General features: G+C 35.0%; 1 protein-coding gene across 1 annotated transcript; it reads left to right on the top strand.

Annotated features, from left to right (window-relative positions):
• Positions 1–57132: 57132 nt before the first annotated feature.
• Positions 57133–142887, top strand: Chs2 (Chitin synthase 2). The gene is given in 14 exon segments (XM_070112207.1): positions 57133–57300; positions 57362–57600; positions 88488–88654; positions 88721–88847; positions 88918–89118; positions 89209–89393; positions 90029–90562; positions 90780–90996; positions 138384–139465; positions 139585–139732; positions 139787–139935; positions 139995–140531; positions 140995–141433; positions 141436–142887. Coding segments are annotated over 14 exon segments (4110 nt in total). The 5' UTR covers positions 57133–57250; the 3' UTR covers positions 141471–142887.
• Positions 142888–144179: the final 1292 nt, after the last annotated feature.

Here is a 144179-nt window from a genome sequence, read left to right as displayed (position 1 = left end):
GGGATTTTCCGAGAACTTAATTTGAATACAATGAAATAAACTACTAATTTCTAAAATATAAATATAACTAAATATTATGTATTATTATGTTAGTGAATAGCTAAGTAATATATAGGTATACAAAAGTACGTAGCTGTACCAACATGTTGCAAGAGTATAATAAATATCAGTACACTGTGTTTGTAGTTTCAGTTTCACTAGATGTCTTTAGAAGCAAAGTGCTTTATTCAAACTAATTTTAGTGTATTAAACAGTACAGTGTATAGTGACGAGCAATAGCATAGCAAGGACTTACAAGGAATTACAGTGAAAGAGCAGCACCTAGGATCCAACTTTTAACACCCGGACGGACTGAATTATATAAGTATTATCTATAAGTATTTTATATATTAATCCATTTATTATTAATTTATTATGCCTAGATTAAGTAGAAAATCTATATTACTAAGTCGTCTTCAGAATAGAAGACGTATGAGAGTTCTTCGTGCAAACTCTTTATATAGAGATAGTGAGCAAATAATCGTAGATTAGATTCCGATGTACGTCTGTCCGAACAAATTATCAATACAAATCAACATAGAACCAGGCGGGAAAATCCGCAAATTCGCTCTGAAGAGCAAATAAGAGATACTCGAGGTCATAGGTCTCGGTGAGAAGACCCCGAGGTTCGATCTGTTGAGCAAGTTGCAAATACTGTTTAACATAGAACAAGGCGGCAAGATCCCCAAATTCGCTCTGAAGAGCAAATAAGAAATACTCGAGGTCATAGATCTCGGCGTGAAGACACCAAGGTTCGATCTGTTGAGCAAGTTGCAAATATTGTTCAACATAGAACAAGGCGGCAAGATCGGCAAATTCGCTCTGAAGAACAAATAAGAGATACTCGAGGTCATAGGTCTCGGCGTGAAGACCCCGAGGTTCGATCTGTTGAGCAAGATGCAAACAGTGTTCACATCTTGAAATGAGGCGATTATCGTACCAGTAGCGTAGTATTATCGTACATGAAACGAAATTATCGTACTTTTAAAAAGAATGTTCTTGTAGCCCTCATATATCTAATATAAATATTTTTTAACTTCCGCGTGACTTTATACCGCATATGTGAGTTATCTCAATGAAAATGAAAGAGCGTGTTTTACTCCATGACAAGATCAAATCGGGTGAAAATTTTCCTTAGCCCCCATGTAACTAATATCAGGATTTGCGAACATTTGTCTGACTTTACTCCATTTGATTGGTGATGGTATGTGAGGTACCATAATGAAACAGTGGGAGCATTTTATTAGTCTGTGGCATGTTTGTAGTATGTGGTATTGGAAAAAATTAATAAAATCGGGTTAATACTACCCTCAAATTCCATATACTACTTATAATGCTTTTCGTTATTCTAACCAGTTTTATGCCGAATAAGTCGGTCAGTGAGTATTAATATTTTTTTTTATAGATAAAATTGCTTCAAAATATGTTCTAGAGTATAGCTGAGCAATGTCAAAATTAATATATTTCTCTATCCCCAATATATATATGATTTCCGTCTTTCCACCTGACTTTACACCGTTCCGGTTGATCAACGTGATATTTTAACGAAATTAAGTGGAAAAGATTTCTTAAAAATTATGTGGTTTGACGCTGAATTAGAATGAAATTATTATATACTAAGTCTAAACCTCACGCTTTCATATAATTAATTCCGATTCTCTGGTTGACATTTGCCACCCAAGCTTATAATATATCACATTCATACTTATGTATATCTCACTTCTATCAATAAAACTGAGACTAAGTTTATGGCCTTTAATATAAGTCAAGAAGATACCAAATTTGATTGTAATTTAATCACGATATCATTTAATAATGGCTGTTTAATTCAACATTTTTTAATATACGGCTTGGAGGAATTTTCTGGTCTTTGATTTTCCCAGCTCACATGTACTACTTATGGTATAATTGTTTTCATCAATTTGATAATTTAATGAAATTCAGTAGACAGTTTTTCTTAAAAATAATGTATATCGCTGCATATGAATGAAATTGGTCTAGACTTTGTTTACAACAGCAACCTCATATACCCCACATATTAAATCTAACCCCTTGGTTCAGTTTATATCACCTATACCATGTTTGAGTTAAATAGCTTCTTTTTATAACAGTTAACATTTCGGAGAAAAAAATAGTATTGACACAAAATAAATCTATGATCAATAACATAAGTTAATAAGATACCAAATAGTAATCGAGTAATGAATGTTGAATTCTTTCGCAACATTTTTATACTTTCGCAACATGTTGCAACAGAGTATAGTTTTGTTCACCAAAGAGTTGTTTGCATCACCTAAAGTGATAGATATAGATTTCTATATACATACATATATTTCTTCTAATATTTGGTGATAATCAATGGTTAGGTATATTTTCTCAGCCATCATGTTGAACTTATTATAAAATATACCAGTCAACAATGCTAAAAAAGTTTCTTAGAGTGCTGGACTTTGTATAGAGCAAAAAAATCTTTCTAGAAAAAATTGCATGAAATAAATATTAGTAATGTAGTATCAAAAGGGCTAAAGACCCTTTTTATGTGGTTATAGATAAACTGCGACCATTGGTTTACATGCTACATAGCAAATAAGAGATACTCGAGGTCATAGGTCTCGGCGTGAAGACCCCGAGGTTCGATCTGTTGAGCAAGATGCAAACAGTGTTCACATCTTGAAATGAGGCGATTATCGTACCAGTAGCGTAGAATTATCGTACATGAAACGAAATTATCGTACTTTTAAAAAAAATGACTATAATTATTTTAGTTATTGCTAATTTTTGCAATTTTTCTTGGAGGTGTAATGTCCAAATCAACATCAGTTGGTTTAGTATTATTAATTTCTTCGGAATCTTCACGTAAAGAACTCATTTTTCACTTTACAGCTACAGAGTGAAAATGATAGTTTATATATAATTTATAGCTAATGAATTAAAGTTTTCGATTGACATACTTACTCATTAATATAAAAACACAATCATTTAATATAGAAGCATAATCGCGTTGAGCTTCCAGTTGCAGTTTTTTTCGAATTACTATTTTAAATCTTGAACGCGAGAACGTTAGCTCAATACAATAACAAGAATAACAGCCAACATTCGAACACTAAATATGCAAATTCTGTGAATTCTGAACATAATCGAAATCAAACCACAATATCGATATTATTTGTTCGTTGAACGAACCAGTAGATGGCGTTGTGAGCAATAAGACGGAAGAAATATTTGCTAGCAGTAAGAGCCAAGAGCTCGCGCCTTCTCCTTTTTTTTCTTATAAAAAAAAAATCACCCAATTGTCTGCGAGGGTAGAAATAAGATACATTTTTAATGCAAAATAAGAAATACTCGAGGTCATAGATCTCGTCGAGAAAATCCTAAGGTACGTTATGATGAACAAAGTAGGAACACTAGGGATCATAGAGAACTTCGCGCAAGAAATCCTGAGTATAGAAATTTAGAACGCATTCGTGATCAAATGCAAAGGGAACATGCAAGAAGAAATCCTGAAATAAGGAGAGAGGAGCGTGATAGAGAAACACAACGTCGACAGCTTAGTAGTAGGGGTATGAGGGAAGAAATTTTGAATCAGAGACGTCTTAGACAAGGTCAAGTTCGCCTTCGTAGAGATAACCCACTCAATAGACAAATTGAAAACCAAAGCCAGTCCCAACGAATCCGATTAACGAGAGAAAATAATGTTATAGAAACTGATAATAGTGGCAATTTAACAGATTTCAAAAACATTTATTTCCAAAATATAAGTATGGGCCCTACTGAAAGATGTATTTGCTGCGGCGGCTTATGGTTTTCACACCAAGTTCGCAAATTAAATTTCGAAACTATTGCGCATGGTCACCCGATTGCTGCATCCGCCTTCTTTTTAATGCAAAAATTTCCTTCAGAAGATGGAAATTACAATTTTTGTGCTACTTGCAAAAATGCGATTGTTAAAAAGAACGTTCCAAAAATATGTTTAGTTAATAATTCAGAAGAGTTGTCATTTGGAACAATATACGTTGGGCAGAAGCGTACATGCTCTAAAACGTATAGTAAAATGATACGTTCTGAAATTCGCCGTTTTGACACAAGAGCGTGTACTATTCCAAAGTTGTTCTATGATTACAAAAAATTAAAACTGCTACAAATTAAGAATATTACATCCATTTGCCTTAGAAAGTTTTCAGGTCGCAACCGAGTTACGGCCCAAAATCTATTAAACGAAAACTTTGTTCAAAACTTGATTCAACACGATGATGGTTACAAGGTTTTAAAAGGCGTTAGATCCTCACCTGCGCACTGGGAAGCTGAGAAGAAAAAGGCAATCGCTATGATTCGCCAATTCGGGCTTCCAACCTTCTTTATCACTTTATCGGCTGCAAAATCTCAGTGGGTTGAGCTTTTGGTCATCCTCTCTAAAACTGTTGATTCTAAAGATATTTACGAAGAGGAAGCCAACAGTTTAACAACCCAAGATAGATATCTCTTAATTCGGTCAGACGCGGTTACTTGTGCTAGATATTTTGACTACCGCTATCGACAAATTTTTAAGCTTTTTAAAGATAACGCCGGCATTTTTGGAGAGCATTTTGTTACAAATTTCTAGTGGAGAGTGGAGTTTCAACAGAGAGGTTCCCCGCATGTACATGTCATGTATTGGCTTAATAATGCTCCCAGGATCAACCTTCAAGATCCTCAGATATTCCCTGATGTCATTAGTTTTAATCACAATTATATTTCCACCGATGGTTTGATCAGCCACTTAGAAAGTTATTTGGGTTATCAAAAGCATAACCACAGTCGGTCTTGTACTAGGGAAATAAGAGGACAACAGTTTTGTCGTTTTGGTATACCATATCCACCAATGCCTTCAACGCAAATACTGTTACGTCTTACAGAAACCAGTCAAAATTCAGAAAGACACCAGGAAAAATTTTTCAAAATTCAAAACGTTTTAAATTCAAATATGACTACAGAAGACATTTCTAATTTAAACGATTTTGAACACTTCCTGTCTGATAGTAGAATAAATATGTCTTTTGATGACTATTTGTTAGCCCTTAGGTCAAGTTTAACAAAACCCAAAATTTTTCTAAAAAGAAAATTACAGGATCGTTTTATAAACGCTTATAATCCTCTGATTTTGGAACTCCATAGAGCAAATATGGATATCCAATATATACTCGTTTCGCGAACGTAGTTTTGGATCTTCACCGCCTCCAGTTTTCGGCACGAACATTTGTAGCGTCAATTTAATATTTTAATATATTAATAAATAATTTAAAGTTTGTAGTCGTTACTCGGACATTTTTATTTACGATGGTTTGTGCAAGTGTCTGATTTATTCATGGTCCTTCGAGCCATAGTGAGCGGCACTATGGATTAAAAAAAAATCCACATATATGTATAAACAGTTCGGTTATAAAGTTCGGTGACCCAAAACTATATAATATTATATATAGTGGTACAAACAACATACATACAGATAAGTAAACAAGCATATATATAACAAAAATAATACAAAAAAGCGGTGCAAAATAATAGTTACATATTGACAAATATACATACATAGTTAAAAAAGGGTGAAGAGACAAAACCAAAGTGCATGTGAAAAACAAAATATACAAAACTGTATAAGCAAAAAACAAAAAACAACTAAAACACAGATCGGGCGCGAAACCTAAAAGGACCTAAACACAAAACATAAATAAAAACAACTTAAACGGGCGCGATCCCTCAAACATATATACATGAAAGTGTGTGCATCAAAAACAAAATACAAACAATTATAAAGCGATTTTAATGAACAAGAACAACTTAAGGAGGTCGCGAAACTAAAATAATCGGACGCAATCATAAAAACAACAATTTAACACGCATAAGGAGCTAGCCAGCTGGATGCCGAAGAGGACAGACACTGGAACAAAACGCAGAAGGCATAAAGGCAGCATATATATATACATAAGCGCTCCACAAAATACCCTACAGAATCAAAGTGAGCGTATTCATTTCACTTTTATTTATTTTTGCACATATGTTTATCGAAAGGATACAGTTTATCTTTATATAAACTTTTATATTATATGTATATGTATCCACATACATATTCTGAAACATTAATAACAATAAATAATAATTTTTTGTTAATATACGCTTACCTTCGTATATTTAACCACACAAAATTCAACAACAAAAAAATATATAAATACAAGTAAACATACAAACATATATGCATACTTTAGTGCAAAAATATATGTACTTATTCATAATCCGTACATATATTCTTTATACATATAATTGCCAAGCGCAATATATACCATATATGTACTTATATACATTTCAGATATATTCACAACTGAAATTTAGAAACTGCAAAACTATATGGTACATACGTGATAAATACAAATTTGCACAATAAAATATTTACCTATAGCCAAGACGGTAAACTACCTGCGCATTATCAATTCTCTGTTTTCGCTTTATTCGTACCGGGAAAATAATACATATTTACCATATTTATACATACGGCATAGAATCTATGCCTATGCTTATATACCTTACATACATTGGGTCAATTACACTATGAAAATTTAGAAAATTATATAAAAAGTTGTAAAATTACAAAAAATAAAATAATAAACGTTGTAGAAAAATTAACACTATCAGAAATAAAAAATAAATAAATAAATTTGTACTTAATACATTAAAACATATACAATTGTAGTTGTACATATTTTCTAAGTCCACATTGGCATACATCCCGCAATACCCCTTGTAACAAACAAGCAGGATTGCGTACATAAAAAACTAAAAGCACATTGATCTCTTCAACGAGCTCTCAATTGCATTAGAGAATATGGGTGTACCTAAATACATCAACATAAGGACATAATAAGTATTATTAAATTAAAAGTGCCATTCTTAATAACTAAATTAAGAAAATTTAAATTACGCTCACAAATATATATTTAAAATAAAATTCATATTAAAAAATTATTTCGCAAGTAAATATTTATCTAGTCCGAAAAAAAAATAGTATATACGTAAAATAGTATTCGGTATTAATTATCATTTATTGCTACATTTAAATCAGTTTACACTGAGAAAATTTTAATTAACTTTGACACATATAGTAATAAATAACAAAACAAAAATGGTTAATGACGATAAAAATCAAATTACACCTGCAGAAGCTACACGCGCAAGACAGGTTACCACAAAGCACATAAAAAGCAAAAATATTTGTGTTGCCAAATTCATTTCCGAGAGTGACAGATTAACACGATACTGCACTCGATTTTCATTTTCACCTATTCAAGACATTTCTGAATCGTTATTGGAAATAAAAAAACAAAATATTGACAATTTTTGGACTCGTCTCCAAACGGCTCATGACGCCATAGTAGATTATGACAATTCAGATCTACCACACGATTTTAAATCACCGGCTTACACACTATACGAAAACTGCTTAGACCAGTACGAAGCTACAAAAGCTATGATCTCCGATCAACTAAAGCTAATAAAAGCAATTGCAAATACTCCACAATAGCGAGTAGAGCTGCCACAAGTTCAAAGTCAAGAGGCAAGTTCGGACATCCATCTCGAGGTGCCCGCATGTGACACAGAAATATTTTATGGAGGTTATGAAGAATGGCCGTCCTTCCGGGACATGTTCACTGCCGTATACATCAACCATCTAAAATTATCAAAAGCGCAAAAATTGTATCACCTCCGATACAAAACTAAAGGTCAAGCAGGCGCAATAGTAAAACAGTTCGCACTAAATGACGACAATTTCAATTTGGCTTGGGAAGCTCTAAAAGCAAGATATGAAAATGAAAGAATATTGATCGATAACCAAGTAACGACACTAATAAACTTGCCAAAAATTCAAAAAGAAACCAGTGAAGAGTTTATAAGACTACAATCCACTGTTTCAAACTGTTTGTCGGTTTTATCGACACAAAATATTCCCACAGACAACTGGGACCCTATACTGGTAAACATATGCACCGCGGCATTACCAAAAAAATCTTTACTTTTATGGGAGCAATCGCTCTCATCACGAAAGAAATGCCCCACGGGGCAAGAAATGAAAGACTTTCTTACTACCCAGTACGAAATCGCTGAAAGGGTAGACAAAAAGCTAATTAAAACAAAAAATGTACAACACGACCAAAAAAGAAGCTTCAATAGACCCCAAGCTAGTAGCAAAAATAAATTAAACAGAAGCTTTTACAAATCTCAATCGTTCACATCCGAACAAAATGATCATACGTCATGCGAACTATGCACGAGAGGGCATAAACTAAAATCTTGCGAGAAATTCAAAAAATTAAAAATTATAGAAAGAAACTATTTCGTGAGATCAAAAAAATTATGTACAAATTGCTTGTCACATGCGCATACATATAAAAATTGCAAAAGCAAATTCAATTGCCTATATTGTCACAAAAGACACCACTCAATGCTTCATTACAGCAAATTTCCCATATCACCCCAAAGAAGCGCTTATACAAAAAGAACCACAGGTTTAGTGGTAACAACAACTCCCAAAAACCGAAATCCCAAAAATTGCCAAAAGACACCATGTTGCTCAAAGGCACAAAAAACTCAAACGCTACACAGCGAAATACAAAATAGGGTATTACTACCCACAGCAGTCATCTCCATCGAACACCGAGGAGAACTGTTTAAACTTAGGGCCTTAATAGACCAAGGATCACAACGATCTTTCATAGCGTCTAGGGCTCAAAATAGGCTACAACTGCCAACAAAACAAGCCAACTTTGAAATTACAGGAATGGGCGGAAGAGTAGTTCAAAACTCTAATAAAATCTGCCCCATTACCTTAATTTCCCCCCAAGCGGATAAGCACATACAAGCAGAAGCTATAGTCTTACCGCAACTTACAAATATGCTTCCAAGCTATCACATAAATAGCAAGCATTGGCAAAAGGTTTCACACCTAAAGCTAGCAGATCCCAACTGCAACACTCCCGCTCAAATAGACCTTCTATTAGGCAGCGATCTCATACCACAGATAATACTCGAAGGTATTGAAAAAATTTCAAATACACTTCTGGCACAAAACACTATTTTTGGGTGGATCCTAAGTGGACTAGTTTCGGAACCAGTTACCACCATGACCACTCAAGTTGAGGAAATCTCAAACGAATACCTCAATTCACAATTGAAAAAATTTTGGGAGTTAGAAAAATGCCACCTCATATCAATTACAACCCCAGAAGATCAGTATTGTGAAGACTTCCACAAAGCCACAACTACTCGATCAAATAATGGCCGGTACGTCGTACGACTACCACTAAAGCCACAACTTTCCAACACTCCACAAATTGGCACAAGAAACCAAGTCAGAGCTTCTTCTGACACCCCTAGTGTTAACAACACAAATATTTATAAAACAACTAAATCATCCAAATATATAACTAAATATACCAAAAGAAAATAATTTCCAACAATATAAAAATACAGGGGATCCACTAGAATGCAATATCTGACTAGTTTTCATATCGTACTGAGTCAATATCCGCATTATTCGCAATAATAATTTCGACCCCGCAGGATGGCTTTCGCCAATTATGATACAAGCGAAAATCCTAATCACAATTCTCAAATAATCTAAACGATATTCGAATCTCCCGATTCTTGGCCGCAATCGCCCACGCCCATACATAATATCGTTCGCAGTATAGTTGTCCTAGAAAGTCGAAATATCGACACCTATCTTACTATAGTGGCTCATAGTTGCCTCAATTTTCATAATTATAAATAATTCAAAAATCAAGTTAAGGGAGCACCATACTCCCAATGTGAAACAGTGACGCAACTAGATTTACAAAAAGCAAAGGTCGCACTTATCCCAAATATCTACGCTCATCAAACGGGTAGTTTATGGGAAACACTTGTAAAAGTTGTAAACCTCACTTTAAAAAGTGGGCGAAAATCTTAAATCTCACTCTCGCAAGATCCCTCTTCGGGGGTTTCAAAGGAGCACCCATTCTGGCCATATCTGAGCCAGGCGTGGAGTCGCTGACCGTAATGGGCCGATGGTAAAGAAGTTTTAAACAAACAAATCGAGTGAATGCAGGGCGGCGTTGCTTGCTTAACGCACTAACTTCCAAATCAAAAAACATAATACCCATTTCAAAATCAAGATTCCATCCTACACGTACAGATAAATATGGATCTACCACTACTGCATTATCATGCATACCGCGCCCTCGGCTACTCCAACTGCAGTACGCCGTGATACCTGGGACATTCACAGCATATCTGTACTACTAGGCAAAATATTCGCCTAGGGGGCCCAGGATGTTTAAATGACTATAAACTCCCCTTCCAACTACACCGCTTCATCAGGGTAAATAATGTCACACCCTAATGCAACACACCACACCTTGGAACACAACTCGCACTCACAACAAACACGACCACACTGCACACGATGTCACCACAGAAGTTACCACCATACACGATGACTCCCCACACAATCAACAAAAAGAGGAATTGGATCATCAATTCAACACATTCGAAGTAATAGCGATCCTGCGCGCATACCATACTTTTCGCAAACCCAAACTCGTTTCGCGAACGTAGTTTTGGATCTTCACCGCCTCCAGTTTTCGGCACGAACATTTGTAGCGTCAATTTAATATTTTAATATATTAATAAATAATTTAAAGTTTGTAGTCGTTACTCGGACATTTTTATTTACGATGGTTTGTGCAAGTGTCTGATTTATTCAGCGACTCTTTGATGCTATCTTCAGATATTTTATGTTTTGTAGAAACTTGGAGTTATCCTTTCGAAAGTTTTGATATACCAGGATTTACTCCAATTAACGAGCTGAGTAGAGAGCACGGAAACAACCAACAGAAATAAACGGGGCATTATAACATATGCAAAGCATAGTATTGCTTGCTCTATAGAATCAAAGGCTGTAAAGAAAATTTATTCAGGCCGCAAAGTTTTAGAAGCGGTTTTGTTTAAATGTTTCAATATTAATATTCTGGTTCTATATAGAAATTCACCTTTCTCTGTCAGACAAGTAATTGTAAAACTTCAGGAAGTCCTTACTTCTGAGTTAGGCAATCAAAATGTGCTAATTGTTGGAGATTTTAACATTTGTTTAATGTCTACAGGGACTGCAATGAGAAATCTGCTCCAAGAAAAAAACTTTAGTTCCCTGCTTGGGGACATGATAGTATTTGTGTCTCTATTTGGAACTAAAGTTTTCAGACTTAGTGCAATAGTTCTTCATTTATTTTTTCCAAATATGATCGAATTGGAATGGTATAGGAATTTTGACAGTAGTTTTTAAAACAATTTTAAGAAAAATATGTAAATAATCATTTTTAAAGTTGTTAATATTTATTATTTTTATGCTAGACATGTATAATAATATCGATAAAATAAATAAAAAATGTTATTCATTGTTCAAAAACGATTTCTTTTCATACTTCTCAATACAGTTGTAATGCATTCTATATAAAATCAATTATAAGCGTATACAAAAAGCACAAGAACGATTTCTCATAATTTTAGTAAATTTAGTTTACAAATTGTTCTAATTATTTTCACTGTGAGTGAAAAGTAAATAACTAAGGCAACAGCTCCTACTTCTAATTATTAAAATATATAAAGAAGTCTCAAACGAATATACCATTTAACTTTGTGAGAGTATAAAATGTTCGGTTACATACGAACTTAGCCCTTCCTTACTTGTTTTTTATTATTATTTTTTTTGTGGCACTTTATATTTTTTGGAAAGTTCCTTATTTTTTTTGTGGCACTTTTTTCGAATATTTATTTATTCTTTTTGTGGCACTTTATTTTTTATTACTATTATTTTTTTTTTTTTGTGGCACTTTGTATTTTTTGGAAAGTTCCTTATTTTTTTCGTGGCACTTTTTTCGAATATTTATTTATTCCTTTTGTGGCACTTTATATTTTTTGGAGAGTTATTTATTTTTTAAACTTTTATTATTATTATATCTTCCACACGCGGACCGCTTTCTCTATTGGAAGTTTGCCGAAATAAACTGCTCGGGCGCCATTTAGGTTTTCTTTGGTTAAAACCAGTAAAAAAATATAAAAATATATTTTTTAGTGAAGCATACCTCCTTTATTGAGTGGTATCTTAATTAACACTAAATCTTAATTCTATTTTTACTTAACATTAAGCTTAACTTCTAAAGCAGCGCTGCCGCTGTTGTTTACGGGAAACGGTTGACATTCCGTTCCCACAGGAAACAAGTGTTTGGTCAGCACTTTTCAATTGCGCGTGCAATATGGCCTTCAGGCCCTTCGTTTAATTTGAGAGTTTGGTATTATTAGGGAGGGATAGCTTATTTGGTGCTAACTTATACGAACAAATATGTATGAATATTGTTCTGAATAAATATTTTTGTTAGACCGTTTTTTTTGGTTAATAAATTTAATTTCGTGAATTCGTATTCACTGTACCGCTCTTTAATTAAAGCGAATAAAAATATTATTCCTTTTTTTTAATTTTAATAGTTAACTAGTACTAGTATCCTGTGTAGGGTAAAAAAAGATAGGCAAATATGCCGTATGTATATATAAATTGCGGTTCTATATTTTTGCAATAGAAAGAGAGCGCGAAAACGAAATTAGTAATACTATGTTCGCACCGACACAAAATTCGTGTTTTCATAGACATAAGAGGTTTTCACGCGAAAACTTGAGTTTTCATCCATACAAAATCTTTCAAACGATAACACAGTTTTCGCTGAAAACCCCTTGAAAACTTACATTCCACTCATTATAATCGGTGCTTGCTCTAGTAATATGCAGGTAAATCCCGTCTGCACGTATGTATATAGGTTTGTAAGTTTGTAATATTGTTTATGCTTATTATGCACTTTGTAATTATGTTTTGTATTGTATATTAAGAATACATATATCGATATAACATTTGTTGATGATGTACAAACATATATGTTTTGCGCTTGACAATTACATGTCATTTGTAAATATGTGTTTACAGGATTATGTACATGTGTATATGTATATGTTAGAACAAAGTGCTTTATTGAGCATAAGGGGTATTGCCGAAAATCTATGCAAGTAAATACCTGAATTATATTCATAGGATTTTGTATTTGTTAAATTATTGTGTTTGAATACACAAAGGTAAGCATATACGAAGTTTATTTATTACTTTTTTTTGTTTTTTATTTTTCCAGTTTTATGTTTACTTATCAACTGTAACCTTTAACATACATAAATGCATGATGAAATAAAATTGGAAAAGGTACGACTCACTTTATGCTCCCTAAGGGTTTTTTGAGGGGATAATATAATATATTATATGTGGTTAAATGAGCTAAGCCTCCCCCTCGCATATATGTATACACCAACCAAACGGGTACATTATTAGCACACCCTAATAATATACACCCTTCCTGAGAATATCACCACACACGAGGATTGAATTGGATAAATTTAAATTTGTTTCGGTTGAAATGATTAGTGAATCTAAATGGTTAACTAAATAAAAAGAAAAGAGTGTACACAACAATCACAAGCGCATTTTCCTTTAAGTTGTTCGTAGTGTTAATTCATAAAAGCTCACAAAAGGCGGTTTGCCCAATATATTAGATACAAATTTGTTCAATATGTATGTACGAGTGTGTGTTCCGTTGTTGTCAATTCCTCTTCCTCTGCTTCCAGTTGTGACTGGTTTTAGTGAGTGTTGTTCTTGTTTATTATCTTTTGTTTTAAATTCGCGCCCATATAAATTGTTGGTATTTATGTATGTTTATTTTTATATTTCGCGCCCGAATTGTGTTTTTGAACAATTTTGCTTGCATACATGTATGTGTATGTACGTATGCATATATTTTTTATGTTAATGCACCCGTTTGCTTTGTCACCACACTTTTGTTCTGTTCTTTTTTTCGTCACTACATTTTTTTATTTTATTTAGTCACCACATTTTGTATATTTTTATGTAAGTAAGTTACTATGGTTTTTTTTGTTCTTCCAATAGTGTCTTTCTGTGAGGCTCGAAGGACCATGAACAAATTTGTATTTATAATATTGGGGAACACTTACCGCCTTTTGGGAGCTTTTATGAATTAACACTACGAATAACTTGAAGGAAAATGCGCTTGTGATTGTTGTGTATACTCTTTTCTTTTTATTTAGTTAACCATTTATATTCACCAAGCATTTCAACCGAAACAAATTTAAATTTATCCAATCAAATACAAAGGAAAAAAAGAAGTCGACGTGGCTCAGATTCGAATGTTTAAGGTTGATGTGGCGCTCAGGCCCGTAGACGAAAACGAATGAAAATGGTATGTGGTGTTGTTCTGTGTGGTGTGATTTCATCGGGTGGTGAGAACCTGTGATTGTTCTCAAATGTGGTTGCATTAGGGTGCGCCAGTTGTTACCAGAGGGAGTGGTGGTACTGAGGCTTAGCTCATTTAAAAACACTCCATGAATTGAATATATAACTAAATGAATAGTTTTTTTCACCTAACGGTTGTTTGTAAAATTATCCACATAGATATAGAGTTATTAAATACTACCTTTTCCTTCGGCTTCACCCGCATTGAATACCTTAAATAAATATTATATGTTTGTATCAAAAACTATTCACAAAAACAAATAAATAAATACATATGCACACGAATACTATACCGAGATTATCATCTTCTTGTTGGTGGTACAAACCCAAATTTTGTCTGCTTTCCGCGTTTGGTGCATTTTTGTTTGTTACATGTCGAAATTTTTGGACCAAAATAATTTGTTTTACTTTTAAATGTTCACAAACAAATATATTTTGTTAATAATAAATATAGGTCAGAAGCAATAATTTACTCACATAAAATATACAGGTCAAGAATGAGTGAATAGATCATAAATAAATTTTTAGAACGATTTGATTTATAGTAATGTTCCTTTTAATACTCGCTTTCACTCATGAAAGGTTTATTTAAAGCCTTTAAGCGGTGCTGAGGGCGTTTTTTTCTCGTGTGTAGTTCTGCTTCTTCGTAACATTTCTCGCAACTGCAAATGTTGATTTCTTTATCCATATGTTATGTAGTATCATTTTAAGACATTGTCAATGCGTCTGATAATAATTGATGGATAATTGATGAATAGTGTTTCCTTACACGTTGAACGTGAGAGTTATTTTGTGCAAATGTTTGTACATATTGTAAATCAATTATAGTAGAAAAATAGGTGTTCATAAAGAAAGCTCAAAGTTATGAACAGTCATACTACATTCTAATAATGATGGCTATATTAAAAATCATTATATATATAGAGAAAAAAAATTTCCAATCGTAAGAACATTTTAAATTGCAAAACAGAAAATTCAAGGACAAGCTACCTCTATGGGACACTTTTAAAGATCCCCCCTCAAGAAGAGCGACAGGATCGGCAGCGAGTTGGGCAAAGGTAGGATGGCTTTTTAAATTATTTAAGTTGCTGACGTATGTGTTTTTTTTTATCGAAGTTATCATTGATAACGATGGTAAGGCAATTTCGAGCAAATAAGCATTTAATATACATTTCTCCCACACCGTTGAATATAAATCAATCAAATTCTGAAAATAAGTAATTTTTAGCAAATCTTCATACACTGTGAAAGTGTATAAAATTAGATAATAACCACGCCAACTTCTCATATAACGATTATGTTGAAAACTACTAAAAGAGCGATAACTCACAGAATGAATAAAATTGGAGAAGGGGTATGGTACCGCCCACCTTTTGGTGAAATCCTATTTATCAGGAACTATTTGCCCAGTTTCAACCAAATTTAGTATGTGAGGTTATCAAAACATTTCTATTATACGCCAAGGCTACTACCCATAACCCAATTTCATCCGATTAGAAGCGAGTCGGTTGTTCGATGTCTTCTTTCGATCATTTCTTATCAGAATGTAACTTTGCACAAATAATGCCTTCCAAGTATTTCATCTTACGCCCAAAAATTATCGAAATCAGAATACAACTTTTCAAGGACCCAGACAATAAATATTCGGACCATATATTAAATTTAGATCCTTTGATTGAGTTTATATCTATACTTATACCTCATTTAAGTTAATTAGGTTGATCTTAATATTAATGGTTTAGGTATGCAAAATATATGAAACTAAGCAAGTCTGCGACCAATAACGCAATCCATTCGGATTATGCGTGTTGAAATATTTCGTAACATTTTTTAATATAAAGTTTTGCAACAGCTGAAACATTTCCCCCTTTGTTTTTGTGTTTTTTTGTTCAAATTATAAAAAGTTCGTCTATACCTGAATTTTATTTCCTTATTATTATTTTTTCCAATTAATGTTTGCTTATTTTACTTTTATATTTCACCAACCCCTTGCATAGTGTATAGCATACGTATAACAATGGTCGAAAATATTTCTGTTAAAATAAAATGTACATTAAGATCTGGTAATCATCTACTGTATTTATTTATAAACACTTCCAATTTTCCCATTTAAGTTCACATTTTTTCCGCTAAATATTGCCTCCTCTGGATTTTTATGATTTTTTTTACCGAAACGTTGCACTCCGTGAATTGACTATATACAAGTAATAATGTAATTAAATGAATATTTATTAATTTTATAACTCTCGCAAAATGTTGGCGCAGAGTATATTGGTTTTGTTCACCCAACGGTGGTTTGTAAAATAATCAACATAGATATAGAATTATTATATACTAGCTTTTCCTCCACCTTCGCTCGCATTGAATCCCTTAAATTAATATGTATGTATCAAATATTATTGACAAAAACAAATAATTGAATATATATATACACGAATACTATACCGAGATGATCATCTTCTTGTTGGTGGTGGTAACCAGAAAACCTCAATTTTAGGCGTTTGGTGCAGTTTTCTTTTGTTACATTTTGAATTTTTTCCACCAAAATAATTTTTTTGAATGTTAAAGTTTTAAAATTTATTGTACAAATAGATAGATAGAATAATAGATCTGCCCAACCAATTTTTTTGAAAATTCAAAAAAAATATATTTGGTGTTTAATAATGAATGTAGGTCAGAAGCATTAATTAGCTCATATAAAATAGATAAATCAAGAATGGGGGAATAGATCATAAATGAATTATTAGACCGTTTTGATCTATAGGAGCGTACCTTTAAATACTTGTTTTCACTAATAAAATTTATATTAAAAGGCTTTAAGCAGTGTTTAAAGAAACGCTTTTTTCTGGCGTGTAGTTCTGCTTCTTCTTAGCATATATCGCAACTGCAAATATTGATTTCTTTGTCAATAAAAATTATGTAGTGATCATTTTACAATAAAATACTATCAATGCGTCTGATAATAATTAATGGAGAATTGATAAATAGTGTTCCCTTAATTGTTGAACGAGAGAGTTATTTTGTGCAAATGTTTGTACATATTGTAAATCAAATATAGTAGAAAAATAGGTGTTCATAAAGAAAGCTCATAGTTATGAATAGTCACACAACAGATTCTAATAATGATGGGTATATCAAAAATCGGTACATTTATAGAGAAAAAAGTTTCTCAATCTTAAGGAAATTTTAAATTGCAAAACAGAAAATCTACCTCTATGGGACACTTTTCAAGATCCCCCGTCAAGAAGAGAGACAGGATCGGCAGCGAGTTGGACGAAGTTAGGATGGCATTTTAAATTATTCAAGTTGTTAACATATATTTCTGTTTTTGTTGTAGTTCTTGGAACTGCCGTACTATCGAAGTTATCATTGCGAATTATGGTAAGGTAGTTTGATTTGCAATTTTGTGGGTATGTAAAAAAGTTACTTTGAGTTCACATACATTATACTAAGATATTAGTAATAACAATTAACTTGTCCCTATCATAAACAATTATTGATGAATATTAAGGTTCCAAGGAGCGCTATGAGATCAGATAAATTATTAGAGATCTTCTTAAAAGTCGTGCTTGATAATAACAAATATATTAAAGTTATTTTTTGCGTTGAGTAATAAATACTGTCAAATACGGATAGTGATGAAAACCGGATGTTGGTAATTGATAAGAGGATTCTTTTATTATTATTAGTTATTATTTTATCGCCTAAATTTTCCTTTACTTGCTGTTTTTACATCTAATAAATTTGAATTTGTTTCTTTCTCCTATTACTTTTTCAAAAATAATTTCTCCAGGGTGATATTGTTTTTCTATTCTACTTGTATGTTTATTTGGGAACGTTAGCGTTTCTCATGCGCTTGTTTTAAGTTATATGGTAATTTTTCATGTTTTGATTTACTGTGAAAAACGTCTGTAGATTTGAATTTGGTTACTGAATGTATTTTTAAATTTAATTATTGAGTGTCTCGTAATATTGTTTCTATGTCGCTCACTAAATTATATTCTTCCATAAGACATGGTGCTATTGCGAATATTGTAGAATGAACTCTTTCTATTTGTCCATTGGTTATACTAACTAAATAAGTTTCTATTATTAGTCTTTGCATTAATGAATTAAATTGATGTGTTGTGAAGCATAGCTCATTATCCAAAGTAATTCGTTCTACATCTGGATGATTGGAGCAATTCTAATACATTTTTTTCAATATTTGACTTGTCTTTTATGTGTTTCAATATTAGAAAATTTCAACAGGCATCTTTACATGTAATGAATTTTAATTTTTGAGCATAACATACCTATATCTAGCTGAATCTGTTCACCTACGTGTTTTGGAATTGGGGCTTCGCCCATCGTTATTATTCTCGGATAACGATCATATTTATTTTTGTTACATGTTACATAGTTTCGTACATATTGTTTCATTTGTCTTCGCATTTCGGCCCAAAAATACAATTTTTCTATTTGCTTAATATTTTCTACATGATTTCGATGGGCTCCATTATGGGTTTGTTTTATTATTCCAAAATGATTTTCTCTATTTACAATATCCATTGGGAAAAGTTTTGTATAAATAAATTTATTTGGAAACGTCACTTTCAAAGGCCGCTGAACCTTAAGCAAATCTTTCACTGCACTATTAATTGCTGCTACCAAATTTGGTCAAATAAATTCTTTCAAAATGGTTAATAAGTTCTCCACTGTATCATATTAAGTGTTTTTTATTTCCAAAGGTTTCGATCAACTCATGGATCGTAAAGCAATTCTTACACATTATTATTTCTGTGTTTGCTTTCACTACTTTGTGCTGAATGTTGTCATTTCTCGATTTGGAAATCATCGGAAATGTTATATAATTCAAGACGCGATAGTGCGTCCGCTACAATGTTAGTTTTTCCTGGTTGGTATATGAATTTCGAAGCAAATTCGTCTATAAATGCGTAGCAACTTTTCTTTTGTGTGTTAGGGTTAGATTTCTAGATTCGTTATACCATATAGATAATTCCGAAGGTTTTTTAATGCCCATATAATATCGTATACTATTTTTTCATTTCTGGCATAATTTATTTCTGTTTTATTGAGAGTTTTTGAAATGAAAGTTATCGGCTTACCTTCTTGTGAAAGCATAGCGGCTATTGAAATATTGTATGCATGTGTGGTTAATACAAAAGTCTTAGTTTGATTGCGTCAATTCCATTTCCGACGCCAAATGTTTCTTTAGTTTATCAAATGCTGCATGGCCATTTTGATCTATATTTATTTTAAATTTTCTTAACATGTTTGTTTGAAACTTTACCATTTTCCGCATGCATAGTTTTTTCCGAATTCGCGGTAATTTCCAGTAATTCCCAAAAATCCTTTTAGTTCTAGCATATTTTCAGATATTGGATAATTTAAAAATAACTGTATTATTTTAGGATCTGTTTTGATAACATCATGAGCTATCATATATCACAAAAATTTTATTTCCTTTACAAAAAATTACGATTTTTTTTAGTGAAATTTTTATGTCGGCTTTTTTTTAGTTTGCTTAGATTACTTGACATTAAGATTTGATGAAATTATGAATTATATGGGCTCCGACTAGGCCTCAAGATATTTTCATTAATCATTTTGTTAATTTCCTCATTAATAAACGAATTTACAGATAAGGGATATGGATATTATCTGCTCCATCTCGGATCCTCACTTTTCAATCTTATTTCTGCTTTTACATTCGTCATGAATGAGATGCTTGTATTAATGCCAGAATGTGTTTGGGCAATTTTGTTCTTTATATAGGATATATAATTAAAGAGATTCTCATTCTAATTATTATTTGTCAAAATGTCGGAGTTTTTTTTATCAAATAAAAACCGTTAATATTTGACGTATCCGATCCATTTTTACTCATTACTGAGTAGTAATTGTTCATTTAATTTCACAGGTCTGTTTGTCCTTGAAATAAAACATATATTTTCAATATATTGTTATTGCCAAAATTCTCTGTTAGCTGTATGGAAACTTTATGTTCTTTAATTTTTGGCGGTTATTACCTACTGCTTGATTTGTGGAATCTGTCTGTTCCTTATATCAAATATATTTCCTTTTTTTGCCAATATTTCTTTCGGCTCGATTTGTGAAAACCCCCTGTTCCTTATTTTTATTAATGTTTGCCATTATTACCTTCGGCTCGATTTGTGGAATCTTCCTGTTCCTTATTTTTAATAATTTTTGTATTTTTTTGCTATTACCTTCTGTTTGATTTTTGTAATCTTTCTGTTTGTTATTTTAAATATATTTCCTATTTTCGCCGTTATTACCTTCGGCTCGATTTGTGGAGACTCCCTGTTCCTTATTTTTAATAATTTTTATTTTATTTTTGCCGTTGTTACCTTCGGCTCGATTTGTGGAATCTTCCTGTTCTTTATTTTTAATATATATTGATTTTGCAACTCTTTCGATATTATTGTGTTCCACATAACAAATTTTCCCATTGGACACATCGATGTGTGCCTCAGTATTTTTAAGGAAATTATACTCTAGAAGGAAGTCAGATTCTAAGCTTTTTATTTCGAAGAAAATCTGCCTAACCCCAAACAAGGTTATAATGTGGTAATATTTGATAATGGAACAGCCATTCACTGTTTTTATTCGTTTATTGTTGGCTAATACAATCCTATTATCATAGACTCCAATCTTAATATATCAGGAGGTTGCTGGCGTTATGGCCAGACCTTTAAGACTTCTTCCTAATTTGGCATCATTTAAGTTGATGTGGGGGCGTTCGTCTTCATTATAATAATTGATTCTTAATGTTTTTTCTTGTGGTCGAAAGCTACGGTACTTTACCTTAGTCGCTTTATCCCATGTGCTTCTTGGCTGTGAGCCATATTAACCTAAACATTTGTACTGGTTTTATGCTTTGATTAAAATTTCTGTTATAAACTCTAGATACAGATGGTTCTATGTCCATTGGTTCCTGCTTTGGAAAGTTGTAACGTATATTGTTATTAGAGGGGTTGTTTCTTTGAGGAAATCGTAAATTATTATTTGTATATATTAGGTGCAGTAAAAATTATTATTTATTACTTTTGCATAAAATTGAAGGCTTTAATTACCATCGTTAAAATGATCCGACTTAGGTCAAATATGCGCCGTTTTGTTCGATAATGTGTTACCATTTTAAGGGTAATTTCATGACGTCTCTCTCATAGAAGCCTTCGTTCCTATTGGCAGAAAATTGAGACATTCGATTTTCACACGTCTCTCTTGAAGCGAATTCTTCACCAGCAAAATTGCTAGCCATGGACAGGAACCGTCGGTAATCACTTGGTGCCAATTCCTCTCCTATTGGCCAAAGTTGGCCGCTTCTGCAGATTGTAACCTGCAGACGGTCAAAGTGTTGACAGGACAGTTCTGAGTTAAGATTTTCGCTACATAGGAGCAGCTCAAACAAGCAGATAATTCCCTGCCAATCGCACCAAACACACAGCGAAACCTGGCTTTTCCACACTTTCTGCCGGCTCACCGCGTTTCGACCACGACCGTTTTCGCTTGACATTGTCGTAAGTGATCCACTGTTCATCGCCAGTCACAACCGCTTCAAAAATGGGTCGATTTGGTTGCGATTCAGCAGCGATTCGCAGATGGGAATTCGGGAAAAATAATAAATTTGTTTTACTACACCTAATATTTGCTTCGGTTTGTTCCCGTCGTACGCAAATTTCTGTGCAAAGCGAGCTCTTTGGTTACTTGATTCAAGTTCCTGATTCAGGTAAATCTGGCGGATTTAGAGAAAATATTATGTCCCTTAATGGGTATTTAGTCCTGTTATAAAAATACATACACATTGGTCCATATCTGTGTGTCAGAATTGTTTTATTTATTAGTAGAGTAAATTTTATATATACTAGTTTGAAGTATGCTACAACTGAGATTACACCCTGTCTTACGATACATATATATGTACTTAGTTCCTGTTCAATAATGTGGATAGGACGTTTGCCCGCATATGCAGAATTCAGACGGGATAAAAGTGCATCGAAATTAAGAACCGTTCCATGGTTCGTCAATGCATCGTTTGTATCATATATTATTTCATTTCTAAGATCTATGAGGGCAGCTAAGTAGTTTATACTTCTCTTCCCGTATAGACTCATTGCCTTATGGCTTGCCTTCCTCCAACTAACAAATGAATTCATCATACCAGCAAATTCAGGTAATGATTTAATAATGTCCAATGACTCTTTGGCATACTATATTGTCGTTTATTATTTGTGTTTGAAAATCAGTAGCCCTACTATAGTATTCACTACTATTTGTGAGCGTAATTGCTCTACTTCCTCACGTAAAGCTATATTCCTATCTGCAACAATACGAGTTATTAAGTCTATGGTCAAAGCGTCTCCGTTAGCCATTTTGTCTTATTTTTTTATACTCTCGTAACATGTTGCTAAATAGTATAATAGTTTTGTTCACTTAACGGATGTTTGTATCACCTAAAACTAATCGAATTAGATATAGGGTTATATATATATGTATAAATGATCAGGATGAAGAGACGAGTGGAAATCCGGGTGACTGTGTGTCCGTTAGGCTGTCTGTCCGTCCGTGCAAGCTGCAACTTGAGTTAAATTTAGATATCTTTATGAAACTTGGTACACATGTTTCGTGGTACCGTAAGACGATTGGTATTGCAGATGGGCGTAATCGGATCACTGCCACGCCCACAAAACGCCATTAACCAAAAACAAATAAATTACCATAACTAAGCTCCACAATAAGATACAAGACTCTTATTTAGTATACAGGATCACATTAGGAAGGAGCATCTGCAGTTTAAATTTTTTTTAAAGTGGGCGTGGTTCCGTCTCTAAAAAGTTTAATGTGCGTATCTCCTATACTACTGAAGCTATAATGACAAAATTCACTGGGAACAAATTCTTTTAGCATCTCTATGGACGGTGTCGATGGGTAAAATCGGGTTGGTACTGTTAAAAACTACTAAAAGCGCGATAAATCAAGCACTAAACAAGCCAGAGACATTCAATTTTTATCTCTGGGGTGGTATGAGATGACTTTATAGGAACCACGTTCAAAATTAGTCGGTGGACGTGGCACCGCCCACTTTTAGGTGAAAACCCATATCTTGGGATCTGCGGAACCGATTTCAACCAAATTCGGTACATAATATTTCTTCTCATATTTCTATATTATAGTACGAAAATGGGCGAAATCAGACTACAAATACGCCTATTTCCCATATAACATCATTTTAAATTCCATCTTATTTTTTCACTTTCCAGAATGCAAACCCAGCAACAATGGTTATATCGGCGTAAAACTTTGCGTAAATAATACGTTTAAAATATGCCACCTTGGGACTAAAAATTATCTTAATTGAACCAAAACTGTTCAAGCCACTAGGTACTGAATATGTGGACCCCAGTGCCTATAGTTGACTTTTTACGGATAATATCGGTCAACAAGAACAAGGCGGCAAGATCCACAAAGAAATTTGACTTTGCGAGAGTATAACATGTTCTGTTACATCCGAACTTAGCCCTTCCTTACTTGTTAAATTTGCAATTTTAATTCATTGGCTGTACAATCCTGAATTTATGTACTTCTGCTCAAATATAAACGTGGCTGGCTCAAACAACAAAAACGGTTAATTATTCTTCAATATTTATTTTATCCCCTTCAAAATAGTCACCATTACAGGCGATACACATATGCCACCTTTTTTTCCAATCTTCCTAACACTTCTGGTAGGCCGCTTTAGGTATGGCTTTCAGTTCCTTCTTCGAATTCTCTTTTATGACTTCAATCGACTGAAAATGCTTTCCACGAAGCGGCAATTTGAGTTTAGGGAAAAGAAAAAAGTCACACGGTGCCATGTCGGGTGAATACGGTGCTTGCGGAACAATATTTACGTTGTTTTTGGTCAAATAATCGCGTACAAGACGAGACGTATGAGCTGGATTTTGGAACAAGTCGAGCAGACACCCGTCTCATGTCCAAAACATCGTGAATAATGCTATGAGCGGATCCATTTGATATGTTGAGCTTACTAGCTATCTCTCTTTCAGTCACACGACGATTTTCCAACACAATTTTCTTTACTTTTTCGACGTTTTCTTCGTTTATTGACATTGCTGGACGACGATCATGGGGCAAGTTCTCCAGCGATGTACGGCCGTCCTTGATGCACGTGATAGGCAAGACTCCCCATATGCCTTATGCAACATTTTCATTGCGTCCGTCGCACTTATTCCATTGGAATAACAAAATTTCAAACAAACACTTTTTGCTCAACGTTAATTTTCATAGTAAAATTCGAAAAACACACTCGAGGTTGATTTGTTTATAGTGCCTTAAAAAAAAAACTATGTGACAGATCGAGCTCAAATTTGACATGTAAACATGTGACAGTCCTGCCAACCTAAGCAAAAAAAAGTATGGCCATATGTCATGTCCTTGTCGAGTTATGGATAAAGTCTCGTTTATATTTGAGCAGAAGTATGTATCAAATATTATTGACAAAAACAAATAATTGAATACATATGTACACGAATACTATACCGAGATGATCATCTTCTTGTTGGTGGTGGTAACCAGAAACCCCCAATTTTAGGCGTTTGATGCATTTTTGTTTTGTTACATTTTGAATTTTTTCCACCAAAATAATTTTTTTGAAAGTTAAAATTTTCAAATTTATTGTACAGATAGCCAAAATATATTTTTTCGGAATTCGTGCAAGAAAAACCTGTGTAAAAACAAGTGAAAAATCTCAAGCTTTTTTGAGATGAAATAAAATGTTGGGATGCGCAACTTAAATAAAAAGTGCCAATTGCCTGTGCCTAAACGAAATAAAATCTCCGGTTAAGTTAAAAGACGTGCGTTTGCGAGTGTGGTTTTATTACAATAGAATTCTTTATTTTAAGTATATTATAATTTAGCCTAAACCTTAACCTAACGGCTTAAACTAGTGGTAAGTATGTATTATAAAAGTGTTAAGTATAATAATATTTCAACAGTTTCGTTAATTCATTGTAAAAGATTATTGTAATAGATAATGTGTTCTGTAATAAGTATAGTATAGTAAAGGTAAGTATTTTTATAGCATAAAACCACCCTATGAGTAGGTGTGCTGGAGTTAGCGCTTCGCCGTCGTTGGGGTCTTGACTCAACGGTGCGAGGGTTCGCGAATTGAGGATGGCCTCTACTTCGGACGGCAGTGTTCCCAGCTTTTCGGCTGTGAGCAGCACGTATCCGCCGAAGTGCGTCGCCCTCGGTGGTATAAAGACGAATTTGAACCCTTCTTCGGCGGCGAACCCCATTAGTTCCGGTGACTGGGACAGAAACGCCTCCTGGAGGTCGCGCAGCTGGCGGTCGGCGCCGACGAAGTTGATTGCGTTGTCGCTGTATATCGTTTGGGGCATCCCTCGGTGACCAATGAACCTTTTCAGGGCAAAAATAAAGAAATTTGTCGATAAGTCAGAAACTAATTCTAAATGTACTGCGATATACGTTTTCGCGGGTGGTCGACCGCGTATTTTTAATGTAGCATGTATTGGACCACAAAAATCTACGCCACATATAAGAGAGGGTCGTAGCGCTCGAAGTCTTTCGACTAGCAAATTTCCCATTATTTGGGTTTGCAACTTCGGCTTGTAATGAAAACAGTTTCTTATGGTTCTACTGCATGCTTCTCTGGCATTAATAAGCCATATGTGTTCTCGAAGAAGCATAACCAACGCTTTTGCCCCAGCGTGGTGATTTCGAAAGTGCAGGAATCGTAAATAAGTGATAACGAAGTGCAAATTTTTATTAAGTAATAATGGGAATTTGGCATCATATGGGAGAGGTGCATTTAATAGGCGACCTCCTACTCGAATTAATTTGAATGAAAGCGACATATCCGAGTACTCATGCAAAAACGGATTGAGTTTTTGCAAGTTTGAGGGTAGCGTGGTGCCTTTAGTCAATTTTTGGATTTCATTCGCAGGATTTTGGATTTTCAGTGCAGTTACTGTCGAAAAATTTAGGGTGGTTCGAAAACCACTTCGTTAAGGTGAATCCGGTCGAGTTTAATATTTTAATTACCTCACTTCTTATAAGATCTAGAGACTCAAAATTGTCAGATCCTGTTAATAAGTCATCAACATAAAAGTTTTTTTTTATGGTTAATGAATCGAGCGGATACTTACTTGTATTAGCATCGCTGAGCATTTGTAAACACCGTATTGCGAGAAATGGTGCAGGCGCAGTGCTGTAAGTGACGGTGTTAAGTCGAAAAATCTGAATTTGCTCTGAGGGATGCTCTCTTCACACAATAAGCTGACAGTTTCTGTCTTCTTCATGCATAATTATTTGGTGGTACGTTTTTGTAATGTCTGCCGTTAAAGCGTACTTGTATAAGCGAAAACGAAGAAGAGTTTAGTATAATTCTTCTTGGATGGTTTGACCTACCATCAAAAGTTCGTTTAATGAAATTTGAGAAGAGGTACGATTCGACGCATCAAAGATAACTCGTAATTTTGTTGTTGTGCTCTCTGGGCTCGCAACGCACTGATGCGGAATGAAATAGTGTGGTTCACTCGGGATCTTATTATTTGTTGGGCTCATGTGACCCAGTGCTTTATACTCATTCATGAAGTCCAGATACATTTTACGAAGACCTGGATCTTTCAATGTTCTTCTCTCCAGGGCCTGAAACCGCCGGGCTGCGGTTTCATAGGAGTGACCGAGTAACTTGCGGTCAGCTTTAAAGGGCATTCTGACTTGAAGCCTTACTGAAGGTAATAATTGAGTTGTATTAACGAAAAACTTTTCACACTCTTTTTGTTCTGGTGTGAATTTGCTACCATTTGTTTCTAAAGGAAGTTCCTCCAGAGCCCAAAACTTTTGGACTACTGAATTTATTGTCGTTAAAACTTCTTCAGCTTGGCATAATGTGCTATTTGCTTGCGGAGGAGGACTTACACTGCTGACGTATTTGCCAGACACAATCCATCCTAAAAGAGTTTTCTGTAGCGTTGGTTGATTAGGACCACTTTTAATTTGACCAACAGCTAGCAGATTGAAAAAGGTTTCTGCTCCCAATAACATATCAAACTTTTGGGATTTTTGGAATTCTGGATCCGCCAATTTAATATTATGCGGAATTTTCCAGCCATTAACATTGATGTTATGGTCTGGATGATTTGCCGAAATACATTGCATAATCCAGAATAACGCCGAAAATTCGAAGCTATTTACCCGGGACTTAACAAATGCGCTTAATTTTGCCCCGACTTTCGTGTTGGAATTTCCAATTCCTATAATATTCAACGTCCTGTTTTGACGTCGAATCCGCAATTTTCGGGCCAAATCCTCCGTCATAAAGTTGACTTGTGATCCTGAATCCGACAATGCTCTAGCGGGCAGGTATTCTCCACAGCTGGTTCTCACAAGAATAACTGCTGTTGCCAACAGTACACGATCTGGTACGCTTGTGGTGTGCATGGCATGTGTAGTTGTTGTTGGTTGCGGAGGAGGTGCAACAGCAAGTGAAACGGGATACTGGTACAGTAACGTATGGTGGGATCGATTGCACACGCGACATCGATCTGCCCTGCACTTGGAGACCGCATGTCCCTTACGCAAACAGTTTATGCATAAGGGTACCGATTTGACAAACACAAATCTCTGTTGCACAGAGAGAGTTTTGAAAGTGGGACAGGCGGTTAAATAATGGTCCTTTGATTTGCACTGCAGACAAGCCGGCTGCTTTGTATTTGCAGCAACTAGAGCTGATTTCGTCCTGTCCATTTGGGATTGCTTAATGTGACTTGCGCTGGCTGCGACTATGGGTCTCGTCTTCGAACACGATGCATCTTCTGCTGATAGGTGCTGGTACCGTCTGTTCAAAGTAGCTTCACAATCCTTCCACAATGGGAGCTTGTCGTAATCCAGATGTTCTTCCCACTTGGATCGGGTAATAGAGTCAACCTTTGTCATGACTATATGTATGATTATCACATTTGTTATATGTTTCTCATCGCCCAATAATAAACCCAACGATTACCCTCCTCCCGCCCAACCGACGCGAGGGGCGCAATCCGCATACATGCGGAATTAGCCGAGTCAGAAAAGGCAAGAGAGTTTTTTAAGTGTTGAGATCTAAAACTGCTCAGCTACAGAAAAAAAAATTTCAAGATCTAAAGTTACAATATAATAAATTGTTACATTTTCATTTATTAAGAGAAAACAATAAAGTCTTTTTAATTTTGAAAAGTGAGTCAGATAAGTCAAATGTGCTTGAATGAGAATTAAAATCATGACATATACGGTGGAATGGCTCGTTTAGTTCAAAATTTGATCTACAGGATTTTAGCAGTAAACGTCTTAACTGCCTCGAAAGGCGAACCGGGATATTAAATTTAATTTCAGACAGGAGAAAAGAACTGCAAACATTTCCATTCAAAAGTTTCACTAAGAATATTATGCCAAGCATTTCCCTACGACTAGAAAGTGTAGGTAGATTAATAAGTTTTAAACGACTAGTGTATGGAGGTAGACTTACCCTAGCATCCCATCGGAAATGCGCTAAGGCGAAAAGTAAAAATTGTTTTTCAACCGACTCTAACTTGTCAGAATGGATTTGGTAGCTAGGGTTCCATACCACAGAGCCATATTCCAATATAGGTCTAACCAAACGATAGCAATGAGTCATAAACAGCTGACACTTCATCGATCATCGCGCGCAATGAAGGTGCTGATGGCTTTGGGATAGTTGGCAGCTCAAAAAGTTTTGAAATTGTATTGAAAAATATTAAACATTTATTATCGTAAACTTTGTTGAGACTTGCCAATGCCTTCGGATAATTTTCATCCGACATTGAAATGCCTTTACCATTCCCAAAGCTTATCCAGATAGACAATTAACCAAATGATATTGTCCCTTGAATTTCGGCAGATTCATTTTTGGGAGCCTTGAGCTGTGAGATGTTACAACGGATGTTTCAGCAATAGACGTTCTATTTTTTGCTAAAATTGTTTTAATTATTGACTTGGTTTCAACAATTATGTCCTCCAACTCCCCTCGGGCCATGCCGTCTTCATCAATTCCTTAGATTGGCATTTCATCAATTTTTCACTATGTGAATTTATTATGTCGAGACGACATTCCAATTCAATTGGATCTAATTGCTACTTTTCGCCACCGTCCTTTGAGGCTTTAAGGATTTTAAGTCGATCAACTCCTTACTTGGAGAGAAGTTGGCGATAGTTGGCTTTGGCTTGCTCATTTTGGCTTTTTTGAATTAAAATTCACGAAAAACGATAGAAGTAGTGGCACAGCAATAAATCTGAAATATTAGGAATCGATTGACAAAAACGAAAAACAATATCGATTCCCAATTGTACGAAAAGCAAAGATATGCAAAATGAGCAATAGCACAATTAAAAAAAATTTTTTTGAAAGCGAGAAATTTTTTTTTTTTAATTGATAAATTTTGGATAACCAAGAAAATTTGCCAAAAAACTGACCGAATTGTAAAATTTTATTAAACTTCCATTTATAAAAATGTCGCACCTTAATGTTTTCGTATAAATAAGGACGCTACCGCAAATCCCACAATCCCTTTTTCACTTCAAAATGCATCAGAGAACGTATATCAGAAGGTTCAATTGCGGACCAGCGTGTGAATTGTCAAAACCTAACAAGATTTTATTAGTGAATTTCACCAAATCTGGCTCGGAAGGAGAAATTTTAACAGTGAAGAGTGAACAGAGCTGAGAATTCAATGAAAATTATTCTCAGAGACTTGCTTTGATATTACAGCTGCATGTTAGCCTTTTGGCTTATATTCTTATACGTTTATATGCAATCATATTTATTGATATGAATATCATTTTGCGAATTTTTATAAATGCATGCAAAACTGATAAAATCTATGAAATTATGGAATTTCGAAATAATATTTATAGTCAATTTGGGCATTTAATAATTTTATTTAGTTTTTACCTAATATACATTCATACTAAATAGTTTATATTATAATAATAGAGATTAAATTTATTACAATATATGTATGTATATACATCTTTTATCATATTAATCTTATATAGTCATATGTACGCATTCTGAAATTCAAATCATGATTTTATCACTTATCAATACACTATATGTGCGCGCATTGATTTATATGTACACGCATATATGTATTTATACATAAAATTGCCGAACAAATAATGCATACACAAACCAACATACATACATATGTATATGCGTACACATGTTAATATGTCACCCGCAAAAACTACAAACATTGTTCTACAAAAACAACAATCGTCACAAGTTTATAGTAAAATATTCAACAACAACATTTTCATTCATGAACGCAGGCGTACTTTTAACAAGCAACCTCGCTTCATTCATAAAAACAGATACCCTCACATCTCCCCGAGCATGCCTTTGTCTACAAGCGTCTTTTCACGACGATGGCAAAAGCTAAAAATCATAAATTGAACAAATTTCTGATATTCCCTCTGGAAGGGAAAAGTTGCAACCACGCACGCCCACAAAACACAGAAAAAATTGACAAAACTGGCAACAAAGCTTTTGTCGATTTAAAATATTTTACAATTTAAATTTACAATTTTAAAATATTTTTCCGTGATTCATAAAAATCTGCGTCAATATGTATGCATGCTCATATATAAACATACATATTTAGGATGATTTGTGGGCAAAGCTGTTAGAGCGGCAAGGGAAGCGGTGACAATCGGCGGCCGTTCGTTAATATTTTTTCGGTACAGCTCGGATTTTCTACCAACAACACAATGTTGTGACGCTTTGTCATCGCGTCAGTCCTTCGACACAGTGACTCTTTGACAAGAAAACAAAAAACGTGAGCTTCGGCCATTGATTGTCCGTGGCAACGGAGATTTTGCATGGAACAATGAGTGTACATGTTTACATACATATGTTGCATGCAGACAAATAAATTATTATAATGGGTACTTTCATATTTGTTTACATGCACGCATAATTATACATATATTATGTATAAGAATATTTGCGACCGCTTGGTCTTTTCTTATCAGATTATGTCAAGCAAGAGGTGTACAAAATCTAACCCAGAAATCTGACTGAGCTGAAGCAGTCCATTAAATAGATATTTGAGGCAATCCCGACTTGAACCCTCCAGCCCGCATTAATTTGCTAATTAGGTGTCGCATATGCGTGGCCAAGCATGGAGGAATAATTAATTGTATAAAATAAAATTAAAATTTTCTATACAATACAACAAAAATTGATAAAAAAGAAACTTAATACGGTTAATTTTTGTAGCACGATTCGTGAGCCGCCCTGTATATGCAGAATATCTTAAAATTATATGCAAAGTCGTTTGCGCATTGTAAATATACGAATTTGTAAGCGTACATTTCTTAACTTGAATTTAGCATTATTTTTCTCATTTAACATTCAAAATGCTCAATTCTGCTATTTTGCGCTCCGCAGGGGTAAAATTCTGGTGAAATCAGCTTATAATTTGTTTGTGGTGAAATGCACTAATGTTGGCGAGTAACCCTCCGTCAAGAGGAACATTTTGACAATCGGCACACCATGAACCTTCTCTATGATATACGTTCTCTGGTTAAATGAGAAAAATAATGCTAAATTCAAGTTAAGAAATGTACGCTTACAAATTCGTATATTTACAACGCGCAAACGACTTTGCATATAATTTTAAGATATTCTGCATATACAGGGCGGCTCACGAATCGTGCTACAAAAATTAACCGTATTAAGTTTCTTTTTTATCAATTTTTGTTGTATTGTATAGAAAATTTTAATTTTATTTTATACAATTAATTATTCCTCCATGCTTGGCCACGCATATGCGACACCTAATTAGCAAATTAATGCGGGCTGGAGGGTTCAAGTCGGGATTGCCTCAAATATCTATTTAATGGACTGCTTCAGCTCAGTCAGATTTCTGGGTTAGATTTTGTACACCTCTTGCTTGACATAATCTGATAAGAAAAGACCAAGCGGTCGCAAATATTCTTATACATTATATATGTATAATTATGCGTGCATGTAAACAAATATGAAAGTACCCATTATAATTATTTATTTGTCTGCATGCAACATATGTATGTAAATATGTACACTCATTGTTCCATGCAAAATCTCCGTTGCCACGGACAACCAATGGCCGAAGCTCACGTTTTTTGTTTTCTTGTCAAAGAGTCACTGTGTCGAAGGACTGACGCGACGACAAAGCGTCACAACATTGTGTTGTTGGTAGAAAATCCGAGCTGTGCCGAAAAAATATTAACGAACGGCCGCCGATTGTCACCGCTTCCCTTGCCGCTCTAACAGCTTTGCCCACAAATCATCCTAAATATGTATGTTTATATATGAGCATGCATACATATTGACGCAGATTTTTATGAATCACGGAAAAATATTTTAAAATTGTAAATTTAAATTGTAAAATATTTTAAATCGACAAAAGCTTTGTTGCCAGTTTTGTCAATTTTTTCTGTGTTTTGTGGGCGTGCGTGGTTGCAACTTTTCCCTTCCAGAGGGAATATCAGAAATTTGTTCAATTTATGATTTTTAGCTTTTGCCATCGTCGTGAAAAGACGCTTGTAGACAAAGGCATGCTCGGGGAGATGTGAGGGTATCTGTTTTTATGAATGAAGCGAGGTTGCTTGTTAAAAGTACGCCTGCGTTCATGAATGAAAATGTTGTTGTTGAATATTTTACTATAAACTTGTGACGATTGTTGTTTTTGTAGAACAATGTTTGTAGTTTTTGCGGGTGACATATTAACATGTGTACGCATATACATATGTATGTATGTTGGTTTGTGTATGCATTATTTGTTCGGCAATTTTATGTATAAATACATATATGCGTGTACATATAAATCAATGCGCGCACATATAGTGTATTGATAAGTGATAAAATCATGATTTGAATTTCTGAATGCGTACATATGACTATATAAGATTAATATGATAAAAGATGTATATACATACATATATTGTAATAAATTTAATCTCTATTATTATAATATAAACTATTTAGTATGAATGTATATTAGGTAAAAACTAAATAAAATTATTAAATGCCCAAATTGACTATAAATATTATTTCGAAATTCCATAATTTCATAGATCTTATCAGTTTTGCATGCATTTATAAAAATTCGCAAAATGATATTCATATCAATAAATATGATTGCATATAAACGTATAAGAATATAAGCCAAAAGGCTAACATGCAGCTGTAATATCAAAGCAAGTCTCTGAGAATAATTTTCATTGAATTCTCAGCTCTGTTCACTCTTCACTGTTAAAATTTCTCCTTCCGAGCCAGATTTGGTGAAATTCACTAATAAAATCTTGTTAGGTTTTGACAATTCACACGCTGGTCCGCAATTGAACCTTCTCTATGATATACGTTCTCTGTAGCAAACACAGTTCTAGTTAGAGTATTGCCGTGTTAAGAGCAATTGAGATATAAGCAAGAAGTTGTAAGCTCGGATAATTTAGTATTAAATTCCGACTTTTATTTAACAATCCATTGGTCGAACATAAGAGTGAATTATAGGTAGACGATTTATCGATAAATCAGTTACAATATAAACCTACAAGTAACAAAAAAAGCAAAGAATTTCCAAAACTTTAACTGTATTAATTTAAACAAAAACAAAAATTAATATAAAAAATCAGCTATAATACAGGAATAACAATATAATCAAAACAATCTACTAAGTAATAAATAATATGTGCAAAATATATACAAAACCGTTTGTGGTACCTCCTTCTTCAAAATTTTCGGCGATATCCACAAGTGATATTCTTGGATTTTTCTTCACAAATTTCACTATATGTCGCATGGTTTGTTGGGATTTTGGATTTTAATCTTCGAAGACCTTCCATTATCGCGTAGACGCTCTGATTTTCCATTTTTAAAACAGATGTTAAAACGTTAAACATGGTTCATTTCGGCTTATCAACAATTTCAGCGAATTTTCTTACAGATTTTTTTCGTGATATTTTAGTATAAGCTGCTTCATATCCGTAGATGTTTGTTTAAAACTCATTTTCACACTTACATATTTCTCAGCAGAACTTACAACGAATGAATAATTTCGATAAAATAATCATTTCTTTACATGAAATCTAATTGTACTTGCAATTTCTGCCTGAATGATTTACTGTTAGTTTTACAATCAAGTTATAAACATTTGTCCCAGTTTTTTTTTGCGTTCACGAAATGTGGAATCTTTGTTTCGTATGTTTGTTTTGTAATAATAATTAATAAATATAACTGAACTATTTCTGTGAAATCTATTAACTTTGCACTTTCATTTGCTGTATCAAATATTTCCAATTCTAATTCTAAAGAATAGAAATTTAATTTTTATGGGAATTACAGTTTTTACAACAATAGGACGTTTCTACGTCCACCATTGCAGCATATTGTTACAGACAATAGTCGTTTTGTTCACCTAACGGTTTTTTGTATCACCCAAAACTAATTCAGTAGATAAAGGGCTTTGCATACATTTATAAATGATCAGGATGAAGAGATGTACAAGGTGCGCTCCAAAGTAAACACGACTTTTAAAACAAATACAAATGGTTTTATCGGCAAAATCAATTAATTTTATTCAAAATAGTCCCCTTCTGCTTTAATACAGTTTTTTGCACGGTCCAAAAGCATGTCGAACACGTCGAATACTGCGCACCAAACGCTTCAAAACTCCAAGGTAGAATACCGCATTAACGTTTTGGCCGGGTGGAACCAATTCTTTGTGGACAATACCCGTGGAATCATGAAAACAAATCAGCATTGTCTTCACTTTTGACTTCTCCAGGCGCGATTTTTTGGGTTTCGGCTCATTTCTCATTTATATCCTCACGACCACTTTGAAAACGTTGAAACCACTTGTGCACTCTGCTACGGGAGGTGCAATCATTGCCATAAACTTGTTTCATCAATTGAAACGTTTCGGTAAAAGTTTTACCAATTTTAACATAAAATTTAATGTTGGCTCTTTGTACAAAACTCATTTTCGCACCGATGACAACAACATACTGACACTTAAAATGCAATAACTTCACTTCCAATAAATGAAATGTCATGAATTCCTTACTGTAAGTCGATAAAGGATAACAAATTCTAACGCACTAGTCGACATACAGATGATGCCATACTTTGTTACTTTTTTACTGTTTACTTTGGAACTTATGACTTAAAGCATCACAGTGTGGTCAAAATGTGTGATATTTTAAAGAAATTAAATGGACAAGCTTCTTTGAAAATTATATAGTTTACTGCTGAATATAAATGAATTTGGTCCAGACCCTGGTTTCAAGCGCATATCCCGAATAAAGGGAGTTTCGATCCTCTGGTTGTAGTTTTCCACATGAACTCAATATATTAAATTTGTCCCTAAACTCCAACAGAAACCTCCTAAGCTGCCCTAAACAATAATTATTATTAAGACAAATATAAAATTCTTATTATATAAGATATATATTAATTTATAATAATATTTATTAGTATTAATAAATAAATGGTATTGAATTAATAATAATTCTAGAATTATAAATAATAAAGTAAGAAAAATTACCGTTTCCTTCTATTAATGCTTCAAGCATCGTGGGATCAAGCACATTTTTTGTCAACATCGAACACTTAGTACGATGAAGATTAAGGTTTTTCAACGCATCCGATGAAGGGTCTAGCTACAGTAGTATATTTATAGATATCAACTGTTAATAAAGAACAGTTTTCGGCGATAAAAGCAGCTATTTTCAATTCAGCAATCTTCGTACTTTCCTCTAAACCTGGTTTATAAATTTGTGAAATAAATGTAGTTGCTTTGACTGCCTTATCCCATTGAATTAATTTATATCTTAATCATGACAAAACAAATGCCACAAAATTTTTTTAGCAAATACATATGTACATATATATTGTGGAAGTCCTCATCCAAAGTCCAACAACAAACGTGCATGTAATTATAAGTGTTATAAAATATCTTTTTTTTAACGTTATTGAAGTAAGCCTGCAATTCGGCCACCCCTGTAATTGTACAGTAAATGATTATAAACGTTGAATCTACTATTTGTTATCGTTATTATTTTTTTTGGTAAGGCTGAGCTCAGGCTACTACCGGGGTCACAGTTGGCGGATAGTGGACGGCCTACGCTAAGTAGGTTAGCTGCGAATAGTAATACGCAGCCCCCGACCAAGAGCTGCAGGAGAGGAGGGCTTGGCTCAAAATGCCTCACGCGCCCAATGAACCTCCGGCTGAGAGGCGAACAGATGCCGCCTTTAAATAAGCGTCCACAACCCCCACCGGGCTGCACCGAGGGAGAACCTACCCACGAAAGGGAGGCAACAAAGCGACGAGGGATCAATACAGCGACAGTACCCAATGTGTACGGATGAAGATGAAAACCCTGGGCAAGCGCCCATCAGAATCGAGGCCAGTAAGATTCTGATTATGGTATACTGGAAAACCGGAAAGGATTAGATTGACAAAGGGCTGGTGAGAGCAGCATTCTACCACCTCAGTAGGTAAGAGTGACATCTCACCGAAATGGCTGGTAGGCTAATGCTGTCCTCATCTCCGTCTCGTTAAAACCATGGCAGGTCTTCAAGTACGTTCAATGCACGTCGCCATATATTCTTGGCCGTACAGTTTCAGTTGAGACGAGCTCCTGATTTGTGCCCGAACCTGGCTCTGAACATAAGCTCCCATAAGGAATTGTGTCAACCCTCGCGTGGCCTCCCTGCTTGCATAGATAACCACGGGGTTTATACAGGGCAACTGTTACAACGCGCGGAGATAGCGGCTTGAAGCGGAGACCCATCAGAACAAAATGAATACACCACAACAACAACAAAAACCCCAACAAAAAGAACAACAAGAAAAAACACAACAAAATAAAGATGGCCAAGACGTGGAATACGGGACCGTCTTTCGTAGGAGTAGTAGGATTCTTAGATCCCCTATACTTTCCACCACTCCAAAACAGCTGGATAAAACCCCGGCTAGGCACACAGGCAAAACAAGGAGAAGGGAAGCGCACCCCAGCTGCCATCATAGAAGAACCTCGGGCCACTCAAAACTCACCGAAACAGGAGTATATCACCCAAATGAGACAGGCAGAAGAGGAATCCTTAGAAAAGTGCAAGGGCATCGTGCAAATAATGAAGATGGCGATGGCCAAACAGAAAAATGTCAGCATGGACGTTAAGAACGGAGCGGCACAGCTAGACGAACTCTTTGACGTAATCAAGAGTTACCGTAAAAACTGGCTCATCGCTGAAGCCGAGAAAAGACGGGGACATTCAAGCAGGCGCATCACGACCCCCGAGCCAATAACTTCGAAGCGGCGCGCAACAAGCCCTGTCGAGCCTCGAGAAACAGTGCGACCACGGAATGAAAAGGAGGGCCAGTGGCAGAAAGTTTTGCACAAAAGGACGAAGAAGACCCACGCAGAAGGAGGCAAGGTGGTGGAAGGACTCAAAACCACAGAAGATAAGCAACAAGGGAAGAGTATAGCTGCAAGTCAGAGAGCATATTATAAAGCCAAGCGACAATCAGAGGCCGTGATTATTAAGCCAACAGAAGGCAATAGCTACGCCGAGGTCCTTAAGAACATCCGTAGCAAAGTAAGTCTAAAAGAAGCAGATGTTAAGATTAAAGGGATCCGCAAAACAAGAGCCGGGGCGCTTCTATTAGAGCTGGAGAAGGGACAGACTGCAAAAGCCAACTTCTGTGAGGCACTCAAGCATACCCTTCAAAACTCCGCAACAGTGGCCGACCTTAAACCAAAGGCTACTATTGAGATTAGAGACCTCGATTCACTCACAACAAAAAACGAAGTCGAAGAGGCCGTAAAAGAAGTGGTACAGGACCCCATCGAAGACTTGACGATAAACATAACTGCACCTAACACAAGAGAGCAGGTAAGGGCGTATATAACGCTTCATCAGGATAAAGCTGACACATTGATGCGAAAGACACGTATTAAAATTGGCTGGGTTAACTGCAGGCTGCGACTGAAAGAAAACGCCAAAAGGTGCTACCGCTGCTTTGGACCAGGGCACTTGACCTGGAACTGCAAAGGGCCCGACAGGAGAGGACAAGGCACTTGCATAAAATGCGGCCAACCAGGTCACAAATTAAAAGAGTGCACAAAACCCCCCTCATGCTGCCTCTGCGAAGAGGCTAAACACGAAAAAGTCGACCATATCCCGGGCTCCGCAAAATGTACGGTATATAGGAATCATCAGAACAAATGAATATTCTACAGGCCAATATGCATAGATGCAAGGCTGCTGACGCTTTACTCTCGCAAATGGCGACGGAGAACGGTTACGACTTAATCATCATAAGCGAGCAATATAAAAAGAAGGAGAGTGGGATCTGGTTAGAAGATAGCAGCTCAACCGCAGCTATATGGCTACCCCCAAGAAGTAAAATCACCATCACAGGTAAAGGGAACAGCAACGGTTTCGTCTGGGCCAGTTGCGACCTTTTCACAGTAATTAGCTGCTACCTGACGCCAAGCGACAGCATACAAGAATTTCAAGAAAAGCTCGACAATATAGAGGATACAGCCAGGTCTATAGAAGGTCAATTAATTATCGCCGGAGACCTGAATTCAAAAGCCATAGAGTGGGGTATGCCAAACACGGACTCGAGAGGAAAGCGCATTCTAGAACGCGGCTTGGTCTAATAGTGCTTAATACGGGAAATGCAACCACGTTTAGAAGACCGGGTTGCGAGGAAACCACACCAGACATCACCCTATCAACAGAACGCATGGCTGGCTCAATAAAGAAATGGAGAGTCCTAGAAGATTACACTGGCAGCGATCATCAGTACATCTCTTTTGAGGTGGACACCGGAACAAGCGCCCACCAGTACAGAAAAAATACTGGAGCCCGAAAATGGAATGTCTCGAAACTAAACACTTCGAAATTAATCTCCGCAATAGGCGACCATAACCCATCTAGCAGCTCTCCAAAAAATGCAAGAAAAGTTGTCGAGCACACAATGCTTATTATAACAAGAGCATGTCACAAATCGATGCCCAAGGCTTCCCACAGCAAACATAAAACGGCAGTTTACTGGTGGACAGAAAATATTGCCCAACTCAGACGCACATGCCTTCGCCTTCGTAGATCGTATACGAGATCCAGGAGAAGAGGAGCCGCATCTCAAGAAGCCGAGCAATATCAAGCGGCGAAAAAGGAGCTGAAGCACGCCATCGATGACAGCAAAAAGAGAAAATGGAAGGAACTACGCGAGGACGTTAACAAAAACCCCTGGGGACTCGGGTACAAAATCGTAATGAAGAAACTCGGAGTTCGAGCAAAACCACCTGACTTAACCGCTGCCAAAATGGATCATATCGTAAGCGCACTCTTCCCCACACACGAAAACAGGATTAGTGATCCAGAACAGACAACAAGACTTCTGCAAATTCCCCAGTTCACCCTCGAAGAGCTGCAACTGGCCACTGGAAAGCTCAAAACTAATAAATCACCAGGCCCGGACGAGATCCCAGCAGAAATCCTTAAAAAAATCGCCGCAGAGCGACCGGCATTACTTCTGAATATGTACAACGCCTGCCTCGAAGCCGGAATATTCCCTGAACCTTGGAAAAAACAACGGCTGGTGCTAATCAGTAAGGGAAAAGGTGATCCCAACTTACCATCAGCATACCGTCTACTATGTATGCTTGACACAGCGGGAAAACTTTATGAAAGTCTACTTAAACCCAGACTCGAAGCGGCCATCAGCGAAGCCGGAGGACTCTCCCCTAGACAACACGGCTTTAGACCCGGCAAGTCAACTTTAGGAGCTATAAGATGCATCATTGAAAGCGTAGAAGCCGCACAGCGTAGATGCCATAAATACAAAAGAATAGTTTTGCTGGCGACTCTAGACGTCCAAAACGCCTTCAACAGCGCTAGATGGGCGGACATGATCGACGCTCTTGAAAAAAGCTTTAAAATCCCCAACTACCTCAGAACTGTGGTGCGGAGCTACCTCAGCAATAGATATCTGCTATACCAAACTAGAGAGGGATCACGACAGATAGCGGTTACGTCAGGAGCTGCACAAGGATCCATTTTAGGCCCAGACTTGTGGAACATCAACTACGACGCCATACTAAAACTCGAAATGCCAGACGAATCGTACCTAATTGGCTACGCGGACGACATTGCAGCAGTAATTACAGCCCGAGACACAGAAGATGCGCGAAGAAAGCTAAACCAGGTCATGATACGGACACAAACATGGCTTGACTCACACAACCTCCAGCTCGCTACGGAGAAGACAGAATTACTACTGCTAACAAATAAGCACATACCTCTCGAAATAAGTATGCAAACGATTACGGACACTCTAAGGACACAAAAAGCGGTGAACTACCTAGGCGTAAGACTGGACCCCACATTAACTTTCTGGGTACAAATCCGGCACGCCGCAGGGAAAGCAGCGAAAATCATCTCCCAACTCAGCAAACTAATGGCCAATATAGGGGGGCCCAGCCAAGAAAAGAGAAAGCTTCTAATGTCCACGACCATCAGCATCCTTTTATACGGAGCAGAGATTTGGGCAGATGTGTTAAAAAAGGAAAACCGGCGTAAGGTATTGGCTAGAGTATACCGCACCGCAGCCCTCAGAGTTGCATCAGCTTACCGAACGGTATCGATGATGCAATATTAGTAATAAGCGGAAATGCCCCAATTGACCTTCTGGCATACGAAAGGAAAAAGCTGTGGGAGCTAAAGAACATGTCTGAATACAACAAAAGCGCAATAGACCAAATAAAGAAAGACACGATATCAGCATGGCAACTAAGATGGGAGAATGAGAGTCGCGGCAGATGGACGGCCAGACTTATAAGAGACCTAAACTTATGGACAAGGCGAAAATTCGGAGAAGTCGACTTCTACATAACGCAGCTACTATCCGGTCATGGATACTTCAAAAAGTATCTCTACAGAATGGGAAAAGTCGAAGAGCCGGCATGCCTATACAACGATGCGACTGAAGACGACGCTGAACACACATTCTTTAAATGTGAGCGATGGCAAAGGGAACGTACCGCCGTAGAAGACCTGGTCGGTCCAATAAGCGCAAACAACTTAATCAGCGTCATGATGGAGAGCGAAGCTAACTGGTCTATTATCCAGAAATTCGCAGAAAAGCGGGACCTGGACGCAGGTGCGTAGATGTAAATCTCTCAATGAGGAAAATGGAACGCCACCCTGAAGTAATGCAAACGCGGTTCCAGGGTGGGCGACGGTTCCCTAGAGGGGGGGTTTTTAGTGACCTGCAAGTGGCACATACCGTTGCTGTACTGATGATGCGGAAGGCATTTTCCACCCCCTCACCCGCAAAAAAAAAAAAAAAAAAAAAAAAATCGTTATTATTTTTAAGAAGGAACAGGAGGTTCATACATTCTCTGTTTAAATTCAAAGTTAAACATGAAAAAGCGGTTCAACTTCCTGGTCCTTCCCTTAAATTTAAAAAATAAAATCAAATAAATTTACCCTTTAAGTTCGCATCAGTTTTCCAAGTTTTAGAACACTTCTGGTGATACTTTTTCTCTTCTGTTTTAGGCATTTCAGTAAACTTCTGTAGAGTAAAGTGTTTTTAACAACCGAATCGGCTTACTAAACATATATACATACATTGTATATGGCAATCCAATTTGAAAGTAATGGAAATATGTCAAATTGTCGAAGCTGTAAAAGATGAGGAGGGTTGCCCAATATTTTGCTTTGCTTTGCTTTATTACATCTTTATATGAACGTAGTCTGCAATCTGTAAGCTGTTTTTCATATCTTTTCGTTTAAAAATTTAATAATTAAAGTGAAAAGCCCCTAGAAATATAACATCCCTAGAAAATGCCATTCGATTCTTTTAACACCTAAAATGGTAACACTGTATATGGGTATTTTAAAGTTTTTATCTAAGGCTTCAAACACGTTTTCCCATCAAGCTCTGTTGAAGGGGTTCCGTTTGTACTGCTCAGTTATAATCACAACGTCATACTGACGCTCGGTTTTCATTTGAGTCAGGAGTGCGTCCGCAGTTTCAGTTTTGTGCGTGTTATTCAGTCTTTCTTCTTTCAGTCTCTGTGCATTTTCTTGAGCACTGTAGGTAATTAGTTTGGTTGTGTTTAGTCTCTATGCATATATAGCAGGTTGGAAGCTTGTTGCACTCTTTAAGCCTATGCCCCGATTGACCGCATTTTATAAACCTACCTTGCCCTCTTCTATCTGGTCTCTTACAATCCTATGCTAGATGTCCTGGTCCAAATCAAGGATGGAGGTTTTACCTTGGCAGAAGCTGGCGACATAATTGGCCGATTTAATTGTAGCTCACGGAGACGATCTCTTAATTCATCCACTTCAGTTTTAATTTTATCCCGCTCTTCCGAAATCTGTGAGGACACTTCTGCTATTTGGAAGGTCACCTGCGATATCCGTGCATCCTGCTCTTTTAACTGTGAGGACACCTGTGCTGATATACGTGCATCTTGCGCTGCGAACTGCTCTTCCAAATGTGTTGACAATCGCGTTTCCATTTAAAACATACGTGTATCCTGCTCTTTAAATTGTGTCGACATTAGCGTTGACATTTGAGACATACGTGTATCCTGCTCTTTAAATTGTGTCGACATTTGCGTTGACATCTCTTTCCCCATCTGCGATATTGCAGCAAAAATCATGTTTATGTCCAAAATCTTTGACGAGCATTGAGCCTCTTCCTTTTCTTCTATTTTTGTTGTCTCTTCTTCTAATTCCATGTGAAAGACATATTCCTCAACATTAATGTTTTCCGCCTCCATGGCCTCTCTCAACCGTGATTGTAATTCAGTTTTTAATCCATTAGTCGCCAAACCACGTTGCTCCAGCTCCTTTTTCAGTTGTGGAATCTTCAGATCGTTAAACTTGGCCATTTTCAAATAATTATCTCTATCTATCCTTGGGAATTTATTTGACAATCCCACTTCTGACACCAATTGTAACGGATTTCTCGATAAATCGTCTAACTATAACTCACTCTTGAGCTCGATCACTGGATTGTTAAATTAAAGTCTCAATTTAATGCTATACACTTATCTTATCTTTATTTCCAATTCCAACAACTTAACACTTATTGCTCGCTATTCGAACTTACAACTTATTGCTTTTAGCTTAATTGCTCTGCTGCATAATCCGGCAGCCCTTATATAGAAAATTTTTAACAAAAGTTCGCTACTAGAATATTCTGGCAACTACGAATTCGCTATCTAGTTGCTTCTGGCAGTTTATCGTTAATTCTAATTTGTTCTGGTACTCGTGTTCACCACAATATGTTTAAAGTTTGAGCTGATAGTCAAAAGTCAAGTACATTGTATATATTGTGGCGAACACTAATGCCAAACAAATCAGAATTGACGATAAACTGCTAGAACCAACTAGAAATGGAAGATCGTAGTTGCCAGAATCTTTAAGTACCGAAGTTTTGTTAAAAATATACTAAATAATGGCTGCCGGATTGTGTAGCAAACAGAGAACGTATATCATAGAGAAGGTTCATGGTGTGCCGATTGTCAAAATGTTCCTCTTGACGGAGGGTTACTCGCCAACATTAGTGCATTTCACCACAAACAAATTATAAGCTGATTTCACCAGAATTTTACCCCTGCGGAGCGCAAAATAGCAGAATTGAGCATTTTGAATGTTAAATCAGAGAACGTATATCATAGAGAAGGTTCAATTGCGGACCAGCGTGTGAATTAGTGAATTTCACCAAATCTGGCTCGGAAGGAGAAATTTTAACAGTGAAGAGTGAACAGAGCTGAGAATTCAATGAAAATTATTCTCAGAGACTTGCTTTGATATTACAGCTGCATGTTAGCCTTTTGGCTTATATTCTTATACGTTTATATGCAATCATATTTATTGATATGAATATCATTTTGCGAATTTTTATAAATGCATGCAAAACTGATAAGATCTATAAATTATGGAATTTCGAAATAATATTTATAGTCAATTTGGGCATTTAATAATTTTATTTAATTTTTACCTAATATACATTCATACTAAATAGTTTATATTATAATAATAGAGATTAAATTTATTACAATATATGTATGTATATACATCTTTTATCATATTAATCTTATATAGTCATATGTACGCATTCAGAAATTCAAATCATGATTTTATCACTTATCAATACACTATATGTGCGCGCATTGATTTATATGTACACGCATATATGTATTTATACATAAAATTGCCGAGCCAATAATACATACACAAACCAACATACATACATATGTATATGCGTACACATGTTAATATGTCACCCGCAAAAACTACAAACATTGTTCTACAAAAACAACAATCGTCACAAGTTTATAGTAAAATATTCAACAACAACATTTTCATTCATGAACGCAGGCGTACTTTTAACAAGCAACCTCGCTTCATTCATAAAAACAGATACCCTCACATCTCCCCGAGCATGCCTTTGTCTACAAGCGTCTTTTCACGACGATGGCAAAAGCTAAAAATCATAAATTGAACAAATTTCTGATATTCCCTCTGGAAGGGAAAAGTTGCAACCACGCACGCCCACAAAACACAGAAAAAATTGACAAAACTGGCAACAAAGCTTTTGTCGATTTAAAATATTTTACAATTTAAATTTACAATTTTAAAATATTTTTCCGTGATTCATAAAAATCTGCGTCAATATGTATGCATGCTCATATATAAACATACATATTTAGGATGATTTGTGGGCAAAGCTGTTAGAGCGGCAAGGGAAGCGGTGACAATCGGCGGCCGTTCGTTAATATTTTTTCGGTACAGCTCGGATTTTCTACCAACAACACAATGTTGTGACGCTTTGTCATCGCGTGAGAAAAATAATGCTAAATTCAAGTTAAGAAATGTACGCTTACAAATTCGTATATTTACAACGCGCAAACGACTTTGCATATAATTTTAAGATATTCTGCATATACAGGGCGGCTCACGAATCGTGCTACAAAAATTAACCGTATTAAGTTTCTTTTTTATCAATTTTTGTTGTATTGTATAGAAAATTTTAATTTTATTTTATACAATTAATTATTCCTCCATGCTTGGCCACGCATATGCGACACCTAATTAGCAAATTAATGCGGGCTGGAGGGTTCAAGTCGGGATTGCCTCAAATATCTATTTAATGGACTGCTTCAGCTCAGTCAGATTTCTGGGTTAGATTTTGTACACCTCTTGCTTGACATAATCTGATAAGAAAAGACCAAGCGGTCGCAAATATTCTTATACATTATATATGTATAATTATGCGTGCATGTAAACAAATATGAAAGTACCCATTATAATTATTTATTTGTCTGCATGCAACATATGTATGTAAATATGTACACTCATTGTTCCATGCAAAATCTCCGTTGCCACGGACAACCAATGGCCGAAGCTCACGTTTTTTGTTTTCTTGTCAAAGAGTCACTGTGTCGAAGGACTGACGCGACGACAAAGCGTCACAACATTGTGTTGTTGGTAGAAAATCCGAGCTGTGCCGAAAAAATATTAACGAACGGCCGCCGATTGTCACCGCTTCCCTTGCCGCTCTAACAGCTTTGCCCACAAATCATCCTAAATATGTATGTTTATATATGAGCATGCATACATATTGACGCAGATTTTTATGAATCACGGAAAAATATTTTAAAATTGTAAATTTAAATTGTAAAATATTTTAAATCGACAAAAGCTTTGTTGCCAGTTTTGTCAATTTTTTCTGTGTTTTGTGGGCGTGCGTGGTTGCAACTTTTCCCTTCCAGAGGGAATATCAGAAATTTGTTCAATTTATGATTTTTAGCTTTTGCCATCGTCGTGAAAAGACGCTTGTAGACAAAGGCATGCTCGGGGAGATGTGAGGGTATCTGTTTTTATGAATGAAGCGAGGTTGCTTGTTAAAAGTACGCCTGCGTTCATGAATGAAAATGTTGTTGTTGAATATTTTACTATAAACTTGTGACGATTGTTGTTTTTGTAGAACAATGTTTGTAGTTTTTGCGGGTGACATATTAACATGTGTACGCATATACATATGTATGTATGTTGGTTTGTGTATGCATTATTTGTTCGGCAATTTTATGTATAAATACATATATGCGTGTACATATAAATCAATGCGCGCACATATAGTGTATTGATAAGTGATAAAATCATGATTTGAATTTCTGAATGCGTACATATGACTATATAAGATTAATATGATAAAAGATGTATATACATACATATATTGTAATAAATTTAATCTCTATTATTATAATATAAACTATTTAGTATGAATGTATATTAGGTAAAAACTAAATAAAATTATTAAATGCCCAAATTGACTATAAATATTATTTCGAAATTCCATAATTTCATAGATCTTATCAGTTTTGCATGCATTTATAAAAATTCGCAAAATGATATTCATATCAATAAATATGATTGCATATAAACGTATAAGAATATAAGCCAAAAGGCTAACATGCAGCTGTAATATCAAAGCAAGTCTCTGAGAATAATTTTCATTGAATTCTCAGCTCTGTTCACTCTTCACTGTTAAAATTTCTCCTTCCGAGCCAGATTTGGTGAAATTCACTAATAAAATCTTGTTAGGTTTTGACAATTCACACGCTGGTCCGCAATTGAACCTTCTCTATGATATACGTTCTCTGTTGTGAATACGTAGGCGGTTTGCCTGCGTTCACTTCCCTTTGGCAGAGGATGCAGTTGTAGCTCATTCCCACCAGTCAGCAGCAGTGGATGTAGCGTCAACGTTAGCAGCAGCCGGCCGTTGTTGATGTTGACGCAGCAGAGGTGACAATATTGGCGTTGACGCAGCAAAAGCGGGGATGACATCGTTGACGCAAACCCGTACGGGAAAAACAACTAACGTAGCGATTGCTTTTTTGTTGTTTTTTGCTTTTACCGAACGGAAATTTTGGGAACTTGTTTTTATTTTTTTTGAAACGGTCTTACCTCTGTTTCGACACTTTCAACAGTTAACGGCACTAGCGGATTTTTTTTTTGTAATGGGGTAATGGTAAAAACAGGATTTTTAAAATATGTTTAATTTAATTTACCGCACTTTGTAAAAAATATATATTTTTCATCAAAAACACTTCAGTGATTTTATTTGCGCACTCCACTGTACCTGCCGTTTTTAAACGAATTGCCGAATGTTATACATATGTTGTTGCAGAAGCACTTTTGCTTTTCACTTCACTTTTTCTCTTTTTTTTTGTTTGTTCTTGCACTAATAGGTAAGTATGTACTTTGTTATAGGATCTACCTAGGTAAGTACCTCTATATGCATACATGCTATATGTATATTCCGTATTAAATATTTTATTTATTTAGCACACACGGCACATAATTAGCTTTTAGTTTTTATTTTTGTGTTTTATTTGCTTTATGATATTATATTTTGTATTTTTTAATGTATTATTTTACCACTTTACTCGTTTTTTCGCTGCCCTAATACTTGTTGCTTGTATTATTTTCAAAAATTTTAATTTTTATTTTAGCACTCGAAAACTGAAAACTTCGTATATGTGTAGATACACTTTATTTTTTATTTTTTACTTAGGTTTGTTTTTAATCTTTGTTTTAATTAAATTGGTTTGGTTTAATTTTTGCCGCTTGCAGTCCCTTGCACTCACTTAACCGAAACTTGAAAAAGAGATAATGCACAGGCAATTGCAAACGAAAAGTTAAATTAGTTTTGCGAAAAGTTAATATACACTTTAAATCTTAAGCACGCACTAAGTCCCTGCTCGGGCGCCATGAAAAATCTCCAGCCTTTTTGAGATGAAGTAAAATGTTGGGATGCGCAACTTAAATAAAAAGTGCCAATTGCCTGTGCCTAAACGAAATGAAAATATCCGGCTAAGTTAAAAGACGTGCGTTCGCGAGTGTGGTTTTATTACAATAGAATTCTTTATTTTAAGTATATTATAATTTAGCCTAAACTTTAACCTAACGGCTTAAACTAGTGGTAAGTATGTATTAGAAAAGGGGTAAGTATAAGAATAATTCAACAGTTTCGTTAATTCATTGTAAAAGATTATTGTAATAGATAATGTTTTCTGTAATAAGTATAGTATAGTAAAGGTAAGTATTTTTATAGCATAAAACATTTATAATTCATTTCAACATTATTCAATTAATCTTTTTTTTTTTAAGTTTATTTTTAACATATATTTTATTTTATTCTAAAGATGCTTGACGCAACAACAAGTAAGGAACTTCTAAGTTCGGATGTAACCGAACATTTTATACTCTCGCAACTTACAAGGATCAAAGCCGGAAAATTACTTCAGGTGTTGGGAAAATTTTATATTAAAGAAAGTATTGATCCGATTCAACCCATTTTTGACACAAAACATACTATTATTGAAAGTTTCATTTATTTATTTTATTATATGAAATATATATCCTTCACATTGATTGATATTTTCGGTAACAAGTCAACTATAGGCCCTGGGGTCCACATATTCAGTACCTAGGAGCTTGAACAGTTTTGGTTCGATTTAGACAATTTTTAGTCACAAGGTGGCACTCTTTAAACGCATTATTTACGAAAAGTTTTACCCCGATGCAATCATTGTTGCTTGATTTGCATAGGGAAAGTGCAAGAATCAGATCGAATTTAAAATGGTGTTTATCGGAAATAGGCGTGGTAGTAATCCGATTTCGCCCATTTTCACACTATAACATAGAATATGATATAGGTTTACACCTAAAAGTAGGCGGTGCCACGCCCACTGATTAATTTTGAACGCGGTTCCTATAAAGTCATCCCATACCATCCCAGAAATAGGATTTAATGTCTCTGGCGTGTTAAGTGCTTGATTTATCGCGCTTTTAGTAATTTTTAACAGTACCGTTATATGGGGAGTGGGCGGGGTTGTCACTCGAGCTCACCCATTTTCGTACCGTCGATAGAGATGCTAACAACATTTGTTTCCAGTGAATTTTGTTATTATAGCTTTAGTGGTTAAGAAGATATCCACATTAAACCTATTAGGGGGCGGAACCACGCCCACTTATAAAAAAATTTTAATTGCAGATGCTTCTACCTAATGTTATCCTGTGTATTAAATAACAGTCTTGTATCTTAGTGTGGAGTTAGTGTGGAGCATAGTTATAGCAATTTATTTGGTTTTGATTAATAGCGTTTTGTAGGCGTGGAAATTACGCCCATCTGCAATACCAACCGTCTTACGGCACCAGGAAACATGTGAACCAAATTTAATAAAGATATCTCAATTTTTACTCAAGTTACAGCTTGCACGGGCGGACGGACGGACGGACAGATAGTCACCCGGATTTCAACTCGTCTCTTCATCCTGATCATGTATATATATATAACCCTATAACTAACTCGATTAGTTTTAGGTGGTACAAACAACCGTTAGGTGAACAAAACTATTATACTCTGTGGCACCAGGTTGCGAGAGTATAAAAAGTAAGGAAGGGCTAAGTTATATCTAACCCTAAAGCTAACTCGATTAGTTTTAGGTGATAGAAACAACCGTTAGGTGAACAAAACTATTATACTCTGTAGCAACATGTTGCGATAGTATAATAAAGATATTTTATGAAACTTGCTACACATATCGCTTGGCACTGTGAAGAGGACAGTATGCAGATGGATTTCCAAAGCTTAGGATAAGTAATTTTGGCTTCTCCTCAGGAAGTATGAAAATAATTATCTAAAATCGGATGATAATCAGGCCTACTCCACATGTAATAATTATGGTGAATACTACTTGGTAGTAAAAATCGATTACTCAATAAATAGATGAAGAATGAGTGAATAGATGAATTATTGGAAAGTTTTGATTTATATATAGTAGTGTTTTTTGAGAGCAATTTAAATGAATACTCACCACCGCTTACACCGTCTGCTTCTACAGACCGTACGGTAGGATATCCGTGAAAATAAGATTTTTACCGTAGATACGAGTGAGCTGAAAGTGAGAGAGCAATCTCTTGTAACACAGGGTTGCCAGTCCCGTTATTTTATAGTAATTAAAAATAAACTTCAATATATTTGAAATATTCCTAAAATGTACCCTTTAGTGGTTCGCCAATCATGAAGAGTCCAGGCATAAGAACTTCGAAGTCGTTTACATTTATGGGAATACACCAAATACGGCGCGAGTTCGCACAGGCTTCAACTTCAGTTAGTACTGTTGCAAATTCTTCATAAGTTAGAAGCAAAGTGTCTAAGGCACGCATAAGATGATATTTGATTCGTTTTATACTGCGAAATATGATGACACTCTTTCATAACGAATGCAGCGTTCGTAGGCTAATCCGAGCTCCTTTGCAGTGCCGTGGTTAGAGTAAATGTGGTGGCAGTACTACCCTCTTCTGTTAGTAAACCGTTTGAAAGAAGCGATGAATGCGATTGAAAAAAGGTCTCCAGCAAGCTCGAGATGCTTTGCACCAGTGCTTATGCAAATAAATGAGCATATGTACGCCATTGTAGATTTTGGAGTAAGGACAGCGTAATCGACTGCGAGCTGCTGTAACGGTTGGCAACTCAGTGGTCTGCAACGATATACACCACGGATGAGGTTACGAATGCCTGGTACCCAATATCGTCGTTGAAGGGCGGCTTGCATTATTTGAGATCCACCATGTAATGTTAAAAGATGTACTTCTACCGCGGTTAATTTATCGAGCAGTGATTTTTTCGGCACTATTATAAGATGTTTAGCATGGTCCGATAGCGTTGAGTTCTAAATGTGGCCTCCTACACGTAAGATAACCTTAGAGTCTAGAAACGGTTGCAGTCGTGCTAGACTGCTTCGTATATTTATTGGCTTGTTTACTCTGCAATGAGCAATTTCCCTTTTAAAAGCGATAGACTACGCGCTACTCTCGTTTTTGCTGCTACTAGTAATCGTACCGTCCGCAGACTGCGTGCGACAGTAAAGTGCGGCTTCCTATGCGACTTCTGATACGTCGGCAAAAATGTGAAACTGAGAGTCCAAAAATTTGCTAGTACCCAATGAGCGAGATGTCAATCAGTCGATCGCAATTTCTGAAGGAACTGGTTCATCCCAATCCACGTTTGAGTGCCAAAGTTTTTTTACCCAAATTTTAGAACGAATCGTACAAGGCGCAATCAAGCCCAGTGGATCGAATACTTTGCTCAAATCGGAAAGAAAAGTTCGCTTTGTAAGTTTGTTAGGCAAGGCCTCAGAATTCACTGCTATGGAAAGCCAATCATGATTTGTGTGCCATATTGTACCATGAGTGCAGATTTGTTTAGATGCGTGCGGTATCAGATCCCTAAGCCTTTGAGAATTAGTTCCCCATTTGCGTAGTTTGAACCCGCTTTCAGAGAGTGCGCGGGAAAGGTTTTTTCTGAGCCAGTTAGTAGGTCATTCATATATAAGTCTGACTTTATAACATCTATGACCTCTTTGCTTGCCTTTGATGCGTTAAGAGCTGCTCGATGCAGTGACTTTACGGCAAGATGCGATGCTGAAGTAACTCCATTCGTGAGCCTTAAAAAAATCACGTACTGGATCTGCTCGATTCGAATGTTAGACTATGCGCTGATAATCGGTGTCCTTTTTGGCGACATAAACCTGGCAGTACATCTTTACGATGTCGGCTTTGATTCCAAAACGATGAGTGCGAAAACGAACCAAAATAGAAAATAGATCTTGCTGTAGCTGTGGGCCTACCATGAGAGCGTCATTTAACGAATTCCCAGATGTTGACTTCATAGATGCGTTGAAAACTACTCGCAGTTTATTAGTTTGACCAGTGGTCTTTACCACCGCATGATATGGCATATACTAAACTTTGTCTCTTGTCATCTCAGCTGGTTCCATGTGTTCGATAGAGATGAGCTCCTCCATAAACATGATATACTCTTTATGAAGTCGTTCGTTAGCTGCAAATCCTTTTTCCATGGGGAGTAATGCTCGTTTAGCTGCTCCTCTTGATTCACCTATCAATACTTCTTTCCTCAATGGTAAACGCACAATGTAGCGCCCATCCGATGCACGTTCGGTTGTATCGTCGTATAGTTTTTCACAAATAGATTCTTCAGGTGAGAGGAATTTGCGGGCAGATAACTCTTCGAGTTCCCAAAACTGGTGGATGAGCTCAGTTAAATGAATGTCGGAATGTAAAGTTTAAACGTTTACGGGTGGGCTTTGTAAATTCACAGCGTTGCAAAACAGTACCCATCCGAATACACGGAGTCTGTGTAGTAGAAATTTGTCCAAATTTGGCAAATTCGCGCAATACGCCATGAAGATGTCGGTAAAGCGGAATGTGTTCTGGGTAGGCGAAGGCGTTGGACACACTCGGGGACGAATGAGGCATGCGAAGTGTGCGGTTACATTAAAACGTTGTATCTTTGAAGGAGCATCGGACCTTACGGGTGGATCGGTAAAGCTTTCGTGAAGTAAATTATGGTGACATCGTTCGTATATGCGACACGAAGACGTGCTATGGCAACTAGTGAGGATATGCCCTTTGCTTAAGCAATATATACACATGCCTAACTTCTTAATAACGGTTAGTTTACCCTTGGAGTCGGGTAGGCTGAACTTTGAGCAAACGTAGAGTTTATGGTCACCGTTGCAATAAGCACAATTCTGTACCTTCGTAGCGGTTGATGTAGCGTTATGTCATTCTAGCTATGTAAATGCCGTATGGAAGACATTCTTTGTTGTTGTCGTTGTCTTCGCGCTAGTGTTGAGTAACGGTACCATCTCCAATGGGCGTGCGCGGTTTTCAAGAAGTTCTCGAAGAGAGGAGAAAGATGGTAGTTCGTCCATGACAAGCGATAACTTCCATTGCTTACGGGTTTCGTGTGCTAACTTTAAAACGGTTAGGTGAATGAGCCAATCATCCCAGAACTCGACTGGTCGTTCGGGCACACATAGAGCACCAACGGGTTGAAGTATGGAATTTAGAACTTGCTGTATTCCCTTGGCAGTGGCCTTAACTGCGCTCCCATTACCTTGTAGCTCGTCCTATTGTGCTATCACATACCGCTAAGCTTGAGTATGAAATCAATGCTTCTTCCTTCAAATTAAGTAATCCAATTTTTGTCCGTCCGACAAATTGACATTCGTATGAATGAGAGAACAAAAGTCGTCATGAAGAAAAGAAGCCATTGAGTGGCATCACCACTAAATCAAGGCAACTGCAGTTTTGGAAGTGCTTGCAATGTCTGCTGCCTTTGAGTTAAGCACAGACGTTTCAGGTTAGCTTGACCAGTGCTGCACCACTCCTCACATTGTATACGTAGCTGCTGCTCAATGGAAACGTTCTCCAACAATTGGAGGTAAGTCGTTATAAACTCGGTGCCCACCGACAGAGCATTCACTTTGCTAGATTGCAAATAGCGTTTGATAGCATTTAGCGCAGAGTGCCGAATTTTAACAGAAGACATGTTTAATGTTGAAAATGCGAAAAAATATTGAAAGTAAAAGTGGGTTTACTGAATATCATTAAAATGTGATGATATCCGGCTCGAAGGACCAAAATATATTGATGTTTAATAACGCATACGGTTAGATGCGGAAGATTAAAGTGGATTGAAATTAAACACGACCTATCTGCTCGAAATCCTTTATTGGAGAGAGCGAAAAAACGGAAGACAGTTTGACAGCAAGCACATAAGTGCTGCCCAGCAAGCCTTAAACATATGTTTATAAAGGTGATGCCAGATAGACGCGAACAGTATTATTTAAAAAACGAAAAATTCATATTCATATGCCCTTAATTGAGACATAAGGCAATGGCATAAATTAAAATTAGTATTTGGTGTGAAATCCTTATTTTAGGCAACAGCACGATCTTACGGCAGCAGGCTTCCAGTTGTCGCAGTCACTGAATTAAAACCATTTTTAATTTTACCTACAACAACGGGCAGCTGGAGTGTTACCACTAATATGTGGAATGTAAAATTATCAAAGCTCAAGCAAATCTAATGTTAATTTACCAACAGAAGCATAAAATAGCACTGATAATGTAATAATAATTAATAATTTAAAACAAATTGATCGACCTATCTGCTTATTTTTAGCACAAAAAATTTCACTTTGAACAAAATATGTAAATTTCATTGACTTGAAAGATTTTAGTACGTTAACAACGAAATTTTGTAAATACATCAGCTGTTTTATACGTCGCTACCGTCTTCAAAATATTCAAGAAGCTGGCTTGCTGCGCAAGAAAATTTCGCTGTTGAGTCGTGCCGTTGTCTTTGTGTGCCAACTAAATAACTGTGCCCATAAGAACGTGTGTATGTAAATACTTGACAGATGCTGCCTGTCGTTCGTCGTCGTTGAATATAGTTAAAATAAGTGAAAAGGAGGCTACAGGGGACGCAGTGGACTCGAGGTTATGTAAGGGTACGTTACTGTTGATTCGGATATTATGTTAAATGTTTAAATTTACAATTTCGCGGAAAACATATTTTCATGCTCCACAATGATAACAATAATTTTAAACCAATTTCATAGGGAGAGATGAGATAGCGATCCCCAGTACTTCAACTGGTTCGAGAGGATCAAGAGGGAAAACAGCTCTATATTATCGTGATTACAAAGCACGAAAGCGAGCCGAGATGGAAAAAGAGTTATCAAATACGATAACTAGTAGCCTATCTACAAGTTCTGAGTCTTCTACAACTGTTGATTCCTGTAGTAGTAACGATTCAAAAGCAACGCCCTTTGCGAAATGAGATGATCAAATTCCGGGAAATCCTATTGGCACATTAGATAAACAAGTATTCGGCTTAACTAATTCGAAAAAATACTTTTCTATCATACTATTTAATTATCAAAGATTTTACCGATCGAGTCTTCCAAATTCGAATATTTTGATGATATCAAAAAGCTTTATGACCTATGAAGAACCTCCTGTACAAGTACCAAATTTTTAATTTTTTGTGAGATCTCATTGTAATGAAATTCGAAATTTAGGTGTTGCCATCTTTCGTAATGAAAAGGGTTGTTACTACTCATTTGCGAATAAAAGCTCCTTACTCAAGTGTGGCTGATGTCACGGTGTCAACACCAGCAAGAATTGGAAAGTTATGTGCAAAATAAACCCCAACGATAACAATAGTACGAAATTAATTTTAATAGCTATTTATCTATCACCAAATGGTTCAATGAGGGATATCAAATTACGATCCATCGTATTTATCGGAAAAGCTTTGTTGACATTATTGATTTTGTATTTCCAAACTCCGGTCGATATTACTGGAAAGTGCGTAGAATATTGTGAACAGCCGGTAAACCATACTAGTGATTTTAATTTATGTTTTTCATTGCCAGAACCTGCGCCATTACTACAATTCCCCAAACCTAAATTCTCTTTAGAAACGATTGATGGTAGGGTTAATCCAATGACACTAAGGGGGGACCACTATTTATGCAGTTTTCGGCAGAAAAATTAATAAAGTTTAATTTCTACATTTCTATATTTTTTTAGCTATCATAATTCACATGAAAATTTGTTTAATATGTATACAGCCCGCTGAAAGTTAGAATTAAATTGAAAAAATTTGTTGTCCATTTATTTTTTATAGAGAAAATGGTATATTATTTATTTATTTGTATAGAGAAAATGTTACATTATGTGGAGTAAAAATAAATAAATTATTTTTGCATGAAATTGAATGCTTTAATTATTACTTTTCGTATCCAGCCCTATTCAAATGGTTCCAAACGGTGTTTTGTGCAATGTTTAGGTCTTGGACAATCGTAATAGATGTTTGGACACGGCGATTTCCATTATTTGATCGATTTTTTTAATCCATTTTTTCGATAATTGGTCTTCCAGAGCGTGGTGCATCTTTGACATCGAAATTACCGGAACGGAATCGACGAAACCAAAATTGCGCATGATTGGCTACTACAGTATTAGGACCATAAACGCTATTCACATTTTCATCCGCTTGGCTTGCGTTTTTGCCCTTGTCAAAGAAAAACTATAAAATAAAGCGTATTTTTTCTTTGCTAGTGTCTACGATGCGCTTTCTAACAAAATAGGTAAATCAACTAATCACAAAACCGTCAGAAAAACTTTTTTAGTCCGAAATCGATCGGACTTATACAACGCGCGATACAGATAAATAACGCCATCTATTGGAAAAATAATGGATTTTTTTTTACTACACCTAATATTAACAAACTCACTAATTTTAGCTTATAAAAATCAATGCACCATACTCGTGACCTAGAGCTCATCCAAATTTCAGGCTAGATATATAATCTCAAAGCAACCTACGGTTTTGAGATAGAAAAATACCGCTGTTGCAGTGCTCGAATTTATTGTTGCTGTACTTTGCCCCACAAAAGTTATCTCTTTCAATAGCTAACTTTGGCTGCTAAAATCTTATTTATTTGCTCCTCAGTTCATTATTGCCATCTTCGTCCATTTGTGTGAGTTGTACTGTTGTTTTTTTTTCTCGTCTGTAGTTCTGCTTCTTAGCATTTATCGCAACTGCAAATATTGATTTCTTTATCAATAAAATGATATGTAGTGATCATTGAACAATATTATCAATGCGTCTGATAATAATTAATGGAGAATTGAAGAATAGTGTTTCCTTAAATGTTGAACGTGAAAGTCATTTTGAGCAAACGTTTGTACACATTGTCAATCAAATATAAAAGCAAAATAGGTGTACATAAAGAAAGCTCAAAGTTATGAATAGACACACTACAGATTCTAATGATGATGGCTATATTAAAAATCGGTATATTTATAGAGAAAAAGATTTTTCAATCCACTTAAGAAAATTTTAAATTGCAAAACAGAAAATCCAAGGATAAGACACCTCTATGGGACACTTTTCAAGATCCCCCGTCAAGAAGAGTGACAGGATCGGCAGCGAGTTGGTCGAAGTTAGGATGGCTTTTAAAATTATTTAAGTTGCTAACATATGTGTTTGTTTTTATTGTGGTTCTTGGAACTGCCGTAATATCGAAGTTATCATTGTTAACGATGGTAAGGCAATTTCGAGCAAATGCGCATGTGAAGATTTGCAATATTGTAGGTATGTAAAAAAATTACTTTGAGTTCATACACATTCTACTAAGATATTAATAATAATAATTAACTTGCCCTATCATTAACAATTATTAATGAATACGAAAGGTTTCAAGGAGAGCTATGAGAGAAACTATTTCAGATATTCTTAAAATTCTTGCGTAATAATAACAAATATATTAAGTTTTTGCGTTGACTAATAAACACTGTCAAATACGGATAGTGATAAAAGCCGGATGTTGGTAATTGATAAGATAAAGATAAAAACAGATGAGTTTAAAATGCAACTAATACTAGTAATACTAGCCAATGTATATAGAAGTTCAGTGAAATACCTATCAAATATGAATGAAATTTTGTAAGCTCAATATGTATCTTATTGATTAGAATACATGGGACTATACATATGTTCAAATCGGATTAACTTTCAACTTTCGGAGCATGTAAGTTGCCAGACTGACCGTTGTCAGTCATGAGGTTTTTTATAAGTGTTTGAGTGTGTATTACAATAACTTATGTTTAATCACATTTACATATGTAAAAATTAAGGTATCTAATAAAACATCGGACACCTGTTCCGTGGTGTATTAGTTTTATATACATATCTCCCAAACCGTTGAATCTAAATCAAGCAAACTTTCTGAAAATAAGTATTTTTTAACATTTCTTCATACACTGTGAAAGTGGATAAAATTAGATAATAACCACGCCTACTTCTCATATAACGGTTATGTTGAAAACTACTAAAAGAGCTATAACTCACAGAATAAATAAAATTGGAGAAGGGGTATGGTACCGCCCACCTTTTGGTGAAATCCTATATATCAGGAACTATTTGCCCAGTTTCAACCAAATTTAGTATGTGAGGTTATCAAAACATTTCTATTATACGCCAAGGCTACTACCCATAACCCAATTTCATCCGATTAGAAGCGAGTCGGTTGTCCGATGTCTTCTTTCGATCATTTCTTATCAGAATATAACTTTGCACAAATAATGCCTTCCAAGTATTTCATCTTACGCCCAAAAATGATCGAAATCAGAATGCAACTTTTCAAGGACCCGACAATAAATATTCGAACCATATATTAAATTTAGATCCTTTGATTGAGTTTATATCACTTATACCTCATTTAAGTTAATTAGGTTGATCTTAATATTAATGTTTTAGGTATGCAAAATATATGAAACTAAGGAAGTCTGCGACCAATAACGCAATCCATTCGGATTGTGTTGAAATATTTCGTAACATTTTTTAGTATAAAGTTTTGCAACAGCTGAAACATTTCCCCCTTTGTTTTTGTGTTTTTTTGTTCAAATTATAAAAAGTTCGGCTATACCTGAATTTTATTTCCTTATTTTTATTTTTTCCAATTAATTTTTGCTTATTTTACTTTTATATTTCACTAACCCCTTGCATAGTGTATAGCATTCGTATAACAATGGTCGAAAATATTTCTGTTAAAATAAAATGTACATTAAGATCTGGTAATCATCTACTGTTTTTAAATACTTCCAATTTTCCCATTTAAGCTCACATTTTTTCCGCTAAATATTGCCTCCTCTGGATTTTTATGATTTTTTTTACCGAAACGTTGCACTCCGTGAATTGACTATATACAAGTAATAATGTAATTAAATGAACATTTATTGATTTTATAACTCTCGCAAAATGTTGCCGCAGAGTATATTGGTTTTGTTCACCCAACGGTGGTTTGTAAAATAATCAACATAGATATAGAATTATTATATACTAGCTTTTCCTCCACCTTCGCTCGCATTGAATCCCTTAAATTAATATGTATGTATCAAATATTATTGACAAAAACAAATAATTGAATACATATATACACGAATACTATACCGAGATGATCATCTTCTTGTTGGTGGTGGTAACCAGAAAACCCCAATTTTAGGCGTTTGGTGCAGTTTTCTTTTGTTACATTTTGAATTTTTTCCACCAAAATAATTTTTTTGAATGTTAAAGTTTTAAAATTTATTGTACAAATAGATAGATAGAATAATAGATCTGCCCAACCAATTTTTTTGAAAATTCAAAAAAAATATATTTGGTGTTTAATAATGAATATAGGTCAGAAGCATTAATTAGCTCATATAAAATAGATAAATCAAGAATGGGGGAATAGATCATAAATGAATTATTAGACCGTTTTGATCTATAGGAGCGTACCTTTAAATACTTGTTTTCACTAATAAAATTTATATTAAAAGGCTTTAAGCAGTGTTTAAAGAAACGCTTTTTTCTGGTGTGTAGTTCTGCTTCTTCTTAGCATATATCGCAACTGCAAATATTGATTTCTTTGTCAATAAAAATTATGTAGTGATCATTTTACAATAGAATACTATCATTGCGTCTGATAATAATTAATGGAGAATTGATAAATAGTGTTCTCTTAATTGTTGAACGAGAGAGTTATTTTGTGCAAATGTTTGTACATATTGTAAATCAAATATAGTAGAAAAATAGGCGTTCATAAAGAAAGCTCATAGTTATGAATAGACACAACAGATTCTAATAATGATGGGTATATTAAAAATCGGTACATTTATAGAGAAAAAAGTTTTTCAATCTTAAGAAAATTTTAAATTGCAAAACAGAAAATCTACCTCTATGGGACACTTTTCAAGATCACCCGTCAAGAAGAGAGACAGGATCGGCAGCGAGTTGGACGAAGTTAGGATGGCTTTTTAAATTATTCAAGTTGTTAACATATGTTTCTGTTTTTGTTGTAGTTCTTGGAACTGCCGTACTATCGAAGTTATCATTGCGAATTATGGTAAGGTAGTTTGATTTGCAATTTTGTGGGTATGTAAAAAAATTACTTTGAGTTCACATACATTATACTAAGATATTAGTAATAACAATTAACTTGTCCCTATCATAAACAATTATTGATGAATATTAAGGTTCCAAGGAGCGCTATGAGATCAGATAAATTATTAAAGATCGTCTTAAAAGTCGTGCTTGATAATAACAAATATATTAAAGTTATTTTTTGCGTTGAGTAATAAATACTGTCAAATACGGATAGTGATGAAAACCGGATGTTGGTAATTGATAAGAGGATTCTTTTATTATTATAAGTTATTATTTTATCGCCTAAATTTTCCTTTACTTGCTGTTTTTTACATCTAATAAATTTTAATTTGTTTCTTTCTCCTATTACTTTTTCAAAAATAATTTCTCCAGGGTGATATTGTTTTTCTATTCTACTTGTATGTTTATTTGGGAACGTTAGCGTTTCTCATGCGCTTGTTTTATGTTATATGGTAATTTTTCATGTTTTGATTTACTGTGAAAAACGTCTGTAGATTTGAATTTGGTTACTGAATGTATTTTTAAATTTAATTATTGAGTGTCTCGTAATATTGTTTCTATGTCGCTCACTAAATTATATTCTTCCATAAGACATGGTGCTATTGCGAATATTGTAGAATGAACTCTTTCTATTTGTCCATTGGTTATACTAACTAAATAAGTTTCTATTATTAGTCTTTGCATTAAATTGATGTGTTGTGAAGCATAGCTCATTATCCAAAGTAATTCGTTCTACATCTGGATGATTGGAGCAATTCTAATACATTTTTTTCAATATTTGACTTGTCTTTTATGTGTTTCAATATTAGAAAATTTCAACAGGCATCTTTACATGTAATGAATTTTAATTTTTGAGCATAACATACCTATATCTAGCTGAATCTGTTCACCTACGTGTTTTGGAATTGGGGCTTCGCCCATCGTTATTATTCTCGGATAACGATCATATTTATTTTTGTTACATGTTACATAGTTTCGTACATATTGTTTCATTTGTCTTCGCATTTCGGTCCAAAAATACAATTTTTCTATTTGCTTAATATTTTCTACATGATTTCGATGGGCTCCATTATGGGTTTGTTTTATTATTCCAAAATGATTTTCTCTATTTACAATATCCATTGGGAAAAGTTTTGTATAAATAAATTTATTTGGAAACGTCACTTTCAAAGGCCGCTGGACCTTAAGCAAATCTTTCACTGCACTATTAATTGCTGCTACCAAATTTGGTCAAATAAATTCTTTCAAAATGGTTAATAAGTTTTCCACTGTATCATATTAAGTGTTTTTTATTTCCAAAGGTTTCGATCAACTCATGGATCGTAAAGCAATTCTTACACATTATTATTTCTGTGTTTGCTTTCACTACTTTGTGCTGAATGTTGTCATTTCTCGATTTGGAAATCATCGGAAATGTTATATAATTCAAGACGCGATAGTGCGTCCGCTACAATGTTAGTTTTTCCTGGTTGGTATATGAATTTCGAAGCAAATTCGTCTATAAATGCGTAGCAACTTTTCTTTTGTGTGTTAGGGTTAGATTTCTAGATTCTTTATACCATATAGATAATTCCGAAGGTTTTTTAATGCCCATATAATATTGAATACTTATGCTATAATGTTAGCACTCACCAATGACATTATATCTTCCATTTTTTCCACAAAACACCTTTTTTAAGGTTTAAATTAAAATGTTCTTTACCTTTTTTATTAAATGTTAATTTTTACAAATTTTTTATTGGTTTAACACTTTTTTTGATAAAGATTAATACCACGGTTTAAGCCGAGAAAGTGTTGACGGTTGGTAGCGGAGATAGCGATTTTATACATTTACGTTGCGCAAAGAGATCGGAATTATTTCGAATGTTGCTGATGTGTGATGTAGATTGTGTTAGTTGATGTGTAGATTGTGTTAGGAGTGTTGGCGTGTATGTTTTCGGGACGACGTAGGCTCATTTAGCCATCCCGGCCACCTAGGCGAATATTAGCCTAGCATACGCTGAAGTTGTTGCAGCGTGTATACGACGCTGCTCAGCCCAGTGGCACGGCGGGGTGGTAGCCGAAGCTGGCCACGGCGCGTAATTGCTTCGTTGCGTGGGCGCCAGGAACGCGGCTCCGGAGGGGGGGCCAAACGGCGAGGTCGTGCTGATGTGTGTCTGGGGAGTCGCCTGACTACGCCGCGGCGGTGGGATTCAGTTAGTCGACCACTGTCGCGCCTCGCGGTGCGGTGAAGGAGTGTGTGATGCTGCTCACCGCACATCTGACAATGGCCCCTTGACTCACATGCGGTTGTTGCATGGGTGTGCGCCAGACAATTCAGGCAGTGGCCATGCGCCTGGGCGATTTGCTGTCGTTGGACTGGTGGCATACCTTTAAATATGCCGCAATGTTGCAAGCGGTGTGGGCGACGACATAGCGGGCATCGGAGGCGATGCTGCTCCGCAGACAGCGAGGATGACGGGGTTAGTGGCCGCGTGCCACTACGAGGAGCGATTGGAGGGGCTGTGGTAGCCGTAGTTCGGGGTGCAGGATTTGCCCCAGGGCGTGGCACATTAACGGCCGAACGTATTGCTGGCGTTGGTGTTGGTGCATTTCCGTCCATAATGATCTATATGGGAAAAAGTTATTTAGATTATAAGTTTGTCGCATGATTGAGTTGGAAATTTGGGCCACGTTAAGTGGCATAAATGGGTCGTTTTGTCGACCGACCTTTTACCGGATTTAGGTTTTTTTTTTTTGATTTATTAATTTTAGCGGTTTTTGGTTCTTATCGGGTTATTATTTACGTTTGTTCGGTATTATCGGCGGTGGGTAAAAAGCATAGTTTTACGAGCGGTCTCGTTAATGTTCCGGTTTGCGTACGGAGATCGACTACTCGGATGTGACCATCGGAACCATGGTAAAGGTTTTCTATGCGGCCAAGCCGCCATTCAGTAGGGGGGAGACAATCATCGTGTACTAGCACGCAATCTCCAAGCTTCGGCGCCTTTTCTGGAGCTTTCCAGCGGTACCTCTTGTGGAGGTCCTTTAGATAATCTCCTTTCCAGCGGCGACTAAAATTGTGATGGAGAATTTTGATCCTTTCCCATCGGTTTAATAAGGATAGCGACTCCACGTCTGGCTCAGGTATGGCCAGAATGGGTGCTCCTTTGAGAAAATGCCCAGGAGTTAGGGCGGTGAAATCGGAGGGATCTTGCGAGAGGATTGTGATTGGCCGTGAATTGAGTACGGCTTCAATTCGAATTAATAAGGTCGAGAATTCTTCATAATTAAACTTGTAGTTTCCAGCTACTTTTTTGAAGTGGGATTTGAAGCTTTTTACAGCTGATTCCCATAAACCACCCATATGAGGAGCGTTTGGGGGGATGAACTGCCAATTAATGCCTTGGGGTGCGTACTTCTGTACAATCTCAGGTGAGACTTGTTGGATAAAGTCCACAAACTGTTTCTCAGTGGCTCTTTTGGCTCCAATAAACGTTTTGCCGTTGTCACTCATAATTTTTGAAGGAAAACCACGCCGTCCGACGAAGCGAGCGAATGCCGCGAGAAAAGCCTCTGTCGTCGGATTTGTACATAGCTCAAGGTGAACAGCCTTTGTCGTAAAACAAACAAAAACTGCCACATAACCTTTCATTAAAGTGGGAGATCTTAACATTGAAGCCTTTATCTGGAAAGGCCCAGCAAAATCGACACCTGTTGTTGTGAAGGGCAGAGCAAAGTTGCAGCGTTCAGGTGGAAGTGCTGCCATTATCTGCGTTCGCATTTTTTGCTTGTACGTTGTGCAAACTTTGCACATGTAAATGCACTTCTTTATTTGAGGCTTAAGACGGGGAATATAAAACTCTTGGCGGACTATTTGTTGCATGAGGCGGTGCTCAGCGTGTAGCATCAGTATGTGGACATAATGCAGATATAATGTGGCAAGCCGTGCTTTTTCTGGTATGATTATAGGATGTCGTTCGTTGTATGTCAGGCTGGAGTTGACAAGCCGACCATTCGCACGAAGCAAACCCTTTGTGTCCAGAAATGGATTTAGTACTAAAAGTGAGCTCTTTTTATCGATTGGCTTCGAATCTTTTAGCAATGATATTTCTCGGCTGAAGTAGCGAGTTTGAGTAGATGCGATAAGAGCGCCTTTTGCTTTTTGTAAGTGTAGGTGCGTTAATGTATCGCATTGAGGGTATATTGGAGGTGTTCCGTTAACTTTAGTTTTGAGTTGCTCTATAAATTTGATCATGTATGCAACTACTCTGAGGGCTCGGGGGTACGCTGAGAATCGCTCAAGGATGTCAGTATCATCCGATGTTGCATGAAAGGAGTCGATTTTTCGACTTTCTGGGGCAATTATATTGCGCATGGGCGATTGTGGCCAAGAATCGGGAGATTCTGTTAACCATCGGGGGCCATTCCACCAGAGGGTGGTGGTGGCAAGATGCAGGGGTTTGCATCCTCTTGTACCTAGATCAGCAGGATTGTCAGCACTGCCTACATGTCGCCAAGTGGCTGATCCTACTAGGTCAAGGATTTGAGACGTTCGATTGGAAATATACGTCTTCCATGCATGTGGTGGTTTTTCTAACCAGGCGAGTACGATTTCAGAATCGGACCACAGATATAGTTTGTATTGTGCCATGTTTAAATGCGTTTGTACGATGGACACGAGTTTGGCTAGTAGTAGCGCTCCACATAATTCAAGTCGTGGTAGACTTATTGTTTTTAAAGGAGCCACTTTTGCTTTTGCTACTAGTAAGTGGCATGTGGTCGCATTGTCGCTTTGTGTGCGAACATATATAGTTCAGAGGCGTCACAGAAGCCGTGTAGTTCGACTTTGTGCTCTGGGGCATAATTTACCCAACGTGGGATTTGTATCTGTGAGATATCATTTAGATTGCTCGCAAACTGGGACCACTTTTCTAAACGCAGTGGTTTTACTTGTTCGTCCCAGTCGGTTCCATCTAACCATAATTCTTGTATTAGAATTTTGGCTTGTATCATAACTGGCGAAAGCCATCCTGCGGGGTCGAAAAGTTTCGCCACAGAGGATAGAATTTGCCGCTTTGTTATGGCAGATAATGCAGATATTGACTCTGTAGTGTATGAAAACTGGTCAGATATTGCATTCCATTGGATCCCCAGAGTTTTTGTTGTACTTTCCTTTTCGAATTTAAGGAAATTAGTATCTAACAAATTTTCATGTGGTATATTTTTTAGAATATTAGGGTGGTTCGCCGTTATCTTTTTCAACGGAAACCCTGCGGTATTTAGGGCTTGTATCACTTGTGATAGTGACTCGTATGCTTGTGGAAGACTGTGACTTCCAGACAAGATATCGTCTACATACGTTTATGTTTTTAACACCTGGGTTGCCAGAGGAAATTCTGACTTGGTGTTTTCTGCCAATTCGTGCAGTGTGCGAATGGCTAGATATGGAGCACAGTTGACGCCAAAGGTAACTGTTTTTAATTTATAGTCGCGGAGTGGACTATTGGGAGATTTTCGGAAAATAATTCGCTGAAAATCTTGATCGTCTTTATGTACGACTATTTGCCTATACATTTTTTCGACGTCTCCGTTAAATACGTATTTGAATATACGCCAATTTAATATGAGGAGCATTAAATCTGGTTGGAGCGTGGGTCCCGTAAATAGAATATCATTTAGGGAATTCCCCGAGCTAGTGGATCTTGATGCATTAAAGACAACTCTTACTTTAGTTGTTTTTTTGTCTGGCTTTACTACTGCATGGTGCGGCAAATAAAATGAGTAGTATTTGCCGTTGATGATATTTTCGCATGGGCTTATTTCCTCCATGTGGTCTAAATGGAGATATTCTTCCAACACACCATCATATACTGGTTTGAGTTCGCCTTTTTTAAGTAGGTTTTTTTCCATACTTTGAAACTGCTGTATTGCAGAGGTGCGAGAGTGACCTAAGGCGATTGTGTTGGGAAATTGTTGTTTTAGTGGTAGTCGTACGACGTACCGACCATTATCTGATCTAGTAGTTGTGGCTTTGTAAAAGTCTTCACAATACTGATCTTCTGGGGTTGTAATTGATATAGGGGGGAGCTCTTCTAGCTCCCGAAATTTCTTTAATTGTGAATTGAGGTATTTGTTTGAGATTTCCTCAACCTGAGTAGTCATGGTTGTAACTGGTTCCGGAACTAGTCCACTTAGGATCCAACCGAAAATAGTATTTTGTGCCAGAAGTGTATTTGAAATTTTCTCAATACCTTCGAGTATTATCTGTGGTATGAGATCGCTGCCTAATAGAAGGTCTATTTGAGCGGGAGTGTTGCAGTTGGGATCTGCTAGCTTTAGGTGTGAAACCTTTTGCCAATGCTTGCTATTTATGTGATAGCCTGGAAGCATATTTGTAAGTTGCGGTAAGACTATAGCTTCTGCTTGTATGTGCTTATCCGCTTGGGGGGGAATTAGGGTAATGGGGCAGATTTTATTTGAGTTTTGGACTACTCTTCCGCCCATTCCCGTGATTTCAAAATTGGCTAGTTTTGTTGGCAGTTGTAGCCTATTTTGAGCCCTAGACGCTATGAAGGATCGTTGTGATCCTTGGTCTATTAAGGCCCTAAGTTTAAACAGCTCTCCTCGGTGTTCGATGGAGACGACTGCTGTTGGTAGTAGTACTCTACTTTGAATTTCGCTGTGTAGCGTTTGGGTTTTTAATGCCTTTGAGCAGCATGGTGCTTCTTGGCAATTATCGGGATTTCGCACTTCGGGATTTGCTGTTGCAACTAAACCCGTGGCTCTTTTTATATTTGCGCTGTTTGGGGCTGAGCTGGAAAATGTGCTGTAATGTAGCATTGAATGATGTCGTTTATGACAATAAACGCAATTAAATTTGCTTTCGCACTCTTTAAGTGTATGTGCATGTGATAGGCAATTTGGACAAAGTCTTTTCGTTTTTATAAAATTGTTTCGATCGAAAATATTCATCTTTTTGAATCTCTCGCAAGATTTGAGCTTATGCCCCCCTGTACATAGTTCGCATGACGTTTGCTTGTACTGTTCGGATGTGAACGTTTGATTTTTGAAGAAGCTTCTATTTAAATTGCTGTTGCTACTGGCTTGGGGTCTGTGGAAGCTTCTATTTAGGTCATGTTGAACGGGTTTCGTTCTGACCATTTTTTTATCTACCCTTTCTGCGATTTCATATTGGGTAGTTAGGAAATCTTTCATTTGTTGCCACGTGGGGCATTTTCTTCGTGATGAGAGCGATTGTTCCCATAGAAGTAATGATTTTTCTGGTAATGCGGCAGTGCATATGTTTACCAGTATTGGATCCCAGCTGTCTGTGGGAATATTTTGTGTCGATAAAACCGACAAACAATTTGAAACAGTGGATTGAAGTTTGATAAATTCTTCACTAGTTTCCCTTTGAATTTTTGGCAAGTTCATTAATATCGATATTTGTTTATCGACCAATATTCTTTCGTTTTCGAATCTTGATTTAAGAGCTTCCCAAGCCAGATTGAAATTATCGTCATTTAGTGCGAACTGTTTTACTATGACGCCTGCTTGACCTTTAGTTTTGTATCGGAGGTGATACAATTTTTGCGCTTTTGATAATTTTGGATGGTTGATGTATACGGCAGTGAACATGTCCCGGAAGGACGGCCATTCTTCATAACCTCCATAAAATATTTCTGTGTCACATGCGGGCACCTCGAGATGGATGCCCGAACTTGCCTCTTGACTTTGGACTTGTGGCAGCTCTACTCGCTGATGTGGAGTAGGTGCAATTGCTTTTATTAGCTTTAGTTGATCGGAGATCATAGCTTTTGTAGCTTCGTACTGGTCTAAGCAGTTTTCGTATAGTGCGTAAGCTGATGATTTAAAATCGTGTGGTAGATCTGAATTATCATAATCTACAATGGCGTCATGAGTCCAAAAATTGTCAATATTTTGTTTTTTTTTATTTCCAATAACGATTCAGAGATGTCTTGAATCGGTGAAGATGAAAATCGAGTGTAGTATCGTGTTAATCTGTCACTCTCGGAAATGAATTTGGCAACACAAATATTTTTGCTTTTTATGTGCTTTGTGGTAACCTGTCTTGCGCGTGTAGCTTCTGCAGGTGTAATTTGATTTTTATCGTCATTAACCATTTTTGTTTTGTTATTTATTACTATATGTGTCAAAGTTAATTAAAATTTTCTCAGTGTAAACTGATTTAAATGCAGCAATAAATGATAATTAATACCGAATACTATTTTCGTATATACGATTTTTTTCGGACTAGATAAATATTTACTTGCGAAATAATTTTTTAATTTGTATATTATTTTAAATATATATTTGTGAGCGTAATTTAAATTTTCTTAATTTAGTTATTAAGAATGGCACTTTTAATTTAATAATACTTATTATGTCCTTATGTTGATGTATTTAGGTACACCCTAATACACGGACTTGTTAGTATATATTTATGTGCTCGTGAAATTGAGAGCTCGTTTAAGAGATCAATACACTTTGTACATAAGTATGCACGGATTGTTTGAGCGTATGTATGTATATTCTCTAATGCAATTGAGAGCTCGTTGAAGAGATCAATGTGCTTTTAGTTTTTTATGTACGCAATCCTGCTTGTTTGTTACAAGGGGTATTGCGGGATGTATGCCAATGTGGACTTTGAAAATATGTTTATTTTTGTTTTTAATAAATTATTTATTATTTTAAAATTTTTAATATCTACAAGCAATTGTAGTAGTGTTAATTTTACCACAACGTTTATTGTTTTATTTTTTATGTAATTTTACAACTTTTTATATTGTAAATTTTCAATATGAAATTGACCCAATTTATATAGGGTATATAAGCATATGCATAGATTATATGCCGTATGTATAAATATGTATGTTCAAGGAGAGCGCGAAAGCGAAGTGAATAATGTGCAGGTATGTTCCCGTATGCACTTTGTATTTATGTACAATTATGTTTTGGTATGTAAATATGTATATCAAAAATATATATAGGTATAAGATGTAAGCAAATATGCATATGCTTTTGTTTGTTTTCTTCTTTTTGTTTTTTATATTAGAATTTTGATTTATACTTGTGCCTTTGCTTACTTAGCTTATGCAATCCTGCTTATTGTTAATAAGGGGTATTGCGGGAGAAATGTGCAAGTATATACTTGAATTTGTTTTTTGTGTTTGTTAATTTGTGTGTTTGAATACACAAAGGTAAGCTTGTAGTTAGGCAATAAGGTAATATTAATTTTTGTTTTTGTTTTAATATATAAGTATGTTTTTTGAAATATATATTATACCAGACTGTGTTCGGTTTTTCCTGCAAAAAAAAACTCGAAACTGAGACAGTTTGGTAACCGTTTTTTTTTTTTTGGTAAACGTATTTGTTATTACAGGTTCTATATATATAAAACTGTAATTTTTACATACATATATGCACGATAAAATAAAATAATAGGAAACGATACGACTCACTTTATGCTCCCTCAAGGGTTTTTTGAGGGGATAATATATATGTATGTACGTGTGTGTATTCCTTTGTTGTCAATTCCTTTTTCTCCGCTTCCAGTTGAGCTTGGTTATAGTGATTGTTGTTTTTGTTTATTATCGTTTGTTTTAAATTCGCGCCCGCTTAAGTTGTTTTTATTTATGTTGTTGTATTTAGGTGCTTTAGTATTTCGCGCCCGTTTGTGTGAATTTATGTTTGTTTAAACCCTTTTGTATTTGTTATTGTCTTTATGTTTTGGGCTACACGCACTTTTTCTTTATATAATATGTATATATACGAGTATGGATATTTTTCCAGCACTGCACTGCGCTTTGGTTATTTATATATATATTTTTGTTTTTTTTTGAGTCACTGCACTCTTCCTTAGTAGTTTTGTAAATGTTTATGTATATTATTTTGTTTTCCACTATACTTCACTTCACTGTATCTTTGGTAGGTTTGTGTTTAAACTTTTTGTTTTTTGCCACCAAATTTTGTGTCTTGGACGTAAATTATAGTGCCTTTCGTTTAGGCTCGAAGGACCATGAATACTTATGCTATAATGTTAGCACTCACCAATGACATTATTTCTTCCATTTTTTCCACAAAACACCTTTTTTAAGGTTTAAATTAAAATGTTCTTTACCTTTTTTATTAAATGTTAATTTTCACAAATTTTTGATTGGTTTAACACTTTTTTTGATAAAGATTAATACCACGGTTTTAAGCCCAGAAAGTGTTGACGGTTGGTAGCGGAGATAGCGATTTTATACATTTACGTTGCGCAAAGAGATCGGAATTATTTCGAATGTTGCTGATGTGTGATGTAGATTGTGTTAGTTGATGTGTAGATTGTGTTAGGAGTGTTGGCGTGTATGTTTTCGGGACGACGTAGGCTCATTTAGCCAAATATCGTATACTATTTTTTCATTTCTGACATAATTTATTTCTGTTTTATTGAGAGTTTTTGAAATGAAAGTTATCGGCTTACCTTCTTGTGAAAGCATAGCGGCTATTGCAATATTGTATGCATGTGTGGTTAATACAAAAGTCTTAGTTTGATTGCGTCAATTCCATTTCCGACGCCAAATGTTTCTTTAGTTAATCAAATGCTGCATGGCCATTTTGATCTATATTTATTTTAAATTTTCTTAACATGTTTGTTTGAAACTTTACCATTTTCCGCAGACAAATATCTCGTCAGTGGCTTTGCGATTGTTGCATAGTTTTTTCCGAATTCGCGGTAATTTCCAGTAATTCCCAAAAATCCTTTTAGTTCTAGCATATTTTCAGAAATTGGATAATTTAAAAATAACTGTATTATTTTAGGATCTGTTTTGATAACATCATGAGCTATCATATATAAAAAAAATTTTATTTCCTTTACAAAAAATTACGATTTTTTTTAGTGAAATTTTTATGTCGGCTTTTTTTTAGTTTGCTTAGATTACTTGACATTAAAATTTGATGAAATTATGAATTATATGGGCTCCGACTAGGCCTCAAGATATTTTCATTAATCATTTTGTTAATTTCCTCATTAATAAACGAATTTACAGATAAGGGATATGGATATTATCTGCTCCATCTCGGATCCTCACTTTTCAATCTTATTTCTGCTTTTACATTCGTCATGAATGAGATGCTTGTATTAATGCCAGAATGTGTTTGGGCAATTTTGTCCTTTATATAGGATATATAATTAAAGAGATGCTCATTCTAATTATTATTTGTCAAAATGTCGGAGTTTTTTTTATCAAATAAAAACCGTTAATATTTGACGTATCCGATCCATTTTTACTCATTACTGAGTAGCAATTGTTCATTTAATTTTTCAAGGTCTTTTTGTCCTTGAAATAAAACATATATTTTCAATATATTGTTATTGCCAAAATTCTCTGTTAGCTGTATGGAAACTTTATGTTCCTTAATTTTTGGCGGTTATTACCTTCTGCTTGATTTGTGGAATCTGTCTGTTCCTTATTTCAAATATATTGCTTATTTTTGCCAATATTTCCTTCGGCTCGATTTGTGAAAACCCCCTGTTCCTTATTTTTATTAATTTTTGCCATTATTACCTTCGGCTCGATTTGTGGAATCTTCCTGTTCCTTATTTTTAATAATTTTTGTAGTTTTTTGTTATTACCTTTTGTTTGATTTTTGTAATCTTTCTGTTTGTTATTTTAAATATATTTCCTATTTTCGCCGTTATTACCTTCGGCTCGATTTGTGGAGACTCCCTGTTCCTTATTTTTAATAATTTTTTTTTTATTTTAGCCGTTGTTACCTTCGGCTCGATTTGTGGAATCTTCCTGTTCTTTATTTTTAATATATATTGATTTTGCAACTCTTTCGATATTATTGTGTTCCACATAACAAATTTTCCCATTGGACACATCGATGTGTGCCTCAATATTTTTAAGGAAATTATACTCTAGAAGGAGGTCAGATTCTAAGCTTTTTATTTCGAAGTAAATCTGCCTAACCCCAAACAAGGTTATAATGTGGTAATATTTGATAATGGAACAGCCATTCACTGTTTTTAGCTACGGTACTTTATCTTAGTCGCTTTATCCTATGTGCTTCTTGGCTGTGAGCCATATTAACCTAAACATTTGTACTGGTTTTATGCTTCGATTAAAATTTCTGTTATAAACTCTAGATACAGATGGTTCTATGTCCATTGGTTCCTGCTTTGGAAAGTTGTAACGTATATTGTTATTAGAGGGGTTGTTTCTTTGAGGAAATCGTAAATTATTATTTGTATATATTAGGTGCAGTAAAAATTATTATTTATTACTTTTGCATAAAATTGAAGGCTTTAATTACAATAGTTAAAATGATCCGACTTAGGTGAAATATGCGCCGTTTTGTTCAATAATGTGTTACCATTTTAAGGGTAATTTTATGACGTCTCTCTCATAGAAGCCTTCGTTCCTATTGGCAGAAAATTGAGACATTCGATTTTCACACGTCTCTCTTGAAGCGAATTCTTCACCAGCAAAATTGCTAGCCATGGACAGGAACCGTCGGCAATCACTTGGTGCCAATTCCTCTCCTATTCGCCAAAGTTGGCCGCTTCTGCAGATTGTAACCTGCAGACGGTCAAAGTGTTGACAGGACAGTTCTGAGTTAAGATTTTCGCCACATAGGAGCAGCTCAAACAAGCAGATAATTCCCTGCCAATCGCACCAAACACACAGCGAAACCTGGCTTTTCCACACTTTCTGCCGGCTCACCGCGTTTCGACCACGACCGTTTTCGCTTGACATGGTCGTAAGTGATCCACTGTTCATCGCCAGTCACCAACCGCTTCAAAAATGGGTCGATTTGGTTGCGATTCGCAGATGGGAATTCGGGAAAAATAATAAATTTGTTTTCACTACACCTAATATTTGCTTCGGTTTGTTCCCGTCGTACGCAAATTTCTGTGCAAAGCGAGCTCTTTGGTTATTTGATTCAAGTTCCTGATTCAGGTAAATCTGGCGGATTTAGAGAAAATATTATGTCCCTTAATGGGTATTTAGTCCTGTTATAAAAATACATACACATTGGTCCATATCTGTGTGTCAGAATTGTTTTATTTATTAGTAGAGTAAATTTTATATATACTAGTTTGAAGTATGCTACAACTGAGATTACACCCTGTCTTACGATACATATGTATGTACTTAGTTCCTGTTCAATAATGTGGATAGGACGTTTGCCCGCATATGCAGAATTCAGACGGGATAAAAGTGCATCGAAATTAAGAACCGTTCCATGGTTCGTCAATGCATCGTTTGTATCATATATTATTTCATTTCTAAGATCTATGAGGGCAGCTAAGTAGTTTATACTTCTCTTCCCGTATAGACTCATTGCGTTATGGCTTGCCTTCCTCCAACTAACAAATGAATTCATCATACCAGCAAATTCAGGTAATGATTTAATAATGTCCAATGACTCTTTGGCATACTATATTGTCGTTTATTATTTGTGTTTGAAAATCAGTAGCCCTACTATAGTATTCACTACTATTTGTGAGCGTAATTGCTCTACTTCCTCACGTAAAGCTATATTCCTATCTGCAACAATACGAGTTATTAAGTCTATGGTCAAAGCGTCTCCGTTAGCCATTTTGTCTTATTTTTTTATACTCTCGCAACATGTTGCTAAATAGTATAATAGTTTTGTTCACTTAACGGATGTTTGTATCACCTAAAACTAATCGAATTAGATATAGGGTTATATATATATATAAATGATCAGGATGAAGAGACGAGTGCAAATCCGGGTGACTGTGTGTCCGTTAGGCTGTCTGTCCGTCCGTGCAAGCTGCAACTTGAGTTAAATTTAGATATCTTTATGAAACTTGGTACACATGTTTCGTGGTACCGTAAGACGATTGGTATTGCAGATGGGCGTAATCGGATCACTGCCACGCCCACAAAACGCCATTAACCAAAAATAAATAAATTACCATAACTAAGCTCCACAATAAGATACAAGACTCTTATTTAGTATACAGGATCACATTAGGAAGGAGCATCTGCAGTTTAAATTTTTTTTAAAGTGGGCGTGGTCCCGCCCTCTAAAAAGTTTAATGTGCGTATCTCCTATACTACTGAAGCTATAATAACAAAATTCACTGGGAACAAATTCTTTTAGCATCTCTATGGACGGTGTCGATGGGTAAAATCGGGTTGGTACTGTTAAAAACTACTAAAAGCGCGATAAATCAAGCACTAAACAAGCCAGAGACATTCAATTTTTATCTCTGTATCTTCATCTTTAACACGGACTACAAATACGCGTATTTTCCATATAACATCATTTTAAATTCCATCTGATTTTTTCACTTTCCAGAATGCAAACCCAGCAACAATGATTATATCGGCGTAAAACTTTGCGAAAATAATACGTTTAAAATATGCCACCTTGTGACTAAAAATTATCTTAATTGAACCAAAACTGTTCAAGCCACTAGGTACTGAATATGTGGACCCCAGTGCCTATAGTTGACTTTTTACGGATAATATCGGTCAACAAGAACAAGGCGGCAAGATCCACAAAGAAATCTAAAACAAGTATACCATTTGACTTTGCGAGAGTATAAAATGTTCTGTTACATCCGAACTTAGCCCTTCCTTACTTGTTAAATTTGCAATTTTAATTCATTGGCTGTACAATTCTGAATTTATGTACTTCTGCTCAAATATAAACGAGACTGGCCCAAACAACAAAAACGGTTAATTATTCTTCAATATTTATTTTATCCCCTTTAAAATAGTCACCATTACAGGCGATACACATATGCCACCTTTTTTTCCAATCTTCCTAACACTTCTGGTAGGCCGCTTTGGGTATGGCTTTCAGTTCCTTCTTCGAATTCTCTTTTATGACTTCAATAGACTGAAAATGCTTTCCACGAAGCGGCAATTTGAGTTTAGGGAAATGAAAAAAGTCACATGGTGCCATGTCGGGTGAATACGGTGCTTGCGGAACAATATTTACGTTGTTTTTGGTCAAATAATCGCGTACAAGACGAGACGTATGAGCTGGATTTTGGAACAAGTCGAGCAGACACACGTCTCATGTCCAAAACATCGTGAATAATGCTATGAGCGGATCCATTTGATATGTTGAGCTCACTAGCTATCTCTCTTTCAGTCACACGACGATTTTCCAACACAATTTTCTTTACTTTTTCGACGTTTTCTTCGTTTATTGACGTTGCTGGACGACGATCATGGGGCAAGTTCTGCAGCGATGTACGGCCGTCCTTGATGCACGTGATAGGCAAGACTCCCCATATGCCTTATGCAACATTTTCATTGCGTCCGTCACACTTATTCCATTGGAATAACAAAATTTCAAACAAACACTTTTTGCTCAACGTTAATTTCCATAGTAAAATTCGAAAAACACACTCGAGGTTGACTTGTTTATAGTGCCTTAAAAAAAAAACTATGTGACAGATCGAGCTCAAATTTGACATGTAAACATGTGACAGTCCTGCCAACCTAAGCAAAAAAAAGTATGGCCATATGTCATGTCCTTGTCGAGTTATGGATAAAGTCTCGTTTTACGTTGAGCAGAAGGTATTATCATGTTGGTTTTGCTTTTTTTTTGTGTTATTTTAACCTTTCTAGAAAAGGGTGATTTTTTTTCTGGAGGGTGTGCTATTCAGAATCACTGAATTAAGCCCTTACAATAGTCGCTGTATACTAATTCCTCATTTGTTATAATAATAATAACAACCATTTTTAAATAAATAGTTTACAAAAATATGCTACAGTAAGTGTATGGCTTCGTTCCTTTGTCTGGCTTGTCTCTCTCTTTGTTGATTAATTCTTTACTGATGATAGGGGTTTTGTTTTCCCCTATTGTAAATATACTTGAGTTTGAAGTAGTTTTTTTTTCAATATTTTTATGCTCTCGCAATAACGCATTCCACAGAGAGTATAATAGTTTGTTCATTTACAGTTGCTTATAACTCACAAAATTGTTATTATCGTTTGTTAATATTTTTTGCACTTAGCACTATGAAAGCCACCATTGTAAATTACTTTTGATAATTTTATTTTTTATTTTTTATTAAGTTTTCCGGTTAGTAAATGTTCGCAATTAGTTTTCGCATTTTTTATTATATATAAATTTTTTTATGTTGCCTTGGGTTCGGGTACAAGACCGCGTTAATACTAAAACGTGGCCCCACGTTGGGCGCCAATTAACTTCCTTGACTAGGGAACACGCGGACTTCAATGTAACACACGTCCATTCAGTTTTAGTGGAGATCAAAATCAAAATCTGTCCTTATTTCCATAAGTAGTTATATTTATATATTTACGATTCTTAATCATTAATAACCTTGTCTAAATGCTTTGTGATAAAATTTCTAATCGTTTCTATTTATAAAAAAACAAGGCTTTATTATCAAAATAAAGAACAAAGAAGATATAGATTCGTTATGTAAATATTGATTTCAATTGCGTAGCTGCATAAACTTGATGGGAATCCAAAAGATGTAATTTTGATTAAAGTTACACTTCAGTGTAGTGCGGAGGCTGCTGTTAACTTACATACATAACACATGAATTAAAATAAAAGTTACTAAACAAAACAGAGTGCATTATTATATACATATGTATATATATAAAGAATATAATGTATATTTGTATGTATATAAAGAAAAAGTGAAAAATGAAACTATATAAAATAACAAAGAACAAAAATCGGGCTTGGAAACAAAGCACCTAACTACAAAACATAAATAAAAACAAAAAACCTGGCGAGGATTAAAAAACATATACATACGTATGTATACATAGAAATAACAACTTGTAGAAGATGTCAGTCAGAAGGAAACTATTAGAAGAGGAGAACAGTAATTGGTGATAAAATCTCATACACACACAAACATACATCCCCCCAAAAAACCCTTGAGGGAAGATAAAGTGAGTTGTATCGATTAAATTTTTTAATTCTTATATGCACATACTTATGTAGGTATGTAAAAATTACATGTTTATATCGTATATAACACTATATAACCTGTTATAACAAATCCGTTTAACAATTTAATACGGTTATCAAACTGTTTTAATTTTCGGATTTACTTTACGGAAAAACCGAAAACAGTTTGGTATAATATATAAACATATACAGTGAGAGACAAAAGTCTACGTACGACCCATATTTTTGATGTCTTGTTGAAAAATGATGCAGTTTTGTTTGAGTCATATTTTTAATAGGAAACTATAAAAAACAAGTAAGGAAAGGCTAAGTTCGAATGTAACCGAAAATTTTATACTCTCGCAAAGTCAAATGGTATACTCGTTTGAGATTTATTTGTGGATCTTGCCGCCTTGTTCTATGCTGACCGATATTTTCGGTAAAAAGTCAACTATAGGCACTGGGGTCCACATATTCAGTACCAAGGGTCTGAACAGCTTTAGTTCGATTTAGACAATTGTTGGTCAGAAGGTGGCATACTTTAAACGTATTGTTCATGCAAAGTTTTACGTCGATATAATCATTATTGCTTGATTTGCATACTGGAAAGTGAAAAAATCAGATGGAATTTAAAATGGCGTTATATGGGAAATAGGCGTGGTTGTAATCCGATTTCCCCCATTTTCACACTATAACCTAAAAATATAAAGAAATATTATGGAATTTGGGTGAAATCGGTTAAGTATATCCCAAGATATTGGTTTTCACCTAAAAAGGGCGGTGCCACACCCAATATCTAATTTTGAACGTGGTTCCTATAAAGTCATCTTATACCAACCCAGAGATAAAAGTTAAAGTTTCTGGCGTGTTTAGTGCTTGATTTATCGCTCTTTAAGTAGTTTTTAAACTGCAGATGCTTTTCCCTTATGTGATCCTCTGTACAAAATCTCCATATTGTATCTTATTGTGAAGCTAAGTTATGGTAATTTATTTGTTTTTGATTAATGGCGTTTTTTGGGCGTGGCAGTGGACCGATTACGCCCATCTGCAATACCAATCATCTTACGGTACCGAGAAACATGTGTACCAAGTTTCATCTCAATTTTTACTCAAGTTACAGCTTGCACAGACGGACGGACGGACAGGCATTCACCCGGGTTTAAATTCGTCTCTTCATCCTGATCATTTATATAATATACATGAAACGCTATATCTAACTCGATTAGTTTTAGGTGATACAAACAACCGTTAGGTGAAAAAAGCTGTGATTGCATCTGGAGTAGGAAACTTAGTTTTGTGGAAGGGATCATGAATCGATATCAATATAAGAATATATTAGAAAAAAATTTAAAAGTACACGTGGATAAACTGAATCTTGGTAGGAGTTGGCTCTTACAGCAGGATAACGATCCGAAGCACACGGCCCACATCATAAAGCAATGTCTGTTTTACTATGCTGTACATTTTTGTACAATTGTATTTAATGCACCACCACAGAGCCCTGATTGAAATGTTATTGAGCATGTTTGGGAGATTTTAAGGCGCAAGGTGAGAAAACATGTTATTACAAGTGCGAAAACACTAAGAGAGGAACTGCAGGAGAATCGGCAACAAATAACACCCGTTCAGCTTGTTTAGTTTCTTCAATGTCTAGATGCTTACAAGTAGTTATAGATGCCTATGCTTGCCCCACAAACTATTAATCTTCAAGGTTTTGTGCCTTCTTGAAGTTTTTTATACTAAAATGCTAGTAGTACGTAGACTTTTGTCAATCATGCTTTATAGTTTTTTGTGAACAGATTTATGCTTGTAATGGATTAATTTTTTTTTATTTCCTAATAAAAATGCAATTAAATGCATCTTTACCTTTTCCCTATTAGTTTTACATTCAGCAAGACATAAAAAATATGGGTCGTACGTAGATTTTTGTCGCTAATTGTATGTATTTAATCATTAAGCGTAATAAATTAATGCCTATAAGCCTACAATTGTGTTATCAAAACAGACCAATTTACAATAATAAAAAACTACAAAAAAAATTCAAGTATTTACTTGCAAATTTTCCAGCAATAGTCCATATGATTAGTAAAGCAATAAGCAGGATTGCATTAAATTAGTACGCAAAAGCAAAATTACAAATATAAAATATAAAAAAAAGATATAGAGAGAAAACCTGCAACCTGCACAATACAGGCATTCATATACACATATTTGCAAATCATATAAATATGTATAATTGTCAAGCGCAATATATATATATTATATTATACGAGTATGTCCCATTTCACCCACGGACTCTTTTGTCGCCCAACCCGGCATGCATTGTGTTCTTGTTTTTTTATTTTGAAATTCTTTTCATGGTTGCAGCAGCTCCCAGTTTCAAGTGAATATATACGATATGTTAGGAAATTTGAATTTCGTTATCTATTTTTTGTATGTAATATGCAAATATGTATGCATAGAACAAAAGAAATATTTGAAAAAATTGTGAATCGGGAAAAAATTAAGATACTCAAAAATATTTAATTAAAATTTTTGATAACATTTAGCGGTATTACATGTAATAATACTTGTATAATATATACATAAATAAATTTTATTAAAAATGGTAACGTTCCTTTTGAGATGAATGATGAGATGATGCTTTCATGTTTATTTATATTATATTAGCCGCAATGGATTCAGTTCGAATATCATTTTATTTAAAACAAGAATCGTAAATAATTCAAGAATTTTTGATAATAAATAGAAAAAAATATGGGATAAAAAAAGTATGGGTTTTTAATACTTCCCGAAAGATTAGGAAAATCCTGTTATAAATTTAGCCTTGAAAATATTAGTAGCGGGTATTCAATATATTCTGGTGGTTTAGGAAATTCCTGACTTCAGTATTTCATTGAAACTATTAAGCGGATATTATGCATATGTGCAAAATGTGAGATCACCATCCCAACATACAAAGGAAATATGTAACACACTCTAAGTGTCACGTAGCCGAATCGCCCAAATATTTGCGATTATAGAGATTAAATTTTTTTCACTTTGGTTATAATAACATTTTCATGCAATATGGGACAGAATTAGTCTAATCCTTTTGCCTTACTACTAAATTATTAAAATTTTAAATAATTTGTAAAAAAAATAATAATAACCCGTTCAGGACACTTATTAATTTTGTACGTACTTATCTGTATACACATATATTCAAAGTCCACATTGGCACATTTTCCGCCTACCCCTAAAATGGTATTTGATCTAAATTAATTATTTATCGCTGCATTTAAATCACTTTACACTGACAAAATTTTAATCAACTTTGACGCATATGTATATGCATTAATTCGTGCGGTTTTCTAAGAGAGGGCTCTACTAGTATTATTTCGCGTCGTATTCATCTGTGCTATATTCATTTCAAAGGTACTGCCATTTCGCGTCGTTTTCAGTAGATATAAATTGTTTCATTATTTTAACATGAAGAAAAGTGCTGCCGAAAGCCATCGTATTTTACTGGACGTTTATGGTGACCATGCTTTAGCCGAATGCAAAAAGTGCTTTGCACGGTTTAAAAGTGGCAATTTCGACTTAAACGATGAAGAACGACCCGGACAGCCAAAAAAATTTCAAGACAAAGAATTGGAGACATTGCTCGACGCAGATGCATGCCAGACGCAAGAAGAACTTGCAAAAGTATTAGGAGTTGATCAAACAACCGTTTCCAGACGATTAAAATCATTAGGATTCATCCAGAAGCTTGGAAATTGGGTGCATTATGAATTAAAGCCAAGAGACGTCGAACGTCGATTCTGCATGTCGGAAATGTTGCTTCAACGCCACCAAAAGAAGTCGTTTTTGCATCGGATTGTCACTGGCGATGAAAAATGGATTCATTATGATAACCCAAAGCGCAAGAAATCGTATGTGAAGCCCGGCCAACCATCAACATCCACGGCAAAGCCGAATATCCATGCTGCTAAGGTTATGCTATGTATTTGGTGGGACCACAAGGGTGTGCTCTATTATGAGCTATTGAAATCGGGTCAGACGATCAATGGGGACCTCTACCAAAACAATTGATTCGTTTGAAAAAGGCCATCGCGGAAAAACGACCAGAATATGCGACCAGACACGAATCAATAATTTTTCATCATGACAACGCTCGGCCACATGTTGCAAGGCCAGTTAAAAACTATTTGGAAAACTGTGGGTGGGAAGTTCTACCTCACCCGCCTTATAGCCCAGACATAGCACCTTCCGATTACCACTTGTTCAGATCAATGCAGAATGCCCTCACCGGAGTACGCTTCTCTTCAGAACAGGGTATCAGAAATTGGATTGATTCTTTTTTGACCTCCAAGCCGGAGAAGTTCTTTTGGGATGGGACCCACAAACTGCCAGAAAGATGGGCAAACATCATAGCTTCCGATGGGCAATACTTTGAACATTAAATGTATAACAATTTTTTCACAATAAAGTCTAAATTTTCGTAAAAAAACCGCACGAATTAATGCATACACCCAATAATATAACACAAATGGATAATGACGAAAAAAATCAAACTATACCTGCAGGAGCTGCACGCACAGGTTTCTAAATTTATTTCAGAAAGTGACTGGTTAAAAGATACTACACTAGATTTTCATCTTTACCGGTTCAAGACTGACTGAATCGACAATTTTTAGACACGTCTTCACGCCGCCATAGTAGAACCTGACGTTTCAGATCTACCACAAAATTGAACGCCAAGTGGCAAGTTCAGGCATCCACCTTGAGGTGGCGATAAGCAAATAATGATATTAGTGAACTTGCCAAAAATTCAAAAGGAAACAAGTGCAGAATTTATCAAACTTCAATACTGGTAAACATATGAACTGCCGCATTAGCAGAAAAATCCTTACTTCTAAGAGAACAATCGTTCTTATCCCGAAAGAAGTGCCCAAAGTGGAATGAGTGAATTTTCTAACTACCCTGTACGAAATCACTGAAAGGGTAGAAAAAAAACTAATTAAAACAAAAATTGTTCAACTTGGCATAAAGTGAGGCTTCAATAGGCCCCAAGCAAATTAAACAGAAGCTTTTACAAAACGTAATCGCTCAAATCCGAGCATAATAAACATGCGACATGCGAACTATGCACAAGAGGGCATAAACTTATATCTCAAAGTTCAAACAATTAAAAATTAACGAAAGAACCAAATGCGTCAGATAAAGCGGATAAACGAATTATAGCAGAAGCAATGATCCTATTGCCACTTACTAACCTGCTTCGAAGCTATTAAACATATAGCAAGCATTGGCAAAAGTTTTCACACCTAAAGCTGGCAGATCCTTACTGCAACAGCCCAACTTATTGTTTCTTCTGACATCCCCAGTGTCAAAAACACAAATAAATATAATTCAACCAAATCATCCAAATATATTACTAAATATAATATTAAAAAAGAATATTTGTAGTACACTAGTTTCCTTAATTTTGAACATTATTAACACGAATCGAAGCCGTTTTCAACTTTCGTTCCTTTCGCTTCCTTCTAATTTCACAGCCCTAATTTCACAGCCCCGGGGCAAAGGAACACCCATTCTGGCCATAGCTAGTCAGACGTAGAGTTGCTATCCTTCATAAGCCGATAATACAGAAAAGGCAAATAATGAACAATTCGCATAACAAACTTGTAAAAGAAATAAGTGCGAAAAGCATCTAAAACCACATAAACCCGCAAAATAAAGTTGCTTATATTAAAGCGCTTACATGCATATAAAAACACATACAAAATATGTTTTTAAAATCGAAACCGTTTTATACACTACAAGTAAATATTACTACAAAGGTTTAAAATCAAAGGAAATTTATGAACAATTGTTAGAAGTGAATAAAGAGTCCTACCCTTCAAAACGCACCGTTAAAATTTGGGCTGGTGAATTTAAACGTGATCGTACTAGACTTAAAGACGATTCACGCGAAGGACAACTAAAAACCGCAACCACAACAGAAATCATTGAGCAAGTTCATAATATTGTTAGTGAACGAGTACTTCATATTTTACATGAAGAATTACATATATATGTAAAAGCTGTTTGGAAAGTTAGTGCCACTCCCGTTAACAATTCAACAAAAACTGGATCGAAAATAAATTTCTCAGCGCAATTTGGAGCGTTTTAAGCAGAATAATACCAATTTCTTGCATCGTTCTATAACTATAGATACAACTTGGATCTACCACCATAATCCTTAATTGAAACAAGAACGTTTACAGTGGACTGAAGCTGGTTGTTCAGCTCCAAAGCAGGTGAAGTCACAACGATCAGCAAAGAAGGTTATGGCATCAGTTTTTTGGGATGCAAAAGGCATTTTGTTAATTGATTATCTAGATTATCTGCAGAAAGGTAAAACAATCAACTCTGAATATTATTGCAGCTTTTTGATCTTCTGGATGAAAAAAATTCGTGAGAAAAGACCTGGTTTGCAGCACCAAAAAAAATAATTTTTCATCAAGACAATGCACCTGCTCACAATGACAAAATTCAATTAATTAATGTACGAATTGCTTGAGCATCCATTATATTTACCAGGTTTGGCTCCTTGCGACTACTACCTCTTCAGAGACCTGAAACAATTCCTTCGTGGAAAGCGTTTTTCGTCCAAGGAAGAAGCTTTTATAGCCGTAGACGGGTATTTTGCAGAGCTTCCGAAAAACCGTTGTAGGGATGGCATAAAATTATTGGAGGACCATTGGAATAAATGTATTTAAGTTAAGATAAATTATATTGAATAGCACAATATATTTCGTACCAAAAAGAGGATTTTTTTCATTTCGAGCGGAGAAACTTTTCAACCAACCTGTATGTATGTATCAAAGATTATTAACAAAACCAAGTAATTAAAAACATACGTAAACGAGTACTATATAGAGATAATCATCTCCTTGTTACACCAGAAAACCCAAATTTTGTCTGTTTACTCTTTTGGTGCATTTTTGTTTTGATACATATAAATTTTTCGACCAAAATAAAGTTTTCCAATTTAAAAATTTTAAAATTCATTTTACAAACAGATATAATGTACCAAAATAATTTTTTTCTCAATTCGTAAAAAATATATCTTGTTTTTAATAATAAATATCTAATATCCTTTCCAATACCATAACACATATGTGTAGAAAGTTTCATGATGATCGGTTACGTGGTTTTGGCGTGGAAGAAAAACAAACATACTTATATTAATATCTATAATATTAGTATGGGTACTAAAATGTTCAGGATGACAAGATGAGTTGAATTATCCGTGCAAGCAAAAACTTGGGTAAAAATGAAGTTGTTTTAATGAAACCTGCTGAAAATTCTCAAGAGTTTTTGAGAAACGAAAAGAAGTTATTAATAGGGGTGCGCGATTATAAAACGAAAATCTAATTGCCTGCAATAATGAAAGTTAAAATATCCGATACAAATAAATTACGTCCGCACGATTCTCCGTTTAAAATTACAATGAATCTTTATTACGTTTCTTAGAATCGCTTAGCCTATACTTAAGCTAACGGCTTAAACTAGTGGTAATGTAAAAATGTACAAAAAGGGGTAAGTATCATATGATTACATTTCGATAAATTATGGTAATAGAATAAATTATGGTAAAAGATTAAGGTGAGTATTTTAACTAGTATTATTAGGGTAAGTATTTTATATAAACTATAAAGTATGTACCTTTTTTATAACCAAAAACTTTATATTTCAATTACAATGTTTTAATAATTCATTTTATATTTTAAATTAATTTAATATTTAACTTAGTATTCATGAAGTTGCTTGACGCAACACCGGTCACCTTGACAGGATCATGATCCTTCAACATTGATGGGTACAGCAAACAAGTTGCCATCTCTCGCAGCAACGAATTGGGTTCGTTGCCATTTGTGCTGGTGGTAGTGCTCGGAGGGGGCATCCTATGAATAGGTGCGCTGAAGTTAGCGCTTCGCCGTCGTTGGGGTCCTGACTCAACGGTGCGAGGGATCGAGAATTGAGGATGGCCTCCACTTCGGACAGCAGTGTTCCCAGTTCTTTGGCTGTGAGCAGCACGCTGTCCCTTACGCGTACGATGAGGTGTTTGGCGGACTTCACTGCCGTCTCCCATAATCTGCCGAAGTGCGGCGCCCTCGGTGGTATAAAGACGTATTTGAACCCTTCTTTGGCGGCGAGTCCCATTAGTTCTGGTGACTGGGACAGAAACGCCTCCTTGAGTTCGCGCAGTTTGCGGTCGGTGCCGACGAAGTTGGTGGCGTTGTCGCTGTATATCGTTTGGGGCATCCCTCGGCGACCAATGAACCTTTTGAGGGCGAAAATAAAGGAATTAGTCGATAAGCCAGAAACTAATTCTAAATGTACTGCTTTTGAAGTGAAGCAAACGAAAACTGCGATATACGTTTTCACGGGTGGTCGACCTCGTATTTTTAATGAAGCATGTATTGGACCACAAAAATCTACGCCACATATATGAGAGGGTCGTAGCGCTCGAAGTATTTCGACTAGCAAAGTTCCCATTATTTGGGTTTGCAACTTCGGCTTGTAATGAAAACAGTGTATACAGTTTCTTATGATTCTACTGCATGCTTCTCTGGCATTAATAAGCCATATGTGTTCTCGAAGAAGCATAACCCACGCTTTTGCCCCAGCGTGGTGATTTCGAAAGTGCAGGAATCGTAAATAAGTGAAAACGAAGTGCAAATTTTTATTAAGTAATAATGGGAATTTGGCATCATATGGGAGAGGTGCATTTAATAGGCGACCTCCTACTCGAATTAATTTGAATGAAAGCGACATATCCGAGTACTCATGCAAAAAAGGATTGAGTTTTTGCAAGTTTGAGGGTAGCGTGGTGCCTTTAGTCAATTTTTGGCTTTCATTCGCAAATTCTGAATGTTGGACCACCTGAACAATTTTCAAAAAACTCAAGTGTACTTCGTCTGACGTCAGATCCCTTTCCACAGTAGGCTTTTTTGGTCGTCTAATCCACCGTAATAAATATGCGACCATACAAAGCAATTTTTGATGAGAAGAGATTTTTTCGATAAGATCCATTATTGCATTATCTTTCACATTTGCAGCTTGTGTGAAAGTATTTTTCTGCTTCTCTTAGCTTCGTCTTCTGGAGAGAGCTGGAAGTGAGTGTTAATTGGCCACAAAGCGGGGTCTTCTAGGAGGAACTGTGGACCGCCAAACAATAGCGAATTATTCAATTCGTCCACGTTGCAACCCCGAGACACTTGATTCGCAGGATTTTGTATTGTTGACACATGTCGCCAATGTACTTTGTCAATTCTTGGGTTTCGGACACTCTATTTGCGACAAAGGTTTGTAATGTAGATGGATGTGTTTTAATCCAATGCAACACGATTTACGAGTCTGTCCAAAATGTATTTTTCTCGCGTCGTCGACTCAACATAGGCCCTACTCGTGACCATAATTTGGCAAGAAGATGTGCTGCTGAGAGTTCGAGACGCGGAAGAGACTTGGTCTTGAGCGGAGCCACTTTAGACTTTGGAGTAAGCAGCATACATTTGACACCACTAGCACCACTTATTGAAGCATTGGAGAAGCCATGTATTTGGCAGATAGCATTCGACTCTAGGTTTACGTACCGAGGAATGCTAATAGATGAGAGGTGCAGTAAGTTGGCTTTGAAATTCTGCCAGCTAGTGTCAACGCGCAATGGAATCGACTCATCCCAATCTAGTTTTTGGATCCAAAGCTCTTGCAATAAGATTTTTGCTTTGGTGACTAGTGGGGCTAATAATCCAAGAGGATCGAAAAGGCGAGCAGAAACTGACAATATGTTTCGTTTAGTGGCTCGCAGATCATTAAAATTGGCATATAAAACAAATCGAAGCAAGTCCTCTTTCGGCAACATATGTCGAAAAATTTAGGGTGGTTCGAAAACCACTTCGTTAAGGTGAATCCGGTCGAGTTTAATATTTTAATTACCTCACTTCTTATAAGATTTAGAGACTCAAAATTGTCAGATCCTGTTAAGAAGTCATCAACATAAAAGTTTTTTTTTATGGCCAATGAACCGAGTGGATACTTAGTTCTATTAGCATCGCTGAGCATTTGTAAACACCGTGTTGCGAGAAATGGTGCAGGCGCAGTGCTGTAAGTGACGGTGTTAAGTCGAAAAATCTGAATTTGCTCTGAGGGATGCTCTCTTCACACAATAAGCTGATAGTTTCTATCTTTTTTATGCATAATTATTTGGTGGTACGTTTTGTAATGTCTGCCGTTAAAGCGTACTTGTGTAAGCGAAAACGAAGAAGAGTTGAGTATAATTCTTCTTGGATGGTTGGACCTACCATCAAAAGTTTATTTAATGAAATTTGAGAAGAGGTACGACTCGACGCGTCAAAGACAACTCGTAATTTTGTTGTTGTGCTCTCTGGTCTCAAAACGCACTGATGCGGAATGAAATAGTGTGGCTCACTCGGGATCTTATTATTTGTTGGGGTCATGTGACCCAGTGCTTTATACTCATTCATGAAGTTCAGATACATTTTACGAGGTTCTAAATCTTTCAATGTTCTTCTCTCCAGGGCCTGAAACCGCCGAACTGCGGTTTCATAGGAGTGACCGAGTAACTTACGATCAGCTTTAAAGCGAATTCTGACTTGAAGTCGTCCTGAAGGCAATACTTGAGTAGTATTAACGAAAAATGTTTCACACTCTCTTTGCTCTGGTATGAATTTGATGCCATTTGTTTCTGAAGGTAATTCTTCTAGAGAGTTGCTTGACGCAACACTTGCAACACATATTTCTTGGCACAGTGAGGAGAACAGTATGTAGATGGATTTCCAAAGCTCAGGATAAGTAGTTTTAATGTCTTCTCAGGAAGTATGAATATAAGTATCTAAAATTTGATGATAATTATGCCCACTCCACATGTAACATTTATGTTGTGTACAAATGCCGGGTAAACGACGTTGTTAATTAATTGACCCCTAATCACATTTACATATGCTTTCAGTATGTATAGCATGGTGTGAGATAATGTAAATTGTGTCCTGAATTTAAAATCAGATACACAGATATCACAGAAACATTATATTTATATTTAGTACTTATATATATAATATTATAATATACAATTGTATAAAATTTTGCAGATGCGAATGGTTTGTTTACAGCAACTTTGCCCAAGGAGGAGCAGTATGCATGGCTTTGGGCCCTGATCTTTGCATATTCTGCCCCTGAGGTATTTACATTCTTTCGAGCTCTGCGAATTTGTACTTTCAAAGAAGTAAAGTCCCCCACTTGGATGGAGGTTATGTTGGTGAGTTTTTACTATTACAATATTTTAACTATATGTAATATGTCCATATTTATAATTTTGCTTCAGGTTTCATTATTTGAAGTTTTACATACGATCGGTTTGGCAATATTAGTGTTTTGGATAATGCCTCAACTGGATTCAGTCCGCGCATTAATGCTTTGTAATGGAGTTTGTTTCATACCAAGCATCTTGAGTAAGCACTTTGCTTGAAATTGTTAAAACCTTTGCATACTCTATTATCTCTATGTTTTCGTACAATACAGATCTCGGATTCGAACCTCATTCCACTTGGCGTTCTGTTTGTCACTTAACAATAAGCATTTTGGCAACTGTTGCTCAATTGAGTGTCTTTTTGGTGTGGCCAATATTTTCAACAAACTTGAGATTACAAATACTCGCTCTCCCACTAATACTTGTTTCGATTCGTTGGTGGGAAAACTACATCACTTCATACAATTTGTTGGGTTTGTAATTACATATTTTTATAATAAAAACGGGATAAGGCAACAATATTTAATTAAAAATTGTTATATAAATTTGGTATGGCTTTTCAGCGCATATATTGCAAGCGGTTCGCCGTAGTCGTTCTAGATATCAGACGTATCTTTATATTTCGCCTGCGAAAATTATTGTCTTCTCTTTAATTGGATTTTATTTTCATGGTCAACCTTTAACTGAATACTTCTCTTGTTTTATGAAAGCATGGAAGTCACATGATATATTGGTGTATCGAAATACGGTGAGTGAAACTGAAAATTAAGACCAATTCTAAGCAGTGCGCACCAAAAAGAGGTCTGAATTAAAATACTAGGTTGATAAAAGTTCTAAATATTTCTAAATTTTTTAACCTCTATGAGTTTTTTTTAGATTTACATATTGTATATTTAATTTACATTTTGTTTATACATACATACATATATACATAAATATATGTAACTACATGGACCATATGTCCGAACATTTGCTGTTAGCTGAGTATGTATGTACATATTGAACAAATACATTTTTGTATTAATTTCTAATAATAATTATATATTAAAAAATATAAATAATATATAATTATTCTCCTTCAAAAGATATCTCTTTAACTCAGATCCCACTCTCTTTATCTTTAAACTTTCACATTTCCATTACATTGCACTTCAAAGTGTATAACACATAGTGTTTGCATTCTTGTTTAAAGTCCGAAGTATCTTTTTTAAAGTTAATCTGATTACGACCATGTGTACATATATATATTTATGATATATAATAACTTAAGTTTTCCATTTGTGTATTGTCATTAAATGGCATATATCGGGCAGTAAATTAAAATAGCACCAGAAGTTTTCAGTTTAAAGAAAACTTTCATTTGCATTTTTTATTTTTCCATAGGTAACGAATGAATCGATGTTTGCTATACGTGATCTAAATTATACATCAGGAATTTTTGTAATATCAACCAACGTTAATGCAGTTACTTACATTTCATTATTACAAATGTGTTCATCGTATTTATGTTACGTATTTGCAAAATTTGCTTGTAAAATAAAAATACAAGAATTTAGTTTTTCACTGCCATTGAACTTGGTGGGACCTGCTTCTGTTGCTATTGTTATTTGGCTGACCTCGCTGCAAGGGGTCAATGCTTGTGCTTTTCATGCATTGGTTCCTGATTATATAGGACTAATATTAAGTGACCATAATAGCCTAATCGACACTATTATCTCAGATAAACTTTGGTTGTGGCCCATATGGTGGCTATCACAACTTTGGATAACTCGACATATTTGGCGGCCGCAGAATGAAAAGAATGCACCGACAGAAAAGCTGTTTATATGTCCGTGGTATTGTGAATTTTTGGTGGATCAGTGTATAACAATGAATCGGCGAATCCTCGATTTCAATGCTGAATATCTCACGAGAAAGGTAAATAAGTATACATTTTTAATAACGTACCTATGAATGGTATTGTACTTATAAAAAGAAAAGTTCATTTTATGGAAAGAACTTTTTACAAAACGGAAACATCATTAATATTTTTTAGACAGTAAAAATAAATTTCAAATAAAATATAAGATTGCGTTCCAATTTAAATTTATAATTGAAGAGCTGTGTAATGTGTCTTTGTATTGATATTTTTAAGGGTGAGTCAGCGCCGTCGAATGTGCCGACATATATAAAAGAAAGTGACAAAATACCACAGTTGATTGTGTGTGCAACAATGTGGCATGAAAATCAAGAAGAGATGATGGAGTTTATAAAATCAATTATTCGACTGGATGAAGATCAGTGTGCACGGCGTATGGCGAAACTTCACATTAATGGTGGCAAACCGGACAATGAATATTACGAGCTTGAAAGTGAGTACTTCTGTTTACTTTAGTATTCATTTACTATCTAAAATTGTTAATGGATAAACATAGGTCAAACGTTGTAAAATCAAGTAATTTATGGAATTCTTCAATTTAAATATGAAATTAATAATTATTCCTGCCTAAATATTGTTAATAAGTTAAAAATTACGTCGTGCATCAAAAAACGTACATTCGGTAGTGTAGAAGATTTTTCAGTTTAGTCATGATGATGGCTAAAATAAGAGTCGATAGGCCACCTACATTAAATTATTCTCGTCGTTTTGTCTTTTCAAGCTTTTTTTCTCCAGTACTTCAGATATTTGGAAATTTTTGGTTTTTATTAGTCCAAAAATATGGATTATTTTTGATAGTATCCGTTGTTACTATTATTAGTACCTGTTCATTGATTTTTTAATACAAGTGGAGGCTACATTAAGTAGGTGTATGCAACTACCGTAGGTGTATGTAACTACCGTAGATTTCTTATACAACTATTGGAATAATTTCTTTTGATTAGATGTTATTTAAAACAAGTAAGGAAGCTCTCAGTACGGGTGTAACCGAACAATAAATACTCTTGCAACTTGCAAGGATGACCGCCAGGGAAATACTTTCAGGTGTTAACAAAACTTTATATTAAAAAATGTTGAGAAAGAGTTTAACTCCATTGTTAATATCAGGTAGAAAGTCGGAAATCATTATATAAGATACATTGAGGGTAGAGGAATTGCATTACTTTTTGAAATTGTTCAGGTATAATTGAGACTCATTTTCAAGCCATGTTATAAATATTTAAATATAAAGATATGTATGGAGTAAAGTCAGCCGGACGGTTCAATATCTTGAATATTAGGTATATGGGGACTAAGGCAAGTTTTCGGCCGATTTTGTCCTTTTTAAGCACATAGAAGCACTGTTGTGGTTTAGGAACACGTGTATCTCAATTTTTACACAAGTAACCGTTTGCCCAGACAGACGGACGACGGACAGACAGAGATCCGGATTTCAATTCAGCTCGTCATCTGAATCATTTATTAATAAATAACCATATATTTAACTCAACTATCCTAGGTGATACCAACAACCACTAGGTGAAAAAAAACTATTATACTTAGTAGCAGCATGTTGCAAGAAAGTATGACCAAAACTATTCAAGCACCTAATTATCGAACATGTGGATTCCAGTTCTTATTACGAACTTTTTATTGAAAGTACCAGTCTATCTGTGAGATACCTTTTTATAGAAATTCGAAAATAATCGTTTTTTGATAATAGTATGCCTGTATGCCCTAAGTCGCCCTATATCTAATAAAAATATTTCTGACTCACTCCTTATGGTATTTGAGGTACCTTAATGAAAATCAGAAATCATGTTTTTCAAAAATAGATAAAATCGAATGCTAGCTCTATCTCCCATACACATAATATAATATAAGATTTCAAACTTCCAGTAGGCTTTATACCGTACATATCAGCTATTATGTAAGATATTGTAGCATAATTAACTGGACGTATAAAACTGGATATACTTTATTTTAGTCCCGAATATGTAAAACTATATTATTCTACAGCACACATTTCTATATTAGTTTCGAGATGTTGTGAAATACCAAGAATACTATCTTTGCAAAAAAATAAACAAGTTGCAAGTTGTTCAAGTTGGAATAAGTTTTTACCACTTTACATTAAAAATTATTTATTACAATGGAAATGAATCTTACAAGGTAAATAAGCAGTAAAAAAATAAACCACATATCAAAATAAATTTGTTTTTAATTTAGACGTTAAGATGAATTCGCGAAAAAGAGAGATAGATCTGAGACACCATAGAACCAAAAATGCTTTTGCTTAAATTATTTATTAATTTTGCGTTTGAATTTTTATTTTTTGTATTTATGTGCATTGTTTTTAGTTGTTACATATGTATATGAATATATGAATTAAAAGTTTAGAGTTATAAAAGAAACCACAATTATGTGTTCAACTACAAAATCATAATAAAAAAAAAATCATTTTTTTTGTGAGAAAACATACTGAAACAACGAAGCGAAGAAAACAGAGGGTATGCCGAAATGAACGCTTTGCTTTCGCGTAAAAAGATTAGAGTTGCCTACATCAAAATTTCTTGTCAAAACAAATGTCTGACGCGAAGCGGAGCAAAAGTTCTATGTGGAATCGCCGTTAGAATCATAACTGACAATTTTTAGCTATGATGAATTTATGGTCAACAGAAAAGATATATAGTGAATCAATTTTGAATACCCATACCCATGCGACTGTCATATTACCGGTAAAATGTCACTGTTCTTGTAGGGTTACTGAACGATCCAATAGTAGCCCCAGTGGTTATTGCTATTCGTTGCTATGCTATCACATATTTATGTATGTTTGTACATTGGAATCAGGAACGGTACCAACACTTGCTTAAGAAAACATTAAAGGCAGTTCAATTATGAGGGGGGGAAATGAGTCAATTCGTGATGCTAAGCAAAATTTTAAAATTAATTTCTATTTTGCAATTGTTGATATTGTATTGTCTTCAATCGATGAAAGATGCGATCAGTTGAATCAAGTTACTAAAACTTTTTGAGTTTTATTTATTATTGATCAGCTGCAAACATTTACATACACATTGATTTTGAACAATGTAAAAAATTAGAAATGTCAATAACTCACGTTGAATTGACATATACATCTTCTTATGGATGCAACAAATTTATGCAATGAAGTACAAGATATTAGCAGAAAAAATGATCATAAAAGTACACCACTGGACTTTGAAATTATATTTGCCCAACCGATTTTATACCACAGATATCGTTTAAAATTTATTTACGGCAAGGTAAAGGCATGGAAATATTTAAATAATTATCTTTTGATATTATACTACTAATTATAAATTTTTTTTAATAATTATGTTAAACCATTGGAATATGACTTTTTTTTTATTAAAATGACCTGAATAAATTTCAAAACTTATAAATATTGTTATTAAAGCGAAATGGCTTAAAAAGGACGGTGAATTTGGCATTTGCTTTGGGCGGGTTATTGCCGCGGGCCGGCCCTGAGAAAACTAATGCATTGGCTACTTGTGTGGTTAGCCATTGGTTACAGAAAATTGGTGCATCGGTTACCTCGTCACTTGCCGTGGATTATTTTATTGTTTACCACTGCCTAACGTGTCGGTTCCCGTTTCTCTTATAAATAAAACAATTGAAATTCTTATTTGATTTTTATTTAATTTTTTTTTTTAATTTACATATTAATACATTATAGTCTATTTTTATAAATTTTGAGTAATTAGATTAGATATAGTTTTAAATATTAGCGTTTATATATACAAATATACATTAAAAACTATATTAAAATTTTTTTAGGAAAAATTTATATATATAGTATTTTTTTCTTAATTGACCTTCGGTTAAATGATGCCGCTTATTTGAAGCAAATGATCGGTCAAAAATATATTACATACAAAATACGTGTCAATTTCCCCGCTTAATTGAACCCGGTTAATTGGTTTCCCCGCATAATTAGTTAAATATATGAGTTATTGAAAAAAATATACCTTTAACTTCTCTCGGTTAATTGCACAACAAAACTTTCGTTAAGAAAATAGTCTGGCATGCCGCACATACATACGATTATTTCGTATTTCGTAGAATTTGTGATAAGCAGCAGTTGTCATCTCTGCAAACGAATTGAAAACATACAGACATATGTTTATTGGAAATATTTTAGATGGAGCAGCAAGAGTAAGAAGATGATCCTCCACAGCCGCCTTCAGCAGGAATAAAGGGATGCCCAACTTATTCCAGTGTGAGACGCCTCAAAATTAGCGTTTTTTATAACATTTGAACCAGATCAGTCAAAATAAAAATTGTTGTTGTTTAAACTAAAACACCCAAAAATTTATTAAGATTAAAAATTATTATATATATATCCGTTTAACACATGGATAAACTATTTAAAACCTTTTTTGTGATTTTGTGATATATTAAGGCAACTGATTTTGGAGCTTTCAACACTTAATAAAGTGAATTAAACGTATTAGCTCTCAATTAATAAATGTTTTTTGTCATTTTCAATTGAAAATTAATACTACGAAGCATGACATCATAGTAGATTTCATCACATATATTTAAATTTCGCATTTTTTCTAATTTTCATTGTTTTAAATTTTTTTATTATTGCTCTTGAACGGCGGCAACAAATCTTTTCGTTCACAAATATTTTTGGTAGGTTGCACACATATTATATGTAGCGTGATATTACAGAATTGTAAACTTAATGGTACACACTAGGCTCTCGCTTAGCCAGAGGGTAGAATCTGTAGATTATATAAAAAAAAAATTTTTGGACAATTTTTTTTTAACATCTAGAGGCGACCCACTAAGTTTTAAATTTTTTTTGATAAGTGTTCTAGAAGCTGTGGAGAGTCCTCTTTCTAGCCAATTAAAAGTCAACTTAAAAAATTTTTTTGTGGTCATTATTGGAGTTTAAACAAAAAAGTTTTAAACGACAACATTCTTTCCTTAAGCGTTAAAATAAATTTTGAGTCAAAAACCGTCACATTCGGTATTTTTTTTTATAAATGTAAAGAGTTTAAACCAAAAATAATGTTTTTTTGTCCAAAAAAAATGTTTAACTCGAAATTTACTTAAAACTGAGTGCGCCTCTAGATGTTAAAATAAAAATTTTTTTTGTCTAAAAATTTTCTTTTTCTATAATCTACAGATTTTACCCTCAGGCTTAGTAAAAAAAAATTTTTTTCGCTCCACCCTAATGTGTACCCATTTAGTTTACAATTCTGTAATATCACGCTACATACGTGTGCATTTCGTTAAGATGTGTCTTTATAACTCTATTGGATTTTTGAACCTTTATTGCATGCAAATGCATATGTTTGTACGTATGTATTGTCTCGGCATATTCTCTAATAAACATGACACAGATATTTGAACATATTGCCGAGGGAAAAAATTATTATTTAAATTAATTTAGATAAATGTATATATAAATGCTTTTTCAAAGATATTTGAACAATGGAATTTCATCTAAAGATGGGCAATACCACGCTCAATTTTCACAACTGCTACTATAAAAGCTTTTCTTACCATCTCGGTTTTGAAATTTAATACATGTGGCGCATTTACTCACTGATTAACACTTTTAGTGATTTTCAACATTACCGTTATATTTTAAGTGGGCGTGGTTATTATCTGATTGTACCCATTTCCACAGAGCTTGAAGAGGTGCTAAAACGACCTCTTTTAGCTTTAGCCGTTTGAAATATATATATGTACATTAAACCATTTTGGAGGCGGAGCTACGCCTACTTTAAAAAAGTTTTAGCCCGCAGATGTCCCTGGCTACTGCGATTACTCGTACTAAATTACCGTTTTATACCTTAATTTAGTGCTTAGTTATGCCACTTTACCCGTTTTCGTACAAGATAGTACAAAATATTATCGTGACCGAGTTTAGATGTACAAATGTGTTTAAATAGGCATCAAAAGCCGAAATACGCGGACGATCCCCAGCGATATCAGATAAACTTGCTACTCAAATAACTAGATATTTAAGGCAACATCCTTTTTCAAGCTTAAAAAAATTTAATGATGAGTTAAGCTTAAATCTAAGTATTTAAACTAACATATTAGAGGAAAATAATTGGATAAAAATTTAATTGCACACAGCCCGAGAAAATTCCTTTTCATACAGAAAAAACCTAGCAGCACGGATTCAGTTTGCAAAATTAGACATTGACTAGTCACCAGAAAAATGGCGCAGCATCTTGTTGTCAGATGAATCTAAGAATATTCTGTTAGTTGAAAAAGGTTCTCGTCAGTACATGAAAAGATTATCCTGAACTGAATTTAATCCAAAATTTAACATAAATACTGTTAAACATGGTCGAACAATCATAATAGTGAGCGCATACTTTTCATACTATGGTGTAGAGGTAATACACTGGCTCAAGGATATCATAGACGGCTCGGTTATGTCAATTACGCAGGAAGCCATGCTTTCCTATGCTACCGATGAAATGCCATTGGTTTGGGTTTTCCGGCAAAATAATTGTCCAAAACATACAATCAAAATGGCTAAGATGTGGTAATAAGGCTCTCCCAAATATTAAGGAGCTTTGGAAGACGATAAAAGTAGCTTGTAGCTCAATTCCCAAATAAATAAAATATGCACAATCATAGCAGTTTGATGCAACAGATTGTAGATGCTGCCAAAAAATATTAATTTATTATTTTTAATATCTTTTTGTCTAAAACTATTATATTATATTTAAAAAGTCGTTTTAAAAAATTTCTAAATTTTTGGATATTTTCTAGGTCACTCCTAATATATTATTTTGAGAATGCCAGTGTTTTTATAATTTTTTAAAAAAATAAAATAAAAATATTTTTGAAACAATTAGGTGTGTTCAACGTCTAAGTAATAAAATCTTAAATCTGTATAAAACAAGACAAACTCAAAGTTCTAGATGAGCCTGTTCGGTGATACGTTGCTCTTTAGAAGCCTAATAGTTCCTTCCCTTTTAAGCGGGTTTGATTACAGGACTATAGCAAGACATTAGCTAATAGATTTGGATGACTACCTAGTTTCTGTTCGTATTTCTCTTTGCTGTCCTCTACTTCTTCTTTACCATTGGAATACCAAAGTCTTTGTGCATATTTTCTGACTCGTTTTTCATCATAGTGAAAATGTAACATGCTTACACTTTTTCATACTCTCGCAACCTGTTGCTACAGAGTATAATAGTTTTGTTCACCTAACGGTTGTTTGTATCACCTAAAACTAATCGCGTTAGATATAGGGTTATATACATATAAATGATCAGGATGAAGAGACGAGTTGAAATCCGGGTGACTCTGTCCGTCCGTCCGCCTGTCCGTGCAAGCTCTAACTTATGTAAAAATTAAATATCTTTATAAAACTTGGTAGACATGTTTCTTGGTACCGTGAGACGGTTGGTATTGCAGATGGGCGTAATCGGACCTCTACCACACCCACAAAACGCCGTTAATCAGAAACAAATAAATTGCCATAACTAAGCTCCGCAATAAGATACAAGACTGTTATTTGGTATACAGGATCATATCAGGAAGGGGCATCTGCTGTTAATTTTTTTTTTTAAAAGTGGTCCTAAACCCCTAAAACTATAACCACCAAATTCACTGGGAGCAAATGTTTTTAGTACTTCGATTGACGGTGTGAAAATTGGTGAAATCGGGTGACAAGCCCTTCCACTCCCCATATAACGGTACTGTTAAAAAATATTAAAAGCGCGATAAACCAAGCGCTAAACACGCCAGAGGCATTAAATTTTATCTCTGGGATAGTATGAGATGACTTTATAGGAACCACGTTCAAAATTAGTCAGTGGGCGTGGCACCGCCCAATTTTAGGCGAAAACCTATATCTTGGGATCCGCTTAACTGATTTCAAACAAATTTGGTGCATAATATTCCTTTTATATTTCTATATTATGGTGCGAAAATGGGCGAAATCGGATTACAACCGCGCCTATTTTCTATATGACACAATTTTAAATTCCACTTGATTCCTTTCCACTTTCCACTATGCAAATCAAGCAACAATGATTATATCGGGGTAAAACTTTGCGTGAATAATACGTTTAAAGTATGCCACCTTGTGACCAAAAATTGATTAGATCGAACCAAAACTGTTCAAGCCCCTAAATACTAAATATGTAGACCCCAGTGCCTATGGTTGACCTTCTACCGAAAATATCACTCAATCCTCAAAGAAATCTCAAACGAGTATACTACTTGACTTTGCGAGTGTATAAAATGTTCGGTTACATCCGAACTTAGCCCTCCCTTACCGATTATAATTGATTTTATATAGAATGCATTACAACTGTATTGAGAAGTATGAAAAGAAATCGTTTTTGGACAATGAATAACATTTTTTATTTATTATATCGATATTATTATACATGTTTAGCTTAAAAATAATAAATATTAACAACTTTAAAAATTATATAATATTATTATATTAATTTGTACAAAATATTTACAATATTAAACATAAATTTTTGTAGAGATTCTTATACATATATCCAAATTATATTTCTTTTTTCCTTATACTATTTAATTTCTATTATATATTTATACAAAATAACAAATTATATATATAATTTAAATTTTCTTAATTAGATTATCTACATATGTTTCTTAAAATTGTCTTAAAAACTACTGTCAAAATTCCTATACCATTCCAATTCCATTATATATGGAAAAAAATGAAGAACTATTGCACTAAGTCTGAAAACTTTAGTTCGAAATAGAGACACAAATACTGTCATGATAGCTGTGTACTGTCTCAAAAGTAATTGCATTTACACGGGAAGGATCCATGTTTGAAAATGCCCAATCAATTTGTGTACCGGCAGGTGTAGTTGAATATTCTGCACCAAGCAGGGAACTAAAGTTTTTTTCTTGGAGCAGATTTCTTATTGCAGTCCCTGTAGACATTAAACAAATGTTAAAATCTCCAACAATTAGCACATTTTGATTGCCTAACTCAGAAGTAAGGACTTCCTGAAGTTCTACAATTAATTATCTGACAGAGAAAGCTGAATTTCTATATAGAACCAGAATATTCATTTTGAAACATTAAAACAAAACCGCTTCTAAAACTTTGCGGCCTGAATAAATTTTCTTCACAGCCTTTGATTCTATAGAGCAAGCAATACTATGCTTTGCATATATTATTTTATAATGTCCCGTTTATTTCTGTTGGTTGTTTCCGTGCTATCTATTCTCAGCTCGTTAATTGGATATATCAAAACGTTCGCAAGGATAACTCCAAGTTTCTACAAAACATAAAATATCTGAAGATAGCATCAAACAGTCGCTTTTTATATCATTAATGTGAGCGTGAAGACTCTGAACATTATGGAATACAATTTGATGTCCTGATGTTCGGGAAATCATAAAATTGAAACTTGTTGTCAAAGCTTTATTTGTGTTCAATTCCCTCAGTTCCCTAAATACGGGATCCGATTCAGAAAATTTGTTAGGAGGAATAAAATTTCCTATGATGAATAGACCTTCTGCAGAAGTAGCTCGACTACAAGCGACATATATTGAAGCTTTAGGCATTCTGGGTCGAGTATGGACTACAACTTTATTATATGTGGCACCCTGACTTTTATGAATAGTTATTCCCTCAGCCGGAACAACTGGAAACTGATTTCTTTCAATTGAAATTGGTTCATTTCTTTTATATTGAAAAGATTTTAGAACTTTTTCAATTGGTGTCCAAGAACTTTCTAGAGGATGAGGCTTTTTTGATCGTGCTATCAAACCAACAGAAGCTTCCAAAAATTTAATCCACAGAATTGTTGGAAAAGAACAATGGAAATCAATTTGCATAAGTTGTCCAGCTGCCACATTAACCAAGCCATCACACGTGTTTATGTTCACTGTAATCATATATTTGGCGGAGGTTTTTAGTGTCAATGCATAGGGCAGTCCCTGCGTTTCAGAAGTTTTGAAAAGTTTAACTCTTTCCAAAATATTATCACTTTCCTTTAATACCAATTCCTTTAACTGAGTCTTTTGCAGTTGAAAGGAAAGCTTCTGTTGGGATTCGACTGAGCTTAAGGGCATTGAAATTATTTGTCTCTTCATTGGACCAAAATAAATGTATGGCATCATCGGGAACTTCTTCGAAATTAACTACTCGAGTTTCAATGAGTGATATGTCCTCATTTGTCATAGTACCAGATGCCATATGATTTAATGCAATTGCAAAGGCCTGAGACTCCCGTTGTCTCATTATCTCTGTTAATTCAAAGTGTTTAAATAACTGCCACAAAGGGGAACCAACTAAAGTGCTGTATGCATCATTGGGATTAGGAGAGAATATCCACCTATCTCCAACAGGTGAGAGTTGCTTCAAATCACCAAACACTATGATCGGTATACCACCGAAGGGACTGTCTGTTTTGAAAATTTGTTTTAATCTCGCATCAACAGAGCTAAACATACGAGCACCTACCATCGATATTTCATCAACTTCGCCATGCAAGTCCAACAAATTTATATTTGGGTTTATTTCTGGAAGTGCCAACACTCTGAACTCATTTTCCACGATAGGTAGTTCATTTTGAGCACCTTCGTCCAAGTCTATTTCATTATAAAGACTTTCTAGAACATTTTTAAGTACTCTTTGCTCAAAAACATCTTATTTTCTTTGATTTTTCTCAATTATAATGCGCTGTGTTATGCAAGTCTGCTCATTATCGTTTTCAATGAGATCTTGCTGTTCATTCCGCCAAGGATAGTACAGCATTAACATTTCGCGGAAATACTCAACTCTGGCCAAATCTGGGTTAAACCTTCTATACCGAATAATACAAGGTTTGGTACGTTTTTCACAAAACTGCTACCGTCTTTAAGAGGTATGACAACTCCGCTTTCTGTTAAATTATCGTCTTCCCTCTCTTCTTCTTCATGATCACTTTCTTGTGCTCTTCTACTAGCAGATTTTTCTGTGCCTGATATAAATTTGTGACCTATATGTTTAAGTTTTTGCTTAATAGTATAATTTCCAGCATTTACCTCTGATAAAGCTTCATTTAAGAGCCTAGAAATTCCCCTGTTAGACTTGGTAATATAATTAATTATATATGAACAGCAAGCATATGCATCCAGTATATATTGGATGTCCATATTTGCTCTATGGAGTTCCAAAATCAGAGGATTATAAGCGTTTATAAAACGATCCTGTAATTTTCTTTTTAGAAAAATTTTGGGTTTTGTTAAACTTGACCTAAGGGCTAACAAATAGTCATCAAAAGACATATTTATTCTACTATCAGACAGGAAGTGTTCAAAATTGTTTAAATTAGAAATGTCTTCTGTACTCATATTTGAATTTAAAACGTTTTGAATTTTGAAAAAGTTTTCCTTGTGTCTTTCTGAATTTTGACTTGTTGTCAAACAACAACTGGTAACAGTATTTGCGTTGAAAGCATTGGTGGATATGGTATACCAAAACGACAAAACTGTTGTCCTCTTATTTCCCTAGTACAAGATCGATTGTGGTTATGCTTTTGATAACCCTAATAATTTTCTAAGTGGCTGATCGAACCATCGGTAGAAACATACTTGTCAATAAAACTAATGACATCAGGGAATGTCTGAGGAACTTGAAGGTTGATCCTGGGAGCATTATTAAGCTAGCCATGTACATGCGGGGAACCTCTCTGTTGAAACTCCACTCTCCAGTAGAAATTTGTAACAAAAAGCTCTCCAAAAATGCCGGCGTTATCTTCAAAAAGCTTAAGAATTTGTCGATAGCGGTAGTCAAAATATCTAGCACAAGTAACCGCGTCTGACCGAATTAAGCGATATCTATCTTGAGTTGTTAAACTGTTGGCTTCCTCTTCCGAAATATCTTTAGAATCAACAGTTTTAGAGAGGATGACCAAAAGCTCAACCCACTGAGATTCTGCAGCCGATAAAGTGATAAAGAAGGTTGGAAGCCCAAATTGGCGAATCATAGCGATTGCCTTTTTCTTCTCAGCTTCCCAGTGCGCAGGTGAGGATCTAACGCCTTTCAAAACCTTGTAACCATCATCGAGTTAAATCAAGTTTTCGTTTAATAGATTTTGGGCCGCAACTCTTTTACGACCTGAAAACTTTCTAAGGCAAATGAATGTACTATTCTTAATTTGTAGCAGTTCTAATTTTTTGTAATCATAGAACAACTTTGGAATGGTACACGCTCTTCTGTCAAAACGGCGAATTTCAGAACGTATTATCTTGCTATACGTTTCAGAGCATGTACGCTTCTGCCCAACGTATATTGTTCCAAATGACAACTCTTCCGAATTATTATCTTGAATTATGTCAATTGGTCTTTGTCCTTCACCTGGCGCTATAACTAAATGGTTATAGTCTAAGTTTTCTACAGGAATATTGTCCAAAAGCGTTTCTTGACCGCCTGGATTTAGCTCTGAAGGTAAAATACCCGTGGGAATATTATTACCTGAGGGATTATCATGAGAAGTTTGTGCCGGATGAAAAGGTTGAACCAATCGGGAATCCTCTGCAGATGTAACAAACGGACCTTCTTCATGGTCATTAAATTCTGAAATCCAGTTTTCATTAATATGTATATTGTGCTCACGATACAGAGGGGTATTCACTAAGAACTGCAAAGCCATATCCATAATCTTTGCGGGGCGTATGGTATCGATCATGTAATCATGATTGTATTCCAAACGCCTTCTTAAGTGAATTTGTATAACATGAGCCTCATCAAAGGACCTTGGTAGAGATGTCACAGTATTGTTAACAGAAATTGGTATATTAAAAACAGCACCTTCGAGCAAACTCTGACCTTGATATCCTAACGGACGGATTGTCATAAAAGGCAATCTAGGCATTATGAGACGAAGGTTAAACCTTTCAAACAATCCGGTATTTCAGAAAAGTTTAGACCGTTAGCTAAACATATTTTTGGGACGTTCTTTCTAACAATCGCATTTTTGCAAGTAGCACAAAAATTGTAATTTCCATCTTCTGAAAGAAATTTTTGCATTAAAAAGAAGGCGGATTTGGCGTGAAAACCATAAGCCGCCGCAGCAAATACATATTTCAGTAGGGCCCTTATTTATATTTTGGAAATAAATGTTTTTGAAATCTGTTAAATTGCCACTATTTTCAGTTTCTATAACATTATTTTCTGTAAGTCACGCTAATCGTAGATTAGATTCCGATGTACGTCTGTCCGTACAAATTATCAATACAAATCAACATAGAACCAGGCGGGAAAATTTCGAGGTACGGTCTTTTGAACAAAATTTAAATACTGTTCAAGATAGAACAAGACGGCAAGATCCACAAATTTGCTCTTCAGAGCGAATTTGGCGATCTTGCCGCCTTGTTCTATGTTGGACAGTATTTGCAACTTGTTTAACAGATCGAACCTCGGGGTCTTCACGCCGAGACCTATGACCTCGAGTATTTCTTATTTGCTCTTCAGAGCGAATTTGGGGATCTTGCCGCCTTGTTCTATGTTGAACAGTATTTGCAACTTGCTCAACAGATCGAACCTCGGGGTCTTCACGCCGAGACCTATGACCTCGAGTATCTCTTATTTGCTCTTCAGAGCGAATTTGCGGATCTTGCCGCCTTGTTCTATGTTGAACAGTATTTGCAATTTGCTAAACAGATCGAACCTCGGGGTCTTCACGCCGAGACCTATGACCTCGAGTATCTCTTATTTGCTCTTCAGAGCGAATTTGGGGATATTGCCGCCTTGTTCTATGTTGAACAGTATTTGTAACTTGCTAAACAGATCGAACCTCGGGGTCTTCACGCCGAGACCTATGACCTCGAGTATCTCTTATTTGCTCTTTAGAGCGAATTTGTGGATCTTGCCGTCTTGTTCTATCTTGAACAGTATTTAAATTTTGTTCAAAAGACCGTACTCGAAATTTTCCCGCCTGGTTCTATGTTGATTTGTATTGATAATTTGTACGGACAGACGTACATCGGAATCTAATCTACGATTAGCGTGACTTACAGTATTTTGTGACTGCTCACTATCTCTATATAAAGAGTTTGCACGAAGAACTCTCATACGTCTTGTATTCCGAAGACGACTTAGTAATATAGATTTTCTACTTAATCTGGGCATAATTAGTTAATAATAAATGGATTAATATATAAAATATTTATAGATAATACGTATATAATTCAGTCCGTCCGGGTGTTAAAAGTTGGATCCTAGGTGCTGCTTTCTTTCACTGTAATTCCTTGTAAGTCCTTGCTATGACTCCTTTCCTGTTCCGTGTATAGGTACTATGGTATACTGGTGCACATATGTATATGTGTTTGCTCGCCACTGTATATAATACGGTTTTGATCGTCACTGTATATAATAATACACTAAAATTAGTTTGAATAAAGCACTTTGCTGGTAAAGACATCTAGTGAAACTGAAACTACAAACACAGTGTACTGATATTTATTATACTCTTGCAACATGTTGGTACAGCTTACGTACTTTTGTATACCTATATATTACTTAGCTATTCGCTAACATAATAATACAAAATATTTAGTTATATTTATATTTTAGAAATTAGTAGTTTATTTCATTGTATTGAAATTTAATTCTCGGAAAACCCCTCCGAAAATTACTTTTGTTATACGCTTTCTAAAAGAGGGGGCTCTATGGTACCTATTTTGAAGGGTCTACCCATGAAGGCTAAATTAACAATAACTTACATATAATTAAATATGGTATACACATATGTAGAGGAGGTATGTAGATTTTCTGCTTTCGGTCTTAATATCTAAACCTTTCATAAGCTGCCAACGGTGCTAAATAAAAATGTAATTTTCTTGAGTTTACAGTTCATCTCATGACCTTCATATTAAAATGTGTCGCAAAACTGAAATAATAGACAATAGCATGTAAGCGGATGAAGTCGCAGTTTATCTATAACCACATGAAAGGGTCTTTAGCCCTTTTGATACTACATTACTAATATTTATTTATTATTATAATCAATACTATTTTTTTCTCCGAAATGTTAACTTTTATAAAAAGAAGCTATTTAACTCAAACATGGTATATGTGATATAAACTGAGCCAAAGGGGTTAGATTTAATATGTGGGGTATATGAGGTTGCTGTTGTATCAGAGGAGCGGAAATCAGTATATTAGGGTTATAAGGTTTACACAAAGTCTAGACCAACTTCATTCATATGAAGCGATTTACATTATTTTTAAGAAAAACTGTCTATTTAATTTCATTAAATTATCAACTTGATGAAAACAATTATATCATAAGTCGTACATGTGAGCTGGGAAAATCGAAGACCTGAAAATTCCTCCAAACCGTATATTAAAAAATGTTGAATTAAACATCCATTATTAAATGATATCGTGATTAAATTACAATCAAATTTGATATCTTCTTGACTTATATTAAAGGCCATAAACTTAGTCTCAGTTTTATTGCTTGAAGTGAGATATACATAAGTATGAATGTGATATTAACTCCACCAAAGTGGCTAAATTTTATATTATACGCTTAGGTGGCAAACGTCAACCAGAGAATCGGAATTCACTATTTTGACTGACCGACATATTCGGCATAAAACTGGTTAGAATAACGAAAAGCATTATAAGTAGTATATGGATTTTGAGGGTAGTATTAACCCGATTTTATTAATTTTTTCCAATACCACATACTACTAACATGCCACAGACTAATAAAATGCTCCCACTGTTTCATTAAGGTACCTCACATACCATCACCAATCAAATGGAGTAAAGTCAGATTAATGTTCGAAAATCCTGATATTAGTTACATGGGGGCTAAGGAAAATTTTCACCCGATTAGATCTTGTTATGGAGTAAAACACGCTCTCTCATTTTCATTTTATGTGAGTTAATATGCGGTATAAAGTCACGCGGAAGTAAAAATATTTATATTAGATATATGAGGGCTACAAGAACTATTGATCCGATCCAATGCATTTTTGAAACAAAGACATACTATTATCAATAGTTTTATTTATTTATTCTATTATATGAATTTCAATTATATATCTTACACAATGACCGATATGTTCGATAAAAAGGCAACTATAGGCACTGGGGTCAAAAAATGCAGTACCTAGGGACTCGAATAGTTTTGCTTCGATTTAGACATCTTTGGGTCACAAGGTGGCATACATTAAACGTATTATTCACGCAAAGTTTTACGCCGATATAATCATTGTTGCTTGATTTGCATAGTGGAAAGTGAAAGAATCATGTGGAATTTAAAATGGTGTCATATGGAAAATAGGCGTGGTTGTAATCCGATTTTGCCCATTAGCCATAGAAATATAAAAAGAATGTTATGTACCAAATTTGGTTGAAATCGGTTAAAAAGATCTCAAGATATGGGTTTTCACCTAAAAGTGGGCGGTGTCACGCCCACTGTCTAATTTTGAACGCGCTTCCTATAAAGTCATCTCATACCATCCCCGAGATAAAATTTAATGTCTCTGGCGGGTTTAGTGCTTGATTTATCGCGCTTTTAGTAGTTTTTAACAGTACCGTTACATGGGGAGGGGGCGGGGTTGTCACCCGATTTCCATTTTCACACCGTAGGTAGAGGTGTTAAAAACATTTGCTTCCAGTGAATTTTGTTATTACAGCTTTAGTAGTTTAGAAGATATACACATTAAACCTATTAGGGGCGGGACCACGCCCACTTAAAAAAAAGAATTTTGCGAGAGTACAAAAAACCAAATTTTGCCTTATACGCATTAATCCCATATCACAGATCATATTGACTACAAATTAAACTTTGATTAACATAGGGACTTGCGTAAAGGTTTTTGAAGTAATACATAAGAGGGAACATTTTTATGATAATAATATATATAAATTTTGAATGAAGCACAAAATTGTGTGATGCATAAGCGAGTCTAGTACGTAAGCGATTGGTGGCTAAACTAATAATTTCTCTGTATTTAAAAAAAAGGCGTGAGCTGCAGTAACAGTGAGATTGACACTTGAGGGGGTTTTACTTAACCGGGATTGGCTGTATTTGTTAAAGTATATATACTACAATATATTAAAAAAATGCATTTACATTGGTACACAATTCTTATAAAAAGTTGAGGTCTGTAATATTTAACATCCTACTTAACATAATAAACGTCTAAAATTGTACTGAAATTTTAACATAGCTTTTTTTGGTTGCTTCCCGTAACATTGGTTTGGTAAACAAACAAAATATTAAAATTTAAGTTTTTGACATTTTTTAATCAAACAAAAGATCTTAGATTAAGATGAACACATTTTCTTCTTTAAATGTTGTGCTAAAATGAAGATAAAGAAAAAAAATGTCTAATAACAATTCCAACAAATAATGTATATATACATATTCTACGTACAAATACACTCATACCTCGCTTAACGGCCTGGGTATGTTCCACGAAACTTGGCCGTAAAGCGAAAAGCCATGTAAGAAATCAAATATTTTAGTACAAATTCAATGAGATCGGTTCCAAATTTGTTAAACATGTAACATAGTTTATCATTCAAAATTCAATTTTATCTTCTTATTTCATTTAAAACAAAAATACATACACAACAATTATGTACATTCATATGTACAATATATTATATTTATACGCAAAATAATATCGGACTCCAAAAGCCAACAATCATCTATAAGCAAAAGCGAAACGACTTCATGTTAGATAAAATGTGTGTATGTATACATACATACATATTTTTAAAAATGATTGTAATCTGAAGATGATGAAGGAATGATAAGCCGCAGATCGTGCATCAAAATTTTTCGCTGGTAAGGATGGACCTGGCTTAAAAAAATTGCCCAACTTTGTTTGTCTTCTGCTTGCAACTAAATGTGCTCCTCATATGAAAGGGATTCCGTATATGCTTCAAGTAGATCAATAATATCGTGTCTGTTCAAATCTTTAAAACCAAAAGCATGTGCTAGATCTAAAATATTTTGCTTAATTTCAGGAGGGAAACTAACTTTTGGAACAGACTGAATCGCTAAGGAAATGTTCCCTGCGCAAAATGCCTTACGAATACATATGTTTTTGCTGGTGATGTATTAAATTTAATGTTTTAATGTATCTAATTTCGATACAGTAGAGGCCTTTATGGTATATATATTCGTTTTTATATTAAAATAAATAAAAAGGAATAGAAAAAACTCGAAATGCCTGTTCAATTAAAGGCTAAAAAAAATTCTCAAAATATAAGGTTACAGAGTTCTCACTGGATGTTTAATGTCATGCTCACATCGATAAAAATTTTTTTTTGGCTGAATATCGAAAATGCGCCTTAATTTAATAATAATAATTTAATGTATGTGTGTATAGAATTTTGACAAGTTATGAGTCAATTTTTTATAATTAAAAATTAATATAGTGCCCATATAAGACTTGTTTAGAAAGTTTCGCGATAACTAAATTATGTGACTTTTTCAACATAAGCGACTCATTCACATGTTCATTAAGTCTTTTGTAGTGTGCGTTTGGCTGATATCTTATTTCTATGTGACTGTAGTTATGGTACACTTAGGTCAATATGAATATCAGCATTTCTTGGTTTACTTTTCAGAATATTACTTGGAATCTTTGAATAATATCTATGCTTCTATCATTGGCGCAATTTCAGGTAAAGTTCAATCCTATCCATCTCGATCTGCTCTTTCCAGAGTAATTTAGCAGCGAGCGTAATGCCAATATATTTGACTGCATTTGCATATGGTATGCAGACATCAACAAAAAATATAGAGTGATTGGTGATTCTTTTGTTCTCGAAAATCTCATGAATCGACCTGCCACCTTTTAGTTTTATTTTCCATTCCTTAGTCCATTTGAATTTTTGATTTGCTGTGTTTTCGACGAATAGTATTGATATACCTACTTCACCGCGATTTGCAAGCTTCAAACACTTTTAGTTTGAAGAATTCATTTTCTTTTTTAAACGGAAGAATCTTGAGGGGATGTTCGATTCTATAGGAATAATACTCAACAGAAAACATAATTTTAACTTATGCTTAGGCCTTCGTGCCACACCTTATTGAACGCCTGCGCAACGTCAAGAAATACCACCGAGCACACCTTTTCCTTTTCCAGGGTTTTTCTCATGCGCTTATTGATGTGGAAAATCTTTCGCACATTTTAAACCATGCGCCGCAAATTGCAAGGCAATACAACCTAGAGGAGACAAGACAATATAAGTAATAGGTCTTTTCAACCTTAGAACGGAAAATAAGGTAATCTACCGTGGAATCACCATTGGGAAAAATTTCACACAACGCTTCACGAACCCACTAGATTTCAAGCTTGGGCAACATATTGCCACTTTCGCTCAACGCTTAACTCAACGCTGTTTTTTTAAATTTTAGTCCACAGGTCCCTCTTGTTACTGAAATTCTTTGCCAAGGAACACGTGTACCAAGTTTCATTACGATATCTCAATTTTTACTCAAGTCACAGCTTGCACAGACAGACGGACGAACGGTCAAGCAGACATCCGGATTTCAACATATATACATATAACCCCATATCTATCTCGATTAGTTTTAGGTAATACAAACAACCATTATGTGAACAAAACTATTGTACTCTGCAGCAACATGTTGCAAGAGTATATCAACTATTGACGGTGTTTTACTAATGCAAATCAAAACTTTTTTTCTCCACTGGAGACGATTGATGATAACAGCAACAACAACACAAAGATTATTGTTTCTAAGACAAAATCAATGCACATACCGCCGATCATAGTGATTAATAGAAGAATCTGGGTTGGCTTGAAAGTGCTTGAGTTTCAAAGTCGGACTTTAATCTAGCTGTGCCATTAAATAAAACTTAAAAACGTATCTAATAAAATCGAAAAACGTTATAAAGCATTGCTTTTTGGGCTTAACAAGTTCAAGACAAGTACCACTAAACATCAGAGAGGATTTCACCTCAGAGCGAGTTAATTTCTACATATGTAAAAATGGGAATATAAAAATATAATTTTGCTGCACTGAATTGTGCCTTCTTTACACAGAGCTTAGTACTATTTATATTAAAATATGTGTACTTATTAACATACTAATTGGTAGCTTAGAATATTATATTACATAAATCGTATTACATATGTACTTAGGTACAACATCTATTTTAAAATGTTTGTCCGTTGTATTTCCCGATAATGTATGTTGTTATAACACCTGCTGCTGATAAATACTCGTATATATGTTACGATGTATTTTTATTGACCTGCCGATGGATATGGGCTGAGTTCGATGCTATTGCCTTTGTTTACTACACATGAAGACGTGTTGATACATTTGGGTGCGAGACTGTGATAAGGAATATGTTCCTTAACTCTCCCCTGTGTTAAAATGAAATGTTCTCATTTCAAAAGCACTAGGCTTGAAGCCCTTGTACTTCCATTTCATATACTTGCTCGAAGACTCGCCGGTTATTTGCTTCTTTTGAACCTGGTAACATTCACATGCCTTTACTGTGGCGTAATACCATCAATAATGCTAAGGTTATTACAAAAATAATAGCATAGCTTAGAAATTGTAAAGGGTGTTCCTCAATGGGAGTACATTTCTTGTATATAGAAAATTTATAAGTGGATTTGGATTCTAGTATTTACACTTCAATTTGTTCATTTTCGTGACCATGTTTTATATTTTTTATTTCTTGGTCGTGGTATGTGTATGTAATATGTCTTATTATAATATCTAAAGTGGTACTAATATTAAATTGAATTAATTTTGGACCTGTGACATTTTTCTTGGTCCATATATGATTTCCGTCAATTATAATATTGCCGTGATCTAATATTCATAATAATTATTTTCTTGAACAATGTTAAAATATACTGTATCCTTATTTAAGTAAAGGAATGGTACAATTATCTTGCAAATCTTGCTTACAAATATTTATTCCTACATTATTTTTACATTTAGACACTCTTATAAATTTGTTTTTACATTTTGCAATTTTTCTTTCAATTTGTAATTTTCCACGTTTGTAGGTGATATAATGTTATCAGTAATACGTTCCTTAACTGTCCCTTTTGTTAAAATGACATGTCTTAATTTAATTTAGAGCCCAGTATAACTCCCAGATACTTCAGCTGCGGCTGTGAAGTAATCTCGCACTTCCCTATGGTTCCCTGCTACCACTATGAGGTCACATGCATATGCGACTGTTGGCACTGTTTTTGGTTGAGGTATTCTTAGCACCCAATCGTACATCAGGTTCTACAGTGGTGGGCCTAAAACTTAACCTTGCGGTACTCCATTCGAAGTAGTGAAGCTCTGAGTGCCTTCGTCCGTGTCGAACCACCATCTCCTATTTTCGAAATAACTCGTTATAATATTGATCAGATATTGGGGAGAGCGTATTATGAACAGCGCTTTGATTATATTTGCCCACTTTACGGAGTTAAACGCACTCTTCATATCCAGGGTAATTAGCGCGCAATATTTTTTGTGCCACCTTTCCATCTTTTGCACTTACTGCACATTTCGCATTATCATCGACTTCTCTTAGTGCCTCAATAGTGGACCTCTTTTTTGTAAAGCCGTATTGTCGTTCTCATAATCTGCCGGCTATTTGGATTGCTAACTTCAAGCGATTTCTTACTATGCTTTCGTACACCTTACCAATCGTGTCAAGCATGTATAAGGGTCGATATGACGAAGGTTCTTCAGGTGGTTTTTTTGGTTTTGGAAGTAGAACCAAACGTACCTTCCAAGGTTCGGGGAACACCACTTCTGCTATACACGCATTGTACATTTTAACGAACAAACTGGGTCTTAAAGTCATTGTTTCTTTTATTTGCAATCAATTCCAGGAACTTTGAGCCTTTTGATTTTTTTTTGCAATCGCTAATATTTCATCTTCCGTGACTAATTGGGGTAACTCTTTATATTCATTTCGCTTTACATAGTAACTTACTTATTTTTGAACTTAGACTTACATACTTGTGTGTACTATTTTGTAAGCAGTTCCCTTCACCTCCCTGGTGTTTCCTCAACGAGGTGATTTCTTCGTTCCACCAGTATACTGGCTTTCGCTTGCTAAAGTATCTCGTTCTACGCATAGTTGCGTCAAATACTGCAACTAGTTCCTTCTTTGCCGCGGATACCAAGTGGGCTGCGCCTTCGCCTGGTGGCTTCGGTGCACTCCAGACGTTCTCAAAAGCTTCAGCATCAAACTCTTTTCCATCGGCAGCTAAAATCAAGATGGAGAATTTTAATTCTTTCCCATCTGTTAGGTAAAGTAAAAAGTTCGTTCGGTTTTTTATTGTTTTTTCAAAAGATGATAACTTTGTGTACATTTGTCCGATTTAAGTCAAATATGCGCCGTTTTGTTCGTAAATTTGTTGCCAACGAGATGCCAACTTCATTATACTTCTCTCGTCGAAGGCTGCGTCAGTGCTGGCAAAAAACTCGGAGACCCAATTTTCACAGGCCTCTCTTGAGGCCAATCACTTGGTGTCAAGTCCGATGGTGCATTGGGACCTCCCATCCGAGCTCCCGGAGCTTCTGGCGCGTCACCAAAGACGTGTGTGGCCTGGTGTTGTCCTAATGGAACACAATTCGGACTCTGTTGATCAAAGATGGCCTCTTCTGGATGAGTGCTGCCTTCAAGCGGTCCAGTTGTTGGCAGTAGAGGGCCGAATTGAGCGTTTGGCCAATTTTTCATCGTCAGTCACAATCCGCTTCAGAATCGGGTCGATTTTGTTGCGATTCTGCAGCGATTTGCAGATGGAAATTCGGTCCATCATGTTTTTTGCGTTAGTTCATGTGACACCCAAACATCGAGCTCTTTTTTGAATCCAAGGTTATGCAAATGAATCCAAACGGTTTTCTGGCTTATCTTTAGTTCCTCAGCAATTAAATAAGTGCTCATGTGACGGTCTGTTTCCACTATTTCCATGATTTTATCGCAATTTTCGACGACAGGCCTCCCTACGCGTGGTGCATCTTTGACATCGAAATTACCGGAATGGAACCTAGCGAATCATTTTTGTGCTACACGTTCGTTTACAGTATCGGGCCCATAAACTAAATTAATGTTTTCAGCCGCTTTGGCTGCTTTTTCGCTTTGATCGAAGAAAAATTGTAAAATATAGCGAATTTTCTCTTTGTTGGTGTCCATCTTTGACGAGCGCTCACAACGAACTGAGTAAATCAATCGAAAAATTGTTAAAGACATACTTTTAGCGCGAATAAACACGTTTTCAGCGCCGTATAGTATGACATGATGCGACACGTAACACTAGTACTATGGACAATAACGCCAGCTCTTAGATAAAAACCGAACGACCTAATATTTTGTAAGGAAAGGTATGGTCAGAATGGGTGCTATTTTGAGAAAGTACCCTGGAGTTAGGGCTGAGAGATCTGAGGGATCTTGCGAAAGTGTCGTTAGTGGTCGTGAATTAAGAACGGCTTCAATGCCAATTATTGTAATAATGTTTTTAATTCTTCATAATTAAATATGTAGTTTCCAGCTATCTTTTTAAAGTGGGATTTGAAGCATTTACAGCTGAGGAACGCCGGGTGGGATAAACTGCCAGTTAATACGTTGGGGAGCGTACTTTTGTACAATCTCAGATGAGACTTGTTTGATAAAATTCACAAACTGTTTTTCTATGGCTCTTTGAGCTCCTATAAATGTTTTGCCATTGTCTCTCTCATCAGATCTTGCACATGAAGATGCATTTGTTTATTTTGGGCTTGAGTCTTGGAATATAAAACTCTTAACGGACTATTTGTTGCATGAGGCGATGTTCTGCGTGTAACAATAGCAAGTGGACATAGTTAAGACATAAGGTGGCAAGTTGCGATTTCTCTGGTATAACGTTCGTTATACGTTAGGCTTGAATTGGCAAAGCGACCATTCGCACGATGTAGACCTTTCGTATTTTGAATGGATTTAGTACTAAGAGTCAACTCCTTTTATCAATCGGCTTCGAATCTCTTAGTAATGATATTTCTCCGCAGAAGTAACGCGCTTGAGTTGATGCGATAAGGTCGCTCTTTGTAAGTCTAGATGCGTCTGTATCACAATGGGAGTATACTGAGCTAACTCCCTTAACTTCAATTTTGAGTCGCTCTATGAACTTGAGCATGCAAGCAATTAGCCTGAGCGATCGGGGGTACGAGGAAAGTCGCTCAAGGATATCATTATCCTGCAATGTTGTGTGAAAGGAATCGATTTTGCGACTTTCTGGGGCAATTATTTGGGACATGGGCGATTGTGGTCAAGAATCAGGAGATTCTGTTAAACATCGGGGGTCATTCCACCAGAGGGAGGTGGTGGCAAAGTGATGGGGTTCGCACCCTCTTGTACCTAGATCAACAGGACGTTGGCACTGGCTACCACCACTGGATAAGGAACCAATTATGTTTTGCTGCTAGTAAGTGGCTTGGAGTCGCAGTGTCGCTTTGTGTGCGAAAGTATATAGTAGTGCAATATGCCTTTTCAAAAGCGTCACAGAAGCCGTGTAGTTCGACTTTGTGCTCTGGGGCATAGTTTACCCATCGAGGGATTTGTATCTGTGAAATATCATTTAGATCGCTCCAGAACTGGGACCACAATTCTAAACGAAGTGGTTTACTCCCAGTCGGTTCCATCTATGTAGTCATAATTCTTGTATTAGGATTTTGCCTTGTATCATAACTGGCGAATGCCATCCTGCGGGGTCGAAAAGTTTTGCCACAGAGGATAAAATTCGTCGCTTTGTTAAGGCGGATAATGCAGATATTGATTCTTTAGTGTATGAAAACTGGTCAGATATTGCATTCCATTGGATCCCCAGAGTTTTTGTTGTACTTTCCTTTTCGAATTTAAGGCAATTATTATCTAACAAATTTTCATGGGGTATATTTTTTAAAATATTGGGGTGGTTCGCCGTTATCTTTTTCAACGGAAATCCTGCGGTTTTGAGGGCTTTTACCACTTGTGATAGTGACTCGTATGCTTATGGAAGACTGTGGCTTACAGAAAGATATCGTCTACATACGCTTGTGTTTTGAACACCTGGGTTGCCAGACAAAATTTTGACTTCGTGTTTTCTGTCAATTCATGCAGTGTTCGAATGGCTAGATATGGAGCACAGTTGACGCCAAAGTTAACTGTTTTTAATTTATAGTCTGTAGTGGACTATTCTGGGGATTTTCGAAAAATAATTCGCTGAAAATTGTGATCGCCCTTTATGTACGACTATTTGTCTATACATTTTTTCGACGTCCCCTTCAGGGGTTGTGATTGACATAGGGGGGGAGCCCTTCTAACCCCCGAAATTTCTTTAATCGTGAATTGAGGTATTCAATTGAGGTTTCCTCAACTTGAGTGGTCATTGCGGTAGCTGTTTCCGTAACTAGTCCACTAAGGATCCAACTGAAAATAGTATTTTGGGCCAATAGTGTGTTACAAATTTTCTCAACACCTTTTTCTTATTATCTGAGGTATGTCTGTGGCACATTCCTGTAATAGACGCTATGAGAGATCGTTGTGAGCCTCGGTCTATTAAGGGCCTAAGTTTAAACAGCCCTCCTCGGTGTTCGATGGAGACGACTGCTGTGGGTAGTAGTACCCTACTTTGGTTTTCGATGTGTACCATTTGAGTTTTTAATGCCTTTAAACAGCATCGTGCTTCTTGGCAATTTTCGGGATTTCGCACTTCGGGATTTGCTGTTGCAACTACACCCGTGGCTCTTATCATATTCGCTCTGTTAAGGTGTGAACTGGAAAAATAATTTTTATGAAGCATTGAATGACTTCGTTTATGACTGTAAACGCAATCAAATTTGCTTTCGCACTCTTTAAGTTAATGCGCGTGTGACAGGCAGTTTGTACAAAGTTTTTGTGTATTTACAAAATTATTTCGGTCGATAATATTATATTAATTTTTTTGAATTTCTCGCAAGTTTTAAGCTTATGCCCTCCTGTACACAGTTCGCATGACGTTTGTTTGTACTGTTCGGGTGTGAACGTTTGATTTTTAGAAAAGCTTCTATTTAAATTGTTATTGGCTTGAAGTCTATTGAAGCTTCGATTTAGGTCTTGTTGAACGGTTTTCATTCTGACTATTTTTTTATCTACTCCTTTCTGCGATTTTGTATTGGATAATAAGAAAGTCTTTCACATTGCCACGTTGGGCATATGTTTACCAGTGTCCCAGCTGTCTGTGGGAATATTTTGTGTCGATAGAACCGACAAGAAATTAGAAACAGTGGTTTGCTGTTTTATAAATTCTTCACTTTTTTCCTTTTGAATCTTAGCCAAGTTCATCAGCATCGTTACTTGCTTATCAACCAATATTTTTTCATTTTCATATCTAGATTTAAGAGCTTCCCAAGCCAAATTGAAACTATCGTCATTTAGTGCGAACTGTTTTAATATTTCGCCTGCTTGACCTTTTGTTTTGTATCGGAGGTGATACAATTTTTGTGCATTTGATAATTTTGGGTGGTATATGTAAACGGCTGTAAAATTGTCCCGGAAGGACTGCCATTGTTCATAACCACCATGAAATATTTCTGGGTCACATGCGTGCACCTTGAGATGGATGCCTGAACTTGCCTCTTGACTTTGTATTTATAGCTTCTGTTTCTTCGGACTAGTCTAAACAGTTTTCATATAGGCCGTAATCCGAGGATTTAAATTTTCCAGTAGATCTGAGTCATCAGATTCTACAATTGCGTCATATGCAGCTTGAAGGAGTATCCAGAAGTTGTCAAGATTGTCTTTTTTGATTTCTAATACCAATTCAGAATTGTCCTGAATAGGCGAAGATAAAAATCTAGTGCAGTATCTTACTAAACTACCACTTTCCCAAACAAGTGTGGTGTAGGAAATACTTTGTAAATAATAACAGCTACCGAAACTCTTTTAAATAATACCGATTCAGATTCTTATTTGAGATATGAAATAATATTTTGTATTATATTTTATTGTTTGTAGTGATTACACATGTTAAATTAAAGTGTTTATTAATAACCGCAATTATTTAATTTTATTAATGTAATTGTTTTTTGTTTTTTGTCCGCAATAATAACTATAAGCGGATCAGTTTATATGTATTGTACAAGTAGTTATGTACAAATGAGAGCTCGTGAAGAGATCACTTTATACAAAAGTATGCACGATTTGTTTGTGCACTGAAGTTCTGTATGCAATCCTGCTAGCTTTCTGCAAGGGGTATTGCCGGAAAGATGCCGAAGTGGACTTTTAATATAATTTAGTTGTTGCTCAACCAATTTACATGTATGTGTATATGCTGTAAATGTGTATATATGTATATGTATATATAATTTTTTTGTATTTATTATTAAACCATTCTATATTTTGTGTTTTTGACCAAATTCAAATTTTTGTGAATTCCGGTTATCGTACCAGGAGAGCTTCGGGAGAAAAATTTCGAATTCGTTTATTGTCGCGCTAGAACGAGCATAGCAGCGCACAAAAAATATTCCGTGTTTCTTCGCCCATATGTAACCGGTTTGTGCTCCTCTGAAGCATGATGTAAAAATTTGTCTTTTTCAAGACCATATTGCTGCCTTACCACTTATATTTCCGAACCGAGTGCTTTATGAACGCTAAGTATATTGCTCGCTTAGTAGGGTGACATCTATGTTCTTTTCTACATACATATGCCTAACTTAACTACTGCCTTAGCATCATCGACGCGGAAGCATATAAGGACTGTTTGAGCGCCGCTTCGTGTTTCGCGCATACTTTTTGCATTTTGTTTACCTAGGCTCTGAATCCCACACTCTATTTTTAATATGTCGCAAATTTCTTCCGGAGTGGTTATCTCGTCCAGGTCTTTACACATAATAGTTACGTTTTGTGGTTTTGGCTGTATTACAGCCATCTCACCAATCACTCCCACTAGGATGCTCTGGAATGTGTCTCTTATCTTATGACACTTTGTAGTCGTTATGACACTTTGTAGTCGCGTCAGTCCTTCGGCACATTGACTCTTTGTCAAGAAAGCAAAAACGTGAGCTTCGGTCATTGGTTGGCCGTGGCAACGGAGATTTCGCATGAAACAAAAATCTACATATTTACCTATATTTGTTGCATGTAGCCAAGTTTACAAACATTATATTTAGAACCGCGAAATTTTCTGGCCAGCCAGATTTTTAAACATTTTGAAGACGGCCCCGACGTATCAAACATCTGATGTACACAATTTCGTTGTTGCCGTACTTTAAAAAAGGTTTTAGTCAATGAAATTTAAATGATTTGATCAAAGTGAAAGTTTTTGTCCAAAAAAAATAGGTAAATATTGCTTTAAATTATCAATAAATTACAATTATATATCAATGCTACTTTATGCAAGGAGCAAGGCACGAGGCGGTGGCCAAATCGGATCCCCCGATGCGGCCTCGGGCTTGGGTCTGGCTCCCGGCCGAACCTTCTACCACTGCCGAAATTGAAGAAATGTTGCGGTACTGCAATTCATCTCTTCCCACCCAAGACTGGAGGGTGATTAGACTGGAGAGGACCGAGGCACCATATCGGCAAGCATTGATACATCTAAACAAGGAGTCCCTCGTTCCTCTCAGTGTCATAAAGGGGGCCATAAGCTTTGGTTTCGAGAAGGTCGTTCTCAAGATGCTCCCAACAGAAGCCAGGGCGGATGGCCCACTGCCTCCTGCTGGGGCGGAAGAGAGTTAGAAAGTTTCCCTTTCGAAAATGGATGTCGACCCTGTCTTCAGGTGATCGTCAGGTGATGATAGATCCGTCTTCAGTCTCGAGCGTCTGTTCAAGGAAGCTGGCGTCGACGATTTGGACGATGGTGTGGAACTCGCTCTGCTGGAGAGGAATTTGGAGGAGGAAGATCCTCCAAATTAACCTCCAGCACTCAAAGGCGGCCTCCTCCGATCTATTGCTTCGTGTAGGAAGGGACGAAGCCGAAGTTGTCCTTATCTAGGAACCGTGGCTGACCAGCTATGAAATATCCGGACTAAGGACAAAAAGTCATATGCTCCTGGCGGCAAACAGCACAGGTAGAACCAGAGCCTGTCTGTTGGTCAGAAATGAACTTAGCATCTCGGCAATCACACTTTTGGCGGACCAGAAGATTTGGCCGAGACGGATATTGGCCGTCTCAACAAGTTAGTCATAGGCACAAAGCGCTTTGTCGAAATGTAAGGGTCTATTGATCCACAAAGGACTGGCGTTTAAGCTGTCCAAGTGTGATCCCTCTTAGGATCGACCCTCTAACCTAACCTAACCTAACCTACTTTATGCTGTTGTTGGTAAATTAACATTAGATTTGTTAGAGCTTCGAATAATATTACATTTCACATATTAGTGGAAACACTACAACTGCCGATTATTGTCGGCAAAATTACAACTGGTTTTAGCTTAGCGACAACGACAATTGCAAGCCTGCTGCGTTAAGTCGTGCTGTTGTCTAAATAACGGTGCCCATAAGAACGAGTGTATTTTAATTTTTGATAGATGTTGCCTGTCGTTTGTCGTCGTCTATCATGATATAAGACGGTTGGTATTGCAGATGGGCATAATCGGACCACTGCCATGCCCACAAAACTCCATTAATCAAAAACAAATAAACTGCCATAACTTAGCCCCACAACAAATACGGATATCCATTTATTAGATACTAATAGATGAAATAAAAAAAAGTTTAATTCGAATATCAAATTCATTTATTTAAACCAAAAAAAAATATTAATTACTAGGTATTTTAAAATTTAATCGAAAAAATTTGGACAAGCAAAATTTTTTATTTTTCAATTTTGAATATAAATAAGCAAACGGTTGGAGATACCAACTCTTTAACAGTTGGCCATGTGAAAAACATGATTCTCCAAATTCAAATCACAAACTTGAAGTGTTTGCTCTTGGGCCTTGTCGACTGCTGTTCCTTGTTAACGTTTTTGAAATTTTTTTGAAGACACGTTCCATGTGTAATACTGACGCACTTCAGAATATAACAAATGTATCGCAAATGTGTCAATCCTGTTGAAGTATTTTTAAACGTCGGCATAAATCTGTAACCTGTATACAATTTTAGGTAGATGTTTGATCAGAATTTTTAAAACTATCGCATACTTTATAAACATGGGACAATCCTGAGGAAGTACTTGTAAACGTCGGCATAAAATTATCTCTATAATTTTAGTAGCACCAAAAGATGTCATTCGAAATGCCGAAATGTATTGTTGAATATAACTCAAAAAGTTCTTCGACGTTTAAGATGTCCCAAAAATAAATGAATTCAATGTTTCGGATGAAGTTTCAAATGCTAGCAATCTCACTTTGCCATTAGCACTTCACATCCCGGGCGTTTCATCTGGAAAGTTAGGCGCACCATGTAAACATATTGCGTCTATCATTCAAATGTATCCGTACATACTACTCTCAATCTGACTTTTGTAATTGAAAGCAGCACGCATCATTTCAGCGTATTCGTGATCTGCTTCGTGCAATACGTTCACGTTCCGATGCATGAGCTTGTGCGCGTTCATCTGCAGTCTACAATCGTCCTAGTAATGCCACATCATTTGCATTACGTGTTCGCCGTTCTTCTTATAAAAAAGATTAAATCAAATTAAAAACCAATTGCTACATTAACAGTGGTGTATCAGCATATATACATGTGCGTATATGGGTGAATGAAAATATATATGACTACATATGTACGTCAATGTATATAAAAATGTCCTTTAATAATTAATTTTTAAATCGACGCTATAATGAAACACCGACGGCTCGCTAAAAAGTGAGAAAAGTACACACACACATATACATAGTACATTTGAACAATTCAACACTTACCGTTTGTATGAATGCACTCCACAATATGTTTAAAATATAAACAAAAAGCAATAATTGTCGGTGACAATATGCTTTAATCGAAGCACGTCCAAAATAAAATGACCGCATGAATGACATAACAACATGCTGATGCTGGCAACACTGAAAGAAGTTCGATTTGACAGCAAAATCCGCATTAACAAAATGATCTACTATTTATTAAATTCATTTGGTACAAAAAATGTGATAAATCAAGAACTCTCAACCGATTTTTCGCATACTTCACATAAACCATCTACTAAATGGTTCGAACAAAGCTTAAAAATTTGATTGGGATAGGTGAGCCCGTTCTTGAGTTATAAAATGACAATGGAAAGTGGCATTGATTTTGACTAGCCAAAATTTTATTCCAAATTTATCGGGATAATTTGACATGTACTGTAGGTATCGACATTTAGTTTTAGTAGGGAAGATTTGTTTGTCAACGATAACGTTACAATTTTGATTGCTTGCAATGAATAAATTCCAGAAATATAAATCAAGTGTGTTTAAATGAGTATAAACTCCCTTCTCCAAATAAGCCACTCCACCCGGAAAACTAATGGCACGCCTTATATAAACCACCATATACACCACACCTGGAAACAAACCTGGGAACACTCACAGGATCTCACCACAAACGACGACGTCGCCACACTCAACATTTGAGAACACCACGCACGATGACATCTGACCTCGCCAATTATACAAAAGGAATTGTATAATTTTTCGCTAAAACAATTCGTTTCGTCAACAGGCCTGAGCGCCATGTCAATATTCGATGCGACAGCTCCCGCGCCATCACAACACCGTTCCGCACGCGATGACGCTACATTTAGCGACCTAATTCCTATAATTTAAAAAAAAATGTGTATCTTTAGAACTTGATTCTGTAAAATCACATTAATTCTATTCGAAAAATAATATAAATTGTGCTACCAAATAAACAAGCATTTTCAGTTCCTTTTATAATTGTGCAAGCTGTGAGTGCGGACAAAGTTTGGTGTGATCCCTAATACCTTGGGTACAATCTTGTTCATGGTCCTTTGAGCCTTACCGAAAGGCATCTGCGTATTTTTATAAACGAAAAAACAAGAAATATATATATACATATATATTTACCTAACATGATATAACATAACATACATAAGAAACATAATAAATAATTTTATGGAAAATAATTGTGGTGACAAAAATCAAAAGTTCTGTGTAGGTCCGCTTAAATACATACATAACATATATGATACACATACAAAATTAATAACCAAAAGGGATTACAAAACCAAAAAGTGCAGTGACACGAAAAAATATATGCGTATATATGTATGCATAAAACATAAATTACAATAAAGTTGGCAAAAATCAAATAACAGGTTACAATAAGTAACAATTGAAAAAACAGAAAAAAAACACACCAACCTACCATTTTATTCAAACGCATATGTAAGGAGGAAAATAAGTTCGGTGAAAATAACAAATACATAAATAAACAGTGCAAAATATTACAAAACATTTTAAACAAACAAAAAACAACAAAATCGAGCGCAAAACCAAAAGCCAAAAACAAAGAAACGGTCGCGAATTTTTAAACAAAAAACAACAGCACAACATAACTTTACACCGCTGGAGAAGAAGCACAGGAATTGGCACAAAACGCACAGGCATATATACAAACCTTATACCCTACAAAGTGAGCGTATTTATTTCATTTACATATCTTATTTTGTGCGTATATGTATGTAAAAATTACAGTTTTAAATATTATAATATAAAACCCGTAACAGAAAATCCGTTTCAACAGCATAAAAACGGTTACCAAACTGTCACAGTTCCGAGTTTATTTTGCGGGAAAAACTAAATACAGTCTGGTATAATGTATATTTCAAAATACATACTTATATATTACAAAAAAATAAATAATATTAAATTATTGCCAAATTAATAGCTTACCATTGTGAATTCAAACACACAATCAAGAAAAAAAAAACAAATTCAAGTATATACTTGCACATTTCTCCAGCAATACCTTTATGCTTAATGAAACAATAAGTAGGATTGCATATAATAAGTAAGCGAAGGCAAAGAAGCAAACCTAAAACAAGACAGAAACAAATAAAATCACAACAAACAAACATACATATATGCATATCGAATTAACGCTTACATATTACATCTATACAAGTATATATCGTTAAATATATATTTTTAATAAACATATATGTAACTTATTTTTTAGCCCAGCCGCGAAATGTTTTTAAAAAAACAAATTAAGCTGTTGCTTCAACTTTATTCTGTCATCTTTCCAGAACGCCTTCTTACAGAAAAGAGTCTGACTTATTTTACACTTAAACCTATTTATACTATTCATTATTGTTTATTTAATATGAATTTCATCATTTGATGAAATTCTTTAACCTTGAGTCTATTGGATTGCGATTTTGTTATTATTGAGAATTTACTACCGAAATCTGTTTACAAATAGTGATTGGCGATATTTTGTTATTGCTTAGAGTTACTTTTTTGACAACCTCAATAAGTTTTCTTCTTTTTCTTTAGAATTTTTTAATTGAATTTGAGAAGTAATGTATATAAAAAATTTATAAACAAAATAAACCAATAATGTCATTAACGCTATAATAGTAATTGACCACCAAATGGGATTATTGTTTATTTCCTGTTTTAATGGTGTAAGTATATTGAAGTTGTTTAATCTCAAATCTACATTTTTTGTTTCAATATATTCTTTTATAAAAAATGTTTTAAATTTTCCTTCTTTTAAATGATTAATGATTTTTTCTGTTGGGTTTTCATATATTTTACTATCAATTGTTACATTATCTTGAAAAGTTACCAAATAAACTCCGTTTATTATGTGATTATTAACTTTATGTTTTCCAGATACTACTATCGCTCCATCTTTAATAATTTTTATAGACTTATTTTTTTCATTAATTTTTGTACAATTAGCATGCTTATTATTTAACATATCAGACAAACATGTATTATTTGCTTTTATCATACAAAATGCATTATTCAATTCATTTTTACAAAATTTTACGAAATAAAATTTATCTTGACATTTTATTATTTCATTTTCAATAAATAATTTTCCATAGCTTTGTGCGACAGCTATTGCTTTAAATAATTTACATATGTTTTTTACTTTTGGATATTTAATGTAAATAACTATTAAATTGTTTTTTTGTGCAATTTTGAAATCGGATACATCCATAAGATCTGATATTGATACATTAACTTTTTCTTCGTTTATTATTTCTTTTATTTCTGCCATATCTAAAATTAATGGATTTAATATCCATACTTTTGACAATGCAATTGTTTCTACTGTGTTTTCAAGTTCATTTATTATTAGTTTATTCCTTTGTCTTAAAACAGTTTTTTCATTAGAGCTACCTTGTAATTGTTTTAATATTTGAGTTAATTCCGTAATGGTCTTAAATAACTGTGAATTAGTTGTAAATTGTTTATTATTATTTTCTATTAAATCATTTACTTTATTTGTTATTTGCATAAAATCATCATGGTCAGGTGTACCTGTAGTCCATTTCCAAACTGTCCCAAGCTCATTAATACCTCTTTTTGATCTATTATCAATTTTTAATTTTTCTAATAACGTTTCTATCATTTGTATTTTTAAATCCATATTCAAATCTTCAAATAATACTATTTTCTCATCGATTCTATAGTTTTTTATAATGTTCTCAAATAGCGATAAATTAGTCAAATGATACAGTGATCCATAATTTTCAAAAATTGCTACATTTTCCTCCTCTATTAGTATATAGTGTTCCCTTGTATAATCAATTATATCTGATGTGATAATTGTAGCATACAACATCAACAATAAAATTTGTTTATGTGTTCCCATTGTTTCTATAAAATTATAAAATTACACTTTAATATTATCCTTATGAATAATTCTGTTTCTGCTTTGTATTTTAACCCTATTTCCTAAATCCCCTATTACTATTTGTTTTTTATATTTGGGTTTTAATTTATTTCTTTCCCCATATATTTTTTCATATATAACTTCCCCTCTATGATAACTTTTTTGAATCCGTTTTTTATTATGGTACTTCAACATTTTTTCCTGAGCATTTTTTAATATTTCTCTCATATTTCCATGTGCTTCTTTGTTAAATAAAACATTATAAGGTTTTTTATCTGTTACCGAGTGTACTGTTCTGTTATACTGCTGAACTGCCCTCATAATTGTTTCGTAATCACTTATCAAATTATGTTCTTTCTTCAAACATCGAGAAATCTCCACCAATGTCGAATGAACCCTTTCTACTTGTCCATTGCTAGCACTGTGACGTGGTGCACAATAATAAATTTGTATATTAAATCTTTCCATTAAAGACTTGAACTGTATCGTACTAAACCCCGGTTCGTTATCTATAAATATACTTTTAACATCTGGAAATATCTGCAAAAGTTCCAAAACCTTATCTTCTAAATTTAGTTTATCTTCAATACACTTGATAACCAAATATTTGGAATAAGAATCCAAACACGTAATAAACTTTAATTTTTGTGCAAAAAATATATTAATATGGAGTTGTTCTCCTTCTTTTTCTGGTATTGGTGCTTCACCTATTGGAATTAATTTCGGATGCCTTTCATACTGTAATAGTAATTACATATATTACAATTTTTCGCATATTGCTTCAATTGTTTTACCATTAACGGCCAATAATATTCTTGCCTAATTTGAGCCATATTTTCTCTATAATTTCTATGTGCTCTTTTATGCGTTTGTTCAATAATTGCCCCCTGATCCTCTCTATTAGTCACATCATTAGCGAATAACTTTGTATAAAAAAATTTTATCGCTGGAAATGCTTCCCTTAACAGATTTTTTATTTCATAAAGCACTTGAGATGTGCAGTGTATTCCCGTAACTATTTTTGGATTTATATATTCTTTCAAAACACCAATTATATTTTGTGGTATGTCGTACTCGATTAAAAATCGCTTATTATTAAAATAAGAAATCGTCTCCAAGACTGTTATTCTTACTCCATCATTAATCAATATTTGCTGTTTAAAATGATTTAATGGTTTCTTTGTTTCGTGAATGTGATACTCATCACTACTTTCTGCTGAATGTTGAGTATTCGTTACTGAATCACCTGAACGATCTGACTCCTCAGGGCTAGTTATGTTATTTAGTATCTGTCTTGACAATGCATCAGCAACGACATTTGTTGCCCCTGGCTTATTAATAATTTTTGGTGAAAATTCTTCAATAAACAATCTCCATCTTTTAATTTTAATATTTGGATTCCTTTCAGAAACCGCAAATGACAAAGGATGATGGTCAGGGTGAATTTCCAAATCACTAACACCGTATAGATAATTTCTTAATGTTTTTAGTGCCCACACTATGGCAAATAATTCCTTTTCATTTGTTGCATAATTTATTTCTGTAGAATTTAATGTTTTTGATATAAATATAATGGGCTTACCCTCCTGTGATAACACAGCTCCCAAAGCCACATTTGACGCATCAGTAGTTAGAACGAACTTCATATTATAATTAGGTTGCGTTAATTGCACCTGTTGAGACAATAAATTTTTCAATCTTTCACAAGCAGTTATGCCACTCTGATCAAGATCAACACTTTTCTTCTTTGACAAGTATTGAGAAATCTTTCCATTTTCTCCCTGTAAATATTTAGTTAATGGCTTCGATATTGATATTAATCCCAAAAATCCTCTCAACTGTCGTAATGTCCTTGGTACTGGGTAATTTTGAATAGTTTCAATTTTTTTGGATCTGTTTTGATAATTTCCTTAGCTACTACATATCCCAAAAATTCAACTTCCATTTGATAAAACTTTGATTTTTCAGACGATATTTTCATGTTTGCCCCCCTTAACATTTCAATTATCAAATTCAAATGTTTTTTGTGTTCTTTTAAACTTTTTGAAAAATTATAACGTCATCAATAAACACATGACAGAACTTCCCTATATATTCTCTCAACACATTATCCATAGCTCGTTGAAAAATGCTCGGCGCATTCTTCAATCCGAACGGCATTTGTAAAAACTCGTATTTTCGATTATTAACCGAGAATGCCGTTTTTTCTATATCGTTTTCTTTCATTAATATCTGGTAAAATCCAGACTCCAAATCAATTGTGGAAAAGTATTTTGACTTTCCTAAATTTGTCAGTATTACTTCAGGGTTTGGCATCGGGTACCTATCCGATATTGTTTTTTCGTTAATTTTTTTGAAATCGATCACCAATCTCAATTTTGGACTTCCGTCGTCATTCATTCCTTTCTTTGGAACTACCCATACTGGAGAGTTGTATGGGCTTTTACTTTCCCTGATTATTCCCTTTTGCAACAAATTTTTAATTTCCTCATTAACAAATCTATTCACTGACATTGGATAAGGATATTGCTTTGACCAAATTGGTCTATCCTCAGTTATTCGTATTTCCGCCTTTACATCCCATCTTGAGGTACCCGTATATGACACAGAAATATTCAATGGAGGTTATGAAGAATGGCCGTCCTTCCATTACATGTTTACAGCCGTTTACATAAACCACACAAAATTAACAATAGCACAAAAATTGTATACTCCTTCGATATAAAACAAAAGGTCAAGCAGGCGTAATAGTAAAACAGTTCGCACTAAACGACGACAATTAAATTTGGCGTGGTCGATGGACAAGTAACGACACTAATAAACTTGGCTAAGATTCAAAAAGAAAAAAGTGAAGAGTTCATAAGACTACAATCTACTGTTTCAAACTGTTTGTCGGTGTTATCGACACAGAATATTCCCACAGACAGCTGGGATTCTGTACTGGGAAACATATGCACCGCTGCCTTACCAGAAAAATCGTTACTTTTATGGGAGCAATCGCTCTCATCACGAAAGAAATGCCCCACGTGGCAACAAATGAAAGACTTTCTAACTAACCAGTACGAAATCGCTGAAAGGGTAGAGAAAAAGCTAATTAAAATAAATATTGTACAACACGACCTAAACAGAAGCTTCAATAGACCCCAAGATAGTAGCAAAAATAAATTAAACAGAAGCTTCTACAAATCTCAATCATTCACATCCGAACAGAACAATCATACGTCATGCAAACTATGTACAGGGAGGCATAAGCTCAAATCTTGTAAGAAATTCCAAAAATTTAATATTATCAAACGAAATAATTTTGTCAGATCAAAAAGACAAATTGCTTGTCACATGCCCATACATATAAAAATTCCAAAAGCAAATTCAATTGCTTATATTGTCACAAAAGACACCTCTCAATACTTCATTATAGCAAATCTCCCATTTCACACCAAAGAGCGCTTATACGAAAAGAACCACAGGTTTAGTTGTAACAGCAACTCCCAAAAACCAAAATCCCCAAAATTGTCAAAAGACACCATGTTGCTCAAAGGCACAAAATACTCAAACGCTACACAGCGAAAATCAAAGTAGAGTACTACTACGCAAAGCAGTCGGATCCATCGAACACCGAGAGAATAGTTTAAACTTAGGGCCTTAATAGACCATGGATCACAACAATCTTTTATAGCGTCTAGGGCACAAAATAGGCTACAACTGCCAACAAAACAAGCCTTTGAAATTACAGGAGTGGGTGGAAGAGAGGAATCTGCCCCATTACCCTAATTTCCCTCAAACGGATAGGAGAATTAAAGCAGAAGCTATAGTCTTGCCGCAACTTACAAACATGCTTCCAAGCTATCCCACAAATAGCAAGCATTGGCCAAAGGTTTCACACCTGAAGCTAGCAGACCCCAACTGAAATACCCCCGTTAAAATAGATATAATAGTAGGCAGCGACCTTATACCGCAAATAATACTTGAAGGTGTTGAAAAAATTTCAACGACTCTTCTAGCCTAAAATACTATATTCGGGAAATTTCGCGAGTTAGAAAAATTGGCTCTTCATATCAATTACAACCCCACAAGATCAGTATTGCGAAGATTTCTACTAAGCCACAACTACTTGATCAAATAGTGGTCGTTACGTCGTATGACTACCACCAAACCCATAATTTTCCAACACTCTACAAATGGGCACAAAAAACCAAGTAAGAGCTTCTTCTGACAACCGCAGTGTTAAAAACACAAATATATATAATTCAATCAAATCATCCAAATATATTACTAAATGTTCCAAAAGAAATCTTGCTGTACACTAATTTCCTTAAATTTGACAAGGCCAGTACAACATAAAAATACAGGGGAGATAATTTAATTCAATATCTGCCAGTTTTCATATCCTACTGAGTCAATATCCGCATTATCCACAATAATAATTTCGACCCCGCAGGATGGATTTCGCCAATTATGATACACGCGAAAATCCTGGTCACAATTCTCAAACAATCTAAATGATGTTCGAATCTCCCGATTTTTGGCCACAATCACCCACGTCCATACATATTAGCGTTTGCAGCATAGTTGTCCTAGAAAGTCGATAAATCGACACCTATCTTATTATAGTGGCTCATAGTTGCTTTAATTTCCATAATTATGAAATAATTAAAAAATAAAGCTTAGGGATCACCATACTGCCAATGTGATACAGTGACGCACCTAGACTTACAAAAAGCAAAGGTGGCACTTATCACATCTATCTAAGCGCTCCTCATATGCTGGTTTATGGGAATCAGCTATAAAAAGTTTCAAATTCTACTTCAAAAAAGTAGATAGATATTATCAATATAAATAAATATATCGAATTTACCACATTACTACCTCGAAAAAAGCCGTTCTCAATTCTCGGCCAATCACTGTACTCTCGCAAGATCCCTCTTCAAAGATTTCAAAGGAGCACCCATTCTGGCCACATCTGAGCCTGGCGTGGAGTCGCTATCCTATAAGCCGAAATAAATAAATTGCAAAGAAGTACCTCTAATACAGAAAAATCAAATAATAAAAAATCCGCATAATTAACCGATAAAAACGTAAATACAATAAGTAGTAAAACAAAATACATAACATCCTTTTACAACAAAACAAAAAGTTTCTTACACTTACAGCATGTATGCCGCACCCCCGGCTGCTCCATCAACAGTACGCCGAAATACATGTAACAACATATTCCTGCAATACTAGGCAAAATATTCGCCTAGGGGGCTCCGGATGTTTAAATGAGTATAAACTCCCTTCTTCCAATATACCCCTGCACCCGGGAAACTAATGGCACGCCCTAATATAAACCACCATATACACCACACTTGGGAACAAACCTGAGAACACTCACAGGATCTCACCACAAACGACGACACCGCCACACTTAACATTTGAGACCACTACGTACGATGACATCCAACCTCACCAACTATACAAAAGGAATTGGATCAACACCGTTCCGCACGCATTTAGCGACCTTATTCCTATAATTTTTAATAAAAATTTATATCTTTAGAACTTGATTCTGTAAAATCACATTAATTCTATTCGAAAAATAATATATATTGTGCAACCAAATAAACAAGTATTTTCAGCTCCTTCTGTAATTGTTCAAGCTGTGAGTGTGGACAAAGTTTGGTGTGATCCCTAATACAAGTACATTGGTTAAAATCTTGTTCAAAGTGAAATTTATTTGTTTCCAAGCGTTAACTTCTTAAATGTCTTTTATCGAAGCGAAGAAAGACCACATATGGTATAAGATAATTTTAGGTTCCTTGCTTGGTTTTCTCCACGTGCATAAAAATGCATATGGAATAAAGCTGTAGAATTGTTCTCGCTATCCCATATTTATAATTTTACTTAAATTTTATTTATTCCAAGTAAACTTACAAAGATAAGCAACAAGGAAAAAGTATTTCCCTCTATAAGTAGGTAATGTAATAGCACAATAACAGTGGAATACAAATATTTTGAGCTGTTTACAATACTAGTCAATATTGTCAATAAAAGGTTAAACCAAAAATATACCCAGAATATGTATGCTAACCTGGTGTTAATGACATATTTTAAAAAGTCATGACATATTCAAAAAAAAAAAACAAATTAAAAAAGTCTTGGGTACAATTTTTGAGACTGGTAAGAGACCGGTTCGTAGTTCTAGTTTTAATTAAGTAAAAAAGTCGTCATGAGCGCCAAATTATACGAAAATATGGTTTCTTATTGGTTTTCGTAGTGATCTCTGATGGGCCGTGTACTCAAATTTGTTTCGATAACTCCAATTTTTATATCTCTAGAAATTCATCAATAATCGGTCTGAATTCTATTCGTAGTTCTTATCATGTCGACTTAATAATTTCCAACATAAATAAAGTTATAAAAACTGTGTTAAAACTGTTGTTAAAGAAAAATTAATGTAATTCTTCCAACCCAACAAACACGATACATTTCCCATTTAAATAACACATATCATATTCTTGAACAGAATTGATTGCTCCATAAAAAAGTTCTTGACAATTTTTCCATAAACTTACTCCTTTAAAAGTTATTCGCCGTTAAAGTTACCCTCTGGATAGTTTTTGGAATTTTCTAACTTTTACAGTGAATTTAAAATTTTTAGTTTAGTTTAGTTTAGTTATTTATTATTGATATTCTAATACAAAATTTATTGCTCTATAAAAAAGGTCTTAATAATTTTTTTCATCCAAGCATTGCTTTAAAAGTTATACTCACTTAAAGCCTTACATCAAATGACTTGAGCATTCATTCAAGTGCCTTATAAATTCTATGTTACTCATACGACATGGTGTACGATTACAGTACACATGCATAACTTTTAATTGTTTGGGGCAAGGTTCATCATGAAAAATAAGGGATTATGGTGGTCAGATATTTTTTTTACATGGAAAACTAAAAGTTTAGGGGGCGCCTCGTGAAAAATAATCAATTTCGTAAATAATGGACACCCTAGTAACCAGCCACCATACCTGGAGATCCCGGCTGGATGTCCATAATGCGCTTGTTTGTCCCCTCTGTGGTTTAATATATTTACTGCAGATTTTCTCCAAATAAATGAACTACATCAATAATTGTCGATGACACTGCTATTTTAAGTTCTAGGAATATAGATATATTGCACTGTAACTGAACAATCAAAAGTTTAAGAAGCACTACAGATAACAAAAGAAGCCCCTAAAACTAGTGAACGTGTAGGTCAAAGCATCAACTATCAATACTGTTATTTACACAACAAATTTACTCAAACACATCCTTAAAACAAGTAAGGAAGAGCTAAGTTCGGGTATAACCGAACATTTCATACTCTTGCAATTTGCAAGGATCAAAGCCTGGAAAACACCTTCAGATGTTGGCAAAACTTTATATTAAACTGTGCGAAGTTTTATTCTGATGACTTATTTGATGTTTGATTTGTATACTGGAAAGTAAAAGAATCAGATGGAATTTAAAAGTTTGTTATATGCGAAGTAGGTGCGGTTGTAGTTATACTTGTATAGTTGAAATCGGTGTAGTTGTTTCTAAGATATAGATTTCACCTATATGTGGGCGTTGCCACGCCCATTGTTCAATTTTGATACCTGCTCCTATAAACGCCTTCTTTACCATCTTGGTTGAGAAATTTAATGCTTGTGGAGTATTTATTCAGTGAGTTCTCGCGCTTTTAGTAGTTTTCAACATAACCGTTATATGGGTAGTGGGCGTAGTTTTTATCTGATTTTACCCGTTTTACAGCGTATGAAGAAGTGCTCTTAGATGAAAAAACCTATTATACTCTGTAGCAACATGTTGCAAAAGTGTAACAAGTAAGGAAGGGCTAAGTTCAGGTGAATCCGAACATTTTCTACTCTTGCAATTAACAACGATCAAAGCCGGACAAATATTTTCAGGTGGTGGCATAAATTCGGATGTAACCGAACATTTTGTACTCTCGCAACTTGTAAGGTGCAACAGCTTGAAAACAGTTTCAGATGTTGCAAAACTTCATTCATAACTACATTAGAGGGGAAGATAATGACTGATTGCATTAACGTTTTACACTAAACAAGTATACTTGAAAACTGACCGACAGCGAATTCGGGGTAATATGTGGACCAATTAAGAAAAAGAATTAAGCTTTAGCATAGCGAATATTAAGCGTTACATTAATTTTGCTATGAAATCTAATATATTGATTGATATATACGCTATAAATTCAATCGGAAGTTTGAAATTCGTATATTAGGTATATAGGGGTCAGGGGTAATATTAACCCGATTTTATCTTATTTAGGCACACGATTTCAATATTTTTGGAGAAACACGCTCTAAGAATTTCCTTAAGAAATCTTATATATTAACCTGTATATACATTATAAAGTAAACCGGAAGTTCGAAAATTTTTGTTAGGTATATAGAAATGTAACATATATATTTATATACATAGTAATATTAGTAGTGACTCGAATTTATCTTGTTTGGCTTCAAGGACACACTATTATTAGGAAAGATTGTCTCTGAATTTTTATAACAATCCTTTGAGTTTTACCGGCATTTTCAATATAAATAAGCTATAGGCACTGATGCCCACAGGTTCCTTGTCTAGGGGCTTGAAAAGCTCCGATTTCGACTATTTATGGACGTTGTATGGCATACCTCGAAAGCGCTATTTGCTTAAAGTTTTATTCCCATTACTTTATTGGTGTTTGATTTATTTAGTGTAAAGTGAAAAAATCAGATAGAATTTAAAAGTTTGTCATATACACTGATATATATCACTCCTTATCAATCTCAATGCACCGTTAGGAGAAAAACGCTCTTACTCAATTTAAATTAGATAACTCATAAAGGGATGCCAAAAAGATTTTCCTTGTTATTATAGCTTAAATGGCTTAGGAGATATGTACACCGAAATTATTAGGCGCCAAATCAATATCCTTTTTAACCATAGATGCCCTTCCCTGATGCAATTCGTGTATAAAGTTTCGTCACGACATCTCAATATTTACTTCAATTATCACTTGCACGGATGGACAGACAGAGAGCCACTCGGAATTATATAAGAAATTGAAACTTCCTTTGGCTGTATACCGTTTATAATGGTGAATATGTAAGATATTTCAGAAAAATTACATGAAAATATATTTTTGGATATACTTGTACCATAGTTTAATGATGAGAATGTGTGATATCGATCTACATATTACCGAGCTCCCATATACTACATACATATAATGATTTTCATTAGTCCAGAAAGAAATTTGGATTTTGCAACATGTTGCTACAGAGTATAATGTTAGTTTTGTTCATCTAACGTCTGTTTGTATCATCTACGACAAATTGAGACAGATATCGATTTATCTATATATAAATGATCAGAACGACGTGGCGAGTTTAATTTCTAGTGACTGTCAGTCTGCCCGTTCGTGCAAGCGATAACTGGAGTAAATATTGAGATATCTTGACGAAACTTGGTACACGAATTGCATTAGGGAACGGCTAATGCCCTTATAAGTTTATTGTACATATCTCCCAAACAATTAAAGCTATAATAACCAAATTCGTTTCCAGAAAAATATTTTTTGCATCCCTACCGGCTTTGTAAATATGCGTGAATTCGGATTATAACTTCGACCACTCCCCATATAACAGTTTCGTTCAAGCTACTAAAAAAGCTATAAATCTCTAAAAAGGAAATTCGGTAGATAACATTATCCTGACATTTCTATATAACACATATAACACAATTTGAAATTTCATCTGATTCTTTCAATGTACCACCTTGTGACCAAAAATAATAGAAATCGGACCAAATTTTTTCATACCCAATATGTAGACCCCAGTACTTCCCGCTGACTATGTACTGCATATACCGGCAAATGTGTGAGTTATCTTAATTAATTTGATAGAACGTGTTTTTCTAATAATAATGCATCTTTGTGTCGAAAATGGACAAAATCGAGTGTAAACCAAAAGCTTTATTTTCTCGATGAACAACCAAATGCTAACCAACTTATTTGCAAATGCTAACCAATAATTAGTAGGAAAACGTGATTTAAAAAACAAACTATCAAAAACGAAAAATATATTATATATCACATGAGCACTCTCACCTTTACAATTTAAGTAGGACAGAAAATGTTGTACTTCTAGTATGCATTCAGAGGAAAGAACACGAAATTTTGATAGTTCGGGCCAACGGCAGTATAAATGCAACATTTTTGTGTTTTGTTTTGTTTTTCCTGCGTTTTTCAGAACGGTCCAATTGCTTAAATTATGTTGCAGTAGCATTTCAATTCGTTCAATTTTGTGTCAAACGTGAAAGTGAAATTCCAATTGAAACTCGAAAAGTGTGCAAGCAATAATTCAAACATATGGAAATTCTGGAACAACGTTCAGGTCGTCTAAACAAATTAACACCCCGTGCTGAACATAAAATCCTGGGTGTAATACAGGTAGACCCAAGGCTGTGTTCCACAAAAATGGGTACCATGCACGAACTGCACGCAAAAAACCTTTAATATCTCTGGTGAATCGAGAAAAGAGGATTGTATTTGCAAGAAAATACGTTGATACCCTGTCTTGTTTTGGGATAACGTGGTGTGGAGTGAGGAGTCCAAAATTAATATTTTTGGGTCGGATGGCGTTCAGAAAGTATGGAAAATCCCAATATAGCCTTACATATAAATAATTTACTCCAACTGTTAAACATGGAGGTGGAAACGTGATAGGGTGAGGGCTTATGGCCACAGCAGTAGTCGAAAAACTTATCTTAAAAATTTTAAAGGAAAACCTCGAACAGAGTGCATCCCCGCTAGGATTAGAAGGGAAAAGCTTTGTATTTCAACAGGTCAACGATCCTAAGCACACCTCATATCTAGTCAAGATGTGACTCTTATACAATACTAAGCAACTACATACGCCTCCCCAACATCTGAATATAAACCCCATTGAACACATTTGAAATTTGTTGCAAAAGAGGATTCGAAAGAACCATATAACAACCAAAAATACTCTCAAACAAGCTATGATGGCAGAATCGGAGAAAATTGTGTAAAAACACACAGAAGTGTCATCATAGAATTGTTGTTGCAAAAAGACAACACAAAAGCACAACCAAATGTTAATTTTCTACACAAAAAAATTTTGCTTAAAAATTGAAGTTCCATATGTTCTTTTGTTTTTTCACCTTCTTTCATATTTTTGCAATCAAAGCCAAGCAAATACCTTCAGGTGTTGGCAAAATTTTATTTTAAAAAAGCCAGGAAGAGGGATGAGTCACGTGACATCTGAAAGTAAGGAAAAAGCCATTTTTCTTTTTTTTTAAAGAAGCCACTGCTGCGTTTAAGCGAAGTTAAAAAAAATTTTGTTAAAGAAGGGGTAAAAAATATCTCTAAATACAATATTTGATAGAGTTCAAAGATCTGGCATCAAACGCAGCAGTACTGTAATCAAACTTTACTTTTAAAACACACATTGAAACAAGTAAGGAAGGTCTAAGTTAAGATGTAACCGAACATTTTATACTCTTGCAACGAGAGCAATTTATAATGAATGCAAAATTATTGCAGAGAATTTAGAGCATGTCGAGGCGTTGTTACCATCAGAAAGAAAAAAAGCACGGAAACGACCTATATACAAAAATAAGTGGATGAAAATACAGTAAAGAAGAAATTATATTAAAAAGAAATCGTTTTCATTTCTATGGCAGTTCCATGATATGGAAAAAGATGAACTCAACGCAGCTGCAAAAAAAAAATTGCAAAAAAGTATTCCGTTGATTTATATGATAAGTTCTCTAATGAAGGTATTAACCTCAGACACGCTTCCGATACAAATTTTGAATCCCGTCTTGCTCCATACAACTCATTGAACGCCATTAATGCACAAAAATTAGGAAAACTTTTCCTAAATATTTGCATCGTTTTGATAATACGATTAATCATCTCTATCCGTTTCTGTTTCAAGAGGTGAACGTTCGTTTAGTGCTTTAGCAACCATCAAGAATTTTAATCGCTAATACTCGTTACAGGGCAAGATTTCACGACTAGCAACACTGTGCTTAGAGGCAAAATTGGGCAAAAAGTTGGATTTTTATATTATTATCGACGCTTTCGCTGTCGCCAAAGCTTGAAAATCTCACTTCTAATAATAAATATTTGAAAATTGGAGGATTTTAAACTGCATGTTCGAAAACTAAATCCCGATAGTCAACAGGTTTCAAAAGAACCATTTTTTCAGTAATTAGATCAATAAATAAATGTTTGAGTTAGAGGTTTCTGTCTTCTTACTAACTATTAAGTCTTGCTATCCCTATAATCATATACTATATAACGGTATAATCTGAAAAATATTTGTGGCCGAAAGTCTATGTATGAACATTATTGATTTTCCAAATCGTACAAAACTAATTTGTTGATTTGATGTTGGGTGGACATCACTAAGAAATCAAATGTAATACAGTGATGAGAAGTAAGTGGAAAGATAGTATTCGAAGCATTCCTGTAAGGAGGGGACCCCACCTTCTTACCCCTTGGCGGCCCTGGATATAATATAAGTTAATAATAAACAAATTGGATTGGAATGCATTCACATTCGAACAACGTATGTTGGGTTCTTTGACTCGGCCCTTCCTTACTTGTTTAATATAAAGTTTTGGAAACAATTGGAAGTATTTCCCCGGCTTTCAACCGTTCAAGTTGCAAGTTTTGCCAACATCTGAAAGTAGTTTCCCGGCTTTGATCCGGGCAAGTTGCAGTGTGTTATACCTGAACTTAGTCCTTGTTTATTTGTTTTTATTCTTTACCGGAATCGGAAAATAAGAGTTGTAGGTAAACCAGAGCTGTCAGCTGACATTTACAAGTACGTAGTAACAGCAAGAATGTATACTATTTACCTTACCGATTACAGGTGTGACCAGAGCTGCTCCAAAGCAAAAATTAGGAGTTTTATGAAGCACGTTTGACTATAATAACATTTCTTATAAATATGTTTATATATATTATTTTTGTTCTTGCAAGTGAAAATTAATATCCCATATTACCTATACTTTAGCCAATATATTTTTCGACGACGCGTTTGTGCTGGATGAAAAGCTATGCGAGAATTCTCGAAATCCCCCAATGAATGAATATGTAAAAACTTTAATTGTCAGTATAAAGAAGGCATGCTTCGAAGTGTATGGGGTCAACATGAAGATCAAGTCTCCAGTAAAGACCGAAACACCTTATGGTGGTCGCCTCGTATGGACATTACCAGGTCGATCAAAAATGATTGCTCATCTAAAGAATAAAGATAAAATAAGACATAAAAAGCGTTGGTCTCAAGTCATGTACATGTACTATTTACTTGGTTTCCGCATTATGGAAATTGAAGATATATCGGCACGACGCAAAGCAGTTATTGCTGAGAACACATTTCTTTTGGCATTGGATGGCGATATTGACTTCCAGCCTCAAGCCGTGCAGCTACTGGTTGATCGCATGAAAGCCATAGACGAATTGGGCGCTGCTTGTGGACGTATTCATCCTGTCGGTCGTGGACCCATGGTCTGGTATCAAATATTTGAATATGCGATAGGTCATTGGCTGCAAAAAGCTACGGAACACGTTATTGGTTGTGTGCTCTGTAGTCCCGGTTGTTTTAGTTTATTTCGTGGTAGTGCACTAATGGAAAATAGTGTAATGAAAAAATATACTATGGTATCGAATGAACCCATGCATTATGTGCAGTATGACCAAGGAGAAGATCGGTGGTTATGTACATTGATTTTGAAACAGGGCTTACGTGTAGAATATTCAGCTGCATCGGACGCTTATACTCATTCACCCGAGATGTTCAATGAATTCTATAACCAACGACGACGTTGGGTTCCCTCCACAATTGCAAATATATTTGATTTACTTTCCGATGCGGATATGGTCGTGAAGAATAATAGTTCCATTTCAACGCCGTACATTGTTTACCAGGCCATGCTAATGGTTGGCACAATTTTGGGTCCAGGTACTATATTCTTGATGATGGTGGGTGCTTTGGTAGCTGTTTTCAGCACAAGTATTTGGAGCTCATTCTTGTGGAACTTCGTTCCTGTGTTTTGCTTCATTCTGTCGTGCATTTATTTAAAACAAAAATTTCAGGTAAATTACAATCGAATATTTACCAAAATCTCCTATTTGTATTTTCTATACAATGCCTTTCGCTATAAACTACCTTTCATTCAAGATAAAGAATATTTGGGAATTTATTTCAATTTCAGCTTTTCATTGCCTTTGTAATAAGTTCTTTGTATTGCCTGGTGATGATGGCTGTATTGATTGGCATAATTATACAGATGATAGACGATGGACCTCTGGCACCGGCCTCCTTATTTTTTCTTCTGGTTTTTATGCAAATTTTCATCGCTGGTATTCAAGTTACCAACTAATTTGATAACAATTATTCACACTTTATATTTCTAGGCATAGTGCATCCCCAAGAAGTCGGAGCGTTAATATGCGGTTTCATCTATTACATCACCATTCCTTCCATGTACATGCTCCTTCTTATTTACTCAGTCTTTAATATGAATGATGTTTCATGGGGTACAAGAGAAGTGACAGTAAAGAAGGTATTGTCGTTACAAATTCTCGTAGATACATGCAGTTACGTAAAATAATTTTTTACAAGGACGACGGTATCGGTCTAGTACCTGGTGATGATGTTGAAGATGGTGGTCAAGAGTATTTACCTGGTTGGGTCAACGATCCATTATTAGTAGATTCAGAATTGGGAGAGATATCTCTGAAAGAAAAACGTTTTTGGAAAGATTTAATAAAGCTGTATTTGCGTCCATTGTTTCATACAAAGGATAAAAAGGCCGAGATTGCGGAAAGTTTGAGAGAATTACGTAACATGTTTGCTTTTGCCTTTATAATGATAAATTCAATATTTGTTCTAATTGTGCTCTTGCTCCAATTGAAAAAAGATTATTTACATCTTGAGTGGCCAATTGATCCGACTGATTATATTACATACGATGACACAAATTCTCAAATTTACATATACCGACGTCATAAGGAATTGGATCCAATCGGCTTGTGTTTTGTTATTTTCTTCGGGGTGATTTTAGTTATACAATTCATTGCAATGTTTTTCCATCGTTTTGCTACCATATCACAACTTTTAGCAAACACTCAATTGGATTGGTTTCGAGCGCCAAGTACAGTAAGTAATATACTAAGCCCGAAAATCACTCGAAGTCAAAGCCTCTATACTTACAGCGATTTCATGAAATCCAAAATTATTTAAAATACAAAACTGTTTGTGACAGGAATATTGTTTGGTATTTTATTATTCACTTTCAGCTCTATAAGCGTATTTATTATAAAACTGCAAATCTTTAATATGAAATAATGTATTGTAGGTATTCCAAATCCGTTATTACGTGGAATTGTCTTAATTTTTTTATAATATTAATTTCAGCTAGTTAGTTGCTTACTTATTGCATCAACATAAATTGCTTAAAATTATATTCGAAATATTTGCTACAATTTGAACTGATTAATTAAAATTAGAATATTCTAAAAATACGTATATTTAAATCAAAATTAAAAAGAATTTATATTATCTATTTTTGAAAATAAACATTTATCATAAGTTAACCAAAATTAAAAAGTTATTATTCTAGATTTCAGATGAGGACGCGGCACAGGAAATACGCGGAAATGCCGTTAATATCGCTCGACAGTTGCAACGGCCAAAACGCTTTGATGATGATGATGAGAATTCGTCAGATGGCGAAGACAATTTATATACCGATGCAAGGGCTGACAAAAACAATAGCATGGTTCGTCGACATACAATCTTTAAACTGCATGAGAGTCGGAATAAAACCCAACTAGATTATAGTGATTTGCCACGAAACTTTGAACGACGTTTTCTTGGTGAAGACGAGTTAAAGGTCAAACACATTTCGATGAGTAGAAAATCACTAATCATCCTAAACGAAACACGTTGTGTGGCAAAACGACGCCTAACCGAGCAAGTGAAGCACAATACTGACTTTAACAAGAACCCTTTGCCCTTTGTACAGACAGATTATACAAATGCAGCTTTTGAATCTCCCTTGATATAATACGTAATAACATGAACGAAGATTGGTAGATTTATTAAAATCTTATTTACTGAAGTTATTCGAAATTTCCGTGTTCACAAATGACAACATGAAAATAAAATTGTGACAAATTTCTACAATATAAGGTGCGTTTCAAAGTAAACAGTAAAAAAGTAACAAAGTAAACTCTAGTGGCGCCGCCTATATGTCGACTTGTGCATTAGCATCTGCTATTCTTTATCGACTTCCAGTAAAAATTTCATGACATTTCATCAATTGGAAGTAAAGTTAAGATAACATATTTACTGTCATCTGAGCGAAAATGAGCTTCAAACAAAGAGCCAACAATAAATTTTGTTTTAAAATGGGTAAAACTTTTACCGAAACGTTTTAATTGATGAAACAAGTTTATCGCGATGAGGACATAAATTAGAAATGAGCCGAAACCCAAAAAGTCACGCCTGGAGAAGTAAAAAGTGAAGACAATGCTGATTTGTTTTTATTATTCCAAGGGTATTGTCCACAAAGAGTTTGTTCCACCAGGCCAAAACGTTAATGCGGTATTTTACCTAGGAGTTTTGAAGAGTTTGGTGCGCCGTATTCGACGTGTTGGCCAGAATATCGCGAAGATGGAAGTTGGCGTTTGTTGCACGATAATGCGCCTTCTCATCGATCGACGCTTGCGGCTGATAATCACATTTTAACAATCAACCACTCCCCGTATTCACCTGATATGGCACCGTGCGACTTTACCTTTTCGGAAAAATCCATTTGCCGTTGAAAGAAAAGCGTTATGTAGACGTGGAGGCCATTCAAAGGCTCGCACCGGCATACTGGCGGCCATACCGGACAACGAGCTAAAACACTGGTTTAAATAGATTTTGTTCATTCACATTATTAAGTATAGAAACTCCAATCTTCACATCTAGTTAAAGTGATGAAGATTATGTATTTTTAGGTCGTATGTATGTGTCTGTATGTACTGTTTGCAAAATGAAAAACACAATGAACATTTAGTTTCGAGTATAATTTTCATTAATAGAAATACGAGCTTTCAGCTTTTTAAATAATAATATAGGAATGTATCTGAAATCAATTCGGTCAACACAAAAACTTAAAAAAAACCAAAAATATACATGAAATCAAATATTTTGTCACTAATTATAATTATTTGTTTGAAAAATGCAAACAAGTTTTTTAATAAAACTGTAAGTAGAAAAATTTAATTTGAACCCAAAATTTAATATTTATATTCGTTATTTGCATTGCCATCGACGCTCTGAGAAGATCAATAAAAAGTAGGAAGTGTTGCATCCATTATTTACAATCACAGCAAAATTAATTTGAGTAGTTTGTATACTAAGTTTACTCAAACTATAGGAAATTTTACTTGAGTTTTGTTGTATACGGTTATAATTGATTATATATAAAATGCATTACAACTATAATAACGAGTATGAAAAGAAATCGTTTTTGACAAGGAATACGATATTTTATTTTTTATCTGTGTAAGTAAGTTATATGTAATCTTTAAGACATTTATCCAATATACATTTGTTCTTAAACCATTTAAGTTTATCTTGAAATTACACTAATGCTTAAACAATAAATAACACAAATAATTTAGATTTTAATAATTAAAATATTTACAATTAATATACATATTTTGTTTAATAACATTTTTCTCAAAAACTGCTATTATAATTATGATGCTATTCTAATGCCTTTAGGTTTGAAGACGAGAAAGAACCGTTACTTGGAATAGATACACAAATACTAACGTGGTAGCAAGCACTGTCTCAGAAGTAATAGCATTAATAAAGACTAGTCCCTGTAGGCTTTTATAAAAATGTTAAAATCTCCAGCAATTATGACAGTTTGATTGCATAACTCAGTAGTGAAGTCTTCTTGAAATTCTGCAATTAAATGTTTGACAGAAAAAGCTGAATTTTTGTAAAGAACTACAATATTATTATTGAAAAACTTTAACAAAACTGCTTCTAAAACTTTTCGGGCTGAATAAATTTTCTTTACAACCTTTGATATATCCAAATTTTCAAAAGAATAACTTCAAGTGTCTACAAAACATAAAATATCTGAAGTTAGCATCAGACAGTCGCCTTTTATATATATCATGAGCGTGAAGACTCTGGACATTATGAAATGAAATTTGAAGTGCTGATATTGTGTTCAATTTCATCAGTTCCCTAAATACTGGATCCAATTCAGAAAATTTGTTAGGGCAATACAATTTCCTATAATGAAAATACCTTCTAGCTCTAGGCATTCTAGGTCGAGTATGAACCACAGTTTTACCAGATGTGGCACCCTAACTTTTAGGAATACTAATTCTCGCAGCCGAAACAACTGAAAATTGATTTCTTTCAATTGAAATTTGTTCAGAACTTTTTCAATTGGTGTCCAAAAACTTTCTAGAGAATGAGGCTTTTTTGAACGTGTTTTAAAACTAACAGTAGCTTCCAAAATTTAATCCCCAGAGTATTTCATTATTCAGACTTTCTGAATCATTTTCAAGTCTGCTCGTTATCGGTGTCAATAAGATCTTGATGTTCATTCAGCCACGGATACTCAGTTCTGGCCATATTCAGAGGTAATTATAAATATTTTATTTAAATTTAATTGATTCCGAAAGATGCAGATCAATGCATAAATAGACGGCTTCTTGCGAAGATATTTCTGTGCCTGATATAAATTCGTGACCTACATATGTATATTAGGTGTAGTAAAAAGAAATCTAT

The sequence above is a fragment of the Bactrocera oleae genome, chromosome 6 (genome assembly GCF_042242935.1).
Source record: "Bactrocera oleae isolate idBacOlea1 chromosome 6, idBacOlea1, whole genome shotgun sequence".
Lineage (NCBI taxonomy): Eukaryota > Metazoa > Arthropoda > Insecta > Diptera > Tephritidae > Bactrocera > Bactrocera oleae.
The sequence above is the reverse complement of the archived record's forward strand: the minus strand, read 5'-3'. Positions and strand labels throughout refer to the sequence as shown.